General features: G+C 43.0%; 1 protein-coding gene across 1 annotated transcript; it reads right to left on the bottom strand.

Annotated features, from left to right (window-relative positions):
* Positions 1-38,560: 38,560 nt before the first annotated feature.
* On the bottom strand, positions 38,561-133,944 carry LOC126267865 (odorant receptor Or2-like). The gene is made up of 8 exons (XM_049973174.1): positions 133,923-133,944; positions 115,621-115,937; positions 103,177-103,413; positions 95,990-96,267; positions 79,843-79,945; positions 58,107-58,208; positions 46,256-46,411; positions 38,561-38,617 (listed from the first exon to the last, which is right to left on the bottom strand). Exons 1-8 carry the CDS (start codon positions 133,942-133,944, stop codon positions 38,561-38,563), a joined length of 1,272 nt encoding a protein of 423 aa, XP_049829131.1.
* Positions 133,945-144,179: the final 10,235 nt, after the last annotated feature.

Genomic DNA, 144,179 nt, shown 5'->3' with positions numbered 1-144,179 from the left:
ACAGGTGACTGGCTGTAAGCCTTCGGCCACGATTTAATCTATGTATTTTTATCGTTTTTCGGCGAAACGAATAGTGAAAACATTTTGAGTAGACATACTGTATCTGGAATACTTATTCATGAACCATTCATTGGAATAGTCCAAAAGAAATGTACGTGAAACTTCGCCGTCCTTCCGTGTTGATCCGTAAGATATCCTTCAACGAATTAAATGATTTGGCTGGTTACAAATATAACGACAACAAAGAACAAAACAAAATTAATTTCAAACGATGATATGTGAGCACTGAAATTATTAGGAAAGAAAACAGCGATCTTAATGTAATGGATTAAAGTTAAAAAAAGGTTATGCGAACAACTTTTGTAGAAGAGACAGAAATTTACATTAGACAATTAAATAATGACTAGTTTCGGTTGTTTATTACAACCATCTTCAGAACTCTGTAACAGGAAACGTTGGCGAATGTGCACTGAATAGAATAAATAGTGAACATAATCAAAAAGATACATTCGTATTAAGCAGAACAATCAGACTAAGACAATATTGATGTTAAAAACATCATCAAGAGCAAATCAGTTCGTAACCAATAATCTTGCGAGACTCAATAAACAATGGGGGGGGGGGGGGGGGAGGCGAAGTTGAATAAATAATATCTCAAGAGATCGATATTCTTCGAGAGTTAAATATAACACGCGAGATCGATAGCACTAGAGATCGATATGACCCGATAGATCAGTGTCACTCGTGATGTTGATTACTAGTGACATATTAATTACTCGTTGGATCGATATTACTGGAGAGATCAACATTTTCCGAGAGATCAAAATTTTCCGAGAGATCAACATCTTCCGAGAGATCAAAATTTTCCGAGAAATCAACATTTTCCGAGAGATCTACATTTTCCGAGAGATCCACATTTTCAGAGAATCGATACATCTCGAGAGATGGACACTTTTCGAGAGATAGAAATGTTTCTAGAGATCGATATTTTTCTAGAGTTTCGTATCTTTTAGGGTATGATATTCTTGTATTGATAGATACTTTTCGAGAGATAGATACTTTTCGAGAGATAGATATTTTTCGAGAGTTCATAATTCTCGAGAGATCGAAATTTTTAGAGTTGTCGAACTATTCCTTACGTCAGCAATTATCTAGAGGTCATAGTTCATTAGGTGATCGATATATTTCGAGAGATCGGCATCCATCATGAGATCGATATTCTTCGAAGTTAGAAATTTTTCGAGACTGATATTTGACTAGTGAATTAAGTCATCAGTCATCATCAGAATGGGAAGAAATTACATGTGGTGTCCCACAAGGATTCATCTAAGGGCCATTGCTTTTTCTTGTGTACGTTAATGATCTCTCATCAGTTAGACTGCCAGAAGCAGAGCTCGTTTTGTTTGCAGATGACACAAGTATTGCAATAATTAGTATATCGAGTGTAGTTCTATAAAGATCTGTTAATGATATTTTCATGGAAATTAATAAATGGTTTAAAGCCAACTCACTGACATTAAACTTCGAAAAGACTCACTATATGTAATTCAGAACCTGTAAGAGGTTTCCACCCAGCATATGCATAAAGTACAAAGTAGAGCAGATAGAAGAGGTTGACAGTCTTAAATTCCTGGGATTACAACTTGATAATAAATTCAGTTGGGAGGAGCACACCACAGAACTGCAGAAACGCCTTAACAAATCTGTATTTGCAATTCTAGAGTTAGCAGACATAGTTGACATAAAATTGAAAAGGCTTGGATACTTTGCCTACTTTCGTTCCAGAACGTCTTATGGTATAATATTTTGGGGTAACTCTTCAAGGCAAACGAAATTTTTCAGAGTCCAAAAGCGTGTAATACGTATTATTTGTGGAGGAAACTCACGGAAGTCTTGTAGAAACCTCTTCAAAGAACTGGGTATACTAACTACTGCCTCTCAGTATACTTACTCCATAATGAAATTTGTCCTAAATAATATATCTCTTCTTCCAATAAACAGCTCAGTTCATACATACAATTCCAGGAAAAAAAAGATCTGCACAAGGACTTAAAAGCACTTACTTTAGTTCAAAAAGGGTTCCACTACTCAGGAACACTCATCTTCAATAATTTACCAGGAAACATAAAAAATTTAGTTACAAATAGAGATCAGTTTAAAAGGAGCCTGAAAGACTTACTAGTGGCCAACTCCTTCTACTCCATTGACCAATTTTTTAATAGAAACAAATGATGTGTTGTATATATTTATATTATTAGTATTGTTATTTCAGCTTAAAAAAAATTAAAAATTAAAAAAAGGTGACATGTTCCACATCCACGAGGAATCTCCCCAACACGGATCTATGGAACGAAAAACTAATCTAAACTAATGAGATGGATAAAACGTGAGAGTTTGGTATTATTCGATAGATCGATATTACTTGTGATATCGATATTTCTCAGGAGATTCAAATTTTCCGAGAGATCCAAATTTTCCGATAGATCCAAACTATGCGAGAGTCCAAATTTTCCGATAGATCCAAAAACTTCCGAGGGATCCAAATTTTCTGAGAGATCAAAAACTTGAAGTTACAGATAACAAACAGCAGGTAAACTGAACTTAATACTTGGATTTGCATAAAGCTAATTTTGGTATTTAACGTCACTAGTAACTAGAACTCACTTTGTTACTGTCGTTTCTGTTCTAAACTTTTTAAAAATTATTTAAAATATGAAAATGTGATAGCCTTATACAAATATTATTATATACTAAAATTCAAAAAGAATCCACCTGTGGACAGAGCAAATTAATACACTAACAGTTGCATGTTTATATACATAAAACTAACATCAATACTAATATTAATAACGAATTATTCATTATGGATACAAATCGCAGGCTGAGTGCACAATTCTCTCTTCAAACATGGCTTACATTATGAAAAGTAACTTACATGGTTGTCAGGTATGAACCAGTGTAAAGTACATAATGACTTATAAAAACTTACCCTGTCTATTATAGAAGCATATGTAAATTGGTTTAGTGTTAATAATTATACAGATGCATGAACTGTCAGTGGATACTGGAAGACAGGCATGGCTTATAAGATACTAACGTCGTTCTCACTTAATGAGCCATCACATAGCATAACATACAGCGAGACTTATGAGATGTCGTGAGGCCTCCACTGGACCTGTGAAAGCTCATTATGTTCGTTACTCATGTGACTTGCAAAAAGCACACACATTGCAACCCGCATTGAGCAAGATGTGATAAGGATATACCTGGTAACTAAATATCACCATTTCATCTAGAAGACGCAAAAATCTACCGTTATCTGCTTTATGCGGCAGCTTCAGATTCGAGGTCAGATCAGAACGACCATGCTCTGTGTTAACATGGCGGGACGAAATATTGGATTCTTTAATTATATCCCTACTCTCTTGCGGCACATGCTCACGAAATCTAATCTCACTCCTCCTCTCAGTTTGTGCCCTGTAACTGGCATTGCATACAGGGCATTGTAATATGTATACTCCTGCTGCATGGAGGAAATTAGTTTTATGCCCTTTATTAGCTAACACCCGACAAAGTTTATTTTAAGTTGAAAAAGAAACAACATTTCATTTTCTAAAAATAGATGTAACCGTTGTACTAACAGTGCCAGGTTAGGATAATGTAATGAACTTCTTGTTGCCATTATCAACGTTATTAGTTACAACATTTGTTCTTTCTTGTTCTCCTGTCTTTGCTACTTTCTTGTAAATTTTATAAGTGCCATTTTTAAAGTAAGAACCAATTTGTAATAAAAACTTTACTTATGAAGTAAATTGTTTCACAAACTACATTATGCAATTTTTTTCACTTATGTGGTCACCATGAATATTTAAACATTCGCCAGGTCGTGACACCAGGTTTTGGATACCAGCATCAAAGCCCCGCCAGACCGTCAAAGCAGTTAGTAACAGTTTCTTTCAACATATCATTATTTTACAAGAGCTTTCCACCAAGAAATTCCTTCAGATTAGGAAACACATGAAAGTCTGATGGTGCTAAGTCAGAGCTGTATAGCGGATGATCCCGTAATTCACGTAATTCTCGCCGCAAAGTAAGACCGAGCATCGTTGTGAATTAGAATGCCGCTAGAGAGTAATAGCTCGCCACAGCAGGTAGGCAGTACCTCTCAGCATTTATTGTCATTCCTCTTGGCAAGAAGTCTATCATAAGAATGCCTTTCAGGTCCCAAAAAACCGGGGCCATGATTTTCAGTGTCGAAGGTTTTTGTATGAATGGCCGTGGTTTTGTTGGGGAATTTGTCACTACCAGCGCGATAAACTACTGATCCTCACACTTGTGGAAATTTCTGATGCAGATCTTCTACAGCCAAACACCTGTTAGGGCGAATTGCCTCATCAACTTTTTGTGGCAAGTCTTCATTCATGACAGCAGGCCGTCCAAATCTTTCATCATCATGAACATTTTTCCTTCCTTCATTAAACAGCCTATACCATTTACGCATATTTCCATCATGCATACACCATAAACTTTAGCAAACTGCTGCTGAATTTCACTTCAAAATCGAGGGCATTGCTGATTGACATGGCGACAAACGAAGCAGTGTAACCATACGAGGTCTGCTCAAAATTTCGGAACATTCGTAATTTTGGAACTATGATGTTTGGAGTGGAATTCGCTTGGTATCCCTGCACAAGTCTGTGTTTAGAGTGTAACTGCCGGAAGTTTCATTGTTGTATGTCTGTTAGTTACTGTTCAGTGCTGTATTGAGAAGAACGAGTGTGCGAATTTGGAGACGGCAGCGTTAGAGGAGCATTACATTTAGCGTGGAATTCAAGAAAAGCTTTACACAGGATCACCAAATGATGCAGGAAGTCTACGGTGATGCGTACTTAAGCCGTACTCGGTGTTACGAAAGGTTCACTCGATTTTAAATGGCTTCGTCCAGGACGCCCTTCGACGTCTACCAACGGCGCTTGTGCAGATCGAAGACTGACTGTCCGAGAGATGGCAGAATACCGTAACATTTCAGTAGGACCATGTTATGAAACTCTGACACAGCATCTTGGAGTGCATCGTGCTGCCGCCAAGTTGGTCCCGCGGCTCATGAACCAAGACCAGAAAGACCTTCGCCTCGCAGTCAGTGAAGAGCTTTTGGATCACTCAGATAACGAAATGTTCCTTAAGAGAATTGTAGCTGGTGATGAGACGTGGGTCTACGGCTACGATGTTGAGACCAAGATTCAATCTTAACAGTGGGTTGTGAAAAGGTTCTCAAAAACCAAAAAACGAATGTCAGGGCAGGTCGAATATAAAAGCCATGCCGATAGTTTTCTTGGACTTCGAAGGATTAGTTCATCATGAATTCGGGCCAGAGGGACAAGCTATTTATCGGAGGTACTATCCGGACGTGTTGCGACACCTGCGTGAAAATGTGAGAAGGAAACGGCCCGAAATGTGGGATGACGTTTCATGGATCTTGCATCACGGTAACGCACCCGATAGAGACCATGCACAAAAAGGCAAAAGGTGAGAATGGAAAAGTTTTATTGTCAAAGTTCCGGAATTTTTCGAAAAGACCTCGTACGACCAACACCGGCAGAGACGTGAAACGTATTGATGGCGTAGTGAGAGATTGGCCAAAAGTGGCCAACCGTGAACGAACGTCACATGAAAGGAAGCGCAGACACGACGCGCTATCGGTTCTTACTAAGAAAATGAATCTCGTAATTACGTAACCGTTAGAATATTTGTTCGTTTTTGCAGTATGTTCTGTAACGTCAAGATTCCGGGTGAAACAAACCTAACTTCTATACGTTATCCGATATTATTTATGTGTTTCGTACGCGGTTTATAACATATATTTATTTATCGTAATTGGAATATTTCTCATACTACCCTGATGTTCCGTTTCAGCTAATATAACTCGAATTATTCTTTCACAAAACCATCTCTGCAATATTGTTTCCTGTTATATTGAAACTATTATCACAATATTAAGATAAACAATGTTACTTTTCTTTTAATTACAGTTGAGACTATTGCTAATATTTCTAATTATTTTTCTTGTCTTCCCATTTATGATCTTCTTTCACTGCTTGTATGGTAAGTCATAAAAAGATAGTGAAATTGTTATTTCAGTACTGTATGGGGTAAAACGACGAAATCGGGAACTTTGGATTTTACTTTTATAAGTAACAAGTTCCTTAGGTCTGTAGAGGATAAGGGGTTATTTTTAGGAAATATGGTGCGAAATTGCGATTTAGTGTGTTTGTGTGCGGTGCGCCAGGCTCACAGGAGATGGCGGACGAAGGCTGGCCAGCGCGATGTGCAGGTGACACAGTTTTGCAACAAGCGTCGGCATATGTGTACGTGTAGGGCAGCCATGAACAACCAAAACGCAACATTGGCAGAATTACGCAGGTGCGGGCGACGTGTGGCGCGGTTGCGTTAGCGAACTCATCAAGAACCTTCTAATAAACACGCCGCTGCGTAACCGGCGTATTCAGCAGCGGTCTGTACTACACTCCTGGAAATTGAAATAAGAACACCGTGAATTCATTGTCCCAGGAAGGGGAAACTTTATTGACACATTCCTGAGGTCAGATACATCACATGATCACACTGACAGAACCACAGGCACATAGACACAGGCAACAGAGCATGCACAATGTCGGCACTAGTACAGTGTATATCCACCTTTCCCAGCAATGCAGGCTGCTATTCTCCCATGGAGACGATCGTAGAGATGCTGGATGTAGTCCTGTGGAACGGCTTGCCATGCCATTTCCACCTGGCACCTCAGTTGGACCAGCGTTCGTGCTGGACGTGCAGACCGCGTGAGACGACGCTTCATCCAGTCCCAAACATGCTCAATGGGGGACAGATCCGGAGATCTTGCTGGCCAGGGTAGTTGACTTACACCTTCTAGAGCACGTTGGGTGGCACGGGATACATGCGGACGTGCATTGTCCTGTTGGAACAGCAAGTTCCCTTGCCGGTCTAGGAATGGTAGAACGATGGGTTCGATGACGGTTTGGATGTACCGTGCACTATTCAGTGTCCCCTCGACGATCACCAGAGGTGTACGGCCAGTGTAGGAGATCGCTCCCCACACCATGATGCCGGGTGTTGGCCCTGTGTGCCTCGGTCGTATGCAGTCCTGATTGTGGCACTCACCTGCACGGCGCCAAACACGCATACGACCATCATTGGCTCCAAGGCAGAAGCGACTCTCTTCGCTGAAGACGACAAGTCTCCATTCGTCTCTCCATTCACGCCTGTCGCGACACCACTGGAGGCGGGCTGCACGATGTTGGGGCGTGAGCGGAAGACGGCCTAACGGTGTGCAGGACCGTAGCCCAGCTTCATGGAGACAGTTGCGAATGGTCCTCGCCGATACCCCAGGAGCAACAGTGTCCCTAATTTGCTGGGAAGTGGCGGTGCGGTCCACTACGGCACTGCGTAGGATCCTACGGTCTTGGCGTGCATCCGTGCGTCGCTGCGGCCCGGTCCCAGGTCGACGGGCACGTGCACCTTCCGCCGACCACTGGCCACAACATCGATGTACTGTGGAGACCTCACGCCCCACGTGTTGAGCAATTCGGCGGTACGTCCACCCGGCCTCCCGCATGCCCACTATACGCCCTCGCTCAAAGTCCGTCAACTGCACATACGGTTCACGTCCAGCTTGTCGCGGCATGCTACCAGTGTTAAAGACTGCGATGGAGCTCCGTATGCCACGGCAAACTGGCTGACACTGACGGCGGCGGTGCACAAATGCTGCGCAGCTAGCGCCATTCGACGGCCAACACCGCGGTTCCTGGTGTGTCCGCTGTGCCGTGCGTGTGATCATTGCTTGTACAGCCCTGTCGCAGTGTCCGGAGCAAGTATGGTGAGTCTGACACACCGGTGTCAATGTGTTCTTTTTTCCATTTCCAGGAGTGTATTTAAGCGCATCAGAGATGGGCGTCACCATTCGGTTCGACTGATTGGGCGTTCGGTCGCTGTCCCCGAGGACCGGCCAGCGGAGGGCGTTGCCCGCTGTTGCACCGGCGACTCGTGGCGTCGTCATGAGCCACAGCGTCTGCAGGAGGCAGGACATCCTGCCGCACCTCATGCCGCTAACCTCCTACCGCCTGCACAGCTGCTGACCGAGCGCAGCGTTGCTTTACCCAGGGCTGCGTGCATCAGCACCTCTCCACCACGACACAACCGGTTACGACCACTTTGACGGTAAATTTAACATTAGTTAGCAAAATCTTGGCGTCTTGAAGCTTAGGTCCCTGACTACCTACCCCACGGATTGTTCAATAATTTGGATGCTCGCTACAGATTTTTAATTATTAAGAGCACTGTTCGTAGCTCGTCTTAATGTTTCCTTTCAATGCAATCAAACAGGTGAATAATCTTGACTCACTTTCGGACCAGTTATGCTGTATTATGTATCTATAGTTCAACAAGTCGTGAGGGGTTGCTGGTCCCCCATCGAGTGGCTCCCCAGGTGGCAGATAGGGGAGTGCTCACCAGATATGGTGGGTACCGGGGAAACAAAATGTCCAGGGTGGACCAAAACCAGTGAAGAGGAAATCAACAGCTCAGATGCTCGAAGAGAACTTTTTTATAGCATTCCAACAGTAAAAGAGGCGGAAGGCATCTCTATGGGGCAGGCAGAGCTGAGAGCCTGGGAAAGGCAATCTGCCAAGGAAATGTTAATCCAAAATATTACTCAGCAAGCTTGGAAGCTGTGAGGTGGCAGCCCCATCACCAAGCTTAACCTGAGCAGCGCTCGTAACGCGGCTAGGGGACTCTATACCTACTGGCTCACATCAACGATTTGCCTCGGATAATGGATTCTAAGTAAACGGACATAGGCTATGGAACAGGAATTGGCTAGATAGAAACAAGAAACACTGCTTCACATTTGGGACATGGAACGTTCGTTGTCTTAACAAACCAGCTGCAGCAGCGACTTTGATATCTGAACTAAAAACATACAGGACAGATATTGGAGGTCTACAGGAAGTTGGATGGCTTGGAGAAGGGGCACACACGGAGGATAATTCTACCATTTTTTATGGGAGAGATCAAAAACATCATGAATTTGGTACTGGTTTTGCTGTTAAGAACAGGATTGTTAATCGGGTTAAGGAATTCCACCCCATTAACAAAAGAATGTCTTATATAACAATCAAACACCAGTGGTACGATATAACATTCATAAATGCCCATGCACCAACTAAAGATTCAGCTGAGGATGAAAAAGATGAGTACTATGAAGAATTAGAGACAGTAGTATTCCAACAAGAAATATGAGAATTATCTTAGGGGACTTTAATGGAAAAATAGGTAAAGAGGATATGTTCATCCCCACTACAGGAAAACATAGCAAGCACTCGACCGCAAACGAAAATGGATTACAAATGATCAACTTTGCACTGTCAAAGAATATGAGAATTTGCTCGACGATGTTCCCTTATAAATATATATACAAAGGTACATGGTGCTCTCCAGATGGCAAAACAGTAAATCAGATTGATCTTGTTATGACAGATCAACCTTTCACTTCATTTATAAGAGATGTCAGAACGTATAGAGGAACTGAAATTGGCTCGGATCATTTCCTAGTGTTAGGAAAGATGAAAATCAAGATGATTTGGAATCAACAACCAAAAGCCACACCAAAACCTAATTTATACATCGAACGACTGAAGGAACTGTATGTTAAAGAAGCCAATGTGATTGAAATAAATAACTGATTTACAGCATTGCAAGCGGCTGAGGAATAAAATAGTGTCGAGAAGGCTTGGAAAAGAATAAAGACTGTAGTAACAGATGCAGTAGAAGAAACACTAGGCAAGAAAACGGAAACGAACAAACAGAAATGGTTCAACAAAAAGTGTCAGAGAGCAGTAGAAAGGAGGAAAGAAGCCAGGATGCTGTGGCTGCATAATAAGGATAGTGAGGACAGGAGAGAGACGTTCAGTGTGGTTAGAAGAGAAACAGCTAGAGTTCTGCGAACAGAGAAAAGTAAATATCTAACTGGAGTCCTAGAATCTATAGTAGTGGAAAGCAGGAATGGAAAATCAAAGAAGTTGTTTCAGTATACAAAGGAATGAGACAGAGGTTAGCAAAGTGAAAACCTATTCATAAAAGTTAAAATCAAAATATGCTAACGCAGGTGGAAGGTATCCTAGAAAGATGGAAAGAGTATTTCTCAGAAATTTTAAATTGCGCTGACCCGCACATACCTTCAATTACGCAGTGTCTAAGAGTGACAGGATTAATAATGACGAATGTAGAATCACATAACAGGAAGTGATCCACTCCATTCAAAGACTCAAAAACAACAAGGCAGCAGGCGAGGACCAGATATCAGCAGAGATGTTAAAAGAGGGCGGAAGCAAACTACACAAAGAAATTTATAACCTTATCACAATGATCTGGAAAACTGAAACGCTGCCTGAAGATTGGAAAACTGCAATAATTTGTCCCACACATAAGAAAGGAAACAGAATGGAATGTGGAAATTACATAGAAATCAGTTTGCTGAACATATCAGAGAAAATCCTGTCAATGACCATTCTGGAAAACCTAAACCTTACGCGGAAAACATTTTTCAAGATTACCAGGCTGGATTTCGAACATACCGGTCCACAACTGATAATTTGTTTACTGTACGACAGATATTTGAGAAATACTGGGAATTTAACAAAAACATCCACTGTCTTTTCATTGACTTCTAGCGAGCCTACGACAGCATCCACAGAAGTAGCCTGCACAACACCTTACGAGAATTTAGTATACCCAGTAAAATCATTAGGATGATACAACTGTGTATGGATGGCTCCCAGGCAGCAGTGAAGTTCAGAGGGTCCATAGCCCTCAACCTTTCCAACTAAAACAGGCTTACGACAGGAAGACGCTCTTTCATGTGTCCTCTTCAACCTTGCATTACAGAAAATGGTTCGGGAGAGTAATTTATATCTATACAATGGTCTCCGATTCGAAGACAGTGAAGTAAAACTCCTGGCTTATGCAGACGATATAGTGTTGTTGAGTGAAACTGATGAAGAACTGAAAGACATGTACATATCTCTCAGGCAGAGTGCCAGCAAAATCGGGCTTTTGATTAAAGAAGAGAAAACCGAATATATGGAAATAGGTCGAGTCATAAACCCAAATCCTTACTTTAAAATTAACCAACATTCTAAATTCAGAAAAGTTCTCTCGTTTAAATACCTTGGATCACGTTTCAACAGTAAAAATATCATAACAATGGACATAAATGAAAGGATAGCATCAGGGTCCATAGAGAATAGCCTCACTAATCAGCCTACTCAAAAATAAAGCTTTGTCAATCACCACAAAGATGCAGATATACAACGCTATTATCTGCCCCATAGTACTGAACGGTTCAGAAAGCTGGACGCTTACAAAGAATGAAAGAGAAAAACTGCATGTTTTTGAAAGAAAAGTAATAAGAAAAATCTGGGGACCTGTGTTGGAGAATGGCGTATGGAGAATTCTAATGACCAATGAAATTTATCAGTTACTGAAGCAACCCACTATCGTCCAGAAGTTAAAAAGTAGGAGACTGCAGTGGGCTGGACATGTGGCTAGAATGGAAAACAACAGAATCACCAAGAAAGCATTTGAAGTAACTCTCCAGGCAACAAGAACACCGGGCCGACCTTGTGCAAGGTGGAAAGATGACATAGAGAAGGACATCGCAGCATTAGGAATTTCCGCAGGGTGGAGACAGGCTGCGAGAGACAGAAGGCCGTGGAAGCAGATCGTTGATGCAGCGCGTGGTCTACAGGGCCAGTGATCGCTGAGAAGAGAGAGAGAGAGAGAGAGAGAGAGAGAGAGAGAGAGATCAACAACTGTAATGAATAGTGCAGGGCTATGCTGAAATACGGAAAGGAGTCGTCAGCACTCACTCACAGGAATTTCTATAATACCAATCTGTCACAATGCTATCAGATACCCTCTTCCACACGAGAGGGTCCTGGGCCACTTTGCTATTGTGCCGTGACCTCCTGTAATGTTCTTACTTTGTCTGTCTAAACGATATGCTTTGCAGCGCGCTGGTTGGCGAGCGCCCTTTTCATATGCATTGCAGGGGATCTGTTGGGACCAGTAAGTATACGCTCCGTCCAAGAGTCGTTCCGCCTTTGCGCTCTGACAAAACCCCCGTAGTTTAACCTGCCTTGTGCACCTGCGGCAGCCCCCTAGACCAATTTTCAAAGGTGACCCATTTATCTGGTGGATCGTCCGCAAACCATGATTGTTTCGTGTGGCCGCTCTGTTTGCTGGAGGGGTGTTCTTCTAATTCGCTTGAGTGTCTGATATGTATCACTGTTAATCGCATCAGGAATTAATTAACTTGTGCCCTGGTTGATTTTCTATTATATGTTGATTGGTGTCAGTTGTGGTCGATATTCAGCAAATTTGTGTCTTCTATGAGTGAACTGCTACATTCACGATTAGACATTGAATTCCTCAGCTGCGTGCTAAAGGTTAACTTTCAGCTTTAGTTACATTTTGCTATGACACTTTCTGCTTGTGAGCGATTGTAGATTGTTGAAAACCTTGTGCCGTCAAAGGGCGGAATTCTTAGCAATCAAAACTGTGTGTAGATTTCAGTTGTTTGTAATGTAAGGATTCTGAGTGGCTCTACAGTTCACCTTTTATGAATGTTAATTTGATTTAAGCTGTCTTAACGGCAAAATTAATCAACTGCAGCCGCAATTTATGACGCAGTACCGAATTAAAAAACTTTGAGCCGAATCTTATCACCATTTATTTTCTTCCTTGATTGTACTGTATTTTACAGTTATGGTGATTTGTTTAAGTTAATTGTATATTAATGTTGGCTTTATGTGTGTTGTAGAAGCTGTTGTCAGTGTGCAGCCTGTGCTTGTTGCTTTAGGCGGGGTCTCGCGCACAAAACTCAGACGCCAACCATCAGTTCTGTGCTAATTTGTCTTCACTTTTTTAAGGATACTACGTTACGTAATGATCACCCGATATTTGCTATGCTTTTCTCCGTAATCTGCAGATTTCTTTGGTTATTAATCAGGCTGCTCAATTGTGTTAAGGAAATTTACATTTAAATAGTTTTATACCTTCCTTGCTATAAACTGTGCTATCGTATTCGTAAGTGACTACCATTTGCCTGAGTCAAAATTCTTTCATACAAATTACATCTGTAGTTAAGTTTTTTTTAAAAAATTCTGAAATTAATTCTTTGTTACGGTAATACTGTTTTTATTAAAGCTTTGGGCTATAGGGATGTTGATCTTGCACACTTCAAGAATTATTTGCAAAATGTTTGGTAACCCTTTTTTTAAGATTGTTTTAATTAATTCTGCAACCAGGGATATACCACCGGCTGGTTATGATATTATTCTGTAACTGTGTTGTTACCGCCCGCATCTCCTGGTCGTGCGGTAGCGTTCTCGCTTCCCACTCCCGGGTTCCCGGGTTCGATTCCCGGCGGGGTGAGGGATTTTCTCTGCCTCGTGATGGCTGGGTGTTGTGTGATGTCCTTAGGTTAGTTAGGTTTAAGGAGTTCTAAGTTCTAGGTGACTGATGACCGTAGATGTTAAGTCCCATAGTGCTCAGAGCCATTTGAACCATTTGTGTTGTTACCAGTGTTTGCATCTCAGTTCTGCCAAATAAATTGCTTTCTTTCTATTGTACCTTCAAATTGTGGCTCAGCATCGCACTCCAGCCCTGATACCTGCTGTTACCTGTTATTCCAATATATCGGAACACTAAATCGGACTCCATAGCGATGAATAATTCCCCACACCAAATCGACAGCAACTAATTCGTAAAAGTAACGCACATTCAAACCGGAATCCCGAAGGATTCATCTATTTATCACGTCCTCCAATTACTAATGAACTTGAAGCGCAGCAGTTACTTCTGGTGCTAATAGGCCTCCACTGGCTGCAGCTCCGTCGAATCTGGCTGACAAGTGATTGTCTCAAGTAGGCTGTTTCAAGTAATATGGCCCACATCGGATTTTCAGTCCACTTTGGTGTCGAATAATCTACGGTTTATGGCCAGATTGAGTATCATTCACTATAATTCATACGCAGATAAACAGCTAGTAACATACTACACTCGATTGACGTCATGTAATGAGATTGTTGGAGTGCAGTAACGTAACACTGAAGTGGCCAAAAATCTTACGTGTGGCATGTCAATTATAAACACGCTCCCTAATTTCACTGGCCTTCAAAGTAGATAATCATATCATAACAAAAACGATGGGCACACTAAGTATCATTTGGAAATCACACAGTTCAGTTTGACCCCATCATTACAGTAAGCATTATTAAAGATTATCACAGTTCCTGAGATGAATTTCAAACTCACAGTCAATCACTAAAAACAGCCACAGAATTACAGAATGTCTCAGATACGACTACTGGATACAATTATGCACATTGTACGAATTGTAACTTGTCCTAACTTGTCTGCTGTACATTTTTGGAGGTGGATCTTAATCATTTCATAACCATTCAGAGGCTGCTTAAAATGGTTGCCTGCAGCCACTTTCATAATATTACAATAATTAGCACCAAATTTATTAATTGTTTGCTCGAGTTTTACAAATTAAAAGTAATGGTATGTTTCTGTGCAAATGTATCGAAGGAAAGATTCTTCTAAATGCTGAATTTTAGATAAATAAATAATTGCTATTGAATTAGGTCTAGTTTGCTAAAATATAGTATTCTGTTACATTCACAATGTTTTTACAAAAGATCTTATTTACTCTGGAAATAAATGAGTTTGAAAATTACTAACGCGTTTTCAGCCTTAGCTACATGGATATTCCACTTATGTACACATATTTTTGACCTACTTTATTTAAAAGTTAGTGATGTGGTACTTGTTCATAGGTGAACAATGAAGTTTTATGTTACTGATATTTTGCAAATGGCACAGATTCTAGGTAATCTGAGCATACTTATGAATTCCAAATAACTAAAAGAATGTAATGGGTAATAAAGTGAAGTTGGATAAGCCCTGAGTTAAAATTCAGGATTTGTATTGTTCGCATGCCTTGTAAGTGATAATCTAGAAGATACTGGGAAAATATACGGGTTTGGGGGGGGGGGGGGGGTAAAGAGAATCCATCTGCTTTGGTACCAGGTGTAAAACATCTCACTTACTGTTTAATATCGATCTCTGTGCAAGTCTGAACAACACAACCCACCATTCGGAACGTGATTGATCCTTATAAAGTTGGCGCACTATATCTCTATCGCCAAGACTTTCGATGCATCTTCAGCACCCTTGCTAACGAATCTCAATGAACTTCAGAGTTCAGTCACGGTCATATAATTTATCTCCGATCAGAATCGAACCGTTCCCGGTTTAAAGCTGTACCGGCTATTTAATCTATCAAAACTATTGAGGAACAATTAAGAATGAATATCTGCTGGAAACCATGTCGCAGATCGCACACGCTTGAATATTGAGCTTGTGAAGATTAGTAACTAATTCTATAATAACTGTCAATGGAGTTAATGTTAAACCTAAGGAAGTTAGTCTGTTTCATATTATCTGTTGAAGGTTTCACTCGTTTGAAAGTAGTCCTCGAGAAAAACTAAAACGATTTCCACGTACTTTAAACGTAGGTTTACATACAAATTTAAGCCATTTCTTTAGGTATTAAGTGAAGAATGTAGGTTGTTTTCATTACACGTATATTTATTAGTGTCGTATCTATTCAGCGAATTAAAGGTATTAAGCTCTATCTTTTATTTCCATTCCAAACGACTAAAGCACGTATCTCGTAAACGCGATTTTAGGCCTAATATTTTGGGTATACAAATTTTGATTTTTAGCGTTAGTTTAAGTGCATTACGTCACTATATTAATAGTATACACGTACATTCGTGTTCCACATAACTTTAGTGACTCTTGTGATCTGTAGTTAATAGAAAATTACTGTTACTGCCTAGATAAATTTTCTAAAAATGTTGTAAACAACAATGAGCGAGAAGTGTTTGAGCTGCCGTAGGGAAGTTAGTTCTGGAGTTCTGTGCAGCTGTTGTGGCGGATGGTTATATTGGTGTGAATGTAGTGGCATGGGAATTGGGAAAGTAAATGGGTCTCTTCCATTATATTGCAGAGTATATTCAGGGGCTAGGAAAATTGCGGAACAGGAAGGTAAGATTAGAGCCCTTAAGGCTGAACTGGATAGTCAAGAGAGGAACTGATGATACTAAGGGGGGGGGGGGGGGAAGGGGTGAATACAGGTCGGAAGTGGTAGGAAGGAATAGTGGCGACAGAAAGAGAACAGTGTCTGACCGTTTCATCATTGGTACAAACAATAAATTTGTCTTGCTACCTCAGGCAACTAAGGAAGAGGCTCAAGCAGATATAAGTGTAGTCAGTGCTCAAAGGGCTTTCACTAGGAAACCAACTGTTTAAAAAACGTAGAAAGTTAGAGGAAAGTTCTGTTGTTGCGTAGTAGCCATGGAAGAGGCGTAACCCATATCTTGCAGGAAAAAGTAGGTGACAGGTACCAAGTCACAAGTATTTGCAAGTCCTATGCATGTCTTAGGCAATTGATAGCGGATGTAGGATCCTTGTGCAAGAGTTTTACAAAGCATGATCATGTTGTGTTAGTGAGTGGAGTGGGGAACAGTACTGATAGGGATCAGGGCTACAACACTGTGACATGGAAAAAATAGCACCTGAACGAACCATACAAATGTTGGCTTGGTTCCTGCTTTCATGCAGTACGATAGGCCCCAATTGAACAGCTCTGTCAGGAGGGTCAATATGGAGCTAGATCAGGTGCTTTGGGCGTATACTTTGTCACGCACTTCACAAGACATGGCCTGCATCTCAGTAGGAAAGGGAAGGGTAAACTGGCTGGGATCATAGCAAAATCTTTAATGGGGAGCATTGAAAATCAAGGAAGTACATCTTGCTTAGGCTAAGCTCAGTGTCCAATCATCCAACATTGACTGAAATTAAGTTTAATGAGAAGCTATGACAGGACGTACTAGAGATGTTAAGATATCACAACTTTCTCATAACAGTACGGTGAAAAATAATGTAAGTCTGTCACAGGATTCTCATAAAAGCGTAGCTAAAAATAATGTTAGTATATTGCATCAGAATATTATGGGATTAAAAAATAAAGTAGATGATTTAAAAACTGACGGTGGAATAGATGTACTATGTCTATCTGAACATCACATTGTCAGAGGTTTGGAAATCGTAAATGTAAGTGGTTATAAGCTTTCAGCAAATGTAAGTAGAGGCTCTATGGAGAGAAGATGAGTTGCCATCTATGTTAAAATCTGTAATAGTGTGAAAAATTTGGAACTAAAAATTTTGTGTAGAGCAACATATAGAAGCATGTGCGAGTGAGTTCAAACTAAATAATAGCATTTTTATAATTGTAGCCATTTATAGGTCCCTTTTGGGACATTTTTTGGAAAATTTTAATTCTTTGTTGTGCTATCTGTCAGACGGGGGAAAGCAAATTATTGTTGGTGGGAGGGGGGGGGGGTGGAATTTCAATGCAGATTTTCTGAATGAGTCCGATAGAAAGTTTGACTTTAAAGTATTACTTGTTTTTTTTTTCAGTTTGATGTCAGATATTGATTTTCCTACTCGGGTGGTACAGGAAAGCAGCACACTGATAGATTATGTTTTTATAGACCAAGATAGATATATTAAAATAAAAACTTTTCCTGTTAAGTGTGGTCTGCTTGATCATGATGCAAAGCTACACTACTGGCCATTAAAATTGCTAAACCAGGAAGATGACGTGCTACAGACGCGAAATTTAACAGACAGGAAGAAACTGCTGTGATATGCAAATGATAATCATTTTAGAGCATTCACACAAGGTTGCCGACGGTGGCGACACCTACAACGCCCTGCCATGAGGAAAGCTTCCAACCGATTGCTCATACGCAAACAGTAGTTGACCGGCGTTGCCTGGTGAAACGTTGTTGCGATGCCTCGTAAAGAGGAGAAATCCGTACCATCATGTTTCCGACTTTCATAAAGGTCGGATTGTAGCCTATCGGGATTGCGGTTTATCGTATCGCGACATTTCTGATAGCGTTGGTCGAGATCCTATGACTATTAGCAGAATATGGAATCGATGGGTTCAGGAGGGTAATACGGAATGCCGTGCTGGATCCCAAAGGCCCCGTATCACTAGCAGTCGAGATGACAGGCATCTTATCTGCATGGCTGTAACGGATCGTGCAGCCACCTCTCGATCCGTGAGTCAAAACATGGGGATGTTTGCAAGACAACAACCATCTGCACGAACAGTTCGACGACGTTTGCAGCTGCATGGACTAACAGCTCGGAGACCATGGCTGCGGTTACCATTGACGCTGAATCACAGACAGGATGGCCTGCGATAGTGTACTCAACGACGAACCTGCGTGCACCAATGGCAAAACGTCATTTTTTTTGGATAAATCCAGGTTCTGTTTACAGCATCATGATGGTCACATCAGTGTTTGGCGACATCGCGGTGAACGCACATTGGAAGCGTGTATTCGTCATCACCGGGTGTGATGGTATGGGGTGCCATTGGTTACACGTCTCGGTAACCTCTTGTTCTCATTGACGGAACTTTGAATAGTGGACATCACATTTCAGATATGTTACGACCCGTCGCTCTACTCTTCATTCGATCCCTGCGAAGCCCTACATTTCAGCAGGATAATGCACGACCGCATGTTGCAGGTCCTGTACGGGCCTTTCTGGATTCAGAAAATGTTCGAGTGCTGCCCTGGCCAGCACATTCCCCAGATCTCTCACCAACTGAAAACGGCTGGTCATTGGTGGCCGAGCAACTGGCTCGTCACAATAGGCCAGTCACAACTCTTGATGAACTGTGGTATCGTGTTGAAGCTGCATAGGCACCTGTACCTGTACACGCCATCCAAGCTCTGTTTGACTCAATGCCCAGGCGTATCAAGGCAGTTATTACGGCCAATGGTGGTTGTTCTGGTTACTGATTTCTCAGGATATATGCACCCAAACTGCGTGAAAATCACTTGTCAGTTCTAGTGTAACATATTTGTCCAACGAATACCCGTTTATCATCTGCATTTCTTCTTGGTGAGGCAATTTTAATGGCCAGTAGTGTATTATCTATGGACACATTATGAAGTCACTTTACTTTTCTGAAAACACAAGCGGTTATTTACATAGAGTGTGGTGCTGATGTTGCAATACGTGATGACACTTGATTCGTTTTTGGGAGGCCGAAAGTCTAAATACTAGTACGGCATTCCAGATTTAAGTCTTCTACTGTTTTCGTTATTTGCATGATGGAATTGCTCATGGCTCATTTCGCTCCGCTTCGTTCCGCTTCATGTTGAAACCCATGCTCCACCTGTAATGAGCTAGGCATCGACAGGGTGTTAAACACAGACCCCAACGCTTTTTTGTTTGATTCCTGAGTTTACATTTTTAAACTACAAAAAGATGTTACCTTTCTCTTCATTTTCTTCATTTATCTTGCTCGTAAGATTCTTTGGTTTTATTTCTATACCAACGGGGAGTAAAAAATTTAGGCCTTTGTTTTTGACACTAAGGCTGGTTAACAACACTGCGTGTAAGATTATTCGTGATTGTGATTAACTCTTAATACGCAGTGCAAATTTATGACTTTTATTCTTATATTATCTTGATGTGGATCATACGCTTGTTAGTTGTTGTTGTTGTGGTCTTCAGTCCTGAGACTTGTTTGATGCAGCTCTCCATGCTACTCTATCCTGTGCAAGGTTCTTCATCTCCCAGTACCTACTGCAAACTACATCCTTCTGAATCTGCATGTTGTATTCATCTCTTGGTCTCCCTCTAAGATTTTTACCCTCTACGCTGCCCTCCAATACTAAATTGGTGATCCCTTGATGCCTCAGATCATGTCCAACCAACCAGTCCCTTCTTCTAGTCAAGTTGTGCCACGAACGTCTCTTCTCCCCAAGCCTATTCAACACCTGCTCATTAGTTATGTGATCTACTCATCTAATCTTCAGCATTCTTCTGTAGCACCACATTTCGAAAGCTTCTCTTCTCTTCCTGTACAAACTATTTATCGTCTATGTTTCATTTCCATACATGGCTACACTCCATACAAGTACTTTCAGAATAGACGTCCTGACACTTAAATCTATACTCGATGTTAACAAATTTCTCTTCTTCAGAAACGCTTTCCTTGCCATTGCCAGTCTACATTTTATATCCTCTCTACTTCGACCATCAACCGTTATTTTGCTCCCCAAATAGCGAAACTCCTTTACTACTTTAAGTGTCTCATTTCCTAATCTAATTCCCTCAGCATCACCCGACATAATTCTACTACATTCCATTATCCTAGTTTTGCTTTTGTTGATGTTCATCTTACATACTCCTCTTAAGACACTGTCCATTCCATTCAACTGCTCTTCCAAGTCCTCTGCTGTCTTTGACAGAATTACAATGTCATCGGCGAACCTCAAAGTTTTTATTTCTTCTCCATGGATTTTAATACCTACTCCGAATTTTGTTTCCTTTACTGCTTGCTCAAAATACAGATTGAATAACATTGGGGAGAGGCTACAACCGTGTCTTACTCTCTTCCCAATAACTGCTTTCTTTTCATGCCCCTCGACTCTTATAACCGCCATCTGGTTTCTGTGAAAGTTGTAAATAGCCTTTCGCTCCCTGTATTTTACCCCTGCCACCTTTAGAATTTGAAAGAGAGTATTCCAGTCAACATTGTCAAAAGCTTTCTCTAAGTTTACAAATGCTAGAAACGTAGGTTTGCCTTTCCTTAATCTTTCTTCTAAGATAAGTTGTAAGGTTAGTATTGCCTCTACGGAATCCAAACTGATCTTCCTCGAGGTGGGCTTCTACTAGTTTTTCCATTCGTCTGTAAAGAATTCGTGTTAGTATTTTGCAGATGTGGCTTATTAAACTGATAGTTCGATAATTTTCACATCTGTCACCTCCTGCTTTCTTTGGGATTGGAATTATTATATTCTTCTTGAAGTCTGAGGGTATTTCGCCTGTTTAATACATCTTGCTCACCAGATGATAGAGTCTTGTCAGGACTGGCTCTCCTGAGGCCGTCAGTAGTTCCAATGGAATGTTATCTACTCCGGGGGCATTGTTTCGACTCTGGTCTTTCAATGCTCTGTCACACTCTTCACGCAGTATTGTATCTCCCATTTCATCTTCATCTACATCCTCTTCCATTTCCATTATATTGTCCTCAAGTACATCGCCCTTGTATAGACCCTCTATATACTCCTTCTACCTTTCTGCTTTCCCTTCTTTGCTTAGAACTGGGTTTCCATCTGAGCTCTTGATGTTCATACAAGTGATTCTCTTATCTCCAAAGGTCTCTTTAATTTTCCTGTAGGCAGTATCTATCTTACTCCTATTGAGATAAGCCTCTACATCCTTACATTTGTCCTCTAGCCATCCTTGCTTAGCCATTTTGCACTTCCTGTCGATCTAGTTTTTGAGACGTTTGTATTCCTTTTTGCCTGCTTCATTTATTGCATTTTTATATTTTCTCCTTTCATCAATTAAATTTAATATTTCTTCTGTTACCCAAGGATTTCTACTAGCCCTCGTCTTTTTACCTACTTGATCCTCTGCTGCCTTCACTACTTCATCCCTCAAAGCTACCCATTCTTCTTCTACTGTATTTCTTTCCCCCATTCCTGTCAATTGTTCCCTTATGCTCTCCCTGAAACTTTGTACAACCTCTGGTTCTTTTAGTGTATCCAGGTCCCATCTCCTTAAATTCCCACCTTTTTGCAGTTTCTTCAGTTTTAATCTACAGGTCATAACCAATAGATTGTGGTCAGAGTCCACATCTGGACTGGAGTATCTCCAGGGATCTTCCATGTATACAACCTTCTTTCATGATTCTTAAATTAAGTGTTAGCAATGATTAAGTTGTGCTGTGTGCAAAATCCTACCAAGCGACTTCCTCTTTCATTTCTTAGACCCAATCCATATCCCCCCACTACGTTTCCTTCTCTCCCTTTTCCTACACTCGAATTCCAGTCACCCATGACTATTAAATTTTCATCTCCCTCCACTATCTGAATAATTTCTTTTATTTCATCATACATTTCTTCAAATCCTTCGTCATCTGCAGAGCTAGTTGGCATATAAACTTGTACTACTGTAGTAGGTGTGGGCTTCGTATCTGTCTTGGCCACAATAATGCGTTCACTATGCTGTTTATAGTAGCTTACCCGCATTCCTGTTTTCCTATTCATTATTAAACCTACTCCTGCATTACCCCTTTTTGATTTTGTGTTTATAACCCTGTAGTCACCTGACCAAAAGTCATGTTCCTCCTGCCACCGAACTTCACTAATTCCCACTATATCTATCTTTAACCTGTCTATTTCCCTTTTTAAATTTTCTAACCTACCTGCCCGATTAAGGGATCTGACATTCCACGCTCCGTTCCGTAGAACACCAGTTTTCTTTCTCCTGATAACGACATCCTCTTGACTAGTCCCCGCCCGGAGATCCGAATGGGGACTATTTTACCTACGGAATATTTTACCCAAGAGGACGCCATCATCATTTAATCATACAGTAAAGCTGCATGCGCTCGGGAAAAATTACGGCCGTAGTTTCCCCTTGCTTTTAGCCGTTCGCAGTACCAGAACAGCAAGGCCGTTTTGGTTAATGTTACAAGGCCAGATCAGTCAATCATCCAGACTGTTGCCCTTGCAACTACAGAAAAGGCTGCTGCCCCTCTTCAGGAACCATACGTTTGTCTGGCCTCTCAACAGATACCCCCACTCCCCATGAACCATGGGTCTTGCCGTTGGTGGGGAGGCTTGCGTGCCTCAGCGATACGCTTGTCACTAGTATTTTGAAAAACAATTTTAATCACATATATATCTAACAGCTCCCATTACAGAAAAAGGAAACTAAAGACCTACGTATATGACCTAAGACGAACTCAAACCTCAGCCGCAATCGGTCATTGAATTAAATCCAATAACGAGAACCGAACTTTTGTGCCGGACCAGGACTGGAATCGGATTTCCCCCTTTACGTGAGCGGTCACCTTAACGGCTTCGGCTATCCGAGCACCAACACAAATTCTCAACTCGTAGCGCACTACACTTGCGGCTTCCACTGTCCATTATCCTCAGTGCTCGAAGCTGCACTTGATAGCTGCAACAGTTCGGATGTATTGTACAACCAAGCTGAATGTACCATTAATGGACGCTATCAATTCCTATTCTACGAACGTGGAAATTCTGTGTTGTTATAAACTGTGCAGCGGAAAAGATGAGTTTTACGCTCGGTCATAACAATTAATCTGATCATTGTAATTAAAAGTAAATTCTGAAAAATAATCCACAACTAAATTCGTTACTAAATTCCATTTTTAATCGCAGTTTCATCGTCATAAAGTGACAGCCTTGTCGGTTTATAACACTTAACTCTTTCACTGCGTTATTTGTACAGTTACAGGGAAAAACTATACTTACCAATAAAACTTCCTGTCACATGGAGACAAGGATAATCCTACTCTTGCATTCAGTCTCTCCTCAAACGTGGCCTCCTGACGGAATGTTCGAATCAGTACTTCTATAGGATTTCCTATAAAGTTACTCCCAAAGTAGATACTAAATTTTACGTTGACATTACCCCTTTCACATAAATTATAAGAGTATGATTGACTGTGTATTGTATGTTTAATGGACGTAAGTATCAGTCTGTTATTTTATATCCTAAAAGGATTCCAGTGTGGAGCATAATTACATGAAATCAGGGACTGAGCCAACAACCTTTTGGTTCCAGACTTTAGATGCGCTCAAGACTATTTTTAAACGGTCTCCAGTCTAACTAGGCACGATATTGCCTTCATTGGGTTGTTCTGAAGTTTAATTGTGCTATACTATCTTATTTATACCTTATTGTACTTAGCAAAGCAGAAGCAGTTTCTCATGTAGACCACATCAACTAACTTTCATTCTTACTTCGTGAACTCCAGAGAGATTATACTACAGCACGCAGATACATTAACACTTTCTCTGTTCTTTGTGTAGATAATAGAGGTCATGTGTAGGTAAAGTAAAATCGGCCATTAAGTGCTTTCAGAATTGAGATTTGAAGAATGTGGTACTATTGTAAGCTAGTTAAGCAAAATTAATACATGTTGCAACTAATAAAATATTAACACATATTCCAAAATTATCGTTCTTTGATTTGTGGACCCTCTCAGAAACTTACAAAACGGTACTCCTTAAACTGTACTTTGTGTGAGAATGGTAAAAACTTTCAACTCTTGTGAAATCTTCAATAAACACAGTCCAAAAACTAAGACAAGTCTAACTGAGTAACTTCTGTTTTGATTGGAATACTGGTTTTAAGCTGTTAAATCTTTTATGAAGCAGTATACTATCTTTTACTATAACCAATTCCAGTATACCAATTTATTTTATGTGATCAGAATATGCTACACTCAAAGTTATTTGTCAAAATAGAAAGATCTTTCGTTTTAAATAATTATTTTTCTTTCTCATTTTTGTTAGTAACTGAGAGGTGGAGTTCAGAAAAACTTTAATTTCCAGAATAATTTAAACTTAATTCTCCACAAACAACATTTTCTGATTGTATAAAAAACACTTTCAAAATATTTTACTAGTTTAAGTTTGCAAAGTTATGTTTTTTTTTTATAAATTTTGAATACTTCAAATAATTTTCACTAGGATAAGTTCTTATCTAGGTATATGTCTTAATGAAAATCGAGAGCTTTGAAGCAGTCTATGATAGTAACAAATTATTATTTCTAAAAATACACACAAGAAATTCACTGGTTCAAGCTGTTATTACTGTTCTAAATATAGTTATTAACCTTTTCTGCAGGCGACGGGTGTGACGTCCATTGTGGTGGCTACACAACGCATATATTAGCACCCATGGCTCTTGATGTTTTTGGCCTTCATAATTTCTTCTTGGGGCCGATTTATGTATATAATATAGCCCAATTGTAAATGCTATGCTACAATAAAACAGCAATCTCCAGAAGTGGCTATTTAAGCAGTGATTGATACGTAAGCCACTCTCGGGCAGAGCGTAAGCTGTTGTTTCTATTACTGCTGCCTACAGACTAACTTCACTCTTTGTTCTCATTAGCTGCAGCGAGCCATATCGTTCCACCTTTTCACCTTCCCGCCTATCCGTTCCGCCTGAGATGGGAACTACTGTCTCTTTTCATTTCAGCTATACAACTCTAATGCCCTCAATATGCAGTAGTTTTTAACTTGACAATACTTCTTTTAACACATTATATTAATCATAAATAAATAGTTTTTAAAAATATTGTACAAAAATCTTTTACAGATTCATCTTATTACAATTTAGAAAGAAATGTGCTTTATAGCAGTATCGGTAATCTAAAATTTCGTTCTTAAATAAGCATCATCCACATTCAATGCAGGTCTTACCTCTGACGGTACCTCATGTTGAATTGTTGGAGGCCTGTCTTGGTTAATAGCCAGTGGATGTGACATTCTGTGGCAAAACGTTTTCTACTGAAATTATTACAATAGTGCACAGCTGGTGCCAGGAAACTTACTTGTGCTGCTGCTTCTTCCGTCCCTGCAGTCAGTAGCAAATATGCAAAACGGCACTTCTAGTGGAAATTGCACAGTGTCTTATGTTTCAAGAAACAGATTGGGATGCTATCAGAACTGGGAGATAAATGATTAACACTGCAATCACTCCGTTCTGCAACAGTACACTCAGTCACTGATATCGATATATTCCGATGATCCTGGTGTATGATCTTACAGTTAGCGAGTTCTATGAGAAGAATCATAATTCTCTCTATGTTTTATGAAGTTTCTGAAGGCAAAGTTTACTGTTTGAATCTTGTTATCTTCCACTGCTTCCTCGCAAGCAAAAGTTTTCCTTAAATGTGTTATCTTCCAGTCCGTTTTCATAATATTAGCCTTTTCCCTCATCTGTCATGACCAGACATCTGTGAAGTCGAGTTCACTCTGCTAGCCTGAAGAAGTTGTCAGCCTTCTGCGTGCCAATACATTCTTCGATGTGTTTTTATGTAAGAATGTTTCTGCTACTGGTTTTGCGTTTTACTTCAGTTACCTTCAAGTACTAGCCAAACAGCTCGTATAAACATAACTGCGGCGAGAGAAGTGTGTGCGAAGTGATATCATTATATGGTATACAAAGATACCTGTCTGTTTGCTGAGAATAAATCAGAACAATTTTGACATAAAACTATAGTGTAAAATGTCTGAAATATTGTTGTAAATGTCTCTGTATCTTGACGTGTTCAGTGTCTTCCTGAAAAAGGATCCAAGGGTAAAAAAAGTTGCAATTATTAAAATTTTGAAGCCAAAACATTTTCGTTAATCCTTCATTTCGTTGTTCAGCTATAACTACTATTGCTAGTTTTCATTTAGTCCTCCGTACTTAGCGACTTCGTTGTTATTTTTTCGAAATATTATGATTTTTATTAACTCCCTTTATACATGAGCGACCTTGTAATGTAACAATTTGGCATCGTAGCTCTGTTACTGATTAAAATGAATTAAAGAGATTGCAACTGATTTTGTTAGAAGTATTGGCAAGAACATGGAAGAAAGGCGGAACAGATGGGAAAAGTCGTCTCAGGCGTAACATGGTTTCGTCTGGTATTGCAGTTGGAGCTGGTAGTGGGAATGAATGGAGGTTCGGGCTTTAAGGGAATGGTCGGGTGCTCACAGCAGCCTGGGATGGTCTGGGTTCATAAGGCTACGGCTGAGACATCTCTCGTGATCCTGTTCCACGGTCCCTTGGTCTCTACCACCAAGTATATACAACACATCTCATTTGTCTATCATACACTGATAGAGAAAATCGTTACAAACATCTGTTTATTAGTGTTATGGTCCGACTGTGCAACGCAATAAAGCAGCAATTTTACATCCCGTGGGTTCGTCAAGACCCTGTTAAATGTACAGAGATTGGTGGCACCAGATATCTTCGTACAGGCCACGCAGTTCCTGCATATTATGGGTCGATGGTTCGTGGGCGCGGAGCAGGCGGTCTGTAGCATCCCAAATATGTTCTAACGGTTTCAGCTCATGAGAATATGTAGGGCTAGACATCAGCGTGAGTTTACTAACAGGCTTCTCAAATCACTGTTCCACGATACTGGTCTTGTGACATTGCCTTCCTGCTGGAAGATCTAAATTATGAAGGGATATCAGGGTGGTCCTTTGATAGTGACCGGGATAATATATCACGAAATAGGCGTCAAACGAAAAAACTGCAAAGAACTAAACTCGTATAGCTTGAAGGGGGAAACCAGATGGCGCTGTGGTTCGCCCCCACTAGATGGCGCTGCCATAGGTAAAACGGATATCAACTGCGTTTTTTTTTAAATAGGAGCCCCCATATTTTATTACATGTTCGTGTAGTACGTAAAGAAATATGAATGTTTTACTTGGACCACTTTTTTCGCTTTGTAATAGATGGCGCTGTAATAGTCACAAACGTATAAGTACGTGGTATCACGTAACATTCCGCCAGTGCGGACGGTATTTGCTTCGTGATACGCTACACGTGTTAAAATGGACCGTTTACCAATTGCGGAAAAGGTCGATATCGTGTTGATGTATGGCTATTGTGATCAAAATGCCCAACGGGCGTATGGTATGTATGCTGTTCGGTATCCTGGACGACGTCATCCAAGCCTGCGGACCGTTCGCCGGATAGTTACGTTATTTAAGGAAACAGGAAGTGTTCAGCAACTTGTGAAAACTCAACCACGACCTACAACAAATGATGTTGCCCAAGTAGGCGTTTTAGCTGCTGTCGCGACTAATCCGCCCATCAGTAGCAGACAAATTGCGCGAGAATCTGGACTCTCAAATACGTCGATGTTCAGAATGCTACATCAACATCGATTGCACCCGTACCATATTTCTATGCTCTAGGAATTGCATCGTGACTACTTTGAACGTCGTGTACAGTTCTGCTACTGGACACAAGAGAAATTACGGGACTATGAAAATTTTTCTGCACGCGTTCTATTTAGCGACGAACCGTCATTCACCAACAGCGATAACGTAAACCGGCATAATATGCACTATTGGGCAACAGAAAATCCTCGATGGCTGTGACAAGTGGAACATCAGCGACCTTTGCGGGTTAATGTATTGTGCGGCATTATGGGAGGAAGGATAATTGGCCCCAGTTTATCGATGGCCATCTAAATGTTGCAATGTATGCTGATTTCCTATGTAATGTTCTACCGATGTTAGTAGTAGATGTTTCACTGCATGGCAGAATGGCGATGTATTTCCAACATGATGAATGTCCGGCACATAGCTCGCATGCGGTTGAAGCGGTACTGAATAGCATATTTCATGATAGGTGGATTGGTCGTCGAAGCACCATTCCGTGGCCCGCACGTTCACCGGATCTGACGTCCTCGGATTTCTTTCTGCGCGGAAAGTTGAAGCATATTTGCTATCGTGATCCAACGACAACGCCTGACAACATGCGTCAGCGCATTGTCAATGCAGGTGCGAACATTACGGAAGGCGAACTTCTCACTGTTGAGAGGAATGTCCTTACACGTATTGCCAGATGCATTGAAGTTGGCATTTATTGCATTAATGTGGTATTTACAGGTAATCACGCTGTAATAGCATGCGTTCTCAGAAATGATAAATTCACAAAGGTACATGAAACACATTGGAACAATCTAAATAAAATGTTCAAACGTACCTACGTTCTGTATATTAATTTAAATAACCTACCTGTTGCCAGCTGTTCATCTAAAATTGTGAGCTATATGTTTCTGACTACTACAGCGCCAGTTATGACAAAGCAAAAAATGTGGTCCAACTAAAACATTTATATTTTTTTTGGGTACTACACGAATATGTAATAAAAATGGGGGTTCCGTTTTAAGAAAACGCATTTGATATCCGTTTGACGTATGGCAGCGGCTTCTAGCGGGCCAACGGTAGCGTCATCAAGTTTCGTTCGTTGTAGTTTTTTCGTTTGACACTTATTTCGTGAGGTATACGTAGTTCTCAGCTGTTATGGTGAACATCATTACTACCACACATCCCTTGGAATCAGAGATGAATGTCGGTGCCGGAGTTTATGTTTCGATCAGCCTTTCGATGTATCAAGGGTCTACCCAGATACGGCCATCGACATCATGTCTCAAGGAATACGAATCATTTGACCAGGTGATACGATTTCATTGATAAACGTTCGAACTAGATGTCCCTTTCTCACTGTAATCGAAACTGATGAAGTCGTCAGGTGAACCTGCGAACGCATAGGAGACATCTGTTGCAGAGCCGTATGTCCAAGAGCGGGCGCTGACTCTGTACTCTGGAACACTTGTGCCTGCATCTGTATTGAACTCTGTCGTCATATCGGCGACAGGTATCGACCTGTCCTGGTTTAGAGAGCGTGGATGTCCAGTATCTTGTCGCCTGCTCGTTGTTTCAGCACTCTACAGCAATTTGCCATCGATACTCACGACGTTAGCACACGGACGGCCGACCAGGTTCACTGTTTACCGAGATCCTCGTTCTCAGGCGCCTGGTGTAATATCCACGACACTGTGCTCTAGCCACAAGATGTTAAAATGAACTAAGTGAACAAACTTCAATAAATATTATCGATACTACGTATAAAAGGACTGCATCGTGTAAAACTGAAGATCATTGTTTCGTCTTTTCCGTAATAATTTAATTTCTGTGTGAATTAAAATTATTATTAGATAACTACATTTGTGGAGAACGACAATTATAATCTTTTTTTATCTGTGATAACTGCCTTTCAGTGGTTCTTCCTGTGCTCACCGATGAACTGTTCTGGCGTAAGACGTGTGAGGTCAGTAAAGAGAAAACAAGTAACTATATATTGTTAATTATTATTTAAAAAATAGAGTCGCTATTGTCTAGACTTGGATTTGTATTTATTTCAGTTGTAATCCAATCAAATTAATGTTTTTAAAGGTTAATTTTCAGCTCCGCAATCAGGAGCGCAGCCATTAGCGCTAGTAACTTACAGCGAAATTTACTAAAAGCTGGTATAAAAAATATGATTTTAAATGTTAAATAATAGAGATAAAAGGCTTAAAGAGTTTTATCTAAATATATACCTTGATAACATAAAACGAGAATAACAATAGACAAATTGACTATCTTCTGCCTGCCGCCATCTTAGCAAAAGTATCTCCGCGGCAGTTTCGAATCTATAATTTTAACAAACATAAATGTTGTTAGAAATAAGTGAATGGAAATAAATGTGCACCGGTGGTCCCGAATCTACTTTAATAATCAGAATTCAACTCAGATTGAATCCTTAATTACAGTGCTGACAACACGTTACGTAATATCTACATCTACATCTACATCTACATGACTACTCTGCAATTCACATTTAAGTGCTTGGCAGAGGGTTCATCGAACCACAATCATACTATCTCTCTACTATTCCACTCCCGAACAGCGAGCGGGAAAAACGAACACCTAAACCTTTCTGTTCGAGCTCTGATTTCTCTTATTTTATTTTGATGATCATTCCTACCTATGTAGGTTGGGCTCAACAAAATATTTTCACATTCGGAAGAGAAAGTTGGTGACTGAAATTTCGTAAAAAGGTCTCGCCGCGACGAAAAACGTCTATGCTGTAATGACTTCCATCCCAACTCGTGTATCATATCTGCCACACTCTCTCCCCTATAACGCGATAATACAAAACGAGCTGCCCTTCTTTGCACCCTCTCGATGTCCTCCGTCAATCCCACCTGGTAAGGATCCCACACCGCGCAGCAATATTCTAACAGAGGACGAACGAGTGTAGTGTAAGCTGTCTCTTTAGTGGACTTGTTGCATCTTCTAAGTGTCCTGCCAATGAAACGCAACCTTTGGCTCGCCTTCCCGACAATATTATCTATGTGGTCCTTCCAACTGAAGTTGTTTGTAATTTTAACACCCAGGTACTTAGTTGAATTGACAGCCTTGAGAATTGTACTATTTATCGAGTAATCGAATTCCAACGGATTTCTTTTGGAACTCATGTGGATCATCTCACACTTTTCGTTATTTAGCGTCAACTGCCACCTGACACACCATACAGCAATCTTTTCTAAATCGCTTTGCAGCTGATACTGGTCTTCGGATGACCTTACTAGACGGTAAATTACAGCATCATCTGCGAACAACCTAAGAGAACTGCTCAGATTGTCACCCAGGTCATTTATATAGGTCAGGAACAGTAGAGGTCCCAGGACGCTTCCCTGGGGAACACCTGATATCACTTCAGTTTTACTCGATGATTTTCCGTCTATTACTACGAACTGCGACCTTCCTGACAGGAAATCACGAATCCAGTCGCACAAATGAGACGATACCCCATAGCTCCGCAGCTTGATTAGAAGTCGCTTGTGAGGAACGGTGTCAAAAGCTTTCCGGAAATCTAGAAATACGGAATCAACTTGAGATCCCCTGTCGATAGCGGCCATTACTTCGTGCGAATAAAGAGCTAGCTGCGTTGCACAAGAGCGATGTTTTCTGAAGCCATGCTGATTACGTGTCAATAGATCGTTCCCTTCGAGGTGATTCATAATGTTTGAATACAGTATATGCTCCAAAACCCTACTGCAAACCGACGTCAATGATATAGGTCTGTAGTTAAATGGATTACTCCTACTACCCTTCTTGAACACTGGTGCGACCGGCGCAATTTTCCAATCTGTAGGTACAGATCTATCGGTGAGCGAGCGGTTGTATATGAGTGCTAAGTAGGGAGCTATAGTATCAGCGTAATCTGAAAGGAACCTAATCGGTATACAATCTGGACCTGAAGACTTGCCCGTATCAAGCGATTTGAGTTGCTTCGCAACCCCTAAGGTATCTACTTCTAAGAAACTCATGCTAGCAGATGTTCGTGTTTCAAACTCTGGAATATTCCATTCGTCTTCCCTGGTGAAGGAATTTCGGAAAACTGCGTTCAATAACTCCGCTTTAGCGGCACAGTCGTCGATAACAGTACCATCGGCACTGCGCAGCGAAGGTATTGACTGCGTCTTGCCGCTTGTGTACTTTACATACGACCAGAATTTCTTTGGATTTTCTACCAAATTTCGAGACAATGTTTCGTTGTGGAACCTATTAAAGGCATCTCGCATCGAAGTACGTGCCAAATTTCGCGCGTCTGTTAATTTTAGCCCATCTTCAGGATTTCTTATTTGCTGATGTGTAAAGCCTAATTATTTCGAACTATTTACATGAAATATTTTAATAGGAGACATACGTCAGTGATGTGTGCGGGTAGTATTTTGTGACTAAATGTTTCTTTTGCTGGAGAAAAGTGCTTCCATGTAAAGTTGTGTAAAATCCGATAAATCATATGCAATTTAGTGCCACTCACACTACTTTACAGAAAACATTTCTGCACAACGTCAAGAGGAGATTTCTTTAGCAGAGTGACAAATTTTATTCGGGATAATCATTTCTGAGATCAAACGAATTGTTACATTGACAATACCTGAAATATCATTTATAAGTAATTAAGAAATACCATAAACCGGTTCCGCCACACTGGCCATAGCAGACTGTCCTTCCTCAAAGCCTTAATGTCAGCATATTTTCTTATTCGCTGTCGGTATAATTGCTAGAATGATTCTCTGTTCGTCTCCGCTTAGTCGTACGGACTTTCTTGCGGCGACACATGCCCGTAGCGCCTCCAGGCGCTATTCAGGATCGTCGTGTATAACGTTCATAACGTTTTCGCTCCTCAGTGTGTGTTAGAGCTGTCTTCTTCGCTCCTGCATCAGTTGACGGACGCTTTTCGTAGCAGATTATCACCAAAAAACATGAGTGTTTTTGTGAGTCGAATTACCCCTAAATCTTTCATTGGCATTTGTAACAAATATGAGTATCTTACCTGTACATCTACATCTACATCTAAATGATTACTCTGCAATTCACATTTAAGTGCTTGGCTGAGGGTTCATCGAACCACAATCATACTATCTCTCTAGCATTCCACTCCCGAACAGCGCACGGGAAAAACGAACACATAAACCTTTCTGTTCGAGCTCTGATTTCTCTTATTTTATTTTGATGATCATTCCTACCTATGTAGGTTGGGCTCAACAAAATATTTTCACATTCGGACGAGAAAGTTGGTGACTGAAATTTTGTAAATAGATCTCGCCGCGACGAAAAGCGTGTATCATGTCTGCCACACTCTCTCCCCTATTACGTGATAATACAAAACGAGCTGCCCTTTTTTGCACCCTTTCGATGTCCTTCGTCAATCCCACCTGGTAGGGATCTCACACCGCGCAGATATATTCTAACAGAGGATGAACGAGTGTAGTGTAAGCCGTCTCTTTAGTGGACTTGTTGCATCTTGTAAATGTCCTGCCAATGAAACGCAACCTTTTGCTCGCCTTCCCCACTATATTATCTATGTGGTCTTTCCAACTGAAGTTGTTCGTAATTTTAATGCCCAGGTACATAGTTGAATTGAGAGCCTTGATAATTGTACTATTTATCGAGTAATCGAATTCCAACGGATTTCTTTTGGAACTCATGTGGATCGCCTCACACTTTTCGTTATTTAGCCACCTGCCACACCATACAGCAATCTTTTCTAAATCGCTTTGCAACTGATAGTGGTCTTCGGATGACCTTACTAGACGGTAAATTACAGCATCATCCGCGAACAACGTAAGAGAACTGCTCAGATTGTCTCCCATGTCATTTATATAAATCAGGAACAGCAGAGGTCCCAGGACGCTTCCCTGGGGAACATCTGATATCACTTCAGTTTTACTCGATGATTTGCCGTCTATTACCACGAACTGCGACCTTCCTAACAGGAAATCACGAATCCAGTCGCACTACTGAGACGATACTCCATAGTCCCGCAGCTTGATTAGAAGTCGCTTGTGAGGAACGGTGTCAAAATTTTTCCGGAAATCTAGAAATACGGAATCAGCTTGAGATCCCCTGTAGATAGCGGTCATTACTTCGTGCGAATAAAGAGCTAGTTGCATTGCACAAGAACGATGTTTTCTGAAACCATGTTGATTACGTATCAATAGATCGTTCCCTTCGAGGTGATACATAATGTTTGAATACAGTATATGCTCCAAAACCCTACTGCCAACCGACTTCAATGATATAGGTCTGTAGTTCGATGTATTACTCCTACTACCCTTCTTAAACACTGGTGCGACCTGCGCAGTTTTCCAATCTGTAGGTACAGATCTATCGGTGAGCGAGCGGTTGTATATGACTGCTAACAAGGGAGCTATTGTATCAGCGTAATCTTAAAGGAACCCAGTAAATTGTTTCATCTATAATTAATTGCAAATGATGTTCCAATGTTGAAGATTTTGTTATATGTTAAAGAAGATACCCCCAAGTAAAATTTAGGGGGCAAATACTTTGAGATGACAAAATAGTTTCTTAACAAAATTCTTTAAAAAACAAAAGCTGAATTTTGCTACTTGCTGTTTTCTTCGTTATTCACCTGTATGGTGTATGGAGTGTTACCAAAGATTTAGAACAGGTAATAGTTTGATGACCATATTAACTCAGACACGAGAGAAAAATTGTGTATTATTGTGCGTGCACGATCCTCACCAGTGCATTGTCATGTTTGTCTGACATCTTAATTACACCATCTGAATGAGATACTATGTTGTGTATGCCTTTCACAGTAATTTTACCAAGTTTTTTAATCGCTGTATAGTTCAGAACTACTTTTTTCTGTAGTGGATGTATCCTGCGCCGCAGTTACTGGACCTTAGGTAAATAGTAGCTTTGTGTTTTAATTTGCTACGGTGTACAAATTTCCTAATTACGCTGGTGGCAATACTGTATACTAAATTACTGTTTGGCAATTTCTGATTCTATCTTATATGTTCCAATTTTATTGCTGCTGCTTTTTTGCCATCTGATGATGTGAAGTTCGGTGAGCGTCTCGAACGTGTTGTTTAAAATAACTGTCTCTTATTGTCTTCACTCCCACGGTCACTTAATACCGTCACTGGCGCCACTGCATCCGTAGCTGTATGGAGGGTTCTTCAATTGAATCTACACTCCTAGAAATTGAAAAAAGAACACCGTGAATTCATTGTCCCAGGAAGGGGAAACTTTATTGACACATTCCTGAGGTCAGGTACATCACATGATCACACTTACAGAACCACAGGCACATAGACACAGGCAACAGAGCATGCACAATGTCGGCACTAGTACAGTGTATATCCACCTTTCGCAGCAATGCAGGCTGCTATTCTCCCATGGAGACGATCGTAGAGATGCTGGATGTAGTCCTGTGGAACGGCTTGCCATGCCATTTCCACCTGGCGCCTCAGTTGGACCAGCTTTCGTGCTGGACGTGCAGACCACGTGAGACGACGCTTCATCCAGTCCCAAACATGCTCAATGGGGGACAGATCCGGAGATCTTGCTGGCCAGGTTAGTTGACTTGCACCTTCTAGAGTACGTTGGGTGGCACGTGTTGGAACAGCAAGTTCCCTTGCCGGTCTAGGAATGGTAGAACGATGGGTTCGATGACGGTTTGGATGTACCGTGCACTATTCAGTGTCCCCTCGACGATCACCAGAGGTGTACGGCCAGTGTAGGAGATCGCTCCCCACACCATGATGCCGGGTGTTGGTCCTGTGTGCCTTGGTCGTATGCAGTCCTGATTGTGGCGTTCACCTGCACGGCGCCAAACACGCATACGACCATCATTGGCACCAAGGCAGAAGCGACTCTCATCGCTGAAGACGAAACGTCTCCATTCGTCCCTCCATTCACGCCTGTCGCGACACCACTGGAGGCGGGCTGCACGATGTTGGGGCGTGAGCGGAAGACGGCCTAACGGTGTGCGGGACCGTAGCCCAGCTTCATGGAGACGGTTGCGAATGGTCCTAGCCGATACCCCAGGAGCAACAATGTGTCTAATTTGCTGGGAAGTGGCGGTGCGGTCCCCTACGGCACTGCGTAGGATCCTACGGTCTTGGCGTGCATCCGTGCGTCTCTGCGGTCCGGTCCCAGGTCGACGGGCACTTGCACCTTCCGCCGACCACTGGCGACAACATCGATGTACTGTGGAGACCTCACGCCCCACGTGTTGAGCAATTCGGCGGTACGTCCACCCGGCCTCCCGCATGCCCACTATACGCCCTCGCTCAAATTCCGTCAACTGCACATACGGTTCACGTCCACGCTGTCGCGGCATGCTACCAGTGTTAAAGACTGCGATGGAGCTCCGTATGCCACGGCAAACTGGCTGACACTGACGGCGGCGGTGCACAAATTCTGCGCAGCAAGAGCCATTCGACGACCAACACCACGGTTCCTGGTGTGTCCGCTGTGCCGTGCGTGTAATCGTTGCTTGTACAGCCCTCTCGCAGTGTCTGGAGCAAGTATGGTGGGTCTGACACACCGGTGTCCATGTGTTCTTTTTTCCATTTCCAGGAGTGTAAATGTGTTCATAAAATTCGTTTTGTAGTATGTCTGTTAAGTAGAATGCTGATTCGCACTGATTAAAACTCAGAGAAGTGAATGCGTTCTCTGACAAGAGAGACATCGCTATTTGCCAGGGATATAATCTGTCTTGTTTCCCTGTAAATAACAATGACAAATAATTAAGGCGAAACGACCAACGACCTCTTCGGTGCATGTGCATACTAATCTCGACCTCTTACGGGAATCGGCGAGAGGCCGCGAGTAATGAGGATAAACGACAAGGGGCACTACGTTAGTAAAGGTAGTGAGTGTATGGATAAGTTGGGAATTTGGGTCTGACGGGGGGCGTACTACGGTAGTCTGTGCAGCTGCAGTGACCAACACGTCCAGATGTCTCAGAGGTCTGCCAGCACGGTAGCTCAGCGTGTTCGGTCAGAGGGTTAGTTACAGTCTGTAACAAACAGCTGAGTGAATGGATCAATGATAAACTCGAACAAGCCTCATGGGACGCCCGCCCCGAGCAAATACAACGACCACTAACCAACAAAATGAGATTTAAAAAAAACGGTGGTCAGAGTATCCGCCTACGAAGTGCAAGACCCGGATTCGAATCCCAGTCCGGCCCAAATTTTCAACTTTCCCCTTTGATTTCAATCAATGCTCGCTCGCAGCCAATGTTTGTAATTCATTTATGTCTTTATTTACTTATATTTTCTGCTCTCCTATTAAAGAGGCAGACGTCCCCTTTCTGACTCCTGTTTAAAAATAGTACATGGAAGTTGCAGGCGAGCATAAAGATACAAATTTTGATGAATTACATTAGAATAAAATTATACTACCATTATTTTAAGTAATACTTAATAGGACAATAATACATATAAATGTTAAAAATGTATTTTTCATTACAAATTGATGCGTCATGAAAGAAGGAGATAGATAGAGTTTATTATAGGGTTAAAACAGGTTTGATACATTTGAGGCAGTAAATCTATTGATAATGAAACTAATAGTAAACCGTACTGTCCAGATAAACACTGTTCATAGCAGAGCTTATCTTATGGACATCCGTTTGATCATAGAGTACTTATATTCTAGTGCAACGTCAAGTATAAGACGGGGTTCTATGGAAAGCAGGGTGGTTAACACACACATATTCTCCAACGCAGCAATAAAAGCAGTACTACTCAATGATTGTGCGATACTTGCACATATTTCTGTTCATTACGTTATTAATGCGTGGTCATTATGTGAAAGTTTAGACTACTTAGGAGTTGTCAAGGTACTACCCAACACAGAACACGAAGATTTAAAAGTTCTGCCTGACGCATGGACTCTTCAAAGTACGACGTGAGTGGAGGGTGGAGGAAAGAGTGACAGTGGTGAGTGTGTAGACGCATCTTACACTGCAAGTTATCTGCAGAGTAAAGTTTCACGGTAATGCTGCCTTCTGAATTTGTGGATTTTTTGTACTAAGAAAACAGTTAAATACTACGATGGAAGTGGTTCGAGTGCTTGTGAAATCAGTGAGGTTCGAGGGAAACTTTATGGTTCCTCAAGAATAGTAATATTCTAATAACACTTCTATGGTATTAATTTATTGTGGGCGGTTGTTACCAAACTATCGTGATGTATGCTGTTGGAGTTCCTTCAGCAGTTAATGTTATAACACACGGCCATAGCTTGAATTTAAGGAATTGGGATTCTGTTACTTATTTGGTGTTAACACAAGGAATATAAAGCATGCTGGAGAGAGGTTTTAACATATCTTCAGTTGCATCATCTTCTCAGCTAAAAGAGTAAATATGAGTGAACACAAAATGGTTGTTTTCTGTGTTTTCTGATTATCTTTCTTCTACAAATTTTGGAAGGTTTTACATAGCATTAATTTCCCATATTAAGTCCTTTTTTATGACTTTAGGAATAGATGGTTCTTAATTGATGAATTTTGTTATTCACTAACAGCTTCTGACATCCGGTGTTAACTACGTACTAAGTTACAAAAAGCTGTGTGTGGATGCGGGTGCTGAAGTCGTTCACTTGTTGCTGATCTCCCTCAGTACCGCAAAGTATGACAATGAGGCGTTCATCAGCTGAAACCAAAGCAGACTGAGTTAAAGCGTGTCGAGGACCAACCGTCATTTACATATGTGTGGCGCACAACGTACGTCACCACTCTGAGCTTAAACCAAATTTTGTCACATTACGAAATTCAAGTGCAGTACATATTTTAATTTGACCTTTAAACATATACATCATACACTGAATTGAAAAGTTACGTTTGATAATTTACGAATTGCTTTAGGGGACGGTATAAGTAATCTGATAAACAGTTTGTGTCGACTAAAACTAGGCACAAATTATTTTTGTTTATAAATCCAATCCAAGCTCACACTTCAGAGAAATTTTATTTGCGAATTTTAAACTGAATTTTGCAAATTTTTGACTTAGCAGTAGAGGACAGCAATATTTATCATTTGGATTTGCGACAACGGACATGAATCATTGTCTCTTGATCAATTTTCGTAATTATCCCACGTTTGATATTCTTGTGTCGGTGTTTTCTAGTAAAGTTCTCAATTACTTTCAACGTTGAGGTGTAAGGCTCTTTATGAGATGGATTTTTAAAATGTGAAAATAAAATATTGAAAGTCATGAGGAAAAAATAGCCACAAAACCATTTTTGTAACATAATGTCTAGAGAGAATAAACAGAAAAATAAATAAGACAGTGAATGAAACAACACTAGAAAAGTGATCAAGACATAATTCTGCTTGACGGGAAACTAAGAATTGTGGCGCCACATATCACGTAGAGTAGAAACGTCTGGACGTGAGAACGTATAAGGTGTAGAACAAACCTATGAGATACAGGAAAATGAGTAACGAAAGAGGAACGGGAAGGAGACGTAAGCAAAACGGAATAACAGGAATGTCTTTTTGCATTTGAATGGAAAGAAGATCATTTCTGTCCTATGCGGAGAAACAAACCATTACTTAAGCCTTGTACCTCTCTTTAAGTCTGTTACATGTGTTAAGTTTATCATCAATTGTACTATAAAGGAACTGGTAACAATCTAATTTACGCACGAGATAACGCGAGGTGGCATAGAAAATTTTCAAGACATTAAAAGCTGACTAAACGTCTTACCGACTGTGCAGAAATAACAGTAATCGCAGGAAAAATTTGTATAAAAATAAGTTAAACGTTGTTTTGGAGAATAAAAAATTATAAGTGTTGGACTGAAGAGTATAAATGTGGAGTTTATATGAAGTGCAGGAGAAACTACGGGATGACGACAGAACTTCATTGTTTAACGTACAGCAGAGAAGAATTATGACTTCAGAGCAGAAAGTGGAGGAGGAGGATGGGTTTGGTTGGATGAAACAAGTGATCCAATGATCAGCTCAGATTCGGACAAAACTCAGAGTGATCTGTCCTTACACAGTTAACACTTTAACACACCTCGTTAGGAAGAATCGTTTAAAATGTCATGGCAGCTCATGGCAAAAGACTGAAAAATAGGAGACTTACCACCAAGTCTCCATGAAAGCGGAGCAAAACAAGGATAAATGATTGTGAAAACTATTGAACTCGCAGGAGGGTAATGTATACCGCTACCGTGGCATTCGAATAATAGTACGTGCCACCAGGTCTGTGCCGAAGCGCGAGTACCACAGGAACTTAGTCCTTCGTTGGCCCTTGCCTTGCTTAAGGTTTCTCTAGCTGCTTTAGGGAACACCATAAAGTACTCTTCAGCTAAAACGTTCCACCGTGATGTACAATGTATACATTCGAGAGCAATAACACCTAATCACATACGTGGCTTAAGTAGTTCACCACAAGTTTACCTCAGATAAGAGTGTCGCTTACAACAGGACACACAGTGGGATGATTAAGAGAATTAGAGGAAATTGATTTTGGAAATATGTCGCCTTTTTATATACGTAAATAATTACAATATGCAGCAGATACACTAAAAACTGTGAGGCGCTTGAGAAGTATCACGCTACAGTTAGAAACAACTGCATCAAACAGAGCTACTACAGAAAGCGAATTGTGACAGGAATGCACAACGCCCATAATTCTAGAAAAGGTACTGTACAAGCTATAATGATTGAAGAGAGCGAGAAGACGTTGGAGTGATGGACATTAATAACATATTGAAGACAGTGAACATCGACCACGAAAAGGCAACTGCATTTGTCCTAACCTTGTGTTCAGCGTATAATGAATGGATTCATCCACCTAGAGTGAACTCATATGCCGAATGTGACGTTTCAAGTACCACCACTATGGACAAATCACCGTAGCATGAGTTGGACGTGGTACCTGCGAATATTCAACTCCTCTGCTCTGCCTGACCTACAAAGGTAGCCGTGCTACTTAGAGCAGTGACTTCCATGTCTTTCTAGATGAAAGTAAAAATCTGGATATTACAACCACAAGCTGAATCCCTCCTTGGAAGGCAAATAATTGTGTATTCCTCAGAGAGTACCTAGATTTGTAACATAATTTTCTTCAGTAGCTAGCACATCGTTGAAAAAAGAAATCAGGGTTTCTCAATGCAAACTGTCAACTGAAGTGCTAGGACACCTTCAGTGGTGGAGTTACCTTAAACGCAGTTGTCTCCACCACTCTAGAAAATTTATATATCAACGTATTTCACAAGCTGGAGATACATCCCTACAGGCTGGCTGATTTACAAGGGTCACTCCAAAAGAAATGCACACTATTTTTGTTAAAATACAGTTCTCATTCTGAATGTGTGAAAGTTTTACAGTGTGTAGATACATCCTTCCCACTGGTTTTCAAACTTAGTACAACCTGTTCCCGTGAGTGGCGCCGTCACAGCGTGTCTTCAAGATGGCTGCTACACTTGACATTCGTCAGAAGCAACGTGCTGTCGTAGCATTACTGTGATGTGAAAACGAGAAACTGGGAAACATCCACAAGAGGTTGAAAAAGGTGTATGGAGATGCTGCCGTCGATCGCAGTACAGTTAGTCGGTGGGCAAGCAGGTTACGTGATGAAAGCGGGCACGGCAATATTGAGGATTGTCGCAGCGGCAGGCTTCGTACGGCACACACTCCAGAGAATGTGCAGAGAGTTAACGAATTGGTGAGTGCTGGCAGACGCATCACAGTGAACAGAGGAAGGAAGTGTTTACAGAATACTGAAAGTCTTGGCGTTAAAAAGGTTTGTGCCAGGTGGGTTACCAGAATGTTGACAGTGGCTCACAAAGAAACAAGAAAAACGGTATGAAGTGAACTTTTGGAACAGTACGAGAATTGTGGAAATGAATTTCGTGGAAGAATTGTCACAGGTGATGAAACATGGCTCCATCATTTATCACCAGAGACGAAGAGGAAATCAATGGAGTGGCATCACGCAAATTCACCCTAGGAAAAAAATTCAAACCCACACCTTCTGCTAGAAAAGTTGCGGCTATAGTGTTTTTCTATTCCGAAGGACCCTTGCTTGTGTACATCATGCCAAGTGGAACCACCATAAATTCTGATGCATATGTGAGGACACTGAAGAAACTTCAAGCTCGACTGAGTCGTGTTCGACCACATTGGCAAAAGCAGGACGTTTTGCTGTTGCACGACAATACACTGCCACATGTCAGTCAAAAAACCAGGGAAGCGATCAAAAAACTCGGATGCACAACGCTGAAACACCCGCCTTATAGTCCTGGCCTGGCTCCATGTAACTATCATTTCTTTGGGAAACTGAAAGACTCTCTTCGTGGAACAAGGTTTGAAGACGACTCCCTTGTGCAGGCTGCCAAACAGTGGCTCCAGCAGGTGGGTACAGAATTTTACCAGGTTCTGGTTTCAAGATGGCGTAAGGCAGTTGATAGGGATGGAAATTATGTGGAGAAATGACAATAATGTTCCTAAAGGATGCATCTACACACTGGAAAACTTTCAAACATGTAGAATAAAAGATGGATTAAAAAAAATGACCCTCGTAATATCAGCAGTGTGTTCCCTGCGACAAAGTCACCACTGTCTCTAAGGAACGGAAAGGAATTCTCAGGAAGTCGAGAACTAAACTAAACAGCCGAGAGACATCAAAAGGTGTTGCTCTAGTCTCCTGTAGCGAATCTGATGGAATTCTCCTACGATACAGACATGTGGGAGAAGTAATCAACAAGCCGTTCTAAAAGCTCCCTGTTTGTCGAAATATCTCCTCTCCGACAGAAAAATAGTAGCAAAAAAATATGAAACCCCACAGATTAAATGGGACCTGTTCTATAGCGTAGCATAAATGTGTTCAGGGAGAAAGATAGAATTTTAACACATTGTAAACAGTTGCTTTTCTGTGTACAGCATTTTTTTTTTTTTAAACTACACTATAAATCAGGAAAACGACGCACCACGGAGAAATTATCCGAATCCTGTGGAAATCGGTACATAGGATGTACATGCAGAGGCGAGCAATGGTAACAGTTTGCCGGCCGGAGTGGCCGTGGGGTACAGTCTGGAGCTGAGCGATCGCTACGGTCGCAGGTTCGAATCCTGCCTCGGGCATGGATGGGCGTGATGTCCTTAGGTTAGTTCGGTTTAATTAGTTCTAAGTTCTAGGCGACTGATGATCTCAGAAGTTAAGTCGCATAGTGCTCAGAGCCATTTGAGCCAATGTTAACAGTTCACTGGATAATTTATTCAAGAGAAAATTTTTACAAACTGAGCAAATCTAAAATGCGTTGGTACACCTCTGTCAGTCGTTGGGCTTGTCATTGACTGACAGAAGTATTGGATGTCCTCCTGAGAGATATCGTACCAAATGTCTTCGGCCAGGAATCTCACTGAATGGAGCTATCCTGGGCTTACTTCTCAGGAAAATAATGCCCGTCCGCACAGGTCGAGAGTTTTTACTGCTTTTCTTCGTGCTTGCCAAAACTCTGTCTTTGGAAGCAGGGTCGCCGGATCGCTTCCCAACTGAGAAAGTCTGGAGCCTTGTGGGCAGTGCCCTCCAGCAGCTCAGGATTCCAGCCAACGCGCCGACTGCACTGAATTTTCACGATATTCCTCAGGAGGAACTCAGACAATTCCATAAACCTGTAATATGGCAAAGAACTGCAAGGTCACAATTGGTCTACCGCATAAACGACTTACTCAATTTGTGAAACTCCTTTTCTTGAATAAATCATCCAGTGTTTCTGAACTTCTAATCATTTGTTTGTCTGCTCGTGTACATCACATTTACTTACTTCTGTCACATTCGGATAATTCCACCCTGGTGCGCCCTTTTTTTTTGTTTTTGGTGCACCTGAGAACCATGTACTAAGGCAGAAGCCTTCACAGAAAATACGATAGAAGAAGGGTTATATATCTTCGTAGGTGAAGCATCCCACTCCTCGCCTCTCTCTTTCAACCTTAAGTGGCTGCTACAGTACGTGAACAGAATAGAGTTACTGTATGCTACCTAAACCTTCACAAGCCCGCCTCTCCCTCCTCTCACTCCTCTCCCCGAGCCACCCAGTGTGTTGACAACCTCATCTATAGTGATTTTGGTAGATTTCTGCCGATGATATGGGCCTGTTTACACCCTACAGTAGCACCTTCACAGTAGTCGCTGCATCAAACTAGTCAGAAGACTGATTTCATGTTGTTCTTACAGTGGACTGATCGCAATGGCCCTGTTCACTGAGCCAGGTCACCAGGCATGACGCAAAATGGCCTCCTTTTCTGGGGTCGTGTGAAGAGCCTTGTTTTGTTAGGCTGCGGTCGATACTCAGACGAACCTCACTGATACGATTGTTGCAGCCGCGGAAGGTGTACGCCAAACTACTGCGATTCTTCATCGTGTAAAACAGTCGATCGTGCGTCGCTGTACACTTTGCGTGACCATGATGTTCGACATTTTGATCAATACTTACAAGAAAACTGCTCCGCATTTGTTCGTACTAAACTGTACAGAGACAGGACAGATTCAATAGAATGTTACAGAAATGTATATACACTCCTGGAAATGGAAAAAAGAACAGATTGACACCGGTGTGTCAGACCCACCATACTTGCTCCGGACACTGCGAGAGGGCTGTGCAAGCAATGATCACACGCACGGCACAGCGGACACACCAGGAACCGCGGTGTTGGCCGTCGAATGGCGCTAGCTGCGCAGCATTTGTGCACCGCCGCCGTCAGTGTCAGCCAGTTTGCCGTGGCATACGGAGCTCCATCGCAGTCTTTAACACTGGTAGCATGCCGCGACAGCGTGGACGTGAACCGTATGTGCAGTTGACGGAATTTGAGCGGGAGGCCGGGTGGACGTACCGCCGAATTGCTCAACACGTGGGACGTGAGGTCTCCACAGTACATCGATGTTGTCGCCAGTGGTCGGTGGAAGGTGCACGTGCCCGTCGACCTGGGACCGGACCGCAGCGACGCACGGATGCACGCCAAGACCGTAGGATCCTACGCAGTGCCGTAGGGGACCGCACCGCCACTTCCCAGCAAATTAGGGACACTGTTGCTCCTGGAGTATCGGCGAGGACCATTCGCAACCGTCTCCATGAAGCTGGGCTACGGTCCCGCACACAGTTAGGCCGTCTTCCGCTCACGCCCCAACATCGTGCAGCCCGCCTTCAGTGGTGTCGCGACAGGCGTGAATGGAGGGACGAATGGAGACGTGTCGTCTTCAGCGATGAGAGTCGCTTATGCCTTGGTGCCAATGATGGTCGTATGCGTGTTTGGCGCCGTGCAGGTGAGCGCCACAATCAGGACTGCATGCGACCGAGGCACACAGGGCCAACACCCGGCATCATGGTGTGGGGAGCGATCTCCTACACTGGCCGTACACCTCTGGTGATCGTCGAGGGGGCACTGAATAGTGCACGGTACATCCAAACCGTCATCGATCCCATCGTTCTACCATTCCTAGACCGGCAAGGGAACTTGCTGTTCTAACAGGACAATGCACGTCCGCATGTATCCCGTGCCACCCAACGTGCTCTAGAAGGTGTAAGTCAACTACCCTGGCCAGCAAGATCTCCGGATCTGTCCCCCATTGAGCATGTTTGGGACTGGATGAAGCGTCGTCTCACGCGGTCTGCACGTCCAGCACGAACGCTGGTCCAACTGAGGCGCCAGGTGGAAATGGCATGGCAAGCCGTTCCACAGGACTACATCCAGCATCTCTACGATCGTCTCCATGGGAGAATAGCAGCCTGCATTGCTGCGAAAGGTGGATATACACTGTACTAGTGCCGACATTGTGCATGCTCTGTGCCTGTGTCTATGTGCCTGTGGTTCTGTCAGTGTGATCATGTGATGTATCTGACTCCAGGAATGTGTCAATAAAATTTCCCCTTCCTGGGACAATGAATTCACGGTGTTCGTATTTCAATTTCCAGGAGTGTATTTCATTTGGCTGATTTTGATTTACCCTCTGCATTCTGTTACTCGTTTTTGTGATTGAACAGCCTTTTACACTGTTATGAAGGTATTTTCAGAGTGTAGAATCTAACTGTTGCAACAAACTAAATAAATCGTAATTACGTTATTACTCTGTAATCAGGCATATAAATACCAAGGGCTCCTTTTAACAAAAATATTCAGAAAATGTAATGGAGAAAACATGGAACATTTCATAAAATAAAGAGAACTCACTGATGATGAAACATCACCGGAACTTATATGTGTGGAAAAGAATCCATGCGAAATGTATTTATTCAATGAAAGCTGTAATCGATGAGTGCCCAGTTTCAGGTGACTTACCAGCAGGAAGGTGTCTCTGGAGATGGTGTAGAACTTGCTGGCGGTGAGTCTCAGGGGGCGGTGGGCGCGGCAAAGGAAGATCCGCAGCTCCCTGCCAAAACGCGGAGTCGCTCCCACCCAGTCACTGCTGTACGCAGACATCTGCAGGCGCTCGCTCTGCAGTCAGAGAGACCATGAGCTGATCGAAACCGAGGAGAAGTTTAAGAAAAAGTAGTAGAAGAGAAAGGAACAAGCAGGTATCTCCATTCAATGACTTCAGCTTGAGGACACTTAACGAATTTAATTATATACATTAAATTGTTTCTCTTATTGGATTCGCCATGTTCACAATCTGTTGTTGTTATGCAACTGTAAATTCTGTTAATTAAAGATCATTCCAGTTACTAATGTACACTACTGGCCATTAAAATTGCTACACCACGAAGATGACGTGCTACTGTAGTGTCGCGGAATAGTAAAGAGTTGGAAACGTGGAATATTGTCGAAGTTTCGTTGCCTATGCCGAGAGCCAGAGGCAGTAGGTTAGCCAAAAGGTAAGAGGATTGCACATGATTCGGAATGTGTAGTCACACAGGGGCAGTGGCCTGGTTGCACACAACAGGCGAGAGAGAATTGCTTAGCACGCGGTTTTGTGTTAGACGGAGACTTTCGTAGAGTGTAAGACAGAGGTATAGCGTCAGCCGTACTGCATTTCACAACTTCGCGTCAGTCTGCCGTAACAACACGTAACTCTGTCACAAGAGCACCTAAGAGGCGAGTACGACAGATAAATGAGCAGTGTACGTGGAACAAATGCGGTCATTACAAACGAGCATGACGTCAGGACGTCGCTCGTGCATTCTTTAAATACTCCAGCTTTGATAGCAACAAGGCACTCGCAGTTAGACTTGCAGTTAGATGTGTACTGGGTCGGTGCATAGCGCTCAGCTCAGTGATCGACATGTTAATCTTTATTAAGGAGATGTTGCAGTAAGGGCTGCGCATCCAGCAGCAGACGTGAGTGGACAGTACCAGGTCCGGTCCTCTCTGCTGCCGCTGTCAATCATCAACCCAGGATTAGCAGACGTCGCGGCAGACTCGCTCGCCGCCAATGCTGACCACATCAGTGAGCCGACGTCGAGATCGTGCGGGGCCTAGGTCCTGTGCATCGGCGGTCACAACCGGGTGAGCCGACGACGCTGGGCGACTGCAGGCCCTTCCTCCCGTCCACCGCGTACAAGCCATCAGGAGGAGCAGGGAAGAAGGCGGGGTGGGATAGAGTACACTCCGCACTACGAGAACGCCTCTCGTACCGACAGCTCCGGGACAACGCAGAGCCTCCTACGAGTAGCGGCCTGCTGTCCGCCGCCGAGCCGGCCGGCCAGCCGGGCACAGCCAGCCACACGCAACCGAAGTAAGGGCATTCCATCGCTACGACACAGCACGAGGCGCTACGCTAGCAAGTGTGGTGCTGCCCGGAGCTGGTGTCACCGCTCCGATTCAGCGAGGCCTCGGGGAAGTTATCAGCAAGCTCAGCCAGCCTGTGTTATGCGGCCACAACGTACTCGGCAGGAATAAAGGTGTCATAAATTAATAATGTTTCTTTAGCGTTTCTGACGCGTCCGCAGACATTTCCTAGTATCCTGACAACTGGAGAGGTCACCGCTCGACTTCCAGTCCACCGTAGCCAACCGGGACCACTGGAGCGCCTACACTACAGACGCGACAGGAAGAAGATGCTGTGATATGCAAATGATTAGCATTTTCAGAGCATTCACGCAAGATTTGCGCCAGTGGCGACACCTACAACGTGCTGACATGAGGCAAATTTCCAACCGATTTCTCACACACAAACAACATTTAACCACCGTTGCCTTGTGAAACGTTGTTGTGATGCCTCGTGTAAGGAGGAGAAATGCGTACCATCACGTTTCCGACTTTGATAAAGGTCGATTTTGTAGGCTATCAAGAATGCGGTTTATCGTATCGCAACATAGCTGCTCGCGTTGGTCGAGATCCAAGGACTGTTAGCGGAATATGGAATCGGTGGGTTCTGGAGGGTAATACGGAACACCGTGCTAGATCCCAACGGCCCCGTATCACTAGCAGTCGAGATGACAGGCATCTTATCTGCATGGCTGTAACGGATCGTGCAGCCACGTCTCGATCCGTGAGTCAAAACATGGGGATGTTTGCAAGACAACAACCATCTGCACGAACAGTTCGATCACATTTGCAGTAGCGTGAATTATCAGCTCGGAGACCATGGCTGCGGTTACCCTTGAAGCTCCATCACAGACAGGAGCGCCTGCGATGGTGTACTCAACGAGGAACCTGGGTGCAAGAATGCCAAAACGCCATTTATTCGAATAAATGCAGGCTCTGATTACAGCATCATGATGGTCGCTTCCGTTTTTGGCGACATCGCAGTGAACACACATTGGAAGCCTGTATTCGTCATCGCCATACTGGCGTATCATCCGGCATGATGGTATAGGGTGCCATTGGTTAAACGTCTCGGTCACCTCTTGTTCGCATTGAGGGCACTCTGAACAGTGGACGTTACGTTTCAGATGTGATACAACCCGTGGCTCTACCCTTCATTCTATCCCTGCGAAACCCTACATTTCAGTAGTATAATGCACGACCGCATGTTGCATTTCTTGATACAGTAAATGTTCGACTGCTGCCCTGGCCAGCACTTTCTCCAGATCTCTCACCAATTCAGAGCATATGATAAATGGTGGCCGAGCAACTGGCTCGTCACAATACGCCGGTCAGTACTCTCCATGAACTTTGGTATCGTGTTGAAGCTGCATGGGCAGCTGTACCTGTACACGTCATCCAAGCTCTGTTTGACTCAATGCCCAGGCGTATTAAGGCCGTTATTACGGCCAGAGGTGGTTGTTCTGGGTACTGATTTCTCAGGCGCTATGCACCCAAATTGCGTGAAAATGTAATCACATGTCAGTTCTAGTACAATATACTTGTCCAATGAAAACCGTTTCTCATCTGCATTTCTTCTTGGTGTAGCAATTTTAATGGCCAGTAGTGTATATTCAACCCTTAACCGGCGTTGCGGAATCTGAGACTCGAGGGAAGTATGAAGTTGTAGTAGTTTTCGTATTTACTGATCAGGAAATATACGCCGTTCAGTACCTATCTTTGATAGAGAGACATGTCACGTGCGCAGGCGACAGCAGTCTCTTATCGAGACAAGCGCTGTACTAAGGTGGATCGGTGAATGCGATACTGGCTGTTTACATTAAGACAGCGATCCCGACAACATTACCATCGAAAATTCTATTCCAAGTGAACATGAAAAAGCAAGTGAACTTTTTGGCCATGAATCTGATGACGAAGATGAGAAGCACGTTACTGAACGTGAAGACGAGAATTGTGTGTTCCATGCATTGTAAATGTACAGGACTTTTAAATATTATCATTTCATGTGCGTGTATCGACCGTTATCAATGTTTTAGTTTTTCTGTAGAAGTAAACGTGTGCTCTTTTCTGATAGTTTTACCTTATCAAATGTATGTTCCCTACAAAAAATTTCCTAGTTTCTTTTTGGAAAGTAAAAAAAAAAAGGCTATACAAGGGCAATGTACTTGAGGACAATATTATGGAAATGGAAGAGGATGTAGATGAAGATGAAATGGGAGATACAATACTGCGTGAAGAGTTTGACAGAGCACTGAAAGACCTGAGTCGAAACAAAGTAGACAACATTCCATTGGAACCACTGACGGCATTGGGAGAGCCAGTCCTGACAAAACTCTACCATCTGGTGAGCAAGATGTATTAAACAGGCGAAATACCCTCAGACTTCAAGAAGAATATAATAATTCCAATCCCAAAGAAAGCTGTGTTGACAGATGTGAAAATTACCGAACTATCAGTTTAATAAGCCACAGCTGCAAAATACTAACACGAATCCTTTGCAGACGAATGGAAAAACTAGTAGAAGCGGACCTCGGGGAAGAACAGTTTGGATTCCGTAGAAATACTGGAACACGTGAGGCAATACTGGCCTTACGACTTATCTTAGAAGAAAGATTAAGGAAAGGCAAACCTACGTTTCTAGCATTTGTAGACCTAGAGAAAGCTTTTGACAATGTTAACTGGAATACTCTCTTTCAAATACTAAAGGTGGCAGGGGTAAAACACAGGGAGCGAAAGGCTATTTACAATTTGTACAGAAACCAGATCGCAGTTACATGAATCGAGGGACATGAAAGGGAAGCAGTGGTTGGGAAGGGAGTAAGACAGGTTTGCAGCCTCTCCCCGATGTTATTCAATCTGTATTTTGAGCAAGCACTAAAGGTAACAAAAGAAAAATTCGGAGTAGGTATTAAAATCCATGGAGAAGAAATAAAAATGTTGAGGTTCGCCGATGACATTGTAATTCTGTCAGAGACAGCAAAGGGCTTGGAAGATCAGTTGAATGGAATGGACAGTGTCTTGGAAGGAGGATATAAGATGATGGTCAAAGTAGAGGAGATATAAAATGTAGACTGGCAATGGCAAAGGAAGCGTTTCTGAAGAAGAGAAATTTGTTAACTTCGAGTCTAGATTTAAGTGTCAGGACGTCTATTCTGAAAGTATTTGTATGGAAGTGAAACATGAACGATAAATAGTTTGTACAGGAAGAGAATAGAAGCTTTCGAAATGTGGTGCTACAGAAGAATGCTGAAGATTAGATGGGTAGATCACATAACTAATGAGGAAGTATTGAATAGGACTGGGGAGAAGAGAAGTTTTTTGGCACAACTTGACCAGAAGAAGGGATCGGTTCGTAGGACATGTTCCGAGGCATCAAGGGATCACCAATTTAGTATTGGAGGGCAGCGTGGGGGTAAAAATCGTAGAGGGAGACCAAGTGATGAATACACTAAGCAGATTCAGAAGGATGTAGTTTGCAGTAGGTACTGGGAGATGAAGAACCTTGCACAGGATAGAGTAGCATGGAGAGCTGCATCAAACCAGTCTCAGGACTGAAGACCACAACATGTTTGTTTGTGTAATGTTCTTCATTTCAAAATTTTTTGCTTTACTTTGTTTCTAAGTTAGCTATAAATAAAAAAGCTTTTTACTTACATGTCTTCTATTACGTATAAATCTCGAAACAACAACATTACTTGACACAGTTAATTTTCCTGATTTGGAGCTCCCGAGCTGCGCAAGGCATTTATTATAAAATTTCTGACCACATCGTTTAAGGGTTATGTTCAAGACAGCTTTGAGACTTCACATCCAGGCCATTTTTACGTGAATCTGAAGTATAAACCGTTAGTGCACAGCATATACTCAGCAATCTTCATTTAACACGTCACATATAAACTCAACTTTCACCGTTAAGTCTATTAGCACATGTCATTTATACTGCGTAATACTTGTTCCTAAACTGCAGGAAACAACAATTTACTACTCTGACTGTAAAGCTAGCCGCTGCTGACAAATAGAAAGGGATTTCAAAACATGATATACAGAATCAACAGAATCAAAAAAAGAAAAGGAAGTACATTCATGCTCGCAGCTCAACTCATAAAGACAGACCTGCGGTGCACATTATTGAAAATAACCTCGTAATTCTCGGTACAATGAAGAAGGGTTAGCTTAAAGTCCTACATGAAGAAATAAAGATTTAAACCTAATTAAAGAGATCCTAAGAAAATACACTCAACAAGCAGTGAACACTAAGGAACACTAGTCTCCTGGTCACATGCTGCCCCTTTATTTACAGCTTCCTTTGAAAGTATTCTACAGTTCGTAACTGCGTATAGATATTAGCAAACATTTTAACTGCATGCATTTCACGCTGCGTCCAAGACACCCTATCGACCTCTACTACAGTTGCCTGTGCCTCAACTTTTGCCTGGTCACACTAGAGGGCATAACTGTACATTCAACCTGGATAAATGGTTCAAATGGCTCTGAGCACTATGGGACTTAAGATATGAGGTCATCCGTCCCCTAGGACTTAGAGCTACTTAAACCTAACTAACCTAAGGACATCACACACAACCACGTCCGAGACAGGATTCGAACCTGCGATCCCAGACTGAAGGGCCTAGAACCGCTCGGCCACAACGGCCGGCCAACTGGATATCTCTGTAGAGCTTGAGCTCTTTCGAACTTGGGGGGGGGGGGGGGGGGGGGGGGAAGGGGCTTATGCTGAACTATTTGAAAAGTATAAAAAAAAAAAATGTTGCTCGCAATTCCCTATGTCCCAACTTTTGAGCAGTTACGATACAGAGCGAAACTGTATACTCAACCTGGACTCATTGTCCGCCGTAATATTCGCTTAAATCTTTTCTTTGAGTTGTCTAGTGAGATGACATACAAAATAAGTACATTCGAAGTGTACCGAATGAACTTGCAAATCAAAATGCTAATCCTGTGCAATACACTGTAATGTATTACAGTGCTTCGCTAAACTAATGCACCGCAGGGTATGAAGAGTCATACATAGTGCTGTATTCTGCCCTGTGTTATCTGAATCACGACATCCTATCGGAACAAAGAGCGAGCTCATCGCTTCATTTTACTTACGGAAGTTAAGAGGTAATACCGCTTTTGCAAACAGTTTCACTAAACTTTCGTACCTCGGAATAAAATGTATAATAAACTCTATGTAAAGTCTATGGCACAAGCCCGTGACTAGAGTATCAATCTGACTGCAGGTACAGTGCAGCCCTTCGATCTACAGTGGCACCAGGAGGGGACGGGTAGCGGGTCCCTCGCACCAGGCGCCTTTCACCCACGGGAGACAATCCCACCACACAGTGCGACAGCAAGCCGAGTCGGTATGAGACCATCCTGGACGGAACGAGGAAGAATCTCAGCCCCCATCCGGGAGTGAACCGCAGCCTGCATGGAACATGGAATTGTGACCATCGTTGCACCCTGCCAGTAAAGTATCTGCAGAATAGCATACACCTAATTAGTGGGCATTAATAAGGAATATCTCCACCCTACACCTTCACAACGGCTTGAATATTTATACAATTCTGGCTTGAATATTGCTGAGGACACTTCAGTGAGTTGTCTATGGAGGAACGGTAACCTATTCTTCCGCAAGAGCTGAAACCAGACAACACAGTGGTGTTGGGTGCTAGGGTCAGAGCGAAGTCGACATTCTAACTCATTCCAAAAGTGTCCCATTGGGTTCGGGTCGGGACGATGAGAAGGCCAGTCCTTCTTAGGTATGTTATTGTCCAAAAACCGTTGTCTAACCGGTGAAACATCATCGTCTCCAAACTATTCTGCTACTGTAAACATTACACAATTCTGTAAAATGTGTTCATATACTTCCGTACTTAACATTTTCCTACGCGTAACGAAAGGACAGCACCGTAATCAATAAAAACTCCCCGCACCGTACCGCCTCCCCCTCCTTTCTTGACTGATGGCTCTACACGCGGAACGTAACGTTCTCCGGTATTCACCAAGCCAACTCCTTCCATCGAATTGCCAGAGGATACAGCGTGACAAATCAGTACAAATCACTAGTTTTCAGTCTTCCCCTGTCTGGTGATGTTGCTCTTTACACCACCTCAAGCATCGCTTAGCATTTAGTACAGATACGTTGTTGGGAAGCTGTTCGACCATTGTAATCAATTCTTTCTGACTACCTAGGAATATTATGATAGCTGGACTGTTGGTAGAAATTTGGAATCCACGAGTTATGTCTGCCTGGTCTTGGTTTCTCTTTGTTTGTTCCTTCGCTTTTCAATTTCACAGTCGCCGGCCTGTGTGGCCGAGCGGTTCTAGGCGCTTCAGTATGGAACCGCGTGACCGCTACGATCACAGGTTCGAATCCTGCCTCGGGCATGGATGTGTGTGATGTCCTTCGGTTCTACATCTAAATCTACACCCATACTCCGCAAGCCACCTGACGGTGTGTGGCGGAGGGTACCCTGTGTACCTCTATCGGTTCTCCCTTCTATTCCAGTCTCGTATTGTTCGTGGAAAGAAGGATTGTCGGTATGCTTCTGTGTGGGCTCTAATCTCTCTGATTTTATCCTCATGGTCTCTTCGCGAGATATACGTAGGAGGGAGCAATATACTGCTTGACTCTTCGGTGAAGGTATGTTCTCGAAACTTTAACAAAAGCCCGTACCGAGCTGCTGAGCGTCTCTCCTGCAGACTCTTCCACTGGAGTTTATCTATCATCTCCGTAACGCTTTCGCGATTACTAAACGATCCTGTAACGAAGCGCGCTGCTCTCCGTTGGATCTTCTCTCTCTTTTCTATCAACCCTATCTGGTACGGATCCCACACTGCTGAGCAGTATTCAAGCAGTGGGCGAACAAGCGTACTGTAACCTACTTCCTTTGTTTTCGGATTGCATTTCCTTAGGATTCTTCCAATGAATCTCAGTCTGGCATCTGCTTTACCGACGATCAACTTTATATGATCATTCCATTTTAAATCACTCCCAATGCGTACTCCCAGATAATTTATGGAATTAACTGCTTCCAGTTGCTGACCTGCTATTTTGTAGCTAAATGATAAGGGATCTATCTTTCTGTGTATTCGCAACACATTACACTTGTCTACATTGAGATTCAATTGCCATTCCCTGCACCATGCGTCAATTCGCTGCAGATCCTCCTGCATTTCAGTACAACGTTTCATTGTGACAACCTCTAGATACACCACAACATCATCTGCAAAAAGCCTCAGTGAACTTCCGATGTCATCCACAACGTCATTTATATATATTGTGAATAGCAACGGTCCTACGGCACTCCCCTACGGCACTCTTACTTCAGAAGACTTCTCTTCATTGAGAATGACATGCTGCGTTCTGTTATCTAGGAACTCTTCAATCCAATCACACAATTGGTCTGATAGTCCGTATGCTCTTTGTTCATTAAACGACTGTGGGGAACTGTGTCAAACGCCTTGCGGAAGTAAAGAAACACGGCATCTACCTGTGAACCCGTGTCTATGGCCCTCTGAGTCTCGTGGACGAATAGCGTGAGCTGGGTTTCACACGACCGTCTTTTTCGAAACCCATTCTGGTTCCTACAGACTAGATTTCTAGTCTCCAGAAAAGTCATTATACTAAAACATAATACGTGTTCCAAAATTCTACAACTGATCGACGTTAGAGATATAGGTCTACAGTTCTGCACATCCCTTCTTGAAAACGGGGATGACCTGTGCCCTTTTCCAATCCTTTGGAACGCTACGCTCTTCTAGAGACCTACGGTTAGTTAGACCGTACGGTTAGTTAGGTTTAAGTAGTTATAAGTTCTAGGGGACTGGTGACCTCAGATGTTAAGTCCCATACTGCTCAGAGCCATTTGAACCAACCGCTTCACAGTCACTCTACCTTCGACTTGGGCAGCAACTAGACGAATACGTCTAGTCTTGATAAAACTTAAGAATGGGCTGAAATATCGCTGCTGGATTTGTTACTCAGCTGACATACAAGTACCAGTTAGGCCTTTGAAAGCCGCAATCGAAACCGGTTATGACTGTATCATAAAATGTGACTATGTCAAAAATAAAAAATTATACCTTACAACAAGTCATCCACTGTCTCGGCAAACGGAATGACATTTTTCCAAAGTTCCGCATTACATAGGAAAGTCCAGATATGTTTGGATAGGTACTGTCAGAAGTGATTTATCCTGTATAAGACTGAACTAATTAATTCATGACATCTCATGGCTTCTGGTAAGGTGAATAATTAAACTACACCACTGGCCATTAAAATTGCTACACCAAGAAGAAACGGGTACTCATTGGGCAAATATATTATACTAGAACTGACCTATGATTACATTTTCACGTAATTTGGGTGCATAGATCCTGAGAAATCAGTACCAAAAACAACCACCTCTGACCGTAATAATGACCTTGACGCGACTGGGCATTGAGTCAAACAGAGCTTGTACGGCGTGTACAGGTACAGCTGCCCATGCAAGTTCAACACGATATCACAGTTCATAAAGAGTAGTGACTGGCGTATTGTGACGAGACAGTTGTTCGGCCACCATTGACCAGAGCCGGCCGCGGTGGCCGAGCGGTTCTAAGCGCTACAGTCTGGAACCGCGCGACCGCTATTGTCGCAGGTTCGAATCCTGCCTCGGGCATGGGTGTGTGTGAAGTCCTTAGGTTAGTTAGGTCTAAGTAGTTCTACGTTCTAGGAGACTGATGGCCTCAGAAGTTAAGTTCCATAGTGCTCAGAGCCATTTGAACCACTTCGAACCATTGACCAGACGTTTTCAATTGGTGAGAGATCTGGGGAATGTGCTGGCCAGGGCAGCAGTCGAACATTTTCTGTATCCAGAGAGGCCCGTACAGGACCTGCAGCATGCGGTCGTGCATTATCCTGCTGAAATGTAGGGTTTCGCAGGGATCGAATGAAGGGTAGAGACATGGGTCGTAACACATCTGAAATGTAATGTCCAATGTTCTAAGTGCCGTCAATGCGAAAATGAGGTGACCGAGACGTGTAACCAATGGCACCCCATACCATCACGCCGGGTAAAACGTCAGTATGGCGATGACGAATACACGCTTCCAATGTGCGTTCACCGCGATGTCGCCATACACGGATGCGACCATCATGATGCTGTAAACAGAACCTGGATTCATCCGAATAAATTACGTTTTGCCATTCGTGCACCCAGGTTTGTCGTTGAGAGCACCTTCGCAGGCGCTCCTGTCTGTGATGCAGCGTCAAGCGAAACCGCAGCCATGGTCTCCGAGCTGATAGTCCATGCTGCTGCAAAACGTAGTCGAACTGTTCGTGCAGATGGTTGTTGTCTTGCAAACGTCCCCATCTTTTGATTTAGGGATCGAGACGTGGCTGCACGATCCGTTACAGCCCCTTGTCAAAGTCGGAAACGTGATGGTACGCATTTCCCCTCCTTACACGAGGCATCACAACAACGTTTCACCAGGCAACGTCGGTCAACTGCTGTTTGTGTATGAGAAATCGATAGGAGGTGTTGCCACCGGGGCCAACCTTGTGTGAATGTTCTGAAAAGCTAATCATTTGCATATCACAGCATCTCCTTCTTGTCGGTTAAATTTCGCTTCTGTAGCACATCTTCGTGGTATAGCAATTTTAATGGCCAGTAGTGTATTAACTATTCAATATTTTTTTATCACTACGCACATTTGTTAATCAAATAAGAAGTCTGATTCCTTGATGTAATTAACGTGATAGTTTAATAATTACCAGCCGATATATGTTATTCTTCTACATTTAGTCAATTAATTCGGGTGACAGTAAAACGTATAGAGAAACTCGTATGCTCAGTCTCTCCTGGAGTCTCCGTAGTTCGCATTTTAAAACTGAAGTGCTGGCCTGCATGTAATTTTTGTTTCAAATCTACACCTGAACACGTGAAAGTATAGAAATATTTCTGTGACAAAAAGAATTATTGTTTGAATATAAAACGTCCTCGGTAGATTTCAATTAAGAATAGGCTATTACATTTTAGACGTAGCTCTTGTCGATGTTTGATTAATGTTTTGCTACTGGTGCAACGATAAGTAACCCTAAAGAAGCGGCAAAAATTGAGGAATTACTAAGCACAAAAAATGCTCCTAGCAGGATTCAACCAGAATAAACTAGCGCTATTGCCCTCATTGAATCGGACGTCATAATTTTAAAAGCTATATCTTCCACGCCAGAGCGATAACACTATAGACATGAAAAAATGTTCGTATGTAACTATTAAAGGTGACAAAAGCAGGAGAAAATTACACATTGTAATATTTTAATAGTCATACGTGACGCGAAGTTTTTTGAACTTGTTACAGCCTACATTCATCCTAACACTGAGCTCTCGTAACTCTTGCAGCCAGCAGATCAGTCTACAGGTGTCAAAACTGAGAGTACCTGTGTTATGATGTCTGTTCCAAACCAGCAGTACAGCAGCAGTTGCTGAATTACGGAAGATAGGTAGGACATGTACTTCACCAGCCAGTTGGAGTCTGCGTTCTGTAACACGTTAACATAATATGAAAGAAAATTACATGTTACGTACATCATGGACAAATGGTGTGTCACATTTAAGAAGTAAATTACGATTTTGTGGGCGCGCTTGCCCTTTATAAAATAAGTGGCTGTTTATACGACTACCACCGCAACTGATTTCATTATATAACTACATACGAAACGTATGTTTTCAGAAAGAATCTTTTCTAAACACGGTCATTGCAGAGTTGCGTTCTGCGATCCATGTATGAGCACTGAATAAGGAAGGAAGATTAGGATCTTACGCCCTCTCAGTAATGAGTTCATTACTGAAACAGCACAAGCACAGATTTGCGAAGGATTGGCAGGGAAATAGGTCGTGTCCTTTCGAAGAAACCATTCCGGCTTTGGTTTTAAGAAACCTGAGAATCCACGAAAGTTCTAAATCCGGACGGCTGCACAGGGATTTGAATACCCTCCGACCGAATCCGAACCTAGTATCTTTCTCCTGCTCCAGCTTCCTCACTGATCATTTCTCTACATTTATTTATTAGCTGCCTACAGATATTATTCCAGAAGAAGACGTAGGGGAAGGCGGGGCAAGATGGGGAAGCTAATTTTAAATCCTTACAAAAGGGACAAAAATAAATTCAAGTAGGTTTGCTTATCATTTGTTTACTTAACCATTGACTTACAATAGCATGCAAATAAACCTGCAAACATTGTTACATTTAGTTAGAAATGCCTCGATTTAAAACATAAACTACCAATTCCCCGTCTTGCCCCATATGTGTGGTAAGATGGGGAACTAGCATGAATTCATCTCTAAAGCTTAATTTAGGACTGGAATAATGAAATCATGTGACGATAAGGTTTCGAAATATGGTTCTGCGAATTGTGGAATCAGGTATTGCGTTTTATTTAGACCTCTTACTTTCACATAGTACACAAGCGTGGACAGCCTCATCACCAATTTCGATCCCTGCACAAATGTCGTGGGCCCAGCGCCCGCAGCTAATACACCGTATCCAGCCTCCTTCAGAGAAGTCATAGTAGTATAAACATTCTTCACTCTCTTCCTCGTTGTCATTCGACCTATTATCCCTTGAGCATGAAGGGGTGGTTAAAACGTCAGTAACGTTCGTCTCTTTTTCGTTGTCTTTATGACATTAAGGTGGTATCCCAGGTTTGTTAAACGTCTTTGGGAAGAGTTTTCGTTTACATGCAGCACGTTTGTGGACTCCTTTTCGTTTAATTTCTTCCGATAGTTCACTCCTATAAGGAGATTCGGTTTAAACAACGGGTTTTCCAGATGGTGTCCTTTTGGTTTTTATATCCACCTTTGGAATAGCTATCACCATTTCAGGGCTGGTAACCTGAAAGTTAGACGAAACAGAGGCTTGATCGTTTAATTGTTCAGGTATTTTACGTTTTGACAACATCTCTGGTATTTGGTCTTCCGTTTCTGTAACTTCAGATGTGTGAGCATGATGAATGTCTGTAGTTGAACAGGGAAGGTTTTCACTTTCTTGAAATACATTCCTATTTACAGGTCAAATGCCTGTTTTCCGAAACCCGTCCACTGCCGTGGACATGGTAGCTGAATGAATGAAGATCTTACCGAATAAACTTGCGATCTGATGCAGCGTAACAACTTTTCCAGGATGGGTGCGAAGCCACCATCTTACTTCATCATCGTAAAATTTACTGAGAGGTTTCATAAATGCCACGTCCAATGGTTGAAGACGGTGTGAGCAGTGTGGTGGGAAACACAGCAAGACAATCCCATTTTCACGGGCCACATCTATCAGTTCTAAATTCTTGGTGTGCGTTTTGTGGCCGTTCAATATGAGAAGTATTGGTCTTTCCTTTGACGCTCCAGTAAATGCAATAAACTTCTTAAACCAAGTCAAAAATAGTTCTTTCGTCAACCAACCAGTTTCTTGGACTACTGCCCAGGCACCAGGGGGCAGGCCAGTCTCAAACGCTTGTTGCATTCTTTTTCCAGGATAAAGTGACATAGGTGGTACGTAGCACCACGACGCTGAAACACAGATTTCTGCAGTCACAGTCTGGCCTCTTTCTGCTTAATTAGCTGCCCCCACCTGTGTGCGCCCTTTGAAAGCAACCACCTTTGTGTGACCTTTTGGAATGATTGTTAAACCAGTCTCATAGCAATTGAATATTCTGTCTCACGTAAACTTGAATGTGTCTAATTGACTTTCTGACACATCGAAAAACCGATCTACAGCAACTCGATTAAATCCCATCGCTCGTGCGATTGATGTGGCCTCTGGTTTTCGTATTATTAAGGTAGGATTTCGTGCAAGAAACCCATTTCACCAATCTCTTCCAGCAGATTTGGCTACAATATTAAATGGAAGTTTGATGTTGTTTCGTTCAGCTAGCTGAAAAGCAAGTTCACAAACTTCGTCAAGTGTTAGGCCAAAATACTGCTCTTCCATCTCCGTTACGTAGTCTGCAAGTCCTGCCTCTTGTTCTGGGGTAAACACACTACTGACTGGTCCTACCCTTTTCCAACTGTATAGCCAGTCTTAGCACGTTTCTTTGCCACATGTCGTTCAATCGTTGTCTGTGGCACGTTGAACTGTCGAGCAGCCCTGAAAGAACCCGTATGATCTTCTATAACAGCACTTACAGTGCCTTCCATTGACTCCAATGACCAATCTTGCCTAGACGTTTGTCGCCGATACTAGCGAACCAACTGAAATAAAACACGTGGAAGGTACTATTGAGTCATATCATCCCTGCTAATCTATATTATATAGTAAATACCATATTTCTAATAGTCAGTCGTTAAAGTATAGCAAGAATACTGACTTTGCACGTTTTGTGTATTTTTATTCACCATATAACCTAAGGCATACTTTGTAATTAAGTAGGAAACGTTGGAATAACGAATACCATTCTATTTATAATTGTATTCAACGTATAATGTACGTGTTCAAAACCAGCAGCGAGGTAAACACATGAGACGATAAGAGAGTAATGGTTGGACAAATAGTAGGGGCAACCAGCAGCGAGGTGAACACATGAGACGATAAGAGAGTAATGGTTGGACAAATAGGAGGGGCAACCAGCAGCGACGTAAACAGATGAGACGATAAGAGAGTAATGGTTGGACAAATAGTAGGGGCAACCAGCAGCGAGGTGAACACATGAGACGATAAGAGAGTAATGGTTGGACAAATAGGAGGGGCAACCAGCAGCGACGTAAACAGATGAGACGATAAGAGAGTAATGGTTGGACAAATAGTAGGGGCAACCAGCAGCGAGGTAACACATGAGACGATAAAAGAGTAATGGTTGGACAAATAGTAGGGGCAACCAGCAGCGAGGTAAACACATGGGACGATAAGAGAGTAATGGTTGGACAAATAGTAGGGGCAACAAGCAGCGAGGTAAACACATGAGACGATAAGAGAGTAATAGTTGGACAAATAGTAGGGGCAACCAGCAGCGAGGTAAACACATGAGACGATAAGAGAGTAATGGTTGGACAAATGGTAGGGGCAACCAGCAGCGAGGTAAACACATGAGACGATAAGAGAGTAATGGTTGGACAAATAGTAGGGGCAACCAGCAGCGAGGTAAACACATGAGACGATAAGAGAGTAATGGTTGGACAAATAGGAGGGGCAACCAGCAGCGAGGTAAACAGATGAGACGATAAGAGAGTAATGGTTGGACAAATAGTAGGGGCAACCAGCAGCGAGGTAAACACATGGGACGATAAGAGAGTAATGGTTGGACAAATAGTAGGGGCAACCAGCAGCGAGGTAAACACATGGGACGATAAGAGAGTAATGGTTGGACAAATAGTAGGGGCAACAAGCAGCGAGGTAAACACATGAGACGATAAGAGAGTAATAGTTGGACAAATAGTAGGGGCAACCAGCAGCGAGGTAAACACATGAGACGATAAGAGAGTAATGGTTGGACAAATGGTAGGGGCAACCAGCAGCGAGGTAAACACATGAGACGATAAGAGAGTAATGGTTGGACGAATAGTAGGGGCAACCAGCAGCGAGGTTAACACATGAGACGATAAGAGAGTAATGGTTGGACAAATAGTAGGGGCAACAAGCAGCGAGGTAAACACATGAGACGATAAGAGAGTAATAGTTGGACAAATAGTAGGGGCAACCAGCAGCGAGGTAAACACATGGGACGATAAGAGAGTAATGGTTGGACAAATAGTAGGGGCAACAAGCAGCGAGGTAAACACATGAGACGATAAGAGAGTAATAGTTGGACAAATAGTAGGGGCAACCAGCAGCGAGGTAAACACATGAGACGATAAGAGAGTAATGGTTGGACAAATGGTAGGGGCAACCAGCAGCGAGGTAAACACATGAGACGATAATAGAGTAATGGTTGGACAAATAGTAGGGGCAACCAGCAGCGAGGTAAACACATGAGACGATAAGAGAGTAATGGTTGGACAAATAGGAGGGGCAACCAGCAGCGAGGTAAACAGATGAGACGATAAGAGAGTAATGGTTGGACAAATAGTAGGGGCAACCAGCAGCGAGGTTAACACATGAGATGATAAGAGAGTAATGGTTGGACAAATAGTAGGGGCAACCAGCAGCGAGGTTAACACATGAGACGATAAGAGAGTAATGGTTGGACAAATAGTAGGGGCAACCAGCAGCGAGGTAAACACATGAGACGATAAGAGAGTAATGGTTGGACAAATAGTAGGGGCAACCAGCAGCGAGGTAAACACATGAGACGATAAGAGAGTAATAGTTGGACAAATAGTAGGGGCAACCAGCAGCGAGGTAAACACATGAGACGATAAGAGAGTAATGGTTGGACAAATGGTAGGGGCAACCAGCAGCGAGGTAAACACATGAGACGATAAGAGAGTAATGGTTGGACAAATAGGAGGGGCAACCAGCAGCGAGGTAAACACATGAGACGATAAGAGAGTAATGGTTGGACAAATAGTAGAGGCAACCAGCAGCGAGGTAAACACATGAGACGATAAGAGAGTAATGGTTGGACAAATGGTATGGGCAACCAGCAGCGAGGTAAACACATGAGACGATAAGTGAGTAATGGTTGGACAAATAGGAGGGGCAACCAGCAGCGAGGTAACACATGAGACGATAAGAGAGTAATGGTTGGACAAATAGTAGGGGCAACCAGCAGCGAGGTAAACACATGAGACGATAAGAGAGTAATGGTTGGACAAATAGGAGGGGCAACCAGCAGCGAGGTAAACACATGAGACGATAAGAGAGTAATGGTTGGACAAATGGTAGGGGCAACCAGCAGCGAGGTAAACACATGAGACGATAAGAGAGTAATGGTTGGACAAATAGGAGGGGCAACCAGCAGCGAGGTAAACACATGAGACGATAAGAGAGTAATGGTTGGACAAATAGTAGGGGCAACCAGCAGCGAGGTTAACACATGAGACGATAAGAGAGTAATGGTTGGACAAATAGTAGGGGCAACCAGCAGCGAGGTAAACACATGAGACGATAAGAGAGTAATGGTTGGACAAATAGGAGGGGCAACCAGCAGCGAGGTAAACAGATGAGACGATAAGAGAGTAATGGTTGGACAAATAGTAGGGGCAACCAGCAGCGAGGTAAACACATGGGACGATAAGAGAGTAATGGTTGGACAAATAGTAGGGGCAACCAGCAGCGAGGTAAACACATGGGACGATAAGAGAGTAATGGTTGGACAAATAGTAGGGGCAACAAGCAGCGAGGTAAACACATGAGACGATAAGAGAGTAATAGTTGGACAAATAGTAGGGGCAACCAGCAGCGAGGTAAACACATGAGACGATAAGAGAGTAATGGTTGGACAAATGGTAGGGGCAACCAGCAGCGAGGTAAACACATGAGACGATAAGAGAGTAATGGTTGGACGAATAGTAGGGGCAACCAGCAGCGAGGTTAACACATGAGACGATAAGAGAGTAATGGTTGGACAAATAGTAGGGGCAACAAGCAGCGAGGTAAACACATGAGACGATAAGAGAGTAATAGTTGGACAAATAGTAGGGGCAACCAGCAGCGAGGTAAACACATGGGACGATAAGAGAGTAATGGTTGGACAAATAGTAGGGGCAACAAGCAGCGAGGTAAACACATGAGACGATAAGAGAGTAATAGTTGGACAGATAGTAGGGGCAACCAGCAGCGAGGTAAACACATGAGACGATAAGAGAGTAATGGTTGGACAAATGGTAGGGGCAACCAGCAGCGAGGTAAACACATGAGACGATAATAGAGTAATGGTTGGACAAATAGTAGGGGCAGCCAGCAGCGAGGTAAACACATGAGACGATAAGAGAGTAATGGTTGGACAAATAGGAGGGGCAACCAGCAGCGAGGTAAACAGATGAGACGATAAGAGAGTAATGGTTGGACAAATAGTAGGGGCAACCAGCAGCGAGGTTAACACATGAGATGATAAGAGAGTAATGGTTGGACAAATAGTAGGGGCAACCAGCAGCGAGGTTAACACATGAGACGATAAGAGAGTAATGGTTGGACAAATAGTAGGGGCAACCAGCAGCGAGGTAAACACATGAGACGATAAGAGAGTAATGGTTGGACAAATAGTAGGGGCAACCAGCAGCGAGGTAAACACATGAGACGATAAGAGAGTAATAGTTGGACAAATAGTAGGGGCAACCAGCAGCGAGGTAAACACATGAGACGATAAGAGAGTAATGGTTGGACAAATGGTAGGGGCAACCAGCAGCGAGGTAAACACATGAGACGATAAGAGAGTAATGGTTGGACAAATAGGAGGGGCAACCAGCAGCGAGGTAAACACATGAGACGATAAGAGAGTAATGGTTGGACAAATAGTAGAGGCAACCAGCAGCGAGGTAAACACATGAGACGATAAGAGAGTAATGGTTGGACAAATGGTATGGGCAACCAGCAGCGAGGTAAACACATGAGACGATAAGTGAGTAATGGTTGGACAAATAGGAGGGGCAACCAGCAGCGAGGTAACACATGAGACGATAAGAGAGTAATGGTTGGACAAATAGTAGGGGCAACCAGCAGCGAGGTAAACACATGAGACGATAAGAGAGTAATGGTTGGACAAATAGGAGGGGCAACCAGCAGCGAGGTAAACACATGAGACGATAAGAGAGTAATGGTTGGACAAATGGTAGGGGCAACCAGCAGCGAGGTAAACACATGAGACGATAAGAGAGTAATGGTTGGACAAATAGGAGGGGCAACCAGCAGCGAGGTAAACACATGAGACGATAAGAGAGTAATGGTTGGACAAATAGTAGGGGCAACCAGCAGCGAGGTTAACACATGAGACGATAAGAGAGTAATGGTTGGACAAATAGTAGGGGCAACCAGCAGCGAGGTAAACACATGAGACGATAAGAGAGTAATGGTTGGACAAATAGTAGGGGCAACCGGCAGCGAGGTAAACACATGAGACGATAAGAGAGTAATAGTTGGACAAATAGTAGGGGCAACCAGCAGCGAGATAAACACATGAGACGATAGGGGAGTAATGGTTGGACAAATGGTAAAGCAACCAGCAGCGAGGTAAACACATGAGACGATAAGAGAGTAATGGTTGGACAAATAGTAGGGGCAACCAGCAGCGAGGTAAACACATGAGACGATAAGAGAGTAATGGTTGGACAAATAGTAGGGGCAACCAGCAGCGAGGTAAACACATGAGATGATAAGAGAGTAATGGTTGGACAAATAGCAGGGGCAACCAGCAGCGAGGTAAACACATGAGACGATAAGAGAGTAATGGTTGGACAAATAGTAGGGGCAACCAGCAGCGAGGTAAACACATGAGACGATAAGAGAGTAATAGTTGGACAAATGGTAGGGGCAACCAGCAGCGAGGTAAACACATGAGACGATAAGAGAGTAATGATTGGACAAATAGTAGAGGCAACCAGCAGTGAGGTAAACACATGAGACGATAAGAGAGTAATGGTTGGACAAATAGTAGGGGCAACCAGCAGCGAGGTAAACACATGAGATGATAAGAGAGTAATGGTTGGACAAATAGCAGGGGCAACCAGCAGCGAGGTAAACACATGAGACGATAAGAGAGTAATGGTTGGACAAATAGTTGGGGCAACCAGCAGCGAGGTAAACACATGAGACGATAAGAGAGTAATAGTTGGACAAATGGTAGGGGCAACCAGCAGCGAGGTAAACACATGAGATGATAAGAGAGTAATGATTGGACAAATAGTAGAGGCAACCAGCAGCGAGGTAAACACATGAGACGATAAGAGAGTAATGGTTGGACAAATAGTATGGGCAACCAGCAGCGAGGTAAACACATGAGACGATAAGAGAGTAATGGTTGGACAAATAGTGGGGGCAACCAGCAGCGAGGTAAACACATGAGATGATAAGAGAGTAATGGTTGGACAAATAGTAGGGGCAACCAGCAGCGAGGTAAACACATGAGACGATAAGAGAGTAATGGTTGGACAAATAGTAGGGGCAACCAGCAGCGAGGTTAACACATGAGATGATAAGAGAGTAATGGTTGGACAAATAGTAGGGGCAACCAGCAGCGAGGTTAACACATGAGACGATAAGAGAGTAATGGTTGGACAAATGGTAGGGGCAACCAGCAGCGAGGTAAACACATGAGACGATAAGAGAGTAATGGTTGGACAAATGGTAGGGGCAACCAGCAGCGAGGTAACACATGAGACGATAAGAGAGTAATGGTTGGACAAATAGTAGGGGCAACCAGCAGCGAGGGAAACACATGAGACGATAAGAGAGTAATGGTTGGACAAATAGTAGGGGCAACCAGCAGCGAGGTAAACACATGAGACGATAAGAGAGTAATGGTTGGACAAATAGTAGGGGCAACCAGCAGCGAGGTAAACACATGAGACGATAAGAGAGTAATGGTTGGACGAATAGTAGGGGCAACCAGCAGCGAGGTAAACACATGAGACAATAAGAGAGTAATGGTTGGACAAATAGTAGGGGCAACCAGCAGCGAGGTAAACACATGAGACGATAAGAGAGTAATGGTTGGACAAATAGTAGGGGCAACCAGCAGCGAGGTAAACACATGAGACAATAAGAGAGTAATAGATGGACAAATGGTAGGGGCAACCAGCAGCGAGGTAAACACATGAGACGATAAGAGAGTAATGATTGGACAAATAGTAGGGGCAACCAGCAGCGAGGTAAACACATGAGACGATAAGGGAGTAATGGTTGGACAAATAGTAGGGGCAACCAGCAGTGAGGTAAACACATGAGACGATAAAGAGAGTAATGGTTGGACAAATAGTATGGGCAACCAGCAGCGAGGTAAACACATGAGACGATAAGAGAGTAATGGTTGGACAAATAGTAGGGGTAACCAGCAGCGAGGTAAACACATGAGACGATAAGAGAGTAATGGTTGGACAAATAGTGGGGGCAACCAGCAGCGAGGTGAACACATGAGACGATAAGAGAGTAATGGTTGGACAAATAGGAGGGGCAACCAGCAGCGAGGTAAACAGATGAGACGATAAGAGAGTAATGGTTGGACAAATAGTAGGGGCAACCAGCAGCGAGGTAACACATGAGACGATAAGAGAGTAATGGTTGGACAAATAGTAGGGGCAACCAGCAGCGAGGTAAACACATGGGACGATAAGAGAGTAATGGTTGGACAAATAGTAGGGGCAACAAGCAGCGAGGTAAACAGATGAGACGATAAGAGAGTAATAGTTGGACAAATAGTAGGGGCAACCAGCAGCGAGGTAAACACATGAGACGATAAGAGAGTAATGGTTGGACAAATGGTAGGGGCAACCAGCAGCGAGGTAAACACATGAGACGATAGGAGAGTAATGGTTGGACAAATCGTAGGGGCAACCAGCAGCGAGGTAAACACATAAGACGATAAGAGAGTAATGGTTGGACAAATAGGAGTGGCAACCAGCAGCGAGGTAAACACATGAGACGATAAGAGAGTAATGGTTGGACAAATAGTAGGGGCAACCAGCAGCGAGGTTAACACATGAGATGATAAGAGAGTAATGGTTGGACAAATAGTAGGGGCAACCAGCAGCGAGGTTAACACATGAGACGATAAGAGAGTAATGGTTGGACAAATAGTAGGGGCAACCAGCAGCGAGGTAAACACATGAGACGATAAGAGAGTAATGGTTGGACAAATAGTAGGGGCAACCAGCAGCGAGGTAAACACATGAGACGATAAGAGAGTAATAGTTGGACAAATAGTAGGGGCAACCAGCAGCGAGGTAAACACATGAGACGATAAGAGAGTAATGATTGGACAAATAGTAGAGGCAACCAGCAGCGAGGTAAACACATGAGACGATAAGAGAGTAATGGTTGGACAAATAGTATGGGCAACCAGCAGCGAGGTAAACACATGAGACGATAAGAGAGTAATGGTTGGACAAATAGTGGGGGCAACCAGCAGCGAGGTAAACACATGAGATGATAAGAGAGTAATGGTTGGACAAATAGTAGGGGCAACCAGCAGCGAGGTAAACACATGAGACGATAAGAGAGTAATGGTTGGACAAATAGTAGGGGCAACCAGCAGCGAGGTTAACACATGAGATGATAAGAGAGTAATGGTTGGACAAATAGTAGGGGCAACCAGCAGCGAGGTTAACACATGAGACGATAAGAGAGTAATGGTTGGACAAATGGTAGGGGCAACCAGCAGCGAGGTAAACACATGAGACGATAAGAGAGTAATGGTTGGACAAATGGTAGGGGCAACCAGCAGCGAGGTAACACATGAGACGATAAGAGAGTAATGGTTGGACAAATAGTAGGGGCAACCAGCAGCGAGGGAAACACATGAGACGATAAGAGAGTAATGGTTGGACAAATAGTAGGGGCAACCAGCAGCGAGGTAAACACATGAGACGATAAGAGAGTAATGGTTGGACAAATAGTAGGGGCAACCAGCAGCGAGGTAAACACATGAGACGATAAGAGAGTAATGGTTGGACGAATAGTAGGGGCAACCAGCAGCGAGGTAAACACATGAGACAATAAGAGAGTAATGGTTGGACAAATAGTAGGGGCAACCAGCAGCGAGGTAAACACATGAGACGAGAAGAGAGTAATGGTTGGACAAATAGTAGGGGCAACCAGCAGCGAGGTAAACACATGAGACAATAAGAGAGTAATAGATGGACAAATGGTAGGGGCAACCAGCAGCGAGGTAAACACATGAGACGATAAGAGAGTAATGATTGGACAAATAGTAGGGGCAACCAGCAGCGAGGTAAACACATGAGACGATAAGGGAGTAATGGTTGGACAAATAGTAGGGGCAACCAGCAGTGAGGTAAACACATGAGACGATAAAGAGAGTAATGGTTGGACAAATAGTATGGGCAACCAGCAGCGAGGTAAACACATGAGACGATAAGAGAGTAATGGTTGGACAAATAGTAGGGGTAACCAGCAGCGAGGTAAACACATGAGACGATAAGAGAGTAATGGTTGGACAAATAGTAGGGGCAACCAGCAGCGAGGTGAACACATGAGACGATAAGAGAGTAATGGTTGGACAAATAGGAGGGGCAACCAGCAGCGAGGTAAACAGATGAGACGATAAGAGAGTAATGGTTGGACAAATAGTAGGGGCAACCAGCAGCGAGGTAACACATGAGACGATAAGAGAGTAATGGTTGGACAAATAGTAGGGGCAACCAGCAGCGAGGTAAACACATGGGACGATAAGAGAGTAATGGTTGGACAAATAGTAGGGGCAACAAGCAGCGAGGTAAACAGATGAGACGATAAGAGAGTAATAGTTGGACAAATAGTAGGGGCAACCAGCAGCGAGGTAAACACATGAGACGATAAGAGAGTAATGGTTGGACAAATGGTAGGGGCAACCAGCAGCGAGGTAAACACATGAGACGATAAGAGAGTAATGGTTGGACAAATAGTAGGGGCAACCAGCAGCGAGGTAAACACATGAGACGATAAGAGAGTAATGGTTGGACAAATAGGAGGGGCAACCAGCAGCGAGGTAATTAGATGAGACGATAAGAGAGTAATGGTTGGACAAATAGTAGGGGCAACCAGCAGCGAGGTTAACACATGAGATGATAAGAGAGTAATGGTTGGACAAATAGTAGGGGCAACCAGCAGCGAGGTTAACACATGAGACGATAAGAGAGTAATGGTTGGACAAATAGTAGGGGCAACCAGCAGCGAGGTAAACACATGAGACGATAAGAGAGTAATGGTTGGACAAATAGTAGGGGCAACCAGCAGCGAGGTAAACACATGAGACGATAAGAGAGTAATAGTTGGACAAATAGTAGGGGCAACCAGCAGCGAGGTAAACACATGAGACGATAAGAGAGTAATGGTTGGACAAATGGTAGGGGCAACCAGCAGCGAGGTAAACACATGAGACGATAAGAGAGTAATGGTTGGACAAATAGGAGGGGCAACCAGCAGCGAGGTAAACACATGAGACGATAAGAGAGTAATGGTTGGACAAATAGTAGGGGCAACCAGCAGCGAGGTAAACACATGAGACGATAAGAGAGTAATGGTTGGACAAATGGTATGGGCAACCAGCAGCGAGGTAAACACATGAGACGATAAGTGAGTAATGGTTGGACAAATAGGAGGGGCAACCAGCAGCGAGGTAACACATGAGACGATAAGAGAGTAATGGTTGGACAAATAGTAGGGGCAACCAGCAGCGAGGTAAACACATGAGACGATAAGAGAGTAATGGTTGGACAAATAGGAGGGGCAACCAGCAGCGAGGTAAACACATGAGACGATAAGAGAGTAATGGTTGGACAAATGGTAGGGGCAACCAGCAGCGAGGTAAACACATGAGACGATAAGAGAGTAATGGTTGGACAAATAGGAGGGGCAACCAGCAGCGAGGTAAACACATGAGACGATAAGAGAGTAATGGTTGGACAAATAGTAGGGGCAACCAGCAGCGAGGTTAACACATGAGACGATAAGAGAGTAATGGTTGGACAAATAGTAGGGGCAACCAGCAGCGAGGTAAACACATGAGACGATAAGAGAGTAATGGTTGGACAAATAGTAGGGGCAACCAGCAGCGAGGTAAACACATGAGACGATAAGAGAGTAATAGTTGGACAAATAGTAGGGGCAACCAGCAGCGAGGTAAACACATGAGACGATAAGAGAGTAATGGTTGGACAAATGGTAAAGCAACCAGCAGCGAGGTAAACACATGAGACGATAAGAGAGTAATGATTGGACAAATAGTGGGGGCAACCAGCAGCGAGGTAAACACATGAGACGATAAGAGAGTAATAGTTGGACAAATAGTAGGGGCAACCAGCAGCGAGGTATACACATGAGACGATAAGAGAGTAATGGTTGGACAAATGGTAGGGGCAACCAGCAGCAAGGTAAACACATGAGACGATAAGAGAGTAATGGTTGGACAAATAGTAGGGGCAACCAGCAGCGAGGTAAACACATGAGACGATAAGAGAGTAATGGTTGGACAAATAGTAGGGGCAACCAGCAGCGAGGTAAACACATGAGACGATAAGAGAGTAATGGTTGGACAAATAGTAGGGGCAACCAGCAGCGAGGTTAACACATGAGACGATAAGAGAGTAATGGTTGGACAAATGGTAGGGGCAACCAGCAGCGAGGTAAACACATGAGACGATAAGAGAGTAATGGTTGGACAAATGGTAGGGGCAACCAGCAGAGAGGTAAACACATGAGGTGATAAGAGAGTAATGGTTGGACAAATAGTAGGGGCAACCAGCAGCGAGGTAAACACATGAGACGATAAGAGAGTAATGGTTGGACAAATAGTAGGGGCAACCAGCAGCGAGGTAAACACATGAGATGATAAGAGAGTAATGGTTGGACAAATAGCAGGGGCAACCAGCAGCGAGGTAAACACATGAGACGATTAGAGAGTAATGGTTGGACAAATAGTAGGGGCAACCAGCAGCGAGGTAAACACATGAGACGATAAGAGAGTAATAGTTGGACAAATGGTAGGGGCAACCAGCAGAGAGGTAAACTCATGAGACGATAAGAGAGTAATGATTGGACAAATAGTAGAGGCAACCAGCAGCGAGGTAAACACATGAGACGATAAGAGAGTAATGGTTGGACAAATAGTAGGGGCAACCAGCAGCGAGGTAAACACATGAGATGATAAGAGAGTAATGGTTGGACAAATAGCAGGGGCAACCAGCAGCGAGGTAAACACATGAGACGATAAGAGAGTAATGGTTGGACAAATAGTAGGGGCAACCAGCAGCGAGGTAAACACATGAGACGATAAGAGAGTAATAGTTGGACAAATGGTAGGGGCAACCAGCAGCGAGGTAAACACATGAGACGATAAGAGAGTAATGATTGGACAAATAGTAGAGGCAACCAGCAGCGAGGTAAACACATGAGACGATAAGAGAGTAATGGTTGGACAAATAGTATGGGCAACCAGCAGCGAGGTAAACACATGAGACGATAAGAGAGTAATGGTTGGACAAATAGTGGGGGCAACCAGCAGCGAGGTAAACACATGAGATGATAAGAGAGTAATGGTTGGACAAATAGTAGGGGCAACCAGCAGCGAGGTAAACACATGAGACGATAAGAGAGTAATGGTTGGACAAATAGTAGGGGCAACCAGCAGCGAGGTTAACACATGAGATGATAAGAGAGTAATGGTTGGACAAATAGTAGGGGCAACCAGCAGCGAGGTTAACACATGAGACGATAAGAGAGTAATGGTTGGACAAATGGTAGGGGCAACCAGCAGCGAGGTAAACACATGAGACGATAAGAGAGTAATGGTTGGACAAATAGGAGGGGCAACCAGCACCGAGGTAACACATGAGACGATAAGAGAGTAATGGTTGGACAAATAGTAGGGGCAACCAGCAGCGAGGGAAACACATGAGACGATAAGAGAGTAATGGTTGGACAAATAGTAGGGGCAACCAGCAGCGAGGTAAACACATGAGACGATAAGAGAGTAATGGTTGGACAAATAGTAGGGGCAACCAGCAGCGAGGTAAACACATGAGACGATAAGAGAGTAATGGTTGGACGAATAGTAGGGGCAACCAGCAGCGAGGTAAACACATGAGACAATAAGAGAGTAATGGTTGGACAAATAGTAGGGGCAACCAGCAGCGAGGTAAACACATGAGACGATAAGAGAGTAATGGTTGGACAAATAGTAGGGGCAACCAGCAGCGAGGTAAACACATGAGACGATAAGAGAGTAATAGATGGACAAATGGTAGGGGCAACCAGCAGCGAGGTAAACACATGAGACGATAAGAGAGTAATGATTGGACAAATAGTAGGGGCAACCAGCAGCGAGGTAAACACATGAGACGATAAGGGAGTAATGGTTGGACAAATAGTAGGGGCAACCAGCAGTGAGGTAAACACATGAGACGATAAAGAGAGTAATGGTTGGACAAATAGTATGGGCAACCAGCAGCGAGGTAAACACATGAGACGATAAGAGAGTAATGGTTGGACAAATAGTAGGGGCAACCAGCAGTGAGGTAAACACATGAGACGATAAGAGAGTAATGGTTGGACAAATAGGAGGGGCACCCAGCAGCGAGGTAAACAGATGAGACGATAAGAGAGTAATGGTTGGACAAATAGTAGGGGCAACCAGCAGCGAGGTTAACACATGGGACGATAAGAGAGTAATGGTTGGACAAATAGTAGGGGCAACCAGCAGCGAGGTTAACACATGAGACGATAAGAGAGTAATAGTTGGACAAATAGTAGGGGCAACCAGCAGCAAGGTAAACACATGAGACGATAAGAGAGTAATGGTTGGACAAATAGTAGGGGCAACCAGCAGCGAGGTAAACACATGAGATGATAAGAGAGTAATGGTTGGACAAATAGTAGGGGCAACCAGCAGCGAGGTAAACACACGAGACGATAAGAGAGTAATGGTTGGACAAATATTAGGGGCAACCAGCAGCGAGGTAAAAACATGAGACGATAAGAGAGTAATGGTTGGACAAATAGTAGGGGCAACCAGCAGCGAGGTAAACACATGAGACGATAAGAGAGTAATAGTTGGACAAATGGTAGGGGCAACCAGCAGCGAGGTAAACACATGAGACGATAAGAGAGTAATGATTGGACAAATAGTAGGGGCAACCAGCAGCGAGGTAAACACATGAGACGATAAGAGAGTAATGGTTGGACAAATAGTAGGGGCAACCAGCAGTGAGGTAAACACATGAGACGATAAAGAGAGTAATGGTTGGACAAATAGTATGGGCAACCAGCAGCGAGGTAAACACATGAGACGATAAGAGAGTAATGGTTGGACAAATAGTGGGGGCAACCAGCAGCGAGGTAAACACATGAGATGATAAGAGAGTAATGGTTGGACAAATAGTAGGGGTAACCAGCAGCGAGGTAAACACATGAGACGATAAGAGAGTAATGGTTGGACAAATAGTAGGGGCAACCAGCAGCGAGGTTAACACATGAGACGATAAGAGAGTAATGGTTGGACAAATAGTAGGGGCAACCAGCAGCGAGGTTAACACATGAGACGATAAGAGAGTAATGGTTTGACAAATGGTAGGGGCAACAAGCAGCGAGGTAAACACATGAGACGATAAGAGAGTAATGGTTGGACAAATAGGAGGGGCAACCAGCAGCGAGGTAACACATGAGACGATAAGAGAGTAATGGTTGGACAAATAGTAGGGGCAACCAGCAGTGAGGGAAACACATGAGACGATAAGAGAGTAATGGTTGGACAAATAGTAGGGGCAACCAGCAGCGAGGTAAACACATGAGACGATAAGAGAGTAATGGTTGGACAAATAGTAGGGGCAACCAGCAGCGAGGTAAACACATGAGACGATAAGAGAGTAATGGTTGGACAAATAGTAGGGGCAACCAGCAGCGAGGTAAACACATGAGACAATAAGAGAGTAATGGTTGGACAAATAGTAGGGGCAACCAGCAGCGAGGTAAACACATGAGACGATAAGAGAGTAATGGTTGGACAAATAGTAGGGGCAACCAGCAGTGAGGTAAACACATGAGACGATAAAGAGAGTAATGGTTGGACAAATAGTATGGGCAACCAGCAGCGAGGTAAACACATGAGACGATAAGAGAGTAATGGTTGGACAAATAGTGGGGGCAACCAGCAGCGAGGTAAACACATGAGATGATAAGAGAGTAATGGTTGGACAAATAGTAGGGGCAACCAGCAGCGAGGTAAACACATGAGACGATAAGAGAGTAATGGTTGGACAAATAGTATGGGCAACCAGCAGCGAGGTTAACACATGTGATGATAAGAGAGTAATGGTTGGACAAATAGTAGGGGCAACCAGCAGCGAGGTTAACACATGAGACGATAAGAGAGTAATGGTTGGACAAATGGTAGGGGCAACCAGCAGCGAGGTAAACACATGAGACGATAAGAGAGTAATGGTTGGACAAATAGGAGGGGCAACCAGCAGCGAGGTAACACATGAGACGATAAGAGAGTAATGGTTGGACAAATAGTAGGGGCAACCAGCAGCGAGGGAAACACATGAGACGATAAGAGAGGAATGGTTGGACAAATAGTAGGGGCAACCAGCAGCGAGGTAAAAACATGAGACGATAAGAGAGTAATGGTTGGACAAATAGTAGGGGCAACCAGCAGCGAGGTAAACACATGAGACGATAAGAGAGTAATGGTTGGACAAATAGTAGGGGCAACCAGCAGCGAGGTAAACACATGAGATGATAAGAGAGTGATGGTTGGACAAATAGTAGGGGCAACCAGCAGCGAGGTAAACACATGAGACGATAAGAGAGTAATGGTTGGACAAATAGTAGGGGCAACCAGCAGCGAGGTAAACACATGAGACGATAAGAGAGTAATGGTTGGACAAATAGTAGGGACAAGAGGGGGAAGCTCCCCATCTTGCCCCACCCCGTCTTGCCCCCTACAATGCCGTCAGCTTATGTTACGCCTACAAGAACACTATTTATTGAACATTGACTACTGACACAGCAGTTTACTGTTAATAAGACATACTATTCAATGCTATATATACAGTCTGCACAAATGTTCACGAAACACATGTTTTAGGACCTCGAAAGGTGTAAAACGTTGCAAGTCAGTACAACAATTGTAGGTACCTTCCAAAGCTCAGAGAAAGCGCCGCGAAACTAAGGTTCAGCAACATCAACGCACTGGGACCTGTGTGTTGGTGATGTTGACGTAGCTATCCACAGACGGAAGCACTCTAATTGTAGCTTATAGCCCTTCCCCGTCTTACCCCATCCCCCGTCTTGCCCCGTCTTCCCCTAAATAACTGCGCTCTGTTGTGCTTATGTAAAATGTGGCAGTTAATTGAAAATAAAATGAAAGTACGTACAGTTGTTCGTTTTACTATTCAAAAGACATGGAAGTAGTCATAATTAAAAAGAGATATTAGTGAATTTTGTAAAGAAACCTGTGTTCTCTTGGCTGTCAATCCGAACACTGGTTTGATATAGTTTTCCACAGTAGTTTTCCATGCACACGACTCTTCATCTACGCATAACTTCTACAGTTTACATCCATTTTAAACTTGATCTCCTTCTACAATTTTAAATCCCACCCTCGCCCCTCCCCCTACACACTTCTCACTATTATCAAGCTGACGATTCATTGATATCTCTCAAAGCGTCCTACCATCTAATTATTTCTCATAGTCATGTTGTTAAATGACCTTCTTTTCTCCCCAGTTCCACCGTTCCTACTCTTTAGTTATCCAGTCCAACCTTCTAAGTTTCAGAAATCTCCCGTAGAACGAATAAGGGATCTGCTATTCTTCGTTTTCATTTGTCTTTTTCAAAAATTTCGTTAATCAGCAACGTGCAATAGCGTTCTCAGGTGCAAACATGTACGCTTTCGAGTCTCTTACGCGACCCACAAAGGAATGGTGGGAGGGAGGGAGCCTGTAGCTGGCAGAGTAGCACTTGCGCCCTACGTCCTCAATTATTTGTTGGCAGTATTCCAGTCTCTGTCATCCCCTACAGTTTTCACCCTTGTCAGCTTCCTCTAGTAGCCTGGAAGTTTCTATCTGATGTCTTAACAAATGTCCCATCAACAAGTCCCTTCTCTTTGTCAGTTTTCTCCTCATTTTCCTTTCGTTGCCGATTCTGTGGTCAACCATCTCATTTCTATCCGTTCACCTAATTTTCAGTATCCTTCTGTAGAACCACTTCTCAAACGCTTCGTTGTGATTTTGTCCCATTTTCTAACTATGCATAATTTACTTCCTTACAATACAGTGGTCCAAACGTACATCCTCAGAAATTTCTTCTTCCAGTTAAGGTCAATCTTTGATATTAATAAATTCCTTTTGGCGAGGAAAGATCACTTCGTCCGTGTTGGTCTCCTTTCTATTTCCTCCTTGGTTCAACTATCATGCATCACTTAGCTACCAAAGTAGTTGAAGTCCTCTACTTCATCTAGCTTTGATATTAAGTTTTTTGGTTAATGTCATTTCTCGTACTCTTCATCACATTCGTATCTCTTTGGTGTAGCTTCAGCCCACACTCTGTCCTCATTAGAATACTCACAGCAATGAAAACTTTTGTATTTGTTTTTCACCTTGAGCTAATCTTATCAGTGATAACGTTTCACCCTGAAGTTTAATTCCACAATTGAAGTTTCCTTTTCTTTCCGCCATTGCTTCTTCAACGTTTATATTGAACTGTGGGGACCACAGAGTGAGTTTGTTCCTGATACCCTTTTCAATCTTTGTTTTCTGTTCTTATTGTTCCCTCAAGATTTTTTTTGTACACATTGTCATTACACTTTTCCCGGTGCCATCACCCACATACCTATCTGACACAAATATTCCACACATCTTCTCCTTCCCCCTCTCTCCGTCTATCTTTGTCCAGCCCATTTTCCTACCAACCTCCTCTTTCCTCATGGTTTTTCTTCCACTCTCTCTGACCATCTCCACTTTCTCTTCTCCTTGTGGACCCTTTCTCCTCCTCTCTCTACTGTTCTCCTCCTTGTCCATCTTTCTGCCAATCTCCTTCACCCTCTCTCTCCATCCACCACCTGTTCCTCCTATTTCTTCAAACCTCCTCCTCTGCCCTTTGTCTGTTCACCATTACAGTGCCATCTACCAGAAAGTGAAAAAAGTGGTCCAACTAAAACATTCATATTTCTTTACGTGCTACACGAATATGTGATAAAAATAGGGGTTCTTATTTTAAAAAACGCAGTTGATGTCCGTTTGACCTATGACAGCGCCATCTAGCGAGCCAACCATAGCGCCTTCAAGCTAGACGAGTTTCGTTCTTTGTAGTTTTTTCGTTTGATGCTTATTTCGTGAGATATTTGGCCCGGTCACTATCAATGGACCGCACTGTGTAAAGCATATAGGCTCGAAGCGGAAAAAAAGTGTTGTTGTAATGCGAAAATGGATCGATTTATCTGTCTCAATTGATATGACCATTGGCTTCGGGCCAAGGGTAGAAGCATTTCGGAAATGGCTAATTTTGTAAACTGTTCGCTTGCCGTCGTGGCTAAAGTATGCCAAGGATAGGAAAATGGCGCTATCCAAAACAGACGCCGACACAACTGTCGTGGAACAAGGGTCATAGAAATCAGGGGTGAACGAAGACTTCGGAGATCTGTATGGGTGAACATAAGTGAAATTGTTGGTCAGCTTATCACTCATATGAACAAAGGGGCTAACAACAGAATCTTTACGACCATTCAGTGAATGTTGCTGCGTATGAGGGCCTCTGCAGCAGGTATCTTTTCATGCACCCATGCTGACTGTTGTTAATACGCGACGGAGGGTAGAATCTGCACGCCCGTACCGCAGGTAGACGCCCACTGAGCGGCGATAGGTGGCCTTTTCCAACGCAACATGTTTTTATGCTCCATCGGACGTAAAACTACTGAAAGCAAACATCTTGCAACAATCGTCAGCAGGGTAAGGCCCAAAGGAAGGAGCGTTGTGGTCTAGGCGCTGTCCTCGTGGCGTTCCCTTGGTGATCTCGTCATTCTGGAAGACGCAGTGGATCAACACCAGTAGCATCTATCCTTGGCGATGACGTCCAACCTCTACAGGCAGATTGTTTCTTCTCGACAAGATGGCACCTATCAGCAAGACAACGCCACGTGAGACACAGCTCGCGCGGTACGTGCTGTTCCTGGCGCTGGATTCTGATTGCCTCCACATCCCTGGCGGCACTTTCTGGAACCTTATTGACTCTTTTCCTGAACTTCAAAAGTTGGCTACTCAGGCTTTTGACAGGTGGTGCCATTACTGTGACTGGACACTGGGCGTAGCACCAGAATGAACAGCAACCAATACAACGGCCAATAAGGTTGCAATATCGATTGGATCAGTGTTATTAAGAACAGTCCACGATTTTTGTTACCACACAAATTTCAAGTAATCGTATTGTAACTCGTTGTGTCTTAGATTCATAAAAATTTCTTCATGAAGACGTCACTAGCAGCCCAAACACAGTTGAAAGAATGAATGACACACATTTTTTTCTATATCTGTAGTATCACTTTGAGACTTGTTAGACATTACTGCACCTACTTTCTTTAGAATGAAAACCAATAGACTACTTACATTGGCTATGGCGACGAATGCGGTGGCACTGATGGTGACCATGTCCATGAGGAACTGTCCCAGAATGATTGGCCCCAGCAGGGAGCTCAGGTGCTGCACGCAGCTGCAACAACATATGTCGGCGTTGAGGAATTTCTGTTGAAGTGTTGAGTTAGGTTTTGAACGGAAAAGGAATCAAAATTGTTCAAATGGCTCTGTGCACTATGGGTCTTAACATCTGAGGTCATCAGTCACCTAGAACGTAGAATTACGTAAACCTAACTAACCTAAGGACCTCACACACGTCCATGCCCGAGGCAGGATTCGAACCTGTGACCGTAGCAGTCGCGCGGTTCCGGACTGAACCGCCTAAAAGGAATCAAAAATGTTCCTGTAATAATGGTTACATTCCATCACAAACTTAACTTTACTTGAGATTAGAGAGGATAAGACTTTGCGACGTTTTGTCCATGCTTTGAGATTAGAGAGGATAAGACTTTGCGACGTTTTGTCCATGCTTTGAGATTAGAGAGGATAAGACTTTGCGACGTTTTTGATAGGGATTTGACATTCTACAACAGCCTGTCTAAATCAGGGATGAGCAAACGAGACATTGCCGGCGCTGATACTCGCTGTTGGCCATATCACCTGCTCACGATCCCTCCGCCCCCCTTTCCGATTATGACAGCCAGGAGTTACCTCAAAACTTTTCCAGCACCGTTCTTTACAAATTGACACTCTTACAGCAACACAGGCTGTAGACCTGTGTCGTTAGCACTGTCTATGTTAACGTCTCGTTTCTAGTAATATGATAGAATTAGTGAGGAAAAAATGGATGCGGAAGAATTAACATACTCAGAAATAAAATTTATTGGCTCCTAATGCTTCAACCCACAGTTAGGAGAAGATTCATTTTTTATTGAGACACAAACCGGCCCTCAGTGTTGATTTAGAATGTAAAATTTTCGTTGTTTTCCAGCTGTTTCATGATAAATTAGTCGCCAATTTACTTAAAATCGAAAGCCGAAATTAAAGAGCTAAGACGTAATACAGAGAGAGTGAAGATGGGTGATTTTTTCCACCGTGCACAAACTCTAGGGACTGACCGGTCTAATGAAATTATGTCCGGAAATAGGTTTCTATGCTAGAGAACATTTATTCAATTATACTTTGTTACAGAGACTGCGGCCTGATACCCGCTTTACCATGCAGCCACAGTTACAGTATACATGGTTTCCTCCTAGAGGGTGGTACTTTTCCTCATACGTCATGTCCTAGCGCTCTCTGTTGTCGTTGTAATTGGTGATGTTACCATTCACTTCCCTTGCTGATTTACGTTGCAGTCGGTGTGATACAGTGTTGTACACAATGGTTCCGTATTCGAATCGAGAGCTTGGGGACACGATGTTTACTTACGTAAAGACAAATGGCAACGCGCGGCCTGCAGCAAAGTTGTATCAGAACAGCTATCCCCCGACGGCAACCGCAAGTGTTTCGCCGTTTGTCTGAAACAGGGTCGTTTCAGGAAGCAGGAAAACATTTCGGATGTACCAAACACGTTCGGACTTGGAGTGAAATGTGATTAACACTGTAGAAGGCGACGGCGTGTCAGTACCAGGCAATTGGCCCGCCAGTACCGGATAAGCCAGACGACCATGACAACAGTTACTTCTCTCCTCACGTACAGCATATGCAGGGCTTACTAACGACAGAGTTTCCACACAGGGAGCAGTTTTGTCACTGGTTTCTTCACCAGGCAACCACGAGTCTGGGATCAGTATCGTCCATCCTCTTCACAGATGAAGCGCGCATGGCGCCGAGTGGTATCTTCAACTTCTATGTGATATTGGGCAGAACTCTCATGTAATCATGACAGCGAATCATCAGCATCGATGCAACCGGTATGCGTGGGCCGGGATAAACGGCATCCTTATTTTAGGACCAGTCTTCATGCCACGTCGCCATAACAGCCGCAACTATCTGCGCTTTTTGTTGGTGACATTGCCTCCCCTGCTAGAAGAAGTGCCATTGATGATTCGAAGGGTTTTGTGGCAGATACATCTCGGTGCTCCAGTCCAGTCCGTCGTTAACGTCCGCATCACAACCGTGTCTTTCCTGGTTGATAGATCGGACGAGAGGATCCGACTTCACGGCCTGCTCGTTCACCGAATCCCAACCCGTGTGTTTTCTCGTTATGGGGCCATCTCAAAAGTATCGTGAATGCAGAGCTTCAAACGGCTTCAAATGGCTCTGAGCACTATGGTACTTAACGTCTGAGGTCATCAGTCCCCTAGAACGTAGGACTATTTAAACCTAACTGACCTAAGGACACCACACACATCCATGCCCGAGGCAGGACTCGAACCTGCGACCGTAGCAGCAGCGCGGTTCCGGGCTGCAACGCATAGAACCGCTCGGCAGAGCAGAGCTCATTCCAGACGTGGAAACACTCGAGCGGCGTATTCAAGCTGTCTTTGATGCTGTTCAGTTACAGTCTGGCAGACTGGACATGTGAGACAGAACACCCTACGGCTCCTAAGTGCATGCGTTCAGGCACATGGAAACTATTTTCCACACATACTGTAACTGTGGTACCACAGTACAGCGCGTATTATGCCAAGGCAACATGTCGACACTGTAGAGCACGTTGAGTTACAACAGCTATGTGAGGCGAGCGTGTGAAGGCATTGCTAATTACGCATATAAAATTTTTTAGTGGTTTTCTTTAGATTTCTATTCTTTTTATTTTGTTCATATGGGCATTTCAAATTCTTATTATGTAACATTCTACTGTGGTTTTAAAATATAAAGATGTAATTGTGATTATTTCATTTGCCAATGGATAAAGATGTTTCTTGCTTTGTACCTGTGGTAAAGTCTGTAAAGTTCTCTTTTGGAATATTATTAATTGGGAAAAATGCAGTCAATTACATTTATAAAGATTTATGTAATTTACGATATCGATATAACATCTGTAGACAGGGGACAGCGATAGTGATATCGATAGTCGAAAGGTTGTTGTGTAGTAGAGGGAATGGTGGGCGGTGTATCTGTGAAGCGTGCGCGGAAAATAGTACTGCGTTTTATGAAAAGCACACGTAATTGTATGGACAGTGATACCGGACTATCAGATTGTTAATTCTCTTTACCACTGCGGTTTGTAATGCCATCGAAAGCGAACTTTAAGAGCAAATAAACCGGACTGTGAAAGTGCCGCTAACAATACGTTGTTGTGGCCGACACGAACAGTTCTTTTATGCGAATGAACTTTGCTGGTATTGGTTTTGGGTGGTGGAACTGTTGTCTATCACATTCTGTCAAGCCGTGAAAGTGAAGCCTTAAATTAACTGTGCAGTGTAAATGACTTTCAGTCACGTTGTCGAAGTTTGAAATGCGAGAACAGAGTGGACATTGTTTACGGTGTGCTTCACACACAAGAACTGTGTATTTGTGGCTAAGACTATATGAATGTGATGAACTTTGTAATTATGGACGATAGCGTCACGGACAGTGCATAAAGTGTAAAAATGAGCAATGTCTACGTAATGTACTTTGAAAGAGAGGACATGTGAACAACGATCGTATACTACCGTCTTGTGGTTCGTTAATCACCACGGGGTTAATGATACAGCTGCGCCGGAACTTTATTTGCGTTTCGCCGGAGAAGATTAACCAGCGGAACTGCCTGTATCCTGCTCTCATCATCGTAACCCGCCGACATCGTACTCCCAACACCACACTTCGTATGCAACAAAAAGTTAAGAGATTTCGCCGAACGCTATCCCCTGAACTAGGAACTTTCTTTCTGTATTAAAAGTATAAGAATTACACACTCTATTCAAATAAATTCTTTGTTTCCTTTATGCTTGCTTTCTGCTAACGAAAACAAAATTACAATCCGTGAATTAAAAGTTGCCTGGTAGTCATTGTTGAAACACCAGTAAATATAAACTTCTTCCTCTCATTAGAACTAATTCTCCTTACATGTCAAAATTATTGTAGTTATTTAAAGTATTTATCTATTGTTATGAGACTAGACATATGACAGTGACTAATAAGAGTATTTTGTCGAGAAATATGGCGTCACGCGAAAATTACGGCGACCGTCATAATTGCTTGCGTTCTGACCAATAACGTAAAAGCTGCTATTCCCGTATTGGTGCATTTCCTGACCTGAGCGTGAATTATAAATGTTATCTGTCAAATAACGTAGGGACTGTTTACCCAGTAATAAAAGTTTTTGATATTGTATTGCTACGAGTCGTAGTATTAAGAGACACTGGTTAAACTCAAAAGTGGGTAGATGTATGGTGAACCCCCGCCCCCACCCCTCCCCCCAGTGTTCATGCAATTATTAACAGTATTGTGAACGTCTTTCCTTCTCCAATACTCCTTGATATTAGTGAACATTTCATAAAGACATTTGTGTGTTAGGTTTTCTCTTTTTTGTCTCCCACGTGTGAACACGTGGTGAATAGTTCTGCACACGATATCTAAATTGAACCAGAAGTAGCATGGCCTGCGTTTATTGTTATTCTTATTTGTAAATCAAGGGGTTGCACACTGAGTTTTATGAATTTTATTAGTTTACGGACGGGAGGCCGCTTTAATAAGGCGCATCCACAAGTAGTTCATAGTTTGCCTTTTCGATATATTTACATGTTAGCTATTGGGTCCCGTCTCTTACCTTTCACTAATTATTAGAGTAAATTATGTTCTGAATGGTCAGCTCCCACCTTCCTTTGTCCATTTCGAACGCCAGTATTGTGGGTGACTGCTCAGTTTAGGCCATATCCCCCCTACGCCCCTCAGTCTTGTATTAACGTTCATAGGTAAAAGATATGTATACTCAATAATTATACTTCGTTTGTGCAAGTGTAATTTCGATTTGTAATAAATTGTGGAGCTTTTAATCCGACATTCAATGAAAAGTGTTAACCCCGTTTACAGAAATATCAAGGAAATGCTAGCATTGCAAGGCCCCCTACTGACAATGCTCCTCTTAAGACGATAAAATTGATTGTAAATCCAATGAGTAGTTTTTGTTTGATCGTGGTGGAATTTTTTTATGAAGTCAGATAGACGATTCTTGCGCCATGCCCTGATCCTTTCTGATGCGCCGACTACTCTTGTATGTGGTGATCTGTATCAAGCCCAGTCCTCCGTTCTAGATAATGTAAAGTCACCCTGATAGGGCAGTTGTGAGCAAAATCCACATTATGTGGTGAAAGGGTAGGCCCTGCCATTCCCCATCACTTTTAATGGGCAAGGCACCTCTTTTAAATCTTCAGAGGTTAAGGAAACGTATCACACTTAATGCCTAAAGTGACAGATAACTCGATGTACAGTCGTGAGAGATCGAAGCCGAGACAGAACGACTTTTTTAAGTCATCATACGAGCTCGAATCTCCTTAGTTTCATCTTAGTGGTTTTCCGACAAGATATGTGTAGAAGGGTGCAACGTGTTGACTAGAAACGTACGTCCCAGGAATTTTAGCAGTAGTTTTCCGCAGGAATTATATGACCATTTCCGCGACTTCGAACTTACTAAACTAACTAGTGGCAAAACATACTGTTTTTTCGGATATTCTGTGTTGCCTCTATTAACACTAACTGGTAATGACTTCAGACTGAAAAGAGATAATGAAGTGTCTGGCGAAGGAGGAATGCGTGAACTTCCTCTGTCGTAACTGGATGACGGTTCCTGAGTACTTATCCAATGAATCTCAGTACGGCACCTACCTTTCCTTCGATTAGTTGTGTGTGGTCGTTTTTTTCTAAATCACCTCTAGGCATACGCCCAGCTATTTGATGGACTGACAGTGATTTTTTTGCAATCGCGTAATCAAACAATTATAGCTGTTTATACCCACTCTATAAGATTTGTTTGTGTTGTGCGTTATTCCCACTTGCTCAACAAAGCGTGTACTGCGTGAAGGGCTTCTCTATATAGAACAGAATCATTCACCAATAATCTTCACAACCTTCAAATTTAAGTACATATGTGCCATCATGTTTTAAAATGATTGCTTCCGCCTATGGCTGTAACTTTATTCAAGATATTTTGTCACTACAGAACATTATGTGTTTCTGATAGCACTCTAAGGTGTCTTTGGGCCAACGAAACAGTTTTGCTGTTTGCCACCTAGCTTGTACTTCAATCGATGTACGAATATACTGGAGTGAATAATTGCACATTAGCACCTTTATGGGAATAAAAGTATAAATCAATACTTTGAGTAACTTGTAATGGTTTCTGGTGAGAATTTTACGAATAATTCTGCATTACGCTATCTGATCTCTTGAGATGTCTGAATTCTGTGGCATGTTGCCCAAACTGACTGCCAGGGTTGCTGTGCAGTTGTATGAGACGGAGATTAGGATCCCTGTTCTGGAAAAACTGTGTTCAAGGCTACAGTCCAAAGCGTGTTGCGAAATAACTCTCTCAGTGGAATTCGAGAACTTGTGGTTTGTTGATAGTGCGGTTAAATAGCTTCAATTATTACATCAGTAGGTTTGAAAATTGCAGGATAGATGAGCACGAACTTTTAGCACATGTAAATGACGATTTCGGTTCCGCGGAGGTCCTCCCGTAGATAAAGAGAATTATTAAAAAGCATGTGTACAGCAGTTATTATCAACTCCAAGAGGCAAAGAGTAAAAATACCACAATTCTCTTTCTCCCTTATAACTGTCGACTCAGTCGTTTCGAGACTAGGATTTTCCATCTGAAAATGGTTATCTGACACCAATGAAAGTTTATAATATCATTAGTGGAATCCCTTACACCGCCTGGCAAAAAAGTGAAGCTTCTAGAAGAAGTAGTGGGACGCCAGTATTACTCCGTATACGTTTACACATCCGCGGGTATGTAAATGATTTGCGCTGTAGTTTTCTGTGACAAGAGCTTCCACCAGAGTACAATACTGTTGTTATTCTTTAGTTTTGTTCCCAAGCCGGGCAGAGTATATAATGGGTGGTCACCGCATGGAGATACTACACGTACGTGTGACTACCAGAAAGTAAGATCTACGTATTATACACTTCAGTACATGTAACGCTTATACATTCGAATCTGCCACGACCAGAACGTACCTTCTCACTGGAGATGTTCGGTATGCCCTCTGTGAGTACTGATACATGCATCAACCCGCTGTCGAAGTGAATATCCGACGTGTTGGTTTATCCCTGGAGTACTGCATATGTTTTCATAAGCATCCGAGAGCAAGTAGTGGACTCCCTGCAATGTGTTACGTCTTCCCGTACCATTGGTCGGAGACTAACAGGAGACATATTACGGAATTATCATCCCATGCGTACACTGCTGTTCGCACAACTCGATAGGCTGCATTTGTAGCACAGAGGTGACCGTGAAGCATGGACTGCTGATGATTAGAGACGCATTTTGTTCAGCGATGAGTCTCGATTCTGTACTATCCCAGATGACTGCCCTCGGTGACTAGGGTACAAACCTATGGAAAGGTAGCATTCATCTAATGTTTTATAGAGACGGTGTGTTATTACTGGCATCATTGGGTGGGGTGGCATGGGGTACATCATCAGGTCATAGCTGATAGTAATTGAGGGAACTGCAATGGCACAACAGTACATCACAGACATCCTGCGTCGTCATGTGATACTTCTCACGCCACAACTGTTAAACAAACACTGAAGTGTTTTCTTGATGCTGGCACACTAACATAGCAAGAAAAGTCCCTACATTTGTATCAGACAGAACATATGTGGGACCAGCTCAGTAATCAACTCCGTTCCAGTGCCAATATGTGGGATATCACAGACCATTTGCAGCAGTTGTAGGCCAGTTTGCCTTAGGCAAGATTACAATGGCTTTATGACACCCTTCAAAACCAAATCAGTGCATGTATTCATGTTGCAGTATGGGACTCACCGTCACACAGGTAAATGGTTTATATTGTCGGGTTACTTGTAAATCTAACTCAATTTCTAATCATCGACATAACATCATATATTTAGAGAGGACAAGTTACTCTCTCACCTGTTTATCGTATAAGGGAAATCATTAAAGATTTTGTTACAGCCTGATGTACCTTGAGCGAGACTCTAGAAAGATAACGGCCTGAGGAGATGTTGATGGAGCCTGGAAGAGAGCTATAAGCATGAGGTATTTTTATGGTTCTTAGCCCACGGAAACAGCATGTTGGAGTTGAAAGCAAAAGGCGGCGAACCCATCTCTCAATAAATCTTGCCAGACAGGCCCACAGCTGTACAGGGTACAATGGGCAGCCCCTCGTCGAGACAGGTCTCCAGCAGCAATACCTGCCATGGTGCCAGCCAAAGTCTGGGCTGGGGGCGATGGTCTGAGGGAAAACGTCTACACAGTGGAGTCATAAGCCAGGCATTGTGCGCAGAGCCACACATAATAAAAAATAACAAGTTTTCATGTTTGCTAATACTGCAAATAGGCTTGTTACCACATCCATTGGCCGCCTCGGTTGTATAAGAAACTCTGGCATCTGAGAAATGTTAAGAGATAGAATCTTTATTACACTTCATAGCTAGGACTAACAGTCTCCAAGGCAAAGGCGATTTAGATAAAGATCTTTAAGATTGTATCTCTTCTCTTGTTGCCGTGGAAAGCTATACGACTTTGGAGAAAATCGTCTTCGCCCTCTGCAAAAATTAAAGAAACCAGTAATTAGCGGTTTCTTTTTTTTTCCAGAGACGCAGGTTTCTTAACTCTTGCCGTGCTTCGACATGAGTTTTTTCTACCATGTGCGAGGGGAGATCTAGCGCCGCTGGAGCCCTATGATTAGCTCAAGATAGGTTGAAGGCGGTGTCGTTCGTGCAGTTTGTGGGGAAACGGATTTTCTTTCTGGAGAGGTGCGTAGGCACTCGGGCGTGGGACTTTGGTCTGGAAGCACTTCTAGACGAGACTCTCGCATGTGTGGTTGGTACTTCAGACCTTTCCTGAGACTGACTTCACTGGCGAGTAGTTTCTACTGGGGAGCCTGTGGTGAAGTTCTTAGTGTACCGACAGTGTGACTTCAAACGTCTCGGACTGCCCGTTTGCCGAGGGCACACTAATTCGTTTTTGGTTTAGCAGTCTTATATGGTATCCTTGTGTGCTCTGGCATATAAGTGAGCCAAATAGGTCCTTGGTACGACCAGCGAAAGGGAGTGTTGCACACTGAAATCTACCTTGATTTTGGGGCTCTGGTAGAGAGTAAATTGCGATCCGTCTGCCTGATCGCTAGACCGTGAGATTTTTGCACTTCTTTCGTGGCCGCGATCGATTCACAGGTGCCGCCTACACGTCTTACCTCCTGCGCCGCACACATCTCGCCAGCTGCAAGTTACATAGCCGCACGAAGCAAACAGGGTAGTGTAACTCATCATTTCCTGTAGCACTTAAGCTCACTAACAACTACAAACAAAAAAGTAAAAATGCTGCTGATATTATTACAAAATGTAATGTAGATTTAAGAGCCACTAATGTATAAGGTTGTGGGTTATGATGTATAAAACAATTGGACAGAACAAAGAATTTTTTTTAAGCAGGGTAGTGTACTGCCCCTCCAGCATTGTCAGCGCGTACAGATCTCAATCGCCACTTGCTCTCAGCAGCACCTGTATAGAGAAACTTCAGTAGATTTGACCAATCAAAGTCTGCTCAGCGTCAGATCAATTCAGATAGCGTTATCCACCTTTTTAGAGCCAGAGTTAAACCGTCTTTGTCAACACAGGATCCTTGTCCAGTGTAGTCTTAAACCACCTGTTAGTTGTTTACGGTATTCTATCAATTACTTGTTTAGCAAAAGTTATGTCTGTTTTTTCTTTTGAAAAATAAATGTTGTTTGAACACTAAAAATATGATAACCCAATCAATCATTTAAATAGTCCCCACTAGATTTAACTTTCAATATCATCTCAATCTGCGACGTTTCATTTCGTTTCCTCCTTCAGTTCCGTATTCTTCCTTTATTTGTGTGTATAATAGATCCTTGAAACATTGGAATAGTGTGACCAACGTCCGTCTAAATGGGATAACTTTTTTCGGGGTTCGCCGCTTTAATGTTTTATGTTCCGTAAAACTTCCAACGTTTTTATGTTTTTCTTGGTAATGACGCTCCCTAGTTATCCTTTCCTATGCCGCCATTTAATCAGTTGGTTCATTTTAACTACTCTAATCTCAGTGAAATATAGGAGCAGTCGTTTCAACAGTGTACAGAATTTCCGTGAAGTTGCCATGGTAGCATCACGCACTCTGATGTAAGCTATTTGAACGGTGGTCTAAAGATATATGAATTTTCATGACTTGGTCTACGACCCACATAAGTTTTATAGACATTTAAAAATAACTGTTTTAGCTACTGGCGAAATAAGCGTGTTGCAGGCAGAGCGATTATAGTCTAATAGATTACGATTCTTCCGAATGCAAAGCTCCTTGGAAAACTTTCAAAGAAGATGAGTCACATAAAAAACTTTTTTTTTAAGGAGCACATTTTTCTTTTAATCTGTCGTTTATGAATTATGCCCTTGGTTATTAGAGCGACATGTGATTGGAATTGATCTCAAGAACAAAGCTCTTCCGCATTCTTTGAGTGTAATATCTGATAACCCTTACTTCTGCCAACACGACTGACTTGAGCAATTTATCACTAGTTCCTGCATATTACTGAATTGATGGAACAGTGCTAATCTTGATGTGATCCGCAATTGATTCTTGTTTATATTAGCAAGAAACCAGCACAGATGTACTGATGCACTTTTGTTTGTAACGACCCGTTTCATTCAACAAAATATCATATGGCTACACTTCCAATAACCTTCATTGAAAATTTTCACAGAGTTATGCCAACATCATCAATTAAAAAGCCTAGTTATCTCACGTAAGATAACTATTCTGAAGTCATGATACTGGCACAACCCTGAGAGTATTTCTTTTGAATACAGTTGGCTGTGTACATGATGACGTTCTTTTGAACTAAATCGTTCGTGACATTATAAATATAATAAATTTTTATGAGTATAGCTATGGTGGATCTTATTAATATTATTGGTTAAGCACTAATGGCGCTTATGCGTACTGCCTTGTGGTACCAGACAGACAGAATTCCAGAACATTTCAATGTTGGGAGGTGCCGAGTTTGGGGAACACTCGCCCGATTTTGTCTTCTGTTGTGTGTCAGGAGTACTGTGTAATTTAATCCAGTCGCCTCTAGTAGTGTGCTGATTGCCTGAATCGAACATTCGTTTCACATCAGGAAACAGAACTCTGTTTGAAACTGCAAATTTAATATGACGTCAGAGATAAAAAAAAATGTTATTTGTTCAGCGCAGCTCTCAGATGTCTTGTGTACTTAACTTAGAAGCAACGGGCTTCAAAATATGTTTGGAAACTTCCTGGCAGATTAAAACTCTCAGCGGGACAGGAACTCTAACCTGGTATACCCCTTCAGTGACAAAGCCCTTATTTACTGATCTACCCAGGTACTGGATAGGTCAGTCAATAACATCATTGCCCCGAGACGTAGGTACTGGGTTCGATTGAGTTCCTGGCCCGCTGACGGTAATAATCTGCCAAGAAATTCAAAATAGCTCTAACTCCACTTTAGGGTGAAAGATTCACTGAAAAACATACTGTTTGACGTAATACAGGTTGTAAGAAAAATGCACGCCCCAAATTACAGAAGATATTTCCTCGTGTGAAGAAATTGTGTTATATGAACATGAGTCTGAAAACGCTTTTATTCCCATATTAAATTTTATTTTCTACAATCATTTATGATGTAAAACACACACCAACAGAATACACCACCATACCACACGCAACTCTTCATCACAGTAGATATTCAATATACCCTCCGTGAGCACTGATGCATGCATCAACCCGTCATCGTAGTTAATGTCGAATGCGCTGATGTGTCCCTGAGCACTGATGCATGCATCAACCCGTCATCGTAGTGAATGTCGAATGCGCTGATGTGTCCCTGGAGTACTGCGTACATTTCCGCAGCTTTCCATAATACGTGCACGGAGTCTCCGAATATCTTGTATTGGGGTTCCATGCACAAGAGCTTCCAAATGCCCCCACAAATTAAAGTCCAGTGGGTTTAGGTCCGGGCAGCGTGGAGGGCAGGCAGTCGGTCCATCTCTACCCATCCATCTGTCACCGAATCTATTATTTTATTATTTTGAAGCTGTCGGACATTAACGCTAAAATGAGGAGGTACTCCAGCGTGCATGAAGTACATGTTTTGCCACACTGCTAAAGACACATTTTTTAACATTTTCTACGAAATTTCGATAATCCTTGGGTGGAAGAAAGTGAGGACCTACAAAAACAGTCACCAACCATGCCTGACCAAACATTGACAAAAATTCTTTGATGATTTGCTTCAACAATTGGGTGAGGACTGACTTCTGCCCACACATGCCGATTGTGAAAATTTAGAATGTGGTCTCGTTGAAACTACGCCTCATCTGTGGACAACAGCCTTGCACTAAAATTACGGTTGACACTGCGTTGAATAAGCCATTCGCAGAAGAGTACCGGTGCACGTTGAGCCGTGGCCGGCTCGTGTTGATGCTGTTTGTTCTTTGGCATTTTATCACAATCGAGTGACGTCTTATTTGTCCATGAGTTACTACCATAACAAGTTGCTGACTTGCCTCCATCAGTGGCAGCAGCAGCGCTTATCGATACTACCACTGCTGTACCATCTTTGGTGCGACCGCTACATTTTCTTGTGGTGGTGTGTGTGGCAGTCGGTCGGTTGAGACAGAGCACCGAGGAAGTCTCCACGGCATGAGGTTAGGCCGGGACCGCTGGCGGTGTGCACGCGCGGTCAGCTTGTGACGCTCTAGCTGCGAGAGCTACAAAGTTCGTTGCCCACCGAACCTGGACACTGAAGTTGAGTGATCAGTTAACCTGTTATGAAATCTCAACTGCTGCGACATCTCTTCGTTCATTGCCAGTTGTTGCTTCCTGGGCCGTTCCAGCTAGTAGCAACGTATTGTGGGCTTTCTAAATACAACTACGCACCCTCCGACTCAGAGTTGCAATGTTAAAAGTTTTGGCTGGGTTCGTTGTCTAGGGGCTGGGATAGGTAGTTGCCTCATTACAAGCCAAATACTGCTGAGTCAACAGTATGCAATATGAACAGACACATGAATCGAATGGTCACTCGACAATCGCGAATTTTGAACGTAACATAAACGTTTACAAACGAGAGATTGCAATTAAATATAATCTGCAGGTAATATCTTAACGACTTTAAGTGATGAGTACGATAGTAGGAGTACTTTTGAGAATGCGGTATGTTTCTACAAAACACTTATTGGTGTCGATGGTCCAGCAATTAAATAAAATATGAACTGAATAACAGGGAAACAATAGATTCTTACTGCACGTAATTAGTGGTGAACAACAACAAAGCTCGCGAGATATTCACTTCTAAGCGCACAGTACGTCTTCACTGTAGAAGGCACGGAAATCTCACAAGTGCACAAGTCAGCACCACCAAATATTTGTATCAGCCACGACCACGCGCAAACTGCTCCTCTCCAAGTCTCTCTCGCGACCGTGAGTCTGTCGCCATACCGACCCAGTACTTCCCGTGTCCAGTGCCGTCCTCTCCAGAACTGCCCCTGTGTCCTCTCTCGAAACGAATCTCTTCCCCACTTCCATACAGTCTCATCATTAACGAACGCTGTGATTGGTTAGAGCGCTCCCACCCTGTCTTACAGCCAATGCACACTCACGTACATAAACACATACGAAACATTGGAATTAGATTTAAATACTTGAAATTAAATAAATATTCCTACGGCTGGACCATAAACACGCTCTAGCACACATTATTAAATACATAAATGATTAAATAAATACACATCAAAAGAAAAGAAATAAAAGGTAGGTCAGGAGCCTAATGTCTCTGTTCTTTCTAAACCACACTAAATATTTAACCAGTTTCTTCATGAATAGTATATATCGGATATATACAAAGACATAGATGTATAAATATATTTATAAGGATGCTGCTACAATACTTATGGCCTGACCCGGTCGATAGTAATCGGCCACTTTGACCTCCAATAACTCATGTACTGTTTAAGTTACATGCCTTTAATTCATACTAATTTAGGTTTACACTAGAAGCTTTCTAGAGGCACATAGATCGACGAAATCGGAAGAACCGTTTAGATTTTGGAAATTCTTTGCTGGTGCTACTTGTATAATTTACCGTCAGATACTAAACCTAAAAACTAATAAAGATATGGAAAATCAGACTACACCATCAGAATTGTCGTGCAGTTAATGATAATGTGCATGTTTCTTTTTGAAGTATCATGGTTCATCTGGCTACTATTAATTTCTATACGAACAGTGAGATGTCTGCCATTAAGGTTTTACAAAGTCCGCCATCTTTGGCACTCTCGACGGGTCTCCTTCACTGTCACAAAGCACCGTCCTCGTCACAGCGGAATTCCCAGCCACGCGGCTGGACCATGCGCTGGGGCTGCACCTCACGTCCGGCTAACGTTTGCTGCCGGGCTCCGGCCTTGACGAGCGGGGCCACGCCAACCTAGAATATTTTCAGGAGGCCACTATTCGCCCTTTACCTCACAGTATAGTGTGTTGGAGTCGGCGAAATTTTGCAGCCGTTTTCCTGTATGGTCTGTAACTGTTAAATTGGTTTATACTTATCAGGAAATGCACCAGCGGTATTTTCTGCCTTGTGGCCTGCCCTGGTCATTAGCGTAGTTTTCCTGCAGTGTATTTTTCCTCGCCGTGTTGATGCTGTCCGGCACAGCATGTAGTTCTACATTCTTTTAGTTGTTTGTTCATATTTTTTTCTTAGAGTGGTTATTGTGGCTTCTCTGTTTTTAGACGCCAATTTTGAAGACGTAGTGGCGCTGGTATCTTCATCCTCGGCTGATAATTTTCATTGTTATACCATTGGTCAAGGAGAAGGGAATTGATTAGGTTGTTGGTCAGTCCTTCAGCCGTCCCTGGATCGGGTTGCCATCCACTTATTTAACCTTACTCTTGGCTGACTCTCTCAACTCACCTTACGCTACAGCTACAGCCTCAGGCCGACACTTGGAACATTTCTGAGAACCACCGTTGTGTTGGTTTTAGATTGTGATTTTCATTTTAGTCTGGAGTACTGTGGAAGTCCTTCACCCGTTTATTAATTTAGTTTGTTTTAATTTTAAAATAAGGCCTTCAGTCGACTTAAATTAAGATTTGAAGACTAATTTGTTTAAAACGAAATTTTGAAGGTTTGTTCTATTTGAAATTCTTGTTATCCAGGCCTTAAGGCTTGAGTTGTTCAATGTCCAGTGTGTGGCCTTCAACCGACTATTTACGTGAAATATTTTTTTAAGTAAGACCTTCAGCAGTGTGTATTCTTTAAAGCAGTTTTGTATAACTTGTGTTCAGGCCTCCAGCTGTTCTTGTTTTTGGTGCAGTTGCGGGCCTTCAGCACAGGGAGTATCTCAAGTTTTCTTAACTAGGCCTCCAGCCATATTATTTGATTTTAATCCTTTAAAGGCAATTTGCAATTAAGTGGATCGTAGGAAAATAAAAGTTTGTGTGTTTTGTGCAACTGACAGTAACTGATTTCGGCCCCCTCCAAAACCACTACCTGATCCGCTCTATCCTGCAAAACCAGATTCCACACGTAAATCAGCTGACTTCACACACTGTAAATGGCATGGATACAGCTGGCCCACGTGTAACACTCGACAGACAGTCATGGAGGGAAAACGAGCTGTAACATAGAAACAAAGCGTTTCCCGGCTCACGTTCATATAAAACAATTTCTTCGTCTACCGTTGAGGAATGTGTCCTGCAATTTGTGACGAACGTATTTTTGTTACACCCTATATAACTCTCTGTGCGGGACCAATCACGCCTCGAAGTTTGTTAGGTGAAGTCGTCCTATAAAAGGAAACGGACGTTCTAAATTGTATGATTCCTTTCTCTCATTCAGTATTTGTGCATAGAATTACTAGTGGAAATAACGCGTTTTGGGTTAATTTCTTCTTCTACCTTTCTTTACTGCACGAATCAAGTATTCCTTCATTGCTGTGGACTATACGACAGACCAATAAATCGATTAACAGACGGTTGATCCTGACCGCATGCATGCAAGTGGCCCGCGGCAGCGCGCTTCACCTGTCGATGTCGCAGTGGTAGCAGACGCACTCGGCCAGCCGCCGCCTCATCTGGCCCTCCACGTCTGCAGACTGGGCCGCTTCTCGTCGCTTCTCGTCGCGGCTGTCCGCCAGCCCGGGCTCTGCCTCGCCTTGAGCGCCGCACACGTTGACCAGCATGAGGTTGAGCAGCTGCAGCTGCGCCGCCTGGTAGATGATGAGCGACACGAAGAAAGCGTCCACGATGCACGAGATGAGCGCTCCACACAACAGGCCACCAGCCACCAGCGTGTACACCACCTGCAGACGGACACCGCTCCATCAGCCCTGTATCCGACTCGATTTGTTACTGCTTTGAATCTGCTCATAGGTTTTTAATATAGAACATAAATTTCTGTCAAATCTGCTTAACGAATCATTTCAAAGGTTAGTGAATCTTTTGTTTATCACCTCGCAAAAGCAAGGACATTAAACATACTTTTTGTTTGTTTTTGCGGGTACAGTCGACAAAATAAAGCTGTTGACACGAAAAATGGGTATGTCGCAAACTTGGCATTCTCAACATATACAGGCAACCAACAAATTGTGGCAAGACTTTCGCTCAGTAAATACCCACGTTGTATTATAGAGGCAACATATTACACTACTGGCCATTAATGTTGCTACACCAAGAGGAAATGCAGATGATAAACGGGTATTAACTGGACAGATATATTATACTAGAACTGACATGTGATTATAACTTCACGCAATTTGGGTGCAAAGATCCTGAGAAATATGTACCCAGAACAACCACCTCTGGCCGTAATAACGGCCTTGATACGCCTGGGCGTTAAGTCAAACACAGCTTGGATGGAGTGGACAGGTACAGCTGCCCATGCAGCTTCAGCACGATACCACAGCTTATCAAGGGTAGCGACTGGCGTATTGTGACGAGCCAGTTGCTCGGCCACCATTGACCAGACGCTTTCAGTTGGTGACAGATCTGGATAATTTGCTGGCCAGGGCAGCAATCGAACATTTACTGTATCCAGAAAGGCCCGTACAGGACCTGCAACAAGCGGTCGTGCATTATCCTGCTGAAATGTAGGGTTTCGCAGGGACTGAATGAAGGGTAGAGCCACGAGTCGTAACACATCTTAAATGTGATGTCCACTATTCAAAGTGCCGTCAATGCGAACGATAGGTGACCGAGACGTGTAACCAATGGCACCCCATACCACCACGCCGGGTGATACGCCAGTATGGCGATGACGAATACACGGTTCCAATATGCGTTCACCGCGATGTCGCCAAACACGGATGCGACCATCATGATGATGTAAACATATAAACAGAACCTGGATTCATCCGAGAGAATGACGTTTTGCCATTCGTGCACCCAGGTTTGTTCTTGAGTACACCAGCGCAGGCGCTCGTGTCTCTGATGCAGCGTCAAGGGTAACCGCAGCCATGGTCTCCGAGCTGATAGTCCATGCTGCTGCAAACGTCGTCCAACTGTTCGTGCAGATGTTTGTTGTCTCGCAAACGTCCCCATCTGTTGACTCAGGGATCGAGAGGTGGCTGCACGATCCGTAACAGCCATGCGGTTAAGATGCCTGCCATCTCGACTGCTAGTGTTACGAGGCCGTTGGGATCCAGCACGGAGTTCCGTATTACCCTCCTGAACGCACCGATTCCACATTCTGCTAACAGTCATTGGATTTCGACCAACGGGAGCAGCAATGTGGCGATACGATAAACCGCAATCGCGATAGGCTACAATACAACCTTTATCAAAGTCGGAAACGTGATGGTACGCATTCCTGCTCCTTACACGAGGCATCACAACAACGTTTCACCAGGCAAAGCCGGTCAACTGCTGTTTGTGTATGAGGAACCGTTGGAAGCTTTCCTCATGCCAGCACGTTGTAGGTGTCGCCACCGGTGCCATCCTTTTTGAATGCTCTGAAAAGCTAATCATTTGCAAATCACAGCATCTTATTTCTGTCGGTTAAATTTCAAGTCTGTAGCACGCAATCTTCGTGGTGTAGCAATCTTGATGACCAGTAGTGTACCTTACCAACGTGATGAACTACACACAATAATCTAAATTAATACCAAACATTACACGGAGAAGTATAGGATGTGCACAGCGATCGGGAAATATGTAGTGATTTGAACGGCAGCGCTAGATGCTCTTAGAAGGAACTGTTACTGTTTCTGTGTAAGTTGCTCAAGGTGTGGTCGTCATTTGTCAGAGTTCGGTCCCGACATATCGTCAATATATTTTATGCCCCGTCATCGTGCGGTCAACGCCCTTTTCCTGATAACTTTTCTTGTTTTGATGAATACAACACTGATGCACATTATTTCTAATCCTTAAGAGGGCTATTCCAGTACGAGCTAACAAACTTGAACGCTTTAAACAAATTTTATCCAAATTATTTTAAAAGGATTCGTCTTATAGGAGTAGGAGACTCTTCAAAGACCGTGGGGTTCGGAGGCTTGTCTGTTCTGTAAAGTGGGATAGATGGTGATCTGTGGCATAAGACCACAAAGCTGGAGCACGCTCAAGTATTACGGAACACACCGTACATCGAACATTGTTCAACATGCAGCTCTGCACCAGACGACCCCCATGTGTTCACATGACGATCCAACGACATCATCAATTACGGTTGCTGTGGACACGGGACTACCTTGCTTCGAGGTCGATTAATGGTAACCTGTCGGCTCTTTGAGTGAATCACTGTTTTGCTGCGGTAGGTCTATGGTCGTCTCCACAAACGCCGTAATCAAGGTGAATGGCGAGTCGAAACGTGCAGCGGGCCAAGGACACAGGTTGGTGGGAGCAGTGTTATGCTGTGGGAGACATTCTGCTGCGCTTGCATGGAACCTTTGGTATTAATCAAAGACACGGTAACAGCTGCGAAACACCAGCATCTCTTCATGCCTGATGTTCTCCCCGACAGTGAAGTCAGCATTCAGCAGTATAATTATCCACGTCCCGAAGCCACAGAGGTTTGAGGAACATTATAGTGAACTGATGTCTCGAAGATGAAATTTGTCTAATGTGTATCCTATCGAAATCATCTGGGTCGCAATGGGGCGGCATAATAGCGTACGCGAATCAGCAGCAAGATATTTACGCCAATTACATGAACTGTGGGTAGAATTCCCCATACCTTCACTAACCTACCAACAAACTGCGTGATCCCTGATTCCCTGATACGCAGAATCAGTTATGTATTTCATTCCAAAGAAGGGAAAACAAGCTATCAAACAGGTAGTCATAAAGTTTTGGGCCATCAGTGTATTATCATGAAAAAGACCCTACGATATTCAAAGACAATCACTTACTACCTTGTAAACAGTCCGTGACACGTTTATTCTCACCAAACCAACTATAGTCATGTTATATGTGCAGACGTCACAAACAGGAGATGAAGAGGTAGAAAAGTATTTGACGATATTGAACGGGTAATTCATTACGTAAACCGAGATGAAAATCTGTTAGTCACGAAGGATTGGAATGCTATTGTAGGGAAAGGAGAAGAAGAAAGGCTTACGTGAGAGTATGAGATTTGTACTAGGAACGAGAGAAATGAGGGACTAATTGCGTTCGGCAATAAATTTCAGCTAGTAATACCGAATATTGTGTTCAACGATCACAAGAAAAGGAGTTATACTTGGAAACGACTGGAAGATATCTAAAGATTTCAGTCAGATTACATCATGGCCAGGCAGAAATTTCGAAATCAGATACTAGATTATAAGGCGCACCCAGAAGCAGATATAGTCTCATATCACAATTTAATAGTGACGAAGAGCAGACGGAAGCTTAACGGAGTAGTCAGGTAGAATCAATGCGCAAAGAAGTGGGACAGAGTAGTATTACTTAATGAAGATATACGCTTGAAATTCTCTGGTGCTGAGATAAGCGATAGCTCTGTAGGAAGTTCGGTTATAGAGGAACTGACATTTCTAAAACCGGAAATCACCGAAGTTGTAAAGTATAACAGAGTTACAAAGAAGGCAACTGCGAAGAGACCATGGGTAACAGAAGAAATACTTCAGTTGATGGATGAAAGAAGGAATTACAAAAATGTTAATGGAAATTGAGGAACACGAATATACAAGTCACTTAGGAATGGAATAAATAAGCTGCATGAAATCGCGAAGCGCCGAGCGGTTTTTCGCCCCTACTGTTCAATCTGTAGATCGAAGAATCGACGACGTAAATGAAAGAATCGTTCAAAAGTGGAAGTTAAATTCACGCTGAAAGATTCACTGATGACTTTGCTATCCTTAGTGAAAGCAAGGAAGAATTACACGATCTGCTCAATGGAATTAACCGTCTAATAAGTACAGAATGTGGATGAGAGTACATAGGAGAAAGACGGAGGTAATATTAGCAGAAATCAGAATCGGTGATCACAAAGTAAGTAAATTAATTTACATAGGCCGGATAAAACCCTTGATGGACGGAGCAAGAAGGATATAAAAAAACAAATGAGTCTCGGAAAAAAATGCATTCCTGGCCAAGAGAAGACGACTAATACCAAACATAGGCCTTAATATGAGGAATAAATATCTGAGAATGTACGTTGGGAGCACAGCATTGTATGGTAGTGAACATGAACTGTCACACTTCTAATCACATTACATCCTCTCAGTTATGCGACGGGAATCAGGATTTCCTGTCAAACAGGTCACAGTACGTAGTATCTGAGTGAAAGTCATCGACTAAAACAGAAGTGATTTCTGGCTTTTCCCAAGTTAGAGTTCATGCCCTCTCCTTTTCCTTATGTGTACAGAAGATTTAGAAGGCAGTCTGAGCAGCGGTCTTAGGTTGTTTACAGATGACGCTGTCGTTTATCGTCTAGCAAAGTCATCATAACATCAAAACAAATTGCAGAAAGATGTAGAAAAGATATGTGTGCGGTACGAAATTTGGCAATTGCCCCTAATTAATGAAAAATGTGAGATCATTCACATGAGTGCTAAAAGGAACCCGTTAATCGTCGGTTACACGATAAATCAATCAAAGCTAAAGGCCGTAAATGCAACTAAGTACATAGGAGTGACAATTACGGACAACTTAAATTGGAAAGAACGCACATCCCTTTCCACTGTGTCCCGCACAATCGTGCGGGTTCGGTTATAAATTTTTCGTGGTTCAGCTACATCACGTTTCTGCGTCACTCCAGACTGCAGCGATGGTGCGAGCTCCCGGCTTCCGTTTGGCAGCCGTTTTATTTCATATTATGACCACCAGAGCGCAACATGTCATTTAAAACTTCAATGACAAGACAAAGCCATGCGTTACTGAAATAAATGCATTTTATTTTTCTACATTTCATTGATTTAAGGATAACATGCATCATTTTGGACTGAGAATGTATCACTTAAGGTGTGTAAGGTTTCTAGACACTTTCACGTAATGCTATTTGCATTTTATACATGTTTGAATTTTGGGTAGCACGATAATGCTCGTGTCTTCTTGAACAAACTGTAAATATGCGAATTTTTTCAGTATTTTACCTGATTCTACACGTAATAATGTATGGTGACTGGTACATATCAGATAACGTTTTAAGAAATTTTCTCTCAGGGTGGAAAGGGATAGAGTATAGAAATTGATACATCCAGAATAAATGCAGATGATAAACGGGTATTAATTGGACAGATATATTATACCAGAACTGATATGTGATTACATTTTCACGCAATTTGGGTGCATAGATCCTGAGAAATCAGTACCCGAAACGAACACCTCTGGCCGTAATAACGGCCTTGATACGCCTGGGCATTGAGTCAAACAGAGCGTGGATAGCGTGTACAGGTACAGCTGCCCATGCAGCTTCAACACGATACCACAGTTCATCAAGAGCAGTGAGTGGCGTATCGTAACGAGCCAGTTGCTCGGCCACCATTGACCAGACGTTTTCAGTTGGTGAGAGATCTGGAGAATGTGCTGGCCAGGGCAGCAGTCGAACATTTTCTGTACCCAGAAAGGCCTGTACAGGACCTGCATCATGCGGTCGTGCATTATCCTGCTGAAATGTAGGGTTTCGCAGGGACTGAATGAAGGGTAGAGCCACGGGTCGTAACACATCTGAAATGTAACGTCCACTGTTCAAAGTGCCGTCAATGCGAACAAGAGGTGACCGACACGTGTAATCCTACCATCACGCCGGGTGATACGCCAGTATGGCGATGACGAATACACTCTTTCAATCTGCGTTCACCGCGATGTCGCCAAACACGTATGAGACCATCATGATGGTGTAAACAGAACCTGGATTCATCCGAAAAAATGACGTTTTGCCATACGTGCACCAAGGTCTGTCGTTGTGTACACCATCGCAGGCGCTTCAGTCTGTGATGCAGCGTAAAGGGAAACCGCAGCCACGGTCTCCGAGCTGATAGTCCATGCTGCAGCAAAATTGGTCGACCTGTTCGTGCAGATGCTTGTTGTCTTGCAAACGTCCCCATCTGTTGACTCAGGGATCGAGACGCGGCTGCACGATCCGTTACAGCCATGCGGATAAGACGCCTGTCATCTTGACTGCAAGTGTTACGAGGTCATTGGGATCCAGCACGACGTTCCGTATTACCCTCCTGAACTCACGGATTCCATATTCTGCTAACAGTCATTGTATCTCGACCAACTCGAGCAGCAATGTCGCTATACGATAAACCGCATGGGCTATAGGGTACAATCCGACCTTTACCAAAGCCGGAAACGTGATGGTACTCATTTCTCCTCCTTACACGAGACACTACAATAACCTTTCACCAGGCAATCGCCGGTCAATTGCTGTTTGTGCATGAGAAATCGGTTGGAAACTTTCCTCATGTCAGCTCGTTGTAGGTGTCGCCACCGGCGCCAACCTTGTGTGGATGGCCTGAAAAGCTAATTATTTGCATATCACAGCATCGTATTCCTGTCTGTTCAATTTCGCGTCTGTAGCACGCCATCTTCGTGGTGTAGCGATTTTAATGGTCAGTAGTGTAGTAGATCCTACTCACACGAGTCTGTAACTGACTGACGTACCGAGTGATGTTTTTAACCCTCTAACAAGTTGCCAAGAGGCCAGTGTGTCGCGACATAACGCTTCCGTCTGATGAGCGAAACCTGCAGTAGTGAATTAAATTGTGTACCGCCTGTAGGTTTTTTTATCTCAATATAATGACGGTAAATGTACGAATGCCGGGAGCTACCTCGTACACGGGCGTCTGCGTGAAGGAGAAGGGGTACCAGACGTGCGCGGGCAGCCCCACGCTGTCGCGGCACTGCGCGGTGCCTCCGCAGGCGTGCGTGCGCGCGGCGGGCACCACCGCCCAGTAGAGGCAGCCGCTCAGAGCCACCAGGATGCGAGCCACCGACACGATGCGGCTCTTCAGCGCCGACCACTGGAACACGGCCGCCTTCTCCGCCCCCAGAGCGCGGCCGTACTCCTGTGGACAACGCGTTTGGTATTGCGGGCTGTGCTTCGACTTCGAGTCTCGACTACTGCTACACGGTTGTACAGAGGCTGCACAACAATATCTAAACATCAGAAACACAATACATTACCATGCCTGATACGGTGTAGGAAAAACGTTCGCACCCAAAACTGTTTCCAGTTTTCTCGGAACGGATAAGTACAGGTCCTGGGACTCTTATACCATTCTCTCTGCAAAATTACGAAGTAGTTCAGCTAACGCGGGTATCATTTTGACATTCATTGCGAGATTCCTTAGAAAATGTAGTCCATCAACAAAGGAGGTGGTTTACAAAACACTCGTTCGATCTATACTTGACTACTGCTCATCAGTGTAGGACCTGTACCAGATCGGGTTGACGGAGGAGATAGAGAAGATCCAAAGAAGAGCGGCGCGTTTCGTCACTGGGTTATTTGGTAAGCGTGATAGCGTTACGTAGATGTTTAGCAAACTCAAGTGGCAGACTCTGCAAGAGAGGCGCTCTGCATCGCGGTGTAGCTTGCTCGCCAGGTTTCGAGAGGGTGCGTTTCTGCATGAGGTATCGAATATATTGCTTACCCCTACTTATACCTCCCGAGGAGATCACGAATGTAAAATTAAGGAGATTCGATGGCGTACGGAGGCTTTCCGGCAGTCGTTCTTCCCGCGAACCATACGCGACTGGAACAGAAAAGGGAGGTAATGACACTGGCACGTAAAGTACCCTCCGCCACACACCGTTGGATGGCTTGCGGAGTATAAATGTAGATGTAGATGTAGATATTGAGGAACGACGATGGAGGTCGATATCCAACCCGCACTCTTCTCTCCAAAGTATAGGGTGCTTATAATTAAAGTCAAACTTTCAAAACGCTGTAGAAGTAACACCCCCGGTCATAATGACGTGAAACGTCAACGGAATATTATCGGAGAAGGGGGGAAACGAATGGCAGAAGAAAAAAAACTGCAAATTGATTAATGGCCCTTTGTGTGTCAGAATACGTAAGAGAAAGCCGGCCGGGGTGGCCGAGCGGTTCTAGGCGCTACAGTCTGTAAAGGTTCGAATCCAGCCTCGGGCATGGATTTGTGTGATGTCCTTAGGTTTGTTAGGTTTAAGTAGTTCTAAGTTCTAGGGGACTGATGACCACAGAAGTTAAGTCCCTTAGTGCTCAGAGCCATTATTGAACGTAAAAGGAAACACCTGCCATGCGCCTGACCCATTGAAGATGGTGTAAAAATGCCGGATACACGGCATTTCCTCGTTTCGCGTCTTCGACGTTCCCCATGACTGTGTGAGTGCAGGATCGCGCTCTGCTTGTAAGGCTGTATTACAAATTGTTCAAATGGCTCTGAGCACTATGGGACGTAACTTCTGAGGTCATCAGACCCCTATAAATTAGAACTACTTAAACCTGGCTAACCTAAGGACAGCACACACATCCATGCCCGAGGCAGGATTTGAACCTTCGAACGTAGCGGTCGGGCGGTTCCAGACTGGAGCTGTATTATAAGAATGATGACTGTGCACACGTCGCTCTGCAGAAGTTCCGAACACTGAAGGGTTTGAAAAAAGGAATTGGGCCGATAACTGCCGTGAGTCTAGAGAAAATGATTCGGAAATTCGAAAAGACGGTTTTTTTTGGCGTGCACGCTGGTAGAGGAAGGAAATGAATTGATTCGGCGTCAGAGGAAGCATTGGCCACAGCAGTACAGGGGGAGACGGGTGGTGGTTAGCAAACGTGTAGAGCACGGAGAGTTGCCCGAACATTGGACATACCAGTGAGCACGATGCGTAAAGTCCTACAATACATCCTTCTTCCATTCAAAATTACCCATGTGCACGAGTTGCTCCCTGTTGACCTGCCAGCAAGAGAGACCTTTGCTTTAGAATTTCTTGGTCGCGTGGAAGTGGACAATGACTAGCTGTGGATGATTTTATGGACACACGAACCCCACTTCCATCTGACCGGATATGTCAATAAACAGAATTGTCGAATATGGGCAACGTAAAATCCACACGCAAATCAACTAGTACCACGTCATCCTGAAAAGGTCACTCTGTGGTGCGATTTTACGGTGTCATTTGTCATAGGACCATATTTTTCGGAAGAGACAGGTACTTCCGGTCTTGTTACCTGTAACGTCACTGGTAAGCCCTATGAGTGTCTGTTGCGCTACCACGTCATTCCTGCCGTCCAACAGCGTGGCTGTGTTGATGGGATGATTTTTATGGAAGATGGCGCACCTGAGCACATTACGAATCCAGTTAAGCAGCTGCTGAAGCGCCGTTTCGGACATGCTAGAATTATCAGCCGCCATTTCCCTACAGCCTGGCCGTAACGGTCACCTGTTCTTAATCCATGTGTCTTCTGGTTGTGGGCCATCTGAAAGATGTGTTCAGTATTCCGATTGCAGACTTAGCTGCATTGAAGGCATGCACTGTGCAACACATTGTGAATGTGGCCTTGGAAACACTTTTATCAGTTATGGAGCATGTTGTTTGTCGATTTTAACTTGTTGCAGAAAACGGTGGACAGCATATTGAACATATATTGCGCCAGTACCACGGAAATTAATAATCCGATTTCAGTTTGATTAATGCCTTTTATGCGGTTTTTGGCCTCAGGACAATTAAAAACTGATTTTTTCCATCCGATGTGATATGACCTTGCCAAGGTGGATCGACTTACGTAACTAGCAGTATCACAGCTGTACACCCACGCACACTGAGTAGTACAGTTTGTTTAAAGTCAGATGTACACCTCAGGCATTGATGTATGATCCAGTTCAAATTTGCAGTCGAGCACCACTAAATTATGATGTTTACAGCGACATCTATTACTACATTATGTAACTATTTAATTTTCTTGAGTCAGACGTTTTTCTCCTTCTCCGATAATATTCCGTTGCAATTTGACATCATTCTTACCAATACTGTTATTTATACAGAGGTTTGAAAGTTTTAATTATAATCACCCTGTAGATCACAGAAACTCCATAACACTGAGATCTGGCGACTGTGGTGACAAGGCGGCTGTGACAATTCGTCCTGTTACTCACCAAACCACTCTTCGACGATACGAGTTGTGTGGGCAAGAGCTTGCTTTCTTGAAGCACAGCATCACCTTTGAGGAACAAATATTGTACAATGGGCAAGGTGTCCTCGTCCTGAGGAGTGATCAGACACACTTTTTAAACAATAAGTTGGTTAACAAAACAAAACAATTCTCAACTAAAATGTCCTGGGATGAACATCCACCAACTACACTACTGGCCATTAAAATTGCTACACTACGAAGATGAAGAACTACAGACGCGAAATTTAATCGGCAGGAAGAAGATGCTGTGATATGCAAATGACTAGCTTTTCACAGCATTCACACAAGAGTGGCGAAACCTACAACGTGCTGACATGGGGAAAATTTCTAACCGATTTCTCATACACAAACAGCAGTTGACTGGCACTGCCTGATGAAACGTTGTTGTGATGCCTCGTGTAAGGAGGAGAAATGCGTACCATCACGTTTCCGACTTGGTAATGGTCGGATTGTAGCCTATCGCGATTGCGGTTTATCGTATCGGAACATTGCTGCTCGCGTTGGTCGAGATCCAATGACTGTTAGAAGAATATGGAATCGGTGGGTTCAGGAGGGTAATACGGAACGTCGTGCTGGATCCCAACGGCATCGTATCACTAGCAGTCGAGATGACAGACATCTTATCCGCATTACTGAAACGGTTAGCGCAGCTACGTCTCGATCCCTGAGTCAACAGATGGGGACGTTTGCAAGACAACAACATCTGCACGAACAGTTCGACGACGTTTGCAGCAGCATGGACTATCAGCTCGGAGACCATGGCTGCGGTTACCCTTGACGCTGCATCACAGACTGGAGCGCCTGCGATGGTGTACTCAACGACGAACCTGGGTGCACGAGCGGCTAAACGTCATTTTTTCGGGTGAATCCAGGTTCTGTCTACAGCACCACGATGGCCGCATCCGTGTTTGGCGACATCGCGGTGAACGCACATTGGAAGCGTGTATTCGTCATCGCCATACTGGCGTACAACCTGGCGTGGTGGTACGGGGTGCCGTTTGTTACACGTCTCGGTCACCTCTTGTTCGCATTGACGGTACCATGAAAAGTGGACGTTACATTTCAGATGTGTTACTACGCGTGGCTCTACCCTCCATTCGATCCCTGCGAAACCCTGCACGACTGCATGTTGCAGGTCCTCACCAACTGAAAACGTCTGGTCAATGGTGGCCGAGCAACTGGCTCGTCACAATAAGCCAGTCACTACTCTTGACGAACTGTGGTATCGTCTTGAAGCTGCACGAGCAGCTGTACCTGTACACGCCATCCAAGCTCTGTTTGACTCAATGCCCAGACGTACCAAGGCCGTTATTATGGCCAGAGGTGGTTGTTCTGGGTACTGATTTCTCAGGATCTACGCACCCAAATTGCGTGAAAATGTAGTCACATGTCAGTTTTATTTGAATATATTTGTCCAATGAATACCGTTTTATCATCTGTATTTCTTCTTGGTGTAGCAATTTTAATGGCCAATAGTGTATATACAATAGAAATCTCTCTCCTGTGGCGTTGTCTGTGATGTGAATACACCATGAACCCTAGAGTCGTGATAGGCGGTGACGTAGAGACCTGGGACGTTAGTGTGCCGGCTTGTGGCGGCGGAGTACAGCTCGTGAAAAGCACGCTGAACTGGGCTAGGTAAGCCAGCATGGAGCGCGGGGACAGAATTTCTGGTACTGCCAAATTACAGTACTGGAACTAAACTGCGGATGTTGGCGACTTGAGGCCTCGGGTGTAAGTCTGTTCAGTGTGGCGGTGATCTAAATAGTCGGGAGCAAGTGGATATCCATGTGGCTCTGCGAGTGTACGTGACCTGGTATAGCAAAATAGTGCCTTGCCGACATCGCTCTTTTGCTGCGACAGGCACACTACCTGCCGGCGTGGTTGGCGTCCCCAGACGCTGTGGAAGTGACGAATACCTCCGTGGTAAAGAGGCCAGCTCATACGACGCACAGATCTGTTTTGTAGATAACGTCCTCCTGTAGCGGGGGCTGCTTGCACAGTATGCCTGGTGTGCAGAGGAAACGACTACGAGGCGGATCTGATCAGCAAAAATGGTCAAAAATGGTAATATAATTTTTGGTAGTAAAGTTGACCTGCAGAGGAACCGCGGCGCCAATGGAACACCACGGTATGGCTGTCCAAATCATTACCGAAACCCTGCCTCGTTTCACATTTGGGAAGAAAACTCGGTCAGACATTGCGAACAGTGTGCAACAAGACTCATACTACCGGATGACATTCTTCCGCTGTTCGATACTCCAGATTTATGACTGCCTCTTGAAAAACCAAACACTTTGGCTACATTGGTTACGGAAGCAACTAGAACATGAGCGCCAACTATCTGTGTGTTTTCTAAATCACTTCGCTCCGCCATAATGCACTCTGTTCTCACCACGGCTGATAATTGCAGCTTATTGAGGACAATAAACAGGTGCCGTTCGTCGTCAAATACAACGAGCACAAATTGTAGGCTTCCATAATACCTGTATTTATATTCAATCCTACATTTCTCACAGTGTATTTTTGTCCAACCCATGCACAGTGTTCATTATGATCATTGGCCACCATGAGACTCAGTGTCGCGTGGTGACGTGACGTGATAAGTGAGAGTATATGAGCGGAACAGAGACGAATTCTGGTGACCATACCGGACGCACCATAAAAACTCGACTTACGTACGCGATTTTGTTGGGAATGAGTATGCCGGAAACAGCGAAGCAGGTCGGTTGCTCCCGTGCTACTGTCGTAATCATCTATGAAAAGTAGTTGAAAGACTGTGAAAACACAGGTGGGCACAAAGATGTCGGACGTCGCGCGTTAGAACCCGTACATAGGAAGCTTACTAGCTCAGTGAAGCAGGATGATCTGGCGATAGAGTACAGTGCTTGCTCAGATAGAAATGTCTCCGAGCAGTTTGTTGCACATGGGATAAATGTCTAAGCTGCAAAGTTTTGTAAAATAGTACAAACACAGCTTCAATTTTTAGCTTCGCATTGCCAGTCTTAATTGGTTTTCTCAACATTATGCCATTACATTGGAAGCATGTTTATCCAATTTTTGCAAGAACTAAACAATGACGACAGGTTTTTGTGATAATTTGACTTCACTGTGACGAGATACTCCAAAATCATACAATTTCTGTTTATTTTTCATTGCTGCGATCTCTCAGCTTATGGAGTAGCTAACAATAGTGGAATTTTATTGTCTGACGTAAAGTACAGGCAATCTGATAATCCATATTTCGTGACTGAAACGATACATGGGGTTTTCGGGCGCTGATAACCGCGCAGTTGAGCGCCCCACAATCCAAACATCATCATCATCACCACTTGGGGTTTTCATTAAATAACGCAACACATTTTATTTTATGAGCCAATTTAACCGAAAAATTGTGGCATTCGTTGTGGGATATCGTGGGATGTTATCGCTTCACCTGCTACAGCTTAATAAGGTTCCGGAAAGGTGGCGGTGCCTCACGTAACCTTCAGAATGGCATCTGTAACGGAGTTGCGTTCCAAGCAGAGAGCTGCCATTTCTTCTGGCAGAAAACCAGAGCACTGCAGATATTCATGGGCGCTTGCAGAACGTCTACGAACACTAGCAGCGAACAAAATCATGGAGTCTGTCATCATTGCAACAAGGTCGTGCCCACCCGTCTGACCTTCCGCGTGCCGGCCGGCCGCATACAGCTGTGACTGCTGCAGTGTTGGAACTTACGGACTCTTTTATTCGAGATGATCGACGGACAAAATTAGAAGCTGGGCTGCTCACCTGGACGTCTTTGTGGCAATGCTGACACATTCGTCCACTAGTTGGACTATTGAAAGGTGTGTGACCAATGGGTTGCTCACCCACCCTACTCGCAATGTCCGACTTCCTTCTGTCTGAACCAACATAGAATGCACTCTGCGGGTAGCAGTACGTGGGTGTGGATGTTATTTATGCAGCAAGGCGTTGGCTCCGACGTCGACCAGTGGAGTGGTACAACGTGAGCCCTCCTAGTAATCCGTCGCATTGAACTGAGATTTTGTTCAGAAACACGGTTTTGCAGCTAAAGGAGTGGTTAATATTTGGCGGATTGGAGTCCTAAATAAAACCTGCTTGCTTTAAAAAAAATGTGTTTCATTCCTTGTTTAACGTCCCTTGCGTGTAGAGGTGGTTCAAATGGTTCAAATGGCTCTGATCACTATGGGACTGAACAGCGGAGGTCATCAGTCCCCCAGAACTTAGAACCACTTAAACCTAACTACCATAAGGACATCACACACATCCATGCCCGAGGCAGGATTCTGACCTGCGACCATAGCGCCTAGAACCGCTCGGCCACTCCGGCCGGCGTAGAAGTGGTACTAAAGTACTAAGAAAGAGACTTAGTGCAAAAGAAACACAATATATACATAGAGACTGAGTTAACAAATTTGAATTTCCTTACGGATATGTAGACATACTTCCTCCTAACTAACGCTAAAGACAAAATTAAACACCGTTAAGGTATCTGTAGAGTGCTGAATGGATGTAGATGTAGATGTGTTGAAAGCATGCAATGCACGGCTAGCTCCAATACTATGAGGATCTCTACAGCCCCATGAGTGGCACAGAACAACATAATCAACAATGTCACGTACTTCCACTGCGTGGGAGACCGTGGAGGTTGTCTTCGAATTCAAATCAGAAAACATCTACTATACGACACTACTTTTGCTCTTGTTATCAACTAAATACTGCTGAAAATGTGCTCCACTACGCATGTTATAAGCGGCTGCCTTCAGGTCACTCTCTACACCAACAGCTCGCGCCAACGTATTTGGTTGTGGAGACGGGTGATTCGTGATGAAGCAGATGACTGAAGAGTTGCCCACAGCTTGAATACGATCATCTCAAACTCAAGTTTATTTTTGCATGGGTGGTCAGATGTTGAAAGACATCATTTTGGCAAAAGTCTATTACCATATCAATCAAAGACACCCATACTGTATAAAGTAAATGTGTAAGGACCGATCAAAAAGTTTCTATTTGAGGGCGTTGCTGCAGTTTATATGCAAACCAGCGCGCCTCCGTTGTGAGTGTATTAGCACTGACATATATGCAAGGAACATATATGGAACGTAAGTTTTTGATCGTCCCTTAAAAAACTGCCATGAACTCTTAAGGCTGGATTGAACACCACAGTGCTTCACTAGACAAAATCCGGTTGAATTTGACGTGCCCTTGCCTTTCCCTGTATTTTGATCAGACTTACTCGGTCAGTCGTATAAAAACATAATGTTTAACTTGGAGTTCTAACAACGAAGTTGGGAATTATCGCATTAAAAACTCATTGCAAGTTAAAAGTGACAGAAAAAAATGTTATGACCATGTGGGCACTTTGTTGTGTTGGCGTGTTACTAGAAGAGGCCGAAATGCACGCGTTTTAACTCACGCATGCTGGGGTGAGGAGGGAACAACTATACTGACGTGAGGTCTGGAACATGACAAGGAAATAGAATTCAGAAAGCGGACGTAATTAGTTGATACTTAACTTTAATTCATTAATGATGAACTTCGCTCTTGACCGGTTCTAGGCGCGCAGTCCGGAACCGTGCGACTGCTACGGTCGCAGGTACGAATCCTGCCTCGGGCATGGATGTGTGTAATGTCCTTAGGTTAGTTAGGTTTAAGTAGTTCTAAGTTCTAGGGGACTAATGACCACAGCAGTTGAGTCCCATAGTGCTCAGAGCCATATGAACCATTTGAACCGCTCTTGACGGTACATAATTCACAATATTGTCTGTTCAGAATTCATCCTCATTACTGAATATGGCGCCTTGCTAGGTCGTAGCAAATGACGTAGCTGAAGGCTATGCAAAACTATCGTCTCTGCAAATAAGAGTAGTAGTCAGTGAAACATCGCTAGCAAAGTCGGCTGTACAACTGGGACGTGTGCTAGGGAGTCTCTCTGGACCTACCGTGTGGTGGCGCTCGGTATGCAATCACCGATAGTGGCGACACACGGGTCCGACGTATACTAACGGTCCGCGGCCGATTTAAAGGTTACCAACTAGCAAGTGTGGTAAATGTAACCGTAGGCTTCCGCGGCCGTTGTCAATGTCAATTTATTCCAACGTTGGAATTTTATAAATGACAATGCGGTCTCTAACCCAGAAGAATTTTATTGACATAGCAAGTGTGGTGTCTGGCGGTGACACCACACACTTATTTTTGAGTGACACGATTTTCAGTCATTCACTAAGTAATTTAACCCCTGAGTAGTAAGGTGTTAGATAGTTCTTTACACTTCATGTACCATAGGCCAACTGAACGACTATTTTTCATCGAAATGATGTGGATCGAGTCGGTTTACACAATATGTACAGATATTTACTTTTATATATGAACATGTGATTTTATTATTTTTTATTCCTACTTACGCAACTATGAGTAACATCAGCCATTTCACTGGTTACTCGTTTTCATATACAATTTTTAGCAGCGTGACTGTAGCTTGTTGTTGTTGTTGTTGCTGTAGTCTTCAGTCCTGAGACTGGTTTGATCCAGCTCTCTATGCTACTCTATCCTGTTCAAGCTTCTTCATCTCCCCGTACCTACTGCAGCCAACATCCTTCTGAATCTACTTAGTGTATTCATATCTTTGTCTCCCTCTGCGATTTTTACTCTCCACCCTGCGTTCCAGTACTAAATTGGTGATCCCTTGATGCCTCAGAACATGTCCTACCAACCGATCCCTTCTTCTAGTCAAGTTGGGCCACAAACTCCTCTTCTCCCCAATTCTATTCAGTACCTCTCATTAGTTATGTGTTCTACCCATCTATTCTTCAACATTCTTCTGTAGCACTACGTTTCGAAAGCTTCCATTTTCTTTTCGTCTAAACTATTCATCGTCACTGTTTCACTTCCATACATGGCTACACTCCATACATATACTTACAGAAACGACTTCCTGACACTTACATCTATACTCGATGTTAACAAATTTCTCTTCTTCAGAAACGCTTTCCTTGCCATTGCCAGTCTACTTTTTATATCCTCTCTACTTCGACCATCATCAGTTATTGTGCTCCCGAAATAGCAAAACTACTTTACTACTTTAAGTGGCTCATTTTCTGATCTATTTCGCTCAGCATCACCCGACTTAATTCGACTACATTCCATTATCCTCGTTTTGCTTTTGTTGATGTTCATCTTATATCCTGCTTTCAAGACACTGTCCATTCCGTTCAACTGCTCAAGAGGCTCAATCGGAAGATGAGCTTCCCGCAGCGCAATTTACTGAAAAAATGCTTATTAAAAATAATTAGTCGCTTTGGCCATTTGAGTTGACAACTATTACAAAGAAATTCTTTTTGTGATAACAATAATTAGTTTATTTTAGCAGAATACCGAATAACTTACATAAAATATGTGTAGCCGTTCAGTGGCTAACTTCTGTATGGCGGACAAAACATTGTGAGTATCATAAAGTACAGCCCTTCTTCCTTGGCGGTACAATCGCGTCTCTTTTCGATCCTTTTTTATTTTCATAGACATGTTTTAAATAAAGATGTAGTCGTTGTTGTTGTCTTCAGTCCCGAGACTGGTTTGATGCAGCTCTCCAAGCTACTCTATCATGTGTAAGCTTCTTCATCTCCCAGTACTTACTACAACCTACATCCTTCTGAATCTACTTAGTGTATTCATCTCTTGGTCTCCCTCTGCGATTTTTACCCTCCACGCTGCCCTCTAATGCTAAATTTGTGATCCCTTGATGGCTCAGAACATGTTCCACGAACTGGTACCTTTTTCTTGTCAAGTTGGGCCACAAACACCTCTTCTCCCCAATTCTATTCAGTACCTCTCATTAGTTATGTGATCTACCCATCTAATCTCCAGCAGTCTTCTGTAGCATCACATTTCGAAAGCTTCTATTCTCTTCTTGTCTAAACTATTTATCGTCCCTGTTTCACTTCCATACATTGCTACACTCCATACAAATACTTTCAGAAACGACTTCCTGACGCTTAAATCAATACTCGATGTTAACAAATTTCTCTTCTTCAAAAACGGTTTCCTTGCCATTGCCAGTCTACTTTTTATATCCTCTCTACTTCGACCATCATCAGTTATTTTGCTCCCCAAATAGCAAAACTCCTTTACTACTTTAAGTGTCTCATTTTCTGATCTATTTCGCTCAGCATCACCCGACTTAATTCGACTACATTCCATTATCCTCGTTTTGCTTTTGTTGATGTTCATCTTATATCCTGCTTTCAAGACACTGTCCATTCCGTTCAACTGCTCTTCCAAGTACTTTGCGTCTCTGACAGAATTACAATGTCATCGGCGAACCTCCAAGTTTTTATCTTCTCCATGGATTTTAATACCTACTCCGAACTCTTCTTTTGTTTTCTTTACTGCTTGCTCAACATACAGGTTGAATAGCATCGGGGAGGGGCTACAACCCTGTCTCACTCCCTTCCCAACCACTGCTTCCCTTTCATTTTCGTCGACTCTTATAACTGCCATCTGGTTTCTGTACAAATTGTAAATAGCCTTTCACTCCCTGTATTTTACCCTTACCAACTTTAGAATTTGAAGAGAGTGTTCTAGACAACATTGTCAAAAGCTTTCTCTAAGTCTACAAATGCTAGAAACGTAGGTTTGACTTCCTTAATCTTTCTTCTGAGATAAGTCGTAGGGTCAGTATAGCCTCACGTGTTCCGACTTTTCTACGGAATCCAAACTGATCTTCCCCGAGGTCGGCTTCTACCAGTTTATCCATTCGTCTGTAAAGAATTCGCGTTAGAATTTTGCAGCCGTTACTTATTAAACTGATAGTTTGGTAATTTTCACATCTGTCAACATCTGGATTCTTTGTGATTGGAATTGTTATATTCTTCTTGAAGTCTGAGGGAATTTTGTCTGTCTCATACATCATGCTCAACAGATGATAGAGTTTTGTCAGGACTGGCTATCCCAGGGCCCTGTTTTAGCGTTGGTGAAAAGCTCTGGTAATATGTTCGCAGCGTCTGTGAGGTACCTACTCACGTGGACTAGTGCCACTGTAACGTCGAATGATACGGCTCATGTTAGTAGCGGTCAGATTTGACCAAGACAGGTCGCCTACCTGCATGCATCTGTCGAGCTCTGTGATGAGCTTCTCAGCAGAGGGCTGCATCTTTAGGAGTGCGATGATCTTGACGACGTTCATGAGGTAGACGAACATGAGGCAGGCGTTCATGGTGACGCCCAGCATGTGCCCCCAGTAGTGCACCATGGCGAGCAGCAGGCTGGCCACGAACAGCAGCAGGATCACCACGACGCAGCCGGAGTAGGCGCTGTACAGCTGCGACGACGCCCGTCGGCGAGGCGCCCACGCGCCGGCCAGACACAGCAGCCACAGCTGCAAGCGCAGGTCCGTGCGCAGCCGAGCGCCAGACTCACCTGCGCAAATACGAGGCACTGTCCAAAAGAGCCCGAAATTTGACTTGTATGAGCAGATGGTTATGAGTGCGCTGAAATACCGCTGAGTGCCTCCGCACACATCTTTCTTGCATCAGTGTGGCAAGTGACTCGAGTTGAGTGGTTTGGACAGTTGTTGGTGAGTACATTTCCATGTTCGTGTATCTGTGAGTTTGCAGTTTTACGACGCCTGCAGCACGTCTGAATGCAGTTTTGTGTTAAACTGGGGAAACCGCTGCATAAACGTAGCAAATGCTGCAGCAAGCTCTTCGAAACTGCGTTTCATGTCACATAGTGGAATAAGCCTAAGAGATACAGACGAACATCTACTGATGAAAACGACCGTTCCGGACGCCCAGCAAATGGGAGCACGCCAGAAAATGCACAGAAACTTATCAATCTGACTCCGTAATCTCGTATACAGATCATTCAAAACGTCTGCAAAACCTAGAGATTGCGTTACCCGTTTAGTGTTATACCCTACTGGCCATTACAATTGGTACACCACGAAGATGACGTGCTACAGACGCGAAATTTAACCGACAGCAAGAAGATTCTGTGATACGCAAATGATTAACTTTTCAGAGCATTCACACAAGGTTGGCGCCGGTGGTGAGGCCTACAACGTGCTGACAAGAGGAAAGTTTCCAACCTATTTCTCGTACACAAACAGCAGTTGACCAGCGTAGCCTGGTGAAACGTTGTTGTGATGCCTCGCGTAAGGAGGAGAGTTGCGTACCATCGCATTTCCGACTTTGATAAAGATCGGATTGTAGCCTATCGCGATTGCGGTTTATCGTATCGCGACATTGCTGCTCCCGTTGGTCGAGATCCAATGACCGTTAGCAGAATATGGAATCGGTGGGTTCAGGAGGGTAATACGGAACGCCGTACTGGATCCCAACGGCCTCGTATCACTAGCAGTCGAGATGACAGGCATCTTATCCGTATGGCTGTAACGGATCGTGCAGCCACGTCTCGAACTCTGGGTCAACAGATGGGGACGTTTGCAACACAACAACCATCTGCACGAACGGTTCGACGACGTTTGCAACAGCATGGACTATCAGCTCGGAGACCGTGGCTGCGGTTACCTCTGGCGCTGCATCACAGACAGGAGCGCCTGCGATAGTGTACCGAACGACGAACCTGGGTGCACGAACGGCAAAACGTCATTTTTCGGATGAATCCAGCTTCTGTTTACAGCATCATGATGGTCGCATCCGTGTTTGGCGACATCACGGTGAACGTATATTGGAAGCGAGTATTCGTCATCGCCATACTGGTGTATCATCCGGCGTCATGGCAGGGGGTGCCATTGGTTACACGTCTTCGTCACCTCTTGTTTGCATTGGCGGCACTTTAAACAGTGGACGTTACATTTCATATGTGTTACGATCCGTGGCTCTACCCTTCATTCGATCCCTGCGAAACCCTACATTTCAGCAGGATAATGCACCACAGCATGTTGCAGGTCCTTTACGGGCCTTTCTGGATACAGAAAATATTCGACTGCTGCCCTGGCCATCACATTCTCCAGATTTCTCACCAACTGCAAATGTCTGGTCAATGGTGGCCAATCAACTGGCTCACAATATGCGTCACTACTCTTGATGAACTGTGGTATCGTATTGAAGCTGCGTCTCAGCTGTACGTGTACAAGGCATCCAAGCTCTGTCTGACTCAGTGCCCAGGGGTATCAAGGCCGCTATTACGGCCAGAGGTGGTTGTTCTGGGTACTGATTTCGCAGGATCTATCCACCCAAATTGTAATCAAATGTTAGTTGTAGTATAATATATCTGTCCAAAGAATAGCCGTTTATCATCTGCATTTCTTCTTGGTGTAGCAGTTTTAATGGCCAGTGGCAAAGTTTGTGCCACTACTGCTCCAAGACGATCATAAGCAACATTACAAAGAATTCTGTAGTGAACGTAAACAACATTCTCTCAAAGGTTATCACTTTTGCTAAAATTGTGCTTTCTGGTTGTGATACTGAAATTAAACAGCAGTCATCGCAGGCGTAAAGTGCACCAAAACTGACATTAAGTACATATAATGTTTATGAATTCGTCCCTCCCGGCGAGACGACCACTGAAGATACCCATACCGACTGATACAGGCGATGAGAAGAAAACTTGAGAAGTGGAATACCAATAATAAGTTACTGCACCATGATGGAGTGCGATCAAATACGATCTACATGATTCAGGACTTTTTAATGTTTGACAGTTGTTCGCCATCGTCTGTGTGACTCCTTTCTTTTCCCCAAAATAGAAATCAAATTGAAGGGGTGAAGATTTAGTACAGTGGAAGAGATTCAAGTGGAATCGTTGAGGGTACAAAACAGTCTAACGAAGAAATCCATGAAATGTATTCGCAGCTGAGGTTATGGATAACCATCATCTGCATAATGGAATGACGAAAGCGAAAATTTCTGCCGGATCGGGAGTTGTACCCGGTTTCCCACTTGCCGCGAGCGGTCGCATTACCATTGGGCTACCTGAGCATGCTACATGCAGAATACTGGCACTGCAGCATCGTACATATCAACAATGACAGAAACCATGACAACTGCGTGTTCAGTCCCAAAGGCCTACTTTGAAAATGATGGACCAGAAAAGGATCTAGGTGGATTTCGGGAACCTAGAGCTGCCCCTTCTTATTTATACCTCTGTTTACTTTCCTATCGGCAGTAGCGGCTGTTGAGCTGAACTACTCAGTCAGGAATTGAATTTAATACCGCCCTCGTATCTACACAGCAAACGTATGGGCAGTTAGTTTTTACATCTCACAAGAGGCAACTTGCAATTTTTAACTGCAAGGTCTAAAAGAGGTTAACTGATGCCACATTTCACCACAGCCCGGTGACTGGGAAAATGATAAAATGAATTATAAAGAATATTAAATTTCGTGTACTTATTGTTTAAAAAATACTTTTACGTACTTTGGGGACAAAAAAAACATGAAAAATCTCATATATCCATTATTTTCGAGACACTAATGAAAATTAAGGTCATTAGAGCTTATCAACATATAGACTCATAATAAATGCTGGATATGTCCTCCTGTTACTTCTAAACACGCATGCTTTCGTCGAAACATGAAGTCTCGCACGCTTTCAAGCACTCACTAACTGTTTTCAATGGTTTCGCAGACTTCCGTGTGACGTCGATAGTTTTCGCACCCAGGGCCCAGACAGCTGAGGTCGGGGGGGGGGGGGGGGGGGGGGGGGGAACGTCCAGGACATGGAACTAGACCTCCTCTACCTGTCCATCTGTTATGGTAGTGCGTCTCGAACACTGAGACCTACTTGGTCTCCATCACGCATGAACCATGTGTTTCTTCTTGCTTGCAGGACACGTTTTCCAGAATGTCTCGAAGGGTAATCTGAAAAAATTCCCTTATTGGTGCATAAGACGTGCTGGGATAACGTATGCCCCTACCATACAGCATCTACACATAACTATTAAACTGATGCTGATGTCTAACTTGTACTGTAACGTGAGGACTGTGATCGGTCTTTAAGTGTTGGTTGTCTAAATTGTTATACCATTTCTTCCAGAGGTTCCGTCGTCTGTATACAAAACTGAAGTGACAAACAACGGTTTAGCAATTTGTGCAACAAACCATCGATAAAAGTTCTCCCGTTGTGAGTGATTGAAGATGATACGGATGCATGAGTGGCCCGTGATGTCACCTCCATGCTGAACTTGGAAAGTACCGCACGCCAGGGCCACTTGTCTTGTTCAACTACCTGGCTCTTCTTTGTCAGCCCGTAGAACGTGTTCTCCCCGGTGAAGCGTACGAGCAACCCGTGGTCTTCCTTGGTCAGAAGTCTGTGGTGCTACGGATTCTGTCACTGCAACGCGACGATACGCAACAGCAAAGGGTGGATGACTCGGCTGTGTTCGGTGGGGAAACGCCTTTATTCAACAATGCAGCCTCGTGTACATTAACATTCACACGACTGGAGATAAAGATCATTCCTTGAAAGTTTACAGTCATACCTCCTTGCCTAGGGACGCCAGATGAAAGTTGATGTCGTCAAGCCCTGAATCAAAATTGCGCAACGGATAACTGGGGAGGGGAGCTTGAGAGCGCTACCTAGAGGGCGTGTCCTTTCTGTACGATACTAGGCAAGGGGCTGGAGGGCTCACACGCTATTGTGTGGGTCCCGGCATTCCATAGCTTTAATTTTAAATGAATTCCTTTAACTTGACTACTATGTGATTTTTAAGGTATGTTAAAGATTGATGACAGTTGATTACATATTTATTTTAAACATCATCACTCGACTTTACAGCGACTGCAGGAATTGTTTCAGTTTACAGATATTACAATTTTACAACTTATAGCTCGGGTATATTATACACTAATCTGCACGCACATTTCTACGAGTAAGACGGAATTGCGATGGCCAAATCTATACCACGAAAGTCTCCCAATATTTTACATAGGACATTCACTATGTGAGGAGGATAACGGGCAAACTGGGGACCAGATATTTTAACACAGGGGGTCAAATTTCCGGAATTAAACGAGCACATTCATTTCCTTACACAATCCGAAGCTGGAAATAAAAGAATTGGTACAAATATTCATATACCTCTCTTCCATGCTTGAACATTGAGACAGACGCACTGAGGGCACGTCTGCTCACTTACCCGTCTTCTGTAACTCTCGTAGAATATGGCGGGCACCCGGAGGTCTTCCTGGGCCCCAGTGGGTGGGGTGGTCGAACCACTTGGCCTTGACCAACCTCTCCACCCCAAATCTTGTGACACTGGAAAGTCTTTGACTTTTACCTGCCTGTGCTGTCTCTCTGATCCTCTAGCCAGGAGTAAGGTTGGCACTACTATTATACAGAACTACTTCCCAAAAAAGATTTGGCCACGCTTTACGGAAAGGTGTGAGGAGGATTAGGAAAGTTCATGTGCAGATTCACATCCACATATAAGAAATGCATAATACACGACACATGTAAATATGTATTATGAAGCTTGACACATATCTATCCACCCGTCCACATGGGTTCTGTTGCACCCGCGACCGGCCGCGTCGTGTAATAAAATTGGCTGCGGAGCCGCCTCTGTTTCTATTTCCCGGTGCGAGCGAGCATCGAAACCTGCTGTTTATAGAACGGAAACTACTGTTTCATCCTAACAGGTTACGAAATGAGTATCCTGCCATATTTGAAGACAACACTTTCAGTTAGCTCGCTACCTGTAACACACGTACGCAATGGACACGTTGGAGCCAGACGAATGACAACTGTACACTGGTCTCCTTGGCAACACAACGCCATCTAGGATACAGTGAGTCAAACAGGTGTATAGATCAGTGAAGTGTTGGGTTGTATATGGAAAGCTGTTGCACGTCAACTTTCACTAATAACTTCAAAACAAGGATTTTCACACATTCGTTTACACGACCTTTTTCATTGACGTGGTGTAGGGAACGTGACCCCAAACACTGTAAAGTTATTTTAGAAACACTTAACGTATACATTTATTTTGAATGTCCTTCCACCCCTTCTGTTGTTACACATTTTCCAATAACCTAATACTACACTTATCATCCAAGCACTGACCACTGTGTTAATGAATTGTACACTTTCATGTAAAGATCGTACTAATTAGTGAACATCGGCGGAAGAGTTGATGCAACAAGCTACTAACTGATTCAATTACATAAACACATGAAACAGGGTAAAGATCTTACTAATTAATGAACATCGGTGGAAGGGTTGATGCAACAAGCTACTAAATGATTCAGTTACATAAACACATGCAACAGGGTAAACCATATGTCACATTAGCTGCATTACGCAACATGTCTCACATAAAAATCCCGAAGCGTTTACACGTTCCATATGCGGGTAATTATGATTACCTTGATGAACTGCAAGCTCAGGACGGATTGCCCTGAAGGGCAACAAGACGGAACTTCGAATATCGCCGACGAACGGCTGTGGTCTAAGGGTGGCGCGCGTAACAGCCAAAGGATTTCTGCCATGAAATAAAACGGCACCCCAGACCATCACTCCTAATTGTCGGACTGCATGATGGTCGATATTCAAGGTCCTGTTCCACCGCTGTCCGAGGCATCATTGACTCCTGCCAATGAGATTCCAGGCCGAAGACGTGTCTGGAGGATTATTAAATTATTAAAAGAAAGATGAAAATGCGAGCGTTGAAAACAAATACTGAACCGGGTATTTATTTAAAACAATAACCTAGACGTTCGCCTTCTGTAATGGGTATGGAAACGCCCAAACCAATAATGAGTTACAAATAAATTGATAGCATAAACCGTGATTTGTTGTGAAACGTATATTTTTGTTACGTTCTTATCTGTTCTGTTTGAGTGTTATTGACTGTCTCTGTTTATTTTCTTTCTTGTGTATATTCATTTCTATGTATCTTGAGCTATTTCTTTTCACACATACATGAATTGTTTTTTTTTGTAAAATTTGTATAATGTAAAAGTAATTGTTCTTGTAAATTAACTCTCATGCTATGTACAGTTCGGAATAAATGAAACCTGTCTTTTAAGTGAAGTGAGCAATGATAATTGCCAGTGCGTGACTGGAATGGAGGTATGCTGATGTGGACTGGTATAAAATTCAGTAAAATAAGTGTTGTGTAGTAGTATTTCGACTGTGACTTGTGAAGAATAGAGCCAAAGAAGTACTTTAACTGTACTGCGTAAAGTGAAGTCGTATCTGAGAGACACAGTAGTGTAACGAACGTAGATCTTACACGTGGCATAACAGCGTTACATTGAAGCTCAGTAATGAATATGTTGAACAATCTGTTATTTAAAGCATACAGGGACTGTGGCTATTTAAAAAGAAGGGAGAGATTAGGACTGAAGTACTGAACAGTGCACCGAAGTATTTACTGGTGAAAGCCTGCCGGAGTAGCCGAGCGGTTCTAAGCTAGTCCGGAACCACGCGACCGCTACGGTCGCAGGTTCGAACCCTGCCTCAGCATGGATGTGTGTGATGTCCTTAGATTAGTTAGGTTTAAGTAGTTCTAAGTTCTAGGGGACTGATGACTTTCGCTGTTAAGTCCCATAGTACTGAGAGCCATTTGAACCATTTACTGGTGAAAATCCGCGAATAAGTTGAAGATACGAGGGATATTCGGAAAGGAGGGTCCGATATGGCACTAAATGGAAACCACAGTGAAAATGAATCTTTGCGCAGATGCGTTCTGCAATGTCTGTAGTATGCCTGTCGATCGCATCAAACAGGAAAATAATTTTCAAAGAGTTTGGCATACTGCATACCAAAAATGTTACTATCACATCAGTGGCGTCCTGATGCGTGGATGGAAGGAAATAAATAGTTTCCGAATATACTCGCTAGTGAAGAGTGATAATATCCTTACACAGGATTTTTCATATTGCGTAGTTAGCGAAATGGGAAAACAGACAAAAGAGTGCTGTGTATGCATAAAATCTGTACCCTATAATAGTATGTTAGCCAGTGGCCCTGCCACAGTGGTAACACCACTTCCCGTCAGATCACCGAAGTTAAGCGCTGTCGCGCTTGACTAACACTTGGATAGGTGACGTTCGGATCTGATGAGTGTTGTTGGCAAAGGGAGTGCACTCAACGACTGTGAGACCAATTAAGGTCATACCTGACGCAGAAGTAGCGGCTCCGGTCACGAAAACTGACAAAGGCCGGGAGAGTGGTGTGTGATCACGTGCCCCTCCATATCCGCATCCAATGACGCCTACCGGACGAGGATGACGCGGCGGTCGGTCAGTACAGTTGAGCCTTCCGAGGTTGTTCGGAAGTAAAGAGAGAGAGAGAGAAAAAGTGTGTTAAATATATTACTGACGCCGATTTTAGAGATAAACTACGGAAAAACTCATCACCAGATGACGTGGATACAGAAGAAAGTTATCAAACCGAGACTAAATAACGCTAATATGCTACAAACAGCAGTATGGAAGCTTTGAAAATTAAGATAATCTCAAGAAGGAGGGGAAAAATCGAATATAACAAGTGGAGAGGGAGGAACAGTGGAATATACACTGACGGAGAAAAGACCGCATGACCAAGAAGTATTTGAGCGTCATAAACGAAGTTGGTAGGTGCGTTTGTGCGTCTGAAAGATGACGTCTATCGAAATTTCGCTCCAGTCTCATAACAGTATCGCTAGTAGCGCCAGTATCAGGATGGAAATCAGCTTTGGTTTAAATAAATGCCTCTGTGACCAACGTCACTAACGCACCCTCGTGCGTTGGCGCTCGCCCCAGGGGTAGCCCGGTTAGAATGATTGGGGTGCAAAATATTTTCACTGCCAATATTTGGCCGGCAAGGGTAGGAGAGCTGGTGACTTAAGGCTTCTGATCACCAGATTTTACGCCAATTTCCTGGTTTAAATACCAAACCTCTCCACGGAGTATCATGAAGAGAGGGTATTTAACACTGTTAATGATAATTCGCCCGTCGGATAGTGATGTTAAGTTTGACGGTCCCCTTGGTGCTTTTCCTAAGGAACAGGCAATGTGCCTGCACCGGTTTTCACCCTCTTCGTTTTTTATGATCACCATCATAGAACGCAAACATTACAGCACACTACACGTACGCACGCACGCACACACACACACACACACACACACACACACACACACACAATGCATGCATATATTATTACAGGTATTGTAATAGAGCATTTTGAAATAACTTTTAAAAAAGTAGGCAGTAACGGTCTTGAATGTTAAGTACCTCTGCGAATGGACCTGGTGAGTTGACCTTAGCCAAGAATGTCACAACACCTCAACACCTCACTGAGTTTGAACGAGGTCATTAATAGCGCTACGAGAAGCTATATGTTCCTTCTGTGACAATGCAGAAAGACTTGGCAGGAATCTAGCCACTGTATATGATTTCTGGCAGCGGTGGTTACTAGAATGTACGGTCGCAAGAAACCGGATTCTGGATGTCACATGGTACTACTGAGAGAGAAGATCACCTTGAACGGAGTATAGCTCTGGCGCATCGTAGTGCATCTGCAGCAGCAATCCGAGCAGCAGTCAGCACCACAATGACACAGCTAACTGTTACTTACCTATTACTTCAAGGATAGCACCGAGTCAGGCGCCCTGCAGCGTGCATTCCGCTGGCCGCAAACGACTCCCATTTGAGACTTTAATGGTGTCAACAAGAGCCCATTGGAGGGCAGAGTGGAGGGCAGATCACCATATATGTCTCCAATCCAGCGTATGTGGGACATCATTGAACGACAAATTCAGCGTCGTGAACAGACAGCATTAACTGTCCCAGTATTGAACAACATAGTGCAACAGATATGGAACACCGAGCGAGGTGGCGCAGTGGTTAGCACACTGGACTCGCATTCGGGAGGACGACGGTTCAATCCCGTCTCCGGCCATCCTGATTTAGGTTTTCCGTGATTTCCCTAAATCGTTTCAGCCAAATGCCGGGATGGTTCCTTTGAAAAGGGCACGGCCGATTTCCTTCCCAATCCTTCCCTAACCCGAGCTTGCACTCCGTCTCTAATGACCTTGTTGTCGACGGGACGTTAAACACTAACAACCACCATCAGATATGGAACTCCAGCTCACAAACTGAAAACCTGCGTCTGTACTGCACAATGCACGTTTAAATGCTTCCATTCAACGTTCTGGTGGTCACACCGGTTATTAATGTGCCATCATTTCACAATTACAATGGTTTTGGTACACATGGCTCTGAGCACTATGGGACTTAACAACTGAGGTCATCAGACCCCTAGAACTTAGAACTACTTAAACCTGACTAACCTAAGGACATCACACCCACCCATGCCCAAGGCAGGATTCGAACCTGCTACCGTAGCTGTCTCGCGGTTCCAGACTGTAGCGCCTAGAACCCCGGCCGGTTTGCAATGGTTTATCTCACTCTTAAATTAACCTGTGATCTTGCAGTGTTAATCGCTAACATAAGGTACCTACAAAAATCTATTAAAGAGATTTCATTACTATATAGCAATCAGTTTTTGGTGTTGCGATTTCTTCCTTCACTAACACCAACGCCTCCGAATTTTACTGTTGGTGCCAGCCGCTGTGGTCGAGCGGTTCTAGGCGTTTCAGTCTCGAAAAGTCCCATATTGCTTAGAGCCATTTGAACCATTTAGTGCTGGCACTACACACGCTGGCAAATGACGTTCACCGGGTATTCGCTATACACACAACCTGCCTTCGGCTTTCTACATTGTGTAACGTGATTCGTCACTCCAAACAACGTTTCTCCACTGTTCAATCGGCCAATGTTTACGCTCATTACACCAAGCGAGGAGTCATTTGGCGTTTACCAGCGTGAAATGTGGCTTATGAGCAGCAGCTCGACCATGAAATTAAAGTTTTCTCACCTTCCGCCTAACTGTCATAGTACTTGCAGTGGATCCTGATGCAGTTTGGAATTCCTGTGTGATGGTCTGGATAGATGTTTGCCTATTACACATTACGACCCTCTTCAGCTGTCGGCGGTCTCTTTCAGTCAACAGACGAGGTCGACCAGTACGCTTTTGTGTTGTGCGTGTCCCTTCACGTTTCCACTTCACTATCACATCGGAAACAGTGGACCTACAGATGTTTAGGAGTGTGGAAATCTCACTTACAGACGTATGACACAAGTGTCACGCAATCCCCCAACCGCGTTCGAAGTCCATGACTTCTGAGCGCCCCATTTTGCTCTCTCACAATGACTAATGACTACTGAGGTCGCTCATATGGAGTACCTGGCAGTAAATGTCAGCACAATGCTCCTAATATGTTTTTGATGGTGTCCGGATACTTTTTATCACATAGTGTCCTTTTAGGGACTATTTCAAACAGTATGTGCAAGAGAGTGCCCTAACCTCTGCCGTCCCTCTTTTCTCATTGACAAGACCGTTGGTAGAACCGGAAGCCACTCACCGTCATTGCTGCTGACTTAATTAAATTTTAAGCATTGGTTGGGCTTAGATCCGAGACCTAGGGCATTTCGCTTACTAGTTAGAGATTCTGCTGTCACAAGTGCGTGTGTTTTCCATGGAGGAGGCTTGCGCCCCTTGTTGTTTTGCGTGGCACTATCACAGCACAGGCCTACATTGATGTTTGAAGCACCTTCTTGATTCCCGCTGTTTAAGAGAATTTCGGGCATGTCGATTGCATCTTTCAACACAATCGAGCACCTGTTCAGAATGCACGGCCTGTGGCAGAGTGGTTACACGACAATAACATCCCTGTAATGGACTGGCCTGCACAGAGTTCTGACCTGAATCCTACAGAACGCCTTTGGGACGTATAGGAACGCCGACTTCGGACCAGGACTCACCGACCGACATCGATATCTCCCCTCAGTGCAACACTACGTGAAGGATGAGCTGCCATTCCCCAAGAAACCTTCCAGCACCTCATTGAACTTTTGTCTGTGAGAGTGGAAGCTGTCATCAAGGCTAAGGGTGGACCAACACCATAGTGAATTCCAGCATTACCGATGGAGGGTGCCACGAACTTATTTTCAGCTGGGTGTCCGGATACTTTTGATCACATAGTGTAGAATAATGAACAATTATGAACGACATGTCAATGCAGAAGACAATGGAAACCTAACAGTATATTTCTTCTTCTATTTCTTCTTCTTCTTCTTGTTATTATTATAATTTCAAAGTGTTTAATCTCGCGTTTTGTGACTGTCACTGTAAATTGTAAATTCAGTGTGCAGGACTCACTTGCTTTGTTTTGAGGGCAGTGAGCCAGACTCTCTGTTGATACATAATCACCTGTCCGGACCGGCAAGTTACGTATTTAGCTTTCCCTGTGTTTTACTAGTAGAATCTTTCGTAAGTTTCGTGGGTGTTTCTCTGTTTAGGAGGTTTGATATCGCTTTTTTAAGTGTAAGTGTGAATTCAGACAATCTCTAGCGCAGTTTCCATTTCTTCTGAACACATTAGGAAGGCATCAGCGTCCATTGGTAATACGTCAGGAAGGCAGTCACTTGCATCACTAGGTTTATGTCTGCTTCGATAGGTTTCTTCTTCAGTTAATCTTGCTAGTATGGCCAGGATGTGTGAATGCTGTGCGCGGACACAGAAGATGCTGGGCGCAGTTCGTGGACAGCTGAATGCTCTTTTGGCTACGGTAGGCAGTCTTCAGGCTGCTGCATCGGGATGTAGCGGTGGGGGCCACGCAGGCGCGTCGCATAGAAACCTCAGGTGTCGTTTTGTCCCGCCGGGAGTGCCTCATCCGAGATGTGGAGGCAGGCTTGCCTGCAGCTATCGAGTGTGCAGGGTGCTTTCGTTTGCAAGTTGTGGGTCACGTCGGCACCAACGACGCCCGTACCATGGGTTCTGAAGACATCCTCCGTTCCTTCAGGCGGCTAGTGGAGGAAGTGAAGGCTGCTGAGCTCGCGTGAGCGCTGCAAGCAGGCCTCGCGGTTTTGATCATTGTCGCACCGTTGCTCGGGGTCCTTTGGTTTTGAGCCCAGTGGAGCGTCTCAGCCACAGGCTTCATTGGCTCTGTGACCGTCTTGGCTGCAATTTGTCGGGTGGGGAATTTCGGACTCCCACTGATAGGTCAGGGCTGCACTACACTAATAAGTACTTGTGGAGTGCACAAGGGTGCTTTTTTAGGCTAGGCAGTAGCCTGCGGTTCTGTTTTGAATACTCGCCAGTTGATAGAAGGTAGCGAAAGCACAAAACATTCAGAGTAAAGATACTTCGACTGCCACAATTTTATCAGTAAATTTTCGAAGCGCTCGTAGCAAATATCACGAATTTACTAGCCTCGGGAACGAGATCTGGCTGAAATCCGAAGTAGAAAGCTCTGAAATACACTAATGGCCATTAAAATTGCTGCGCCAATAAGAAATGCAAATGATAAACGGGTATTCATTGGACAAATATATTATACTAGAACTGACATGTGATTAAGTCTTCACGCAATTTTGGTGCATAGATCCTGAGCAATATGTACCCAGAAAACCACCTCAGGCCGTTATAACGGCCTTGATACGCCTGGGCATTGAGCCCAACAGAACTTGGATGGACTGTACAGGTACAGCTACCCATGCAGTTTCAACACGGTACCACAGTTCATCAAGAGTACTGACTGGCGTATTGTGACGAGCCAGTTGCTCGGCCACCATTGACCAGACGTTTTCAATTGGTGAGAGACCTGGTGCACGTGCTGGCCAGGGCAGCAGTCGAACATTTTCTGTATCCAGAAAGGCCTGTACAGGACCTGCAACATGCGGTCGTGAATTATCCTGCTCAAATGTAGGGTTTCGCATGGAGCGAATGGAGGGTAGAGCCACGGGTCGTAACACATCTGAAATGTAACATCCACTGTTCAAAGTTCCGTCAATGCGAACAAGAGGTGATCGAGACGTGTAACCAATGGCACCCCGTATCATCACGTCCGGTGATACGCCAGTATGGCGATGACGAATAAACGCTTCCAATGTGCGTTCACCGTGATGTCGCCAAACACGAATACGACCATCATGATGCTGTAAATAGAACCTGGATTCATCCGAAAAATTGACGCTCAACTGCTGTTCGAGTATGAGAAATTGGTTGGAAACTTTCCTCACGTCAGCACTTTGTAGGTGTCGCCACCGGCGCCAACCTTGTGTGAATGATCTGATAAGCTGATCATTTTCACACTATAGTATCATCTTCCTGTCGGTTAAATTTCGCGTCTGTAGCACGTCCTCTTCGTGGTGTAGCAGTTTTAATATCCAGTAGTGTACATAAGTGATCTGGCAGCCACAGTGAGCGACAATCTGTGGTTGCTTGCTGATGATCCTTTGATGTACGAGAAGATATCGTAATTGATTGACTGTTCGAGGATACAAGAAGCCTTAGACAAGATATGTGGTTGGTATGAATGGCAGCTAGCTCTAAATGTAAGTTAATGCGGATGCACAGGAAAAGCAATGTCCGGATACAGCGTTTGTAGTGTCCTGCTTGACAAAGTAATATTGTTTAAATATGTGGGCGTGACTTTTGAAGTGGAACGCACATTTGAGGAAAGTGGTATGGAAGGCGATTGGTTGTTCGACTTATTTGTAGAATTTTGAGAAAGTGTGGGTCATCGGTAAAGAGAACTGTGAAAGTTGGACGTTAATAGACCTACTTCTTTGCGAAGTTGAGCAATGAATCCGCTGTTGTGTGCGTACACAAACTCAGAGTCTGAGATATTATTGTAGCGAGTAGTACCGAGGTAACAATTGCTGAGAGGAGTCGAAAGTGGCCGGACACAGCATGTGGTGGAGAGAAGCCGCGCGACGTGAGAGGTCCCAGCTTGCCGTTATCGTGGTAGTAGCGCCAAGAGCAGACTTGCTTATTAACTGAGGATTTTTTGTAATTTGCCTTTTTTTTCAACGTAGTTGTTGCTTGCTTGCGTACTGGAGGGATTTTGTCAGGTTTGTGTATGCATACACTAAGAATAATATTCGTGTCTTTGTTGTGGCCAGAGATGTATTTATTGAGTGTAGGCATTTCGGAGTAATTACAGTCCGTGTAAAGTTTGTCAGTGTTTAAATAAACTATTTTGTGACTATAGTAAATGAAAGTCTTTATTGATTTCGTTCATTTTTACAACTTTTAAGGCTAGTTGACCAAACCCCTTCTAATCATTCAATGTCCCTATAAAAATGGCAGTAGTTGTTGAAATTATTATGCCCATTCGTTGCTCTCTGCATGGATGGCAGTATTGCTTTTGAAATATGTTTAACATGTTGCTGATCACGCAGTAGCAGCGGAAAGACGAGGTAAGTTGTCCGTTGCTTTCACGAGCATTACTGAACAGTTACTAGGAATTGTTGGAGAATATTTTAAAACTAGCAGTCAGATATGACATGTATAAAGACTTAATGATTTCTGTTTCTTTTTGTTCTCAGTCAGAATTATGTTATTGTCAGAGATGCAACGTCACATATTTCCGAACGCCTTTCAGCAGAACAGACACTAATTACGAAAATACACCAGTCTTAAAATTAATTACGATCGGGTTTCAACAGCATATACGACATTAATGCGACCTAGTTTTGACTACTGCTCCAATGTCTGGGATCTGCACCAGGTCAGGTTAAAGGAAGATATCGAGGCAACTCATAGGGAGCTACTAGACTTAATACCGGTAGTTTCAAACAATACGGCAGTATTATGGAGGATTCGGAAATCCCTGGAGGGAAGGCGACGCTGATTTCGAGGAACACTATTGAGAAATTTAGAGAACCCGCATTTGGAGCTGACTGCGGAAAGATTAAGCTGCCGCCAATGTACATTTCCCGTAAGGATCACAAAGGTTAGATACGAGTATTAGGGCCCAAGCGGAGGCATACACATAGTCGTTTTTCCCACGCTCTATTTGCAGGTGGTACAAGAAAGGAAATGACTACTATTTATTACAGGGTACCATCAGCGACACACCGTACTGTCATTGCTCGGTACATACCTGTATGTAGCTGTAGATTTAAAGATTGAACAACAAGCGAAAGGGTGATAGTCTATGAATCGGAGAGTGGAATGTTCGAAGTCTGAGAGTCTTAAGGAAGCTAGAAAACCAGAAATGGGAAATGTAATGTGTGAGCCTAGATGTAGCGAGAGACAGTGAAGTGAAATTGAAAGATGACAAGCACTCCCGGTCAGACAAATACAGGGTAATACCAAAAGCAATAGAAGATGATACAATGGAAGTATTAATGGGCAGGTAGGAAGCAAGTGAGCTACATTCAGTTGTTCAGTAAAAGAACTGTTCTGATCTGAGGCGACAGCAAATCAACACCAGCAACAACATTTCAGGTACGCAAACCGACGTCAGTTGCAGAAGATGAAAACATAGAGAAAATATATGAGGATATTGGACGGCTATTGCAGTGTGCATAGGGAGATGATTAGTTATTAATCAAAGGGCAACTGGAAATCGGAAAGCTGCAGTAGGGGAACAAAAGGCAGAGTTAAAGTTTAGACTCCACAGTAACACTGAGAGGAGGAAGAGGATAGCTGAGTTCTATAATAAATTTCAGCTAGTAATTGTGAATACACTGTTCAGAAATCACAAGAGGAGAAGGCAACTTGGAAAACGACTGGAGACATGGGAAACTTACAGCTGAATATAATTATGCTCAGACAGAGATTCAGAAATCTGAAAATGGTTCTTAAGGGTACCGAGAAACAGGTGCTGACTTAAATTATAATTTGGTAATGCTGGAGAGTGGACTAGTTTAAGAGGGTCGACCAGAGGGGTGAGTGTGGACATAAGTGTAACACCGAATGAGATGCCTTTGACATTCTCTAATGCTATAGATATTGCGATAATGAATATTACAGGTGACAGCTCAGTTGAAGAGAGTAGACCTTTTTAAAAAGACAATCACAGAAGTTGAACACAAGAATGTAGGTACAAGGAAAGTACCTTGGCAATGGGATGGATAGAAGAAGGACAACGTTAGCAAAGCATTATACTCAAGAGTGCTTTTCCTGCATGTAGTGTTTGTTTTCTTCGATTATTCCCTTTATATTTAATGTTTAACTTTAAAATCTTCAGTGATGTGAAAACTTCACGGCCACAAATATTTACTGTGCATTTTTACTACACTAACGATGTGTACCGTCTCTTTCAGAGCTGTTCTCAGTCGTTGTACCATCTTTGATCTCAATAGTAAGTTAAAGTCTAATGATGGTTTGTTAACCCAAAAATCGGTTAGCGAAATAAATTGATAATGTAAAACATTTTCCGTATTGGGCTTTTTACTAACAATTGTGAAGTTAGAAGAATGTAGGACAAGTGTAAGATAGATCTAACAGACTACAGTTTGCATCCCTGTAAATCATTTTCTTTATTTGTTTAACGAATAGATACCATGGAACGTGCAGCCAAATGTAACTCTTCTCACATTACCTATGTTGAGAAACATCAAATATTTTTCGGGAGAATATGCAAGGTATGACGATTTGACACCGAAAGCCTTCTAGGGGTAATAGAAAGTGTGTAGAGGAACAACTGAGGACGAAAACCTAGGGTCGTTACATAGCGTCGAAGTTTGAGGGGTCAACGCCTGCCGCTAGGCTACCCTTCTGGCACTGCACAAGCGCTTGTACACCGACGTTCTACGCTCGTCGGTCTACATGCACTGTTGTAATACCATCTAACGTCCTGAAAGCTATAATTCCCAATGCGAGGAACTGAGATTCCCCGATTAGTCAGCGCCATAATTTACGTTTGCTGCCGATGGAAAGCCTAGTAGCAGATGCTGGAATCCCACAATTTCTACGCCATGTAGCGCCGTCGGATAACGTATCCAAAGACGATATCCTGTCCATAATTTGTTCTTCAAGACAGCCTCTACAACTCCTCGAAGGCCGTCAGTATCGTTTTCATACAATTTGTTTATCTGATCAGTACGTGACGATTTCCCTATGCTACTACTGTAGAAACTTAGAGAGAACACAAAGTTAAGTATTTCTTTTTTCTGTGTTGGTGGAATTATATGTTACGTGTATTGTTAAATCGGAAACAGGAAAATAACGTGTATGCTCTTCATAATCGGCTATTACGGTCCAAACAAAATATTGGCTTAGGTAGCGCACAGTATTCAATTATGGAAAGCATTGCTACACCACATCAACTTGTTATTTAACAATACCGCACTTCTAAGAAATTGTCAGCAACGTTTGAAAACCTTCAGCAGAATTACGTTTATCTTAGTATAATTAATCAGTCCAAAGGCTTTGAAATATATTTTACGTTCTTACTGAAACACAAAATATCAGTTTTCTGACCCAAAAAATTTAATGGCTTACAACCAACCTCTTTTTGAATTTCTCTTTAGCTGCCGACAGAAAATCAGTTGCTCTACATTAAGAAAAACAAACCTAAAGAAAAAGTGCAAAATAATTAGATCAAGCAATTACTGGTGTACTAAAATGCCACAGGTGTACTCTGGTGTTACTCACCGACTCTCTGAATCTTCTCCATGATCCAGCACAGCGTTCTAACCGCAGCGTCGTCTTAAGAACGTCTGACTCCAATAAGCACGAAATCTGTCTCAGGGAATGTGTTCGTGGTGCAAATAAATTGTTTGAACAAGCCTTTCGTCGTTACTTTAAATTCGCTTTGTCGGAAAATTCGACGAACAGAGATCTGTAAGGGAGATTTTTAAATGTTTTAAGTGTTTCTTGGCTAATTAGAAACTCCGCACATCCCATCTTCAGAGCTAAATTACAGCCGCTACTGAAAGAGGAAAGTAGACTTCCTTAACAAATGTTTCAGCGTAAATAAGCGCTTGCAATTTCACAGAACTGGAGCGGAAGGTGTTAATCTGTAAAAGAGCTTTCTTATCAGTTAATAGTGAAGATAATTTGTATTACTGTAGTATAAGTAGTTGAAACGAATTTACACGAGTCACAGCATGAATTGTAAAAATGGAATCAAAGGCCCTAATGAAGTGACTACTTTTGGGGGTTGGAGGGGGAGGTATAGTGGGGAGATCCGTTACTGTCTCACTCCTCCATCTTTTCATCCCCTTCCCCACCAAATACAACCTTTTGGCACCTTAACTTCAACTTACAACAGATGCCTAGGATTTTATTAGTGATAAAATGTCTTGATGTAACCATTGCTTGGAACATTGCTTTAACGTAGCTTTTAAGAAATTGCAATTCAGTAAAATATACATCATTATCATTATGGAGAAGTGCATTAAATCGAAGTGTGGACTCATCGTAATCAGTATTTCACATAATGATACGATTGTTAACACATATCTGCAGATTATAGCTTGTAAATAGTGATTGGAAGGGCGGAGAGAATGGTCTGTTGTCTTTCAGTCGTTTCTGCCTACTTTCGTGAAAGTCGATCTTTCGGTTCGTGCGAAGTCTTTCTGTATTCCCTTATTCAACTTCTTGGGGTTTTCTGGTTCTATCCGTGGACTCGGAAGCGTGTCTGTTTCCTTAATGACGGCAGGTAAAGCGCGTCTTCTGACTGAAGAGTTTTCTGTCGTCGGTCTGGCCACATTACCAGCCGCGTAGGCAAGCCCTCACACAAGAAAATAACAATTCCACTTTCTGTCTTATGCTGAGAAATTTGGAAATCGATGTACATGACAATATAAATGCTATTAGTAAAATGTTCTCTTGGGAGTTGGCCGGTAGGGTAGGGGTGTTGTATCCGATGTAGCCCCTACGACAGAGCACGAGGCAAAGTTTCTAATGTTAATTAAAGTAATGAGGGCAACTATATAGCAAATACTGATAATACACCTTTGAAGCCATTAAAATCGGTGGACGGTATTAAGTCACAAAGCTATGCAAAATGCAGATGTACCTTTAAATTTAGTAGGTCGTTGCGAAATAATATTTGCATTGCTGAAGAGCGAAAGTACACCACCAGTGCCTCGTATGTGCCCGAAATCAGAACGGAGGACAAAATCCAAATCGCGAAAGTAATTTTGCAGCGTAACATCAAAACACAGACCTGATTGTTCCCGAAATTTGTAAGTACAGTGAAATTAACGCTAATGTAATACTTTGACGATAATAATAAGCTGCAAGAGTGCATCATGAAGAGAAGACCCAATATGCTAGGGGAACGCCATCAATTATTGTATATTCTTCATTTAGTATGTTCTTAGAAACAAAGATCCATTGACGATAGCAAAATTTGGTCTGAATATCTCCATGTAAAGATGTAACGTCAGGATCTTTCCTACAGGTAATATCCTCTAATTTTCCTTGTAGCTGTAACAATGTTGACTGTAGCGCATTCACTGGAACAAAATCCAGATATTGCTACTTTAACGCATATGAATGGTATGGTAGTGTGTGAATGTTCAACATGTAAGCAAACGTTTTGATCAATTAATTTCTAATATTCCATCGTATAGTGTGTGCAGTGTCATTCTTTAAACAGACTGATGTATCGGTAACGGCTATAGGTAGAATAACTCAAGGATGACGTCATTTCCTTTAGTAATCCTCTGGCCATACTGGCGCCAGAACAGCAGAGGAAGACTCCTGCGTAGCAGGTGGCTCGATGGCGGCTGTATCACATGCTGCACAATGTCGCAAAACAGATGATTAAAAAATATTTTGCCTTTAATTTAAAAATTGTTCGATTATAAATCAAACTGTTACCCTTTTTATATTTGTTGTAAACGCAATTTATCGGGTATTTATTATCATTTCGATAGTAGACTGTACTTCTATCGCCACTAGTTAAAAAATTAATCTCATAGTATAAAATTTCAAAATAATATACAATATTACAAACCGTTGCTAGGGGAAACACCTTGCCTAGGGACACTTGCAAGACGTGACTAGTGAGGTAAATGCAAAAAACAGAAAAAAGTCTGTCATGAGTTGTCTAACGGAGCGGCCGTGGAAGGTAAAACCTTAGTCCCCACAATTTTATGCAGACATGAACTAAAATGTAAAAGGATTGGCGCCGCTCATAAGTGAGATACAATTGACTGGCTGTATTCACAGGCAACATTCGTCTGCTGGTTATATGGAGTGGCATACTATCATGTGTGAACGTTGTGTCGTATGACAGCTCATGGCTGAGTGCAGCTTCTCTTAGACGTATTACGACATTGCCTTTGCTTCCATTAGAACTGCACTGGGACGTGGACCTGTGACAGTATTAATTGTGTTACTACATGTTTCAAAGTGGATTCAGTGACGCTCATTTATCCAGAATTACTTTATTAGGTTTCTGCACGTGGTCCGAAAGTACAAAAGAATGCTTCATGAAATTAACTAACATGTAAACATTTTCTACAGTTTTCATTAAATACGTTTGAGAATTATAGTTGCATTTCGTAATCTTAAAATAGTTTATTCAGTTTCATTTTGCTGCACACTTGTTTGTCAATTGTGACATACTTCTATATTTGCTACATGCATGTACTATCAAGTAGAGTCTTAGATGTGACTTCTTCGAGCTTTTCCGATGTGTCTGGATGACAACAGTGTCAGTTTTTGTTTCTGAAATACGGTCCATCACAGTTAAATACTTCTAGGCTCCTTTAATTGAGAGGTCCTTAACCTATTGTTCTGCTAAAAGGATCCTTCTTTTTCATTGGCAGGTTCTTAACCTATTGTTCCCACACCCCTTCCCTATCCCCTCCCCCCATCAGGAAACCTCCAACCCACCGCCTCCCCCTGTCTTCTTCAGGTACAGTTTCAGGTCTGAGTTATTGGAATAGCCCCTCCCACTCTTATCAGTTTGATTGACTACTTTGATTAATTAATTAACCTCTCCCCCCTGGTAAACCTCCCTACCCTCCCTCCCTTCCTCCCAGAAATTGGCAGAAAAATCACTCAGTCGATTGGTCATTTGGAGGGAATTCGGTTGCAGTGTATGGAATATTGTTTAAACAATTTACACAATGTATAGTGTGATGTCACCGCCAGACACCAACTTGCTAGGTGGTAGCCTTTAAATCAGCCGCGGTCCGTTAGTATACGTCGAACCCGCGTGTGGCCACTATCAGTGATTTGCAGACCGAGCGCCGCCACACGGCAGGTCTAGAGAGACTTCCTAGCACTCGCCCCAGTTGTACAGCCGACTTTGCTAGCGATGGTTCACTGACTTCTACGCTCTCATTTGCCGACGCGATAGTTAGCATAGCCTTCAGCTACGTCATTTGCTACGACCTAGCAAGGCGCCATTATCAGTTATTATTGATTGTGATTCATGTACCGTCAAGAGCGACGTTCACCATTAATGGATTAAAGTTAAGTATTGCACCAGCTACGTCCGTTTTTCTGAAGTCTAATTTCCTTGTCCTGTTCCAGACCTCACGCCAGTCTGCGTTGTCTAAAACGCGTGCCTTTCGGCCTCTCCTAGTAATACAGTGTTGGCTCTCCTGCCAACCACAACATATAGTACATTGTTTAGTTATTTATGGCAGTGTATGGAATATAATTTATTTAGTTAGTTGAAGAATTTGTCTGGAAATCGACTGCAGTGTATGGAATATTGTTTAAACAATTTAGACAATGTGTGAAATATTGTTTATTTAAACATAGTATGGCATTCAAGGCACTGCATGGAATATAAATTATTTATTTAAAGATTTTTTCTGGAAATCTACAGTTAAATATCAGGACTGATGCCACAGTCTGACACCGAGCAATGTACTGGAAATGTCTCCTCTTAATGGCCGTGGTTCTGGAATGAATGTCAATATTTATAGTGCACGTAATTTTCCACGTAAAAAAAAGATCTTTCATTCCTCTTACGGTTATCAATGTGCTGAATCTATACCTCCCTCATGATAGAACAGACAGTAGCGACCACCAGGTACTCATACATATACCAGGAGGACTGTTGTAAAGGCTGGGTCGGTTCCAAGCACATCGTAACCCTTCATATCTGTGCCTGCCATTCAAGGACAAGAAATCGATTCACTCCCTCATTCTATACCATCCTGCACCATTGGTCAGAGACTAGCATCAGCCCGAGTAGGAAATTACTGTCTCATGCTAAGGATGCCAGTAATATCACTACATAAACGTCTGTATTTCAAATGATGCCATGACTGGGAAGCATGGACTGTTGATGAATGATGTCTCATTGTATTTTGAACTGCAACTGGTGATCATAATTGTCATGTATAGCAGCAAACCGAAGATATGTCCCATTTTCACAATGTTCTAGAGAGGCACAGATATATTACTTCTGACTTCATGGTTTGGGAACTCATCAGTTGTGACTGAAGGAGTTCACGGACATCTTGCATCTTCATGTGTTACCCCTCATACAAAAGTATTGTGGTGCCATTCTTTCAACGGAAAGATGACCGTCCACATGCTGCAGCAGGCATTATGAACTGTCTGTGTGATGGTTGGTTGGTTGATTTGAGGGAGGGGACCAAACAGTGAGGTCATCAGGCCCATTGGGTTAGAAGGGGATGTTGAAAGAAGTTGGCCAATCCTTTTCAGAGGAACAATCCTGGCATTTGCCTGAATCGAATTAGGGAAATCATGGAAAACCTAAATCAGGATGGCCAGATGTGGGTTTGAACAGTTTTCCTCCCAAATGCAAGTCCTGTGTGCTAACCGTTGCGCCACCTCACGTGATGTCTGTGTGATGTTGAGGTGTAGACTGAGAAGCAAATGCCCTTATGAGATGCTGTACATGTGGTACAAGCTGTGACTATGTAATCTCAGAAGATCGGACGAAGTGTACATGAAACTATATAGCATATCGCTTATATCAGTGGACTAACTCGAAGCACAGAACTTCTTTCATCTGACGGCGCATGCATCTATAGTAGGGAGGCTTCAATGTCTATGAAGTTCAGCAAAAAAGTGTAACTAGAGATTAGCGAGGGTGGAGCCAACGAATCATCTTGGCATGTGTGGATTCAATTTTGCAGTAAAGTAGAAGTGGTGCAGTTCCAAAATTAGAGTTGCTGTCACCAGCACACAGATTTAAATAGAGATATGTAAGTAGTGTCATGCAATATTATTTAAAATAATTTACATATTTAGTAATTTTTTTTACTTCAGTAATTGAACTTTTTTATATTTGTTTTACTTCAGTATTTGAATATTTTTATATTTGAGTGAATGACTATTCTATAACACATTAAAAACGGATAGCAATAATGAAACTAGGGTTGATAATATGTCTTTCAGGGAACAGTTGAAGTGTTGAGTACAATGTTAAACATTTACTTAATAATAAGTGGGATACCTTGCCCCAGTTGAATGAATCTAGTAATTTCAATTATGATGACACAGATTAGATATTTCGGAAATAGAATGTTAATGTTAGTTTGAGTAAAACTGTACCATTAAGTACTGAGGAGGATATTAAATGTTGTGACACCCAGAAGATTTGCTTATTAAGAATTATTATATGCTAGAACACAGTTGTCAGGTAATTTCCATAGGAATATGGACCAAAACATTGAATAAATAAATATTGAAATGGAACAAACCATAAAGGTAGCTACAAAACAACTTAGCAATGAAATTGATGATACTAATACAACAAACATATCAGCTCACCAAATCCTTTAAAGAATTTAATAATGAAATAAAAACTAAATTAATCAAAACTGCACATGAAATGGTGGCTATTATCTCATCAGTCCTTATGTAGCATAATTATATGATACATCTAAGTCTCACTTTTTCCTAACTCTGGCTAAACTCGCTATGCATAACTGTACCATGTACATTACACCATGCACTTTCAGTACATCACTTGCTTTAGTGCATGTTTACCAGTTGGCTGCAGCATATGCTCAAAAGAAGTTCTTTATCACAGTGTTAACACGTCTTTGCGAGATAAAAGTAATTTCTGTTTCTTTTTAGTAATTTTCAACTGGAATGTGTTTAGAACATGCTGCAGAACCGTATTAGACCCCACAACATCGAATATGTGGTGGTGATACATTTTTTTTAGATGTAACATTGGGACTACATTCAACAATAACCTACACTTTCACATTCCTGTGGCACTTTTCTTATTTTAAAGTGTTTAGAATTGAGTTTCTTAAGTACTTACATATTTCAGCTATTTTCTAATGTAAATAGTGTTCACTTCGAAAATATTCTAAAATTTTAGTTAATCACAGAAATTTTTAAATTTAGTGTTTTAATCTTATTTTTTGCATGAAGATTGTAATAGCTACTAATGTAAACTTTTCATCCACAGAATCTAAGCTCAGGACTGATGAAGATAAAGAACATGATAATGAAAAATAATGAAAATTCAAATATCAGAATTGATTAGCTAAATCAGTTGCTTGAAAGCACAAAAGGGCAAATGCTAACAAATATTCGTAGTAATAAAACAAAAATCCGCAATCATGATACTACATAGGGTGAATGTGACGCAGAAATTTTTAAATTAACATGGTAGAATCTGTAGAAAAATCTGAATGAACTGCTGAATTTCGTTATGAGAAAATTGCCCATTGAGAATAAGAAATTGCTGAAGTATCCAGGAAAGTAACTGAAACTGCATGATTCAGGCAAAGTTAGTTCTCTGTGTAATAACAAGACTATGGATCCTTTGGTTAACATCAATAAAATTTTTAAATATTTAAATGGAAACTGTACTGTTAGTAAACAAAGTCTAAATAAGTATCATACACAGTTGAAAACAACATTAAGGTAAGTTTAAAGCCATGGTTTTTACAGGAAAGGCACCACATGGCAGTTAGTTATTCTGAAGCTATTAACACTCAAGCAGGTGCGCTGATTTCCAAAACATGGGAGGGTGTGCAGTTTACTTTGTACACATGTAGAAAATAACCGTCTTTGTGTTACCAAGGCACATGTGTACAAGCAAAATAATAGTTTAATCTTAGTTTAATTAAACAATGATAAAGCAAAAATAGATGATGCCAAAAGCACTTTTAATAAAACACTATTGAAATAAACTTTCATTATGTCACTCTTATGCAACAGACACTTGTCGCCCCCGCTCCTAATGATCCAGTCAAAGCCTTAAGCAGGGCAGTTGCATCTGATACCAGCCAGAAGCTTATTTGATTACTCATTATCTCGTAGACAAATGCCTCATTGTGGGATTGTGCTGCTAGCTCGTAATCTGGGTCATTTCCTTCCAGGGATGGTAAGTTTTTTTCTGAGTTAGCTCGCTGATTAATTTGTATTATTGCTGCTCACTTGGACATATGACAACACAATTCATCACTGAGTTAATTTAAGTAATAATGAAGGAATCGGTATGGGCTCACAATTGTCAATCAACAACCGAGGAATAAAAACAACTTTATTTGTTTTTCACGCAATTTATACATAGGGTTGGCCGCTTTGGGTTTAATTATGGTTATTAGTGGGTGTGCAACAGGTTTGACAATGCATAGGACGTAAAAACAACTCCGCTGTTGTTCTGTACAAAAATGATTAAATTTATGAAGATTTACTTTCTTTGTCAAGAGACAGCTTTACTGAACTGAACCATGATCCAACCACTATATTATAGAAAAAAATAAAGAACATGCTTAAGCAATGTAATTTCCTCCTATCTGATAAACAGATAAAAAGTGGCACATTGGTGAATTCCACTACTCCTCTCTCTCTGAAACTCAGACCATAACAAAAAAATCGACAAAATGAACTTTCCAGTTATCCCAATTTTTTACTGCAAGAATACAGCTGTATACAAACATTCCCAACTATAGAGTAAAACCCTTTGGGAATTTTACACTTTTGAAACCATTTTTCAATTTAAAAAAACACATGAGCTAACAACATTCCCTCATTAAAAATGTAAAAATCCCTAGAGGAGTTAGAATTGCCGCCTCTGACATAGTCAACATTTTCACAAATGCATCCATAAAAAGACAATTGTTAGAAAAAACCTGATAAAACACAAAAAACCACACAAGAGATTTCAGAGTTGGGTAGACTATTTGAACTAGTTCTGTCATACAACCATTTCTCATTTAACGTTATAACCTATCTATAGAAAGAAGGCTTGGCTATGGGTAACAAAGTGTTAAGTGTCCAATCTGATATATTCATTTACTACATAGAAAATAAATTTTAAAGGTGAAAATAAATTTGCCATTTTTTTTTAAATTGTGTGGATGACACACGCGACAGAGATAGCCTTCTTTAAATATCTGGAAAATGACTCTTTATTTCAGACATTACGGTCATGCAGGTGTGTTCCAACTGACTTCTCCATGCTCACACAGCGAAACTCCAGAGCGCAGCTTACATGCGCACGGCTGGCTGAGCGCACTCCCTGTCCGTCTGACGTCAAGCCCTTTACGGTGCCCGCACAGTCCCCACGGAGAGCGCACCAGGTAGATGGCGGTGAGCGGCGCCCGCGATCACTTAACGCCGGACAGGATGGAACCTGTCGACAGCATACCGTACAAAGGATACGTTTGGCGCCTGAGTTTGACCGACAGTGGAATCCACCATGACCTTATAACAGCGCATTTGCTCGTCGCCAGAACGCTCGCTAATTCACTCTCACCACCCCGCTGTATTAAATAATTCAGTTTACAATTTCAATTACGTATGCAAACGTGTTCAACTCCCTAATTTCAACTACTTTTCGAGGACCTGATCGCCACCTCCTCCTCCTCCTAGGAACCAGCGCCAAATTTGACATCTGCCAGTAAACAAAGCTCACTTGCGCTTCCGCCACCAACCTAAGAAAATTGTTTCAAACTAAGCCACCAGCACTCAACCTCTTCCTACACGTTTCTGGTAAACGGACTCACCCTGCACTACGTCCATGGATGGAGGAACGAATTTACTTTATTTTTGGAATGGAGTATATGTATCACATCGATAGGCTCCACATCATACAGACCTGCAAAACACCCCTACATAACTCATTTATAATATTCTACAAACATGCTTGCTAATTGTAAACAGTTAAAAATAACTCATGGCACAGCCCACAGACATGCGAACCGCTGGTAAACAATGCAAAACATTTACCTCCAAATAGCCAAACAACTGCTAATTTTCGGAAATAATTTCAGTGCATAGGCTGATGGAAGGAGGAGCGAGTGTACTTTATTCATTTGCAACATATCGTTTTGAAACTTTTACAGCTGGTGGTGTTTGGGCTCGTCTGTTGCACTATTTTGCGAGCATGTCTGTGCACTGTGCGGTGCATTATTTGGAGAGTTCAACATTACAGAGCTCGTCTGCTGATATTGTGTACTATATTATTAATATATATTAATATATATTATATTAATATTATAATAATAATATCAACGTAGCATAATTCCCAAGCGCAGCCTCCATACGAAAACGTCCTCAACCCTATCTTGACACTCACGTCACCCCACAAAGCATGCCTGTCAATCAATTTACCACGACAATATTCAAAGCCCGGTCCATATTTACCACCTCCACCTTAAATTAAATATTATTACCACTGTCCCAACATTCTGTTGTCCAAACAGTTTGCTATAGTGTGTACTGAAATTATGATTGGGTGCGCGTAATGGGCTGTGCAACAAGGCCCAGGGCACATCTGGGATTGGTGTTTTGTGATAGCGTGATAGATACACTGTATGGTTAAATAAGTTGTCCAAAAAAAATAGTGTGTTATCAATGATTACACGCTCCTGCAGCGCAGGTAAGAGAGATTGGTTTTCCGTCAACATCTCGGTTGCATGCGAGTAGTAAATGTTATCCTGGCCACGTTAATCGAGTGTGTCAACGAGCTATGAGCTATTCTGAGAATAGATG

Source organism: Schistocerca gregaria, chromosome 4 (assembly GCF_023897955.1).
Source record: "Schistocerca gregaria isolate iqSchGreg1 chromosome 4, iqSchGreg1.2, whole genome shotgun sequence".
NCBI classification, from domain to species: Eukaryota; Metazoa; Arthropoda; class Insecta; order Orthoptera; family Acrididae; genus Schistocerca; species Schistocerca gregaria.
Note: the sequence above shows the minus strand (reverse complement) of the source record. Positions and strands in the feature narration are given on the sequence as shown.

Excerpts from the sequence above, each read along its gene's own strand:
- LOC126267865 (XM_049973174.1), bottom strand. The coding sequence starts at position 133,944 with ATGGAGAAGATTCAGAGAGTCG. Across the intron at positions 103,414-115,620 it reads AGCTCGACAGATGCATGCAG|GAGTACGGCCGCGCTCTGGG; the intron begins GTAGGCGACCTG and ends CGTTGTCCACAG. Across the intron at positions 46,412-58,106 it reads GAACAGACATCATAACACAG|AGCGAGCGCCTGCAGATGTC; the intron begins GTACTCTCAGTT and ends CTCTGACTGCAG.